Below are 144179 nucleotides of genomic sequence, written 5' to 3' on the forward strand. Positions count from 1 at the left end.
GTACAGCCAATGAACAAAAAAACCCCCCCCAAAGAAACCCCCAAACCCCTAAGACAGCCCCAAGCTACAGGAGATAAGAGCAGGCCCAGACTTAAAGCTCAGAGAAGGAAAAGGGGAAGAGAGAAAGGGAAAACCACTGAAAGCCCAAGGAGACTGCTACATGGCAGAGGAAGTGAACATGTTCAAGCTCTGAGGACACTTGACAACGCGTCAAATAATTGATCACAGTTTCAGAATCTGAACAACTACAAAAATAACCAAAAAGTCCTTCCCTTGTTACAGTGTGTTCAGGAACGAACATCCATTTCCAGTAAGCAATGTCAAAACCCGGTAAGTGCATAGTAGGGGATTCAGTGACCTCTACCCCTTCAAGAAGCTTTTCTTATTTGATGTCACTTGAGGTAAAACTAAATGGCCCAATTTACTGCAAACTGGCCTCGTTGTGCCAATAACGGAGTCATGCTTTCCACCATGCCTTCCAGGAGGTGCCCATATTTTATCCGTGATGGATAATCCAGACTAGAGGCTGCTGTCATTCACATAGGGCTGAGTGTGAGGGATTAAGGCTGCTACACCACTGTCTTCACTGCAGAGCCCCACCATGGAGTGCCAACAACCAAGACCTAACCAGACCTGCCGCGCTGCACCGATTAGCAACTAAGGACCCAATCTCACAAATAATGGTAATTATTAAGCACGTTGTTAACTGCAAAGCTCCTGTGTACTTCCAGATCTAATTGAAGGGATGGCAGGAGGCTAATCATGCTCACATGTTTTCTTGGCCTGCAGTGCAGGCACCTAAATCAATACCTGCTGCAGGAAGGAAGCATCAAGCCCAAGCTTTGGGCCAAGCTGCTCCCTTCCTCCCAATGGAGTATGCATCATATGAGCCTCTCTCAAGACATGATCTGACCAACTTCATTGTCATTCACTTTTCTAAAATGCTTCACATGCTGCTAGTAAGTACATCACAGTACTCCTTTTGTAACTGTAAATCGTATGGTTTACTACAGCGATGTCTTTGTCGAAATGGTCATTTCTGCCCACTGATTAATATGGTCCCATGATTTGTTTGTGTCATGGTTTTAGGGCACAAACTGAACCCAGGACACAGTTTGTAAAGCAGTTTTTTCACAAGAGGATCAAACACAGGCAGTTATCCTCCCAAATAAGGATCCAAGTGAGCATACTGACAACCACCGTTCCAAAGGCTGGAGAAGCTAGGTGATTTAGATACCAGTTTCATTATTAATTTAGCCTGTTAAGTGTGCAGCATGGCAAGACGTCAGCACACAACCTCCTCCTGACTATCCTCTGTTCACTTGAGAGCTTCAGTGGAGAAGGACATATTCACACGCTTTCAGGTTAGAGGCTAATCAGCAATCAGTAACGTTCTCCTTGGCTTATACTTCAGGACAATTCTTAATGGGATAAAGGGAATATATTTATGATGAACCGAATTCTGCCTCTTCTCTACCTAATTCCTCCTCCCACATACTCTCTGTGACTGCCATAGGCCCAGACCCCAGCAGAGAGGTGCTGAGGAGCTGGCCATGGGGTCAGCGCCTGACCCAAAGCATCCTCACCTAGTCACCTCCCCTGCCAGGTTCAAGCTGTGCCTGTGCTGGCACATTGAGATACTGCACCCATGCAGGGTAAATAACCAGATCTGAAACTAGGTCACCAACCTGCCAGGAAAGCACCGAAACAAATACTGCGTTTCTCACCCAAGCGTTCTAGCTAATAAACCCCCATAACGTCTTCTACAGATGGGCTTCTCTCACCTCTGCATCAACCATCAGGGTGGCAGCACCATGACCATCAAACTTACAAGCCATTTCCAAAGGACTTTTGTTCTGATAGATTTCTTTTTCTAGGCCGAAGCAAGTAGGAGATGCTTTAAAGCCTACTCCTCAGCAGGATCTTAAAAGCACAGCAAAGTCTGTTTTCAAGCATGCTTTACTTAAATCTCGGGAGGGGGAGAACAAGGTAGCGCTGCCCTTGCACTCTGTAGGGCACTGTGAGCTGGGGATGCTGTGTTGGTTAGGACCAGCTCTGGCTGGGTAGCTGGAATGCACTTTGCCCGGGCGATTCATAGCCCTTCCCACTCCTAAAAGCCATCAAACTCCAGGAAGTCTCACAGCAAAGTACAAAGATGGTCCTCCCTCTGGGTCAAGCTGCCAAGGAGGGTGCCAAAGGGGAGAGGGATCTGCCTCGCTACACCATAGCAGAAGGGATGTTTACTTTGGGTTGGTTTTTGTCGTGCATTCTGAAAGGGTATGGTAGGATATCGTGAACGACATCACAAACTTTCAAAATGCATTTGAAAAAGGCACATTTACAATAAAGCATATACCTAATTATACGATACCATATATATATAAATACACTTTCTCAAAATCTCCAGCTGCCCTAGACCGCAGGACACGACTGCCATCCATTTTTGTTTTTAAAGGATACTAAGCCAAGCTAAGATGCCAATTTCTAGCGTCAAAGCCAATTACATCACACTTTTCCTCAAATCCCACACTGAGTTTAGACAACTTTGCTGTCAGAGCAGCCTCCTTTCCCCTTCCTCATCATGTTACAATACACAGCAAGAGTTAAGGAAAGGAATATTATCTAGCAAAGGAACTGTATTACTGTGGCTCCTGTCCTTGGCACCTTTCCCTAAATTGTCTCCAAAGTTTCTTTCTGGAGGAAGAAGTGTCTGTTGTCTGGCTTCTTTCAAATATGAAAGAACAAACACAGGACCAAGGCAACAGTAATAATGTCCTATAAAGAGCCAGTTTTGAAGGGTTTGTTTAATTCCTGGCCTCCTCTTCTGCCTGACAGCCCCAACTTAGGAATGCCCTTGTAAACAGAAAGAAGTTTGGGAACTCCTGAAATCGAGAGTTTCTTCCCCTTGCAGTAAACACACTTCAGTTCCACATGGCCATTTGTTTCTATGTCACATGGTAGAAACCCCCACCATTAAAAAATCAGGCCAATTAACGGATTTTGATTCTTTCTCCCTAATACACAGCAATAGAGGTTAATGCCTAAACACATTTCACATCACATCACAGATGGAAGCACTTCTTGAGGAGAACAAAATTGTTTTAATCCCATAAGTTATTGAGTAAAGAGCTGGCTTTACTGAAAACGCTATATATTTTGATGTGCACTCATAACTGACTGCAAAGAGGTGGCTGTAAAATTCATTTGCCATAACAGCAGATAGATAGATAATGCCCTTTGCTCCAAGATATGGATCATACCAAGAGCAGAATAAGCAGTCACACTTCTATTGAAATTAATAGGCTTGTAATACTCAGAATCTCGTCATTTTTGATGTAAAACGAAGCAAAAGGGTTTACTGGCAGGGATGTGTGCAGAAATGGCTTTTTTTTTTTTTTTATGAAAATGGAGAATGTTCACAAGAATTTGCAAATTCATGTTTTTTAACTGGAAACCCGATTCCAAGAATTTCCTGAGAGTCCAGTAAAAATCAGCCAGGTTCGATTTCCAGAACCAAATACTTAGAACACAGGGATCCACAGGCCAAGGATTATCTACTGAAATTCCTAGTAGACTCTGAATGACTAATGAACTCAACAAAACTCAAGAGCTTTTCTTAGAAATCTGCAGAGAACAGGCAAGGAGAAAAAAATAAAAATCTCTGAGGCCTCATTTTGCACACTTCTGTGTAGGGAAAACTGCTTGAGATAAAACCCTCCAGTGATTTTCAGTAGTGAGCGAATGCTAAAATCAATGCTAGCCCAAAACACTGTTCAAAATTTGAACTAGAATTTAATCTTTTTCTTTTCCCTAGCTCTAAGATGAAAAACTTCACTGAGTGTTCAGAGAAGGACATTGATTTAATGCAAGCCCTCACCTTCTTGTTCTCCAAAAGACGCAGTTTTTGGAAGGTAACTAAACCAGTGTCTCTTCCCACTGCCTCCCCAGTTCTCTGTGCCCATGATACCAGGACATGGGGTGCTCAGCTACAGATCTCACATACTACCATTGGAACAAGAAGTTGAGCTTAACTGAAGCCAGTTACAAAATCACTGAGCCTCCCTGTTTGATATTTTAAACACTTACAGAATATACATTACAGGAGGTATCAATGAATCATCAATGAATGAAAGTGCACATTAACAAACGGCAGATGTAATTGCAGCCAACTTAGTTGTGGATACAAAAGAGATTATTCTCTGCCTTTCCCGTATTCTGGTGCTTTCCTAAACACAGGCAGAAGTTGTTAATGCTTTTTCCCTAGTGCTAAGCATTCCAAGAAACCATAGCCTGTGTTCTTTCCACTGACCACAGAGGGGAGAATAGAATGTTGTCCCCCAGAGACTGAAAGGGATTGCCGGCAACCCTTTTCTCTGGCTCAGGCACGTGTCTTCCTGGAGGCCCATGCAAGCTGAGTGAACTTCAGGCCCAGCAGCTTTCCCTTTGCACATTGTTCTTAGATGACTTTTCCCACCTCAAAAAGCAACCCCTCTTTTCTGAATTTCCAAGCACATCCTGATGCAGAACACGGTCAGCCGCCTCCTAAGCCAACCTTCATGGCTGCAGAGAATCAGCCAAAAGGAATAAAAGTGATGCTGCCTTCCAGCATCTCCCCTTTTTGATTCTGCACAAGCTCCTTTGATTGCATCATGCACAAGAAAATGAGAATGGTCTGGAGGATGGCAGTGGTTCATTTGCCTGACTTTCCTCTACATTAGGATGAAGAAAGAAGGAGGGGGAGGAACCCAATGACATTAAGAACAATGTTGGGAATAGGTCTTTAAATCTGTCTCTCCAAAGCCCGTATATTCCCAGCCTTCATAGCTCTCACATTACACAAGATGACATTCCTCTCCGTATTGTATTATAATTAATAGGCTACTGCAAGACTTTACCAGCTCCTACTTAATAGCATTTCAGTGCTGGGAAGCAGTCATCAGGTAATCTGGCCATGATCTACTGTATCCTTTCTAAACACAGGTTCTAGCTGCCAAGAATGTCACCATAAAAAGATTTCAATCAATACCACTCAGCTCCTACTTTCAAATGCTCCAGGTCTAGGAAGAGAAGAAGAAAAAAACCAGTACCCTCAAAACGAACAGCAAACTGGCATATGCATCGAGTGCGCAGATTGAAGTGAGCAGATGGGAATTCATTATGGCCTGATCTTTCTCTCTCTTTTACACTTTAGTAACTTTATACTTTGGAAAAGGTCTCACCAAGCGCATGGAGACCGTGTGCACGGAGGGGGTTAAAACCATGCAGATCTTTCCATTCTCAAGCTGTGTTCTTGTTGCCAAACAACAACATTTCAATTGTGATTGGTACAAACAGTTGGGTTTCAATGGCAATCTGTCATGTAGGTTTAAGCCCAGTTTTTACTGATGCAACCTGCAACTTGTTGAGTGGTTGCTGGCTTTGTTATTTACTGGGAGAGAAAGAAAGGAAACAAAATGGATTGGAGGTCTGATTATTTTTCTTTTGCTCTTATCCAGTTTATAGTTCAAAGACTTACTCTGAAGTCTGTTTCTCCATTTGACTTCCCAGTGAAATTAATAAAACAGGAATAAAAATGAAATCTGCAAATCCAAATCAAAGCACGACACCTGCATCTCCATGTATCACCTTCTGAAGAAGCAGGGAAGGTGCTATCTGCTCATTTGCAGGGATTCTGTGCTCTCCAAGAGCAAAGGCTATGCAGCAAAACCTGTAAACGCTTCCACCCCTAAATTAAAGTAGAATTGATGACTTAAAACCAAAAGGAACTCACTGGTTCAGCAGATTAGCAAATAAGATATTGATGAGAGAATAAACGGTAAAGGCTTGGCTCCTGAAGCAGCTGGGGTAGTTCCATTAAATTCAAGGGGGCTAAGAGGACTAATGCTGGCCCAGGATTGGGCTCCTAGCTTTTTCCCAGCTGCAAGTCTTAGTTTAGGCTGTTGCCAAGAGGTTAACACTGTGATAATAGAATGAGAAAGTATTATATAATTATATATCTATATATACCTATATTTAAAGAACACTTTGCTACTTAGGACTTCTGTCATTTTAAAATCCGTAATTTTAAAACAAATTTATTTCAGAAAAGCAGCAGAACCTCTTGAGTAAACTACAGACTCACTCACTCCTGGCCCAGTTACTGTCCTAGAAGTAAGTGTAAAAGTTATTTCTAAATGCTATTCCTTAAAACACAGGGTGCAACTAAACAAGTAAGGCTCCCGAGGGTCTCTAAGAAGCCAGTGACTCAATACATAGGCATGGAGTAACAGCAAATCAACAATTCTAAAAAAGGTGCTTCATAAGTTAAGGATAACAAAAATACAAAGCCCCAGACTTACCACGGAAGGCCCTCAGACTTATGAAACTAAACTGCTGTGATGTGGTACAGTGTTAAGACATACATTTTGGTTTTATTTTTTCTTTAAATTTACATTCTAGAGGGGCAATACACACTGAACCCAGGAAAACAGTTCACCCTAGAAAGCAATTTTGAAAGGAACATTGACTTGCGTTCGTGCTCCTAAATTCCTAATGGTTTTGCTTTAAAAAGAATTGTTCATCCTGCAGAATAAAGATCCCCCTCTCTCCTCCAGCCATCGAAACCCCGCACCGTATCTACACGTTTGGAAAAGGCTCTCCTCTGAAATGTTTCTATCTATTCGTCTGCAATTGTAAATGAGTGGCATCTTGTCAGGACTTTAAAGCACCTAGCAGGGTGAGTGATGTCCCAAAACAGGACATGATGTACAGCTGATTGATACAGAAACAGGCCGCCTTTGAATTCCCACTGAAAGCGAGGTGGGCCACTCACCAAAAAGTGATGGGAACAACAAACCCCTCTTTTATCCCTTCCCTCTCTTCTTTCCATTCTTAAGCTGGGCAGAGCAAATGAGGTTGGGTCCACAAAAAAATAAGGTTAATAATAATAATAATTAAACAACAGCAACAACAACAACAGCAACAACAACAAAATAGGTGTCTCAATGTCTGAGGAAAAGTGGGATTGTAAGTGCAGTATTTCTTCATGTGCAGTTCTTCTACTTCATACAAGTCCCCTTTGGATGAGAAGGCCTAGTGGAATGTGTGCTCTCCTCGGACTATGTGTGATGAGAACTCATAGCGGTCCTGGCTTCGGTAGCCACAGATGTTGCACTCTAGTGGGTCCCGGTAGCCATGGCAGCCCATGTGGATGGTGTACATGACATGGTCCAGGAAAAGGACGCGACAGTGCTCACACTTGAAAGCCCTAATCTGCTCCCCTTCTCCGTTGATGACCTTGTAGATATCCTTTAAAGAGCCCTTAGAAGCTTTTGTGGCATCCAAAACCTTGGTGTCCTCCTTCATATAAGCTGGGCTTGGCTTTCTCTTGGGATTTAAGGCAGAGTTTCCTTGGTAGGACTGGCGGTCTTCGTGGCTGCTCTCTGAGTCAGTAGAATCCAGGCAGCTATTGCTGGGGGAGCCCTCTCTATCCTGGGTTCGACTCTTTGGTCTGATGAGGGAGATCGGGCCATCCATGTTGTTCTCATGACTGTCAGCTGTTTCCCTGCTAATGGGCCTTTCTATCCTGTTAGGATGATAGACCTGAGCATAAGCTGAGCTGATGACGGGGGCCACCTCTGCAATTGTGCTTGGTGTGTGCTGCATCAGGGGGTGAAGTGCCTCAGCTCCAAGGTAGGTGATTGCATTGTTGATGGCTTGGTCCATCATGTGAGACTGCATCAGCTCAGCCTCCTTCTCATAGGTTAGGTTCATATCAAAGGGAATATCTGGATAGCCAAATCTCATAAGCTTTTCACCTAAGGGACAAGAGCAAATCAATGAGACAAATCAACGTAATCACTCCAAGGCTTCACTGTAAAAGGGGTAAGTGAGGGGAAGAATTTCACTCTGAAATTCACCCTGACTTGGGGCAAAATTCATTCCTGAGTCCCAACTTAGCCTCCTACTTTACAACTGGCCTTCTACGAAGTTTCTGTCCTGAGATGGATAAAATAGCAACTTCACAAACAACTTTTTTTTGTTTTTAATTTCAGGTGAAGCACGTGATTGCAGTGACTTCCTGACCAATTGAGTTTGCCTGCACTTTGAGTTAGGAAATACACATTAACTGGTAAAAAATGGGATTGAACCACCAGGGTCAATGAAGCTTTGCTGGTTTATACCATTAGACATAGTCTCCCAAAATTAAAGGAGGCAGTGCCACACGTCCCCTGCACTCTGAGGTGCCTCATACATACCTTACAACAGGTCTGCATAGCAAGAAACCTGAACAACAGGTACAGTGGCACCTTTACAGCTACAATATTTAAATCCTTCAACCGGCAGAAGAAATGTCAGTAAAATGAGACAGAAGAGAGCAAGTAACAAGGAGCCCTGGGGGCTGATCTGCCATCTCACGGTCAAGCTATGGTATGTTTGTAGTTCTCCCCCACAAAAAGATCCTATCCCAATATTTTGGTCTGAGAAAAAGCCAATAGCGACCACCACAGCAGTGCCTGCTTAGGCAAGAAAACAAAATAGAGAAACCACAATCTATAGCTTAGCATCTTTGGTAAAAGGCAAAAGCAACTTTAATTGACACAGGTTAAATAAATACATAATGATGATGAAGCTAGCTCATGCGAAACCAAATTCACATCCTTGTAACTTTTTTAAATCAATGGCATTACTGATATGCTGGTAAATTATGCTAGTTGTAGGGTTACCTACCTATCACACCCCTCCTTTGAAGTTAACAATTTACCACTACTTCCATCAGGGCTCAGCTCAGCAGCACTGCTTTTCCCATGATGGCTTCAGAGTGTCAGTACAAGGAAAGTTCATATAACAGCAACTCTTTTTTAAATAGAAAAGGTTGTATGAATAACTAGATGTATAGGATATGCATGCTCATATGTGTTCACAGACACAAATATTAGCTAGCTGTTGACAGTTAAATTTTTAAGCTGATAAATGATTTTGGTTTTCATTGTCTTTGTTACTTTTCACTGCCTTGGTACATAAACCCGTACTTTCTTCAATAGCATAAGCTAATACATTCAAGGAGTCACTTCAGACAACAGGTTTGACTATCCAAGAATTAAAGAACTCAAGAATCTTCTATCACCTTTTGCCAAAATTGCTTGGAACAAAACGTGTATAAACCACCATAAGAAAGAAGCAGAACTGCAATCCCAAATCTCTTCCAAATAGCATTAGTACATTTCAACATAGCTATCACTCAGCATTTTATTCTTGACTATAATAATTCATTCCACTTAATGTGGCTTATCTTAAAATCATGCATAAAGAAATAATTTAACATTACCCACAGAACAATCATGTTATCCTTGGAGATGATGCACTGCTTTTTGCTTGGGAACTTAGTCCTGATTAGGAAAGTAATTAAATGCAAGTCTAAAGTGAAGCACATAAATATTCCTACTCTCTTCAGCAACCCTGCTCACATGCTTCTGATTAGACACCATGTTCATGTACCTCACTGCGTTTCCCTATGGTTGGCTGTGGGAAGCACAACGTAGAAAATTATTTCTTTGTTACACACAAGGCATTTGGAGAAAAATAGGGAAGGAAGGACAGGAGCAAATGGTCCTAAAGCAATGGCCTCCCTGATCTAACATGATGTAATGGTGATTTTTGCCATCAAACATCCTCTTTTCAGTGGTTCTGCCATGGGCTGGCAGTCTCGCTGACTGTGATGCCTGTCCTGCCACTGATAGGACGGACAACTCTGTAATGGGAGGTGGCTCCAGTCTCATACGAAATTAAGCAGCTTCTCTCCAAGTGGGGTCAAAGTAGGACTGGAGGAGAGCTCCATGAGGCAGATGGGGACGGCTCCAAGAAGCAGATGGAGTCTTTGCCATGGTGGGAAGAAAAGGAATGACAATGGAAAAATCCATTGGTCCCTGTCACCTGCTCTGGCCACCGATATCATTCCTGTGTTTGAATAAAGAACTGGATCTGGTGAGAGTCTGATCCAGCTGCCAAACATGCTGTCAGTCTTTTGTAGGCTATACAGATCAAGAAATAATACCTGTTCTTTATGGACTACTTTTATGAATGACACAAACCCGATTTTGATTCCTTCTGTCTTCCACGTTTAGTTACTCCAGCACAGACAGCAGAGTAGAGAAAACTGTAAATTGTCAGTGACCTGAATTATTCATTCCTTTAAATATGAACTGGTTCCAAAGATGTCAGAGTCTTAGAAATTGAGCGTGACATAAAAGAGTAAAATAAATGATCATGTGGGGAGGAGAGGGTGTGAAACAAGAGATCTCAGAAGAATTAACAAACCAGTCCAATGTGGTTTTCAATTTTAATTCCTCTTTGGCCAAATCTGCACTTAAAACTAATCAGACTCATATTTTAATTTTTGTGCAAGATTATGCTCAAATTCTACTTACGCTTGGCCCTACAATAGTAAAGTAGAAGAAGAAACATTCTCCACTGAGGTCATCTTGTTGTATGACAGTCAAAAAAACCTCAAAGCAGGTATGTGAAGCTACATCAAAGCACACAGACACAAATGCCCTGTGATACCTGTAGACCATCTTGTCGAGTATCTACAGCAACTGCAATGCCAGACACTTGGGAGAAAGATGCAGGAAGTCTTGGAAAAAGCAGTTACAGAATTTACCACTAGGTAAACTTCTTTCTGACCCCCATTAACTAGAAGTTGACTCTAATTTTGAAGCTGGTTGGTCTTCATCTGTTCTGAAATGCCTGTGTATTTTTGATTCTTACTATAACAACCATGGTCTTATCTTAAGCCACATGAATGTCTTGTTCTGTATCCTGCTAGTTCTTGACAGCTCAGTAACACTCTGCGAGAGTAAGCACCACGTTCAAACCAAAAATATGTGAATCTGCTTCATGTGATCAGCTTGACAATGGTTACTTTCAATTTCACTAGGGCGTGCTTCTCCCTTCATTGAAAGAAGTTATACTTTCTGCCTCGACTGTTTTCAACAGGTTTGGTAAGACCTGTATCTCAACAGTGGATATATAACCAAATCTCTCATTCAGAAATTAACTCTATTTGCTGTATGCTGCTCCCTTTCCTTACCTTCTGAAATTTCAGCCACAGTAGAGACTGTGGTCCAAACCCAATGTCCCTTGGAGATTGCTGATCAGAAAGAGCAGTGAAGTATTGATAGATGTAGCATGCAAAGATTTTAGCTTATGCTTACATGACCTTCTCATAAACACCATTAAGTTGTTTTGGACATGTGCCACACTTGCAGTAGGCACAGGAAAATTTCCTGCAAGCGAGAGAACCATTACAAGTTCTTCCTGATAGAGCTGAACAATTATTTCATTGGGGAGAAAACGGGAAGAAAAATGAGGTCATGGTGAAAAAAACAATAAAGGAACAAAGTGGAGACAGCTGTTATTAATTTCAAACACTGCGATGCCATGAAAGATCAGAAAAGGCAGAAAAATAAGAAACAGTAAATACTAAAGAGGACACTTTTTCCCTACAGCTGGATCTGGATAAAAAGCTGCATGTCACATGAAACCCTGAATTCCCAGCCCCAGAAAATGGAATACCAGAATGATTTGTTACACCTGTAGATGAAACAAGTTTATCTAACAACAAAGTAGTATACTCTACTGAAGAGAGTAATAATCTGCTACAGCATATCTCAGGCAAGGATTTCCAATCAGTTGAGGTAGGTTTGTAATGAGCAAACTATACCGTTTATGGGAGTAGGTACACCAGGATTTAAGGGAAGAAAGCAAGGTCTCCAGCCCTCACAGATTAAGTCTCTTGCCCCTCCAAAGATAACCTTGAGAGGTATTGCAAACAATTCTGTTCACATGTGGGCAACCTGGGGGGTGGGAAAGAGTGAAAGATGTGAACAGCCCTTCTTCATTTTGAGGCTGTAATATTTCTGAGGTCTGACAGTTTAAATGTCAGCCTGGTTAACTAGTATCACTGTTGATCACAACCTGCAAGAACGTACAGTACTTGCTGAGACAACATTAGGGAAACTTGCTACGATGGGGCCATGTTTATAGTCTCATGAAGCTGTATTTGGCTTGTCAATAGAGTTCTGCTCCCATTTCCCCCCTCTTCAACACTGTTGTCACAGCTGCAAATTAAATGAAAATATAAATCCTCCAGTTCTCATCAGCTAAACAGTAATCCATTTCAGACCACTTTTAAAGACAACAGTCTAAGGATTAAGCTTTTATATCAGAAGGACTAATTACAATACAGGAAACACTGACATCCTCCAGCTTTTCTTGTGTGGGTTGGATTGTTCCTGACCTAACCTTGGCTTAGCACTGATACTTGGGAATGGTCAGATGACTGAGAGCAGCCAGGTCAGTGTGTCAGTGCCCCCCAGGTGAGCTGCTGCATGCTGCTAGCCCCCTGCTATTCAAAACCATGTGGGTTAGCTGAAAACCACCTTCAGTGGTGATTTAACAAATCCATCTGAATCTGCATTTAGCTGAGGGGCAGCAACTTTTCTAAATGGCTGTGTTAATTGCTTACAGCGCACTGATCCTCTCTCCGTAAGTGTCCTCAGTGTAGGTAAAATGACTATATGACAGCCTTAAATTTTGTACAACTGTCCTTCCAGGGAGTGAGCGTGGAAAATGCATATTACATGACTTCGGAGTCTAGCAGCATACACTTACCCCAAATAATTCTATGTCACAGCTCCTCTCCTAAGAAGTTTAGCACTGCCTCAGTGGCAGTAAAAAGAAGCTTTAAGTTACCACTCAAGCCAAGTAAAATTCCCCATACTGTCTCCTGTTAGAAGCTGAACAATTTTAAGATGTCAAGACACAAAGCAAGACATGAATTTTTGGCCTAGGAGTCTAAATTTGGTAACAAAAAATCATCCAGTGGTTTATATTCATGCCTTAATAAGTTTGTTGTGTGCAGAACACTGCACTTGGAGCAAGCAAAGGAAGTTTTGTGATTTTACTTCCTCATGCTGGTATTATTAGATTGGTTGTTACCAACTCTCAAGAATGTAATACAAGTTACAAGTCTTGAGATACTTGTTTGTTTTTTTAACACACAAACATATAGAGATATATATATGGAGACAGCTAATTATATGAGAATCTGAGTTTTTATTTGCTGGGGCAAGGACAAGTCTAAATCTCAAAAAGGGCCAGAGAAAAGTTTAAAAAAACCCAAACCAGCCTTGAGGCACAGTAAAAAGCTCAAGATTTTCTAAACCGTTTTCATTATTCTGGGCACCTCACTTTCGAATCCTCTGGGTTGGTAAAATTAATTCAATCATTTTCAGGATTTCTTGCAGCTATTTAACCATCTCCATTGTTGTCCTTCCCCATCATAACCAAGTTCTGAGAGCACTACTTTTCCCCTCCTTCTTTTGGCTATTGCAAACAACAAGTAACCTATACCTACAGACTAAAAATAATAAAAGGCGTATTTCAAGCTTACCCACAAACTTCTGTGGGGTGGAGCTTTTACGCTTTCCCATGTTGCTTGTCAGCTTCTCTATAACAGCAGGTCTCTCAAAAGGCACCAGAGAAATATTGTTGTCCATCACAGGCTCTTGTTCCTTACAATCTTCCATAGGAGGTACTACATAAAACCAAAAAATCACATCAGACAAGTCTGGTCTACACTTCACAGACAACACAAATCATTTGAGCCCTGCTGATTGCCCAGCAAGTGTAACACAAAGTAAAGCAAGGTGCAAGGACACACTGGGCATCAAGACAGCGATCACATTTAAGCAGAGCCACATTTACAAAATGCCTTTCTTTGGGACCATCTTACTTAGCAGAAGCCTTAAGCATTTACTAAAGGACTTGATTTGTTCTGAATACTTAAGGCACCCAGTGAGGAAGGTACACTTCTGAAAACTCACTCTGTAGATGACATTTTCTATTACTTTCCCTTCAACATCGTCACCTGTTGCCAATGTAACTTCTTTATTATCATTCTTTGTGTAGTCCTTTAACTTCATGCTTATCATAATGCATGCTTACCATTCTTATTTTCTTTATGCACTAATCTCAATGACTAAAACAACTACAAGGCATTGATGACTTGTGTTTCCTGGGCCTGGCTGTGCATTCCCCAAGACAACAGCTTCCCAAATGAAGGATCTGTTCATTAAAGTGTGTCTTCTCATTCTATACATGAGATTGTAAAATCAACAGACACTGAACCGGAATTACAGGACTAACATTGTATGGAAATTCCCTTCAGAACCACTTGCAGAAACTATCAATTTTTTGATTAATATATGACTATAGTCATAGGACAAGGGGTAATGGGTTCAAATTTAAACAGGGGAGATTCAGGTTAGACATAAGGAAGAAATTCTTTACATTATGAGAGTGGTGAGGCACTGGAGCAGGCTGTCCAAGGAAATTGTGAGTACCCCATCCCTAGCAGTGTTCAAGGCCAAGCTGAATGAGGCTTTAGGCAACCTGGTGTAGTGGAAGTATCCCTGCTTACGTCAGGGGGGTTGGACCGAGAGGATCTTAAGGTCCTTCCCAATCCAAACCATTCTATTATTCTAATATTTTATCCCTTCAAACAAGACCTAACAACCTGTGAACACAAGCCTTCTGTGTCTGTCTTCACACTTTTTGGGATCAGCAGGGAGCATTCCTGTGCTACCAATGTTAGGTGAATGCTCACACATTGTCTTCAAGACAATAAAAAGAAATCGGTGACCCGTTCTGTCTTTACTCATTTCACTCTTTGTTGCTTGTTGGGTTAGGGAATAAGGTGCTAGAGCAAAAGAAGGGTAAGAATAGCACAGGCTTCTCACCAGGGGAGTGACCAACCTGCACAGGGTTTTATGTCAATTGCTGACATACACAGCTACTCACTAAATACCTACCAAGTACTCCACGTTCGCTGAACAGCCAACACCATCTAAACACCAAGAAGAGGCAGTGGTACTATGCTGCAAGATCAGGCCCAGAGAGTTTGAGTGTGAATCGACGTGTACCTCTGCTCTGCTGCCATGAATTTAATATATGGCCTAATTGTCCCTCATACACCTTCAGAAGGTAACAAGAGAAACTTGAGGAGAATCAGACACTGGCCCATGTGCTAATGGGAAGGTTGAGGTCCAAAAATTATTTCAGGAGAAACTGGGATGACCTTGCACAGAGTTCCTACCATCTGTAAACAGTGAGCAACCCACTGCATTCCTTGCATGAGATAAATCTGCCAGTGGTCTCAGGTGATATTGCAGAGGTAGCAGAGGAGGACTGAAACCCATGTCTTCTGCTAGTCCTCCTCTGGTCTCTCACCTTAGCAGCCTTATGTGTCACAGGCAGCTTTTCCCTCAGACTGTGCCATAAATGAACACCCCTAGCCTACTTTCCTCCCAAGTAAATTTACTACCTTAAGGATTCTAATATGGAATAATCACTCCCCTGTTCTTAAACAGGCAGCTGTTTGCTAGCACATAATAAATGAAAAATGGGGTGATAAAAGTCTTGTCTTTGCCTTCTTTCTAGTAAGGAAGAGCAAATACCAGGCAATTACAAAAAAGAGTATCTGCTCAGGTGAACTTCTCAATTCAGACATTCATAATAAGAAAACATCGCAATTTTTTCATTTTATTCCATTTGTGCCTCTGCTGCTATGGAAAGCTGAGTTCTTTGAGACTTAGAATCTACCATATGCTATAAAATGATTTACTCTGCTGCTTTTTTATTTGTACAGGATGCTCCCCCTGAGAAACACAATGGTATCTCATTTACAAGGCAGTCCTGCTGGCGTCAGTGAAAGAAAGGAAGAAAAAGCATAAATATGAAATGAATCTAATGTTGCAACAAAATGGGATGCAGCGTTCAAGTGACCTAATAAATGCCCAGTGCAGACTGGGAGGTCTGGAATACTCTAATATCTAAGGCTAAATTTTTAAGGTTATTTAAATACCATGCTTGGGCAGGAGCTATCTGCACTAGTTCTACACAAGTATTTACCAAGGAGATTTGGGAAGAAAGGAAAGATTATGTCTGCTGATTTTCAGTGGGAACTGGCATCTGACTGTCCTTTGGCTTACCAAAAACCAGTGTATGTGTGCACATGCATGCACGCTCTGTGTGAAACCCTGGATCCCTGCTCAGTGGCAATACCCATCCTCACTGTGAAGGGCCAAGTCTGCAGGTGAGTGCCACTTCAAGGACTTCCAGCCCTTGGTGTACAGGACTTATGAGGCTGGTTGTGGGGAGCTAGGAAAGTGCAGAGGGCTTTAAATCCCTCCTAGGAAGACCTGCTAAAGGCACATTGGCTTTATAGGACTGCACTTGCCAACAAAATCAATTGAAAACCTCCTGATTACTTTCACAGTCGCCTGATTAAGCCCCAAATGTAGTGACATTTGTATGTCTTATAGCAATTAAGTAATAATTAAATAATTCTACTGTTGGGCATATGTGTGTAAAATTGCATATACAGAATTTGAAACCTTTCTTCCATGAAAAATGAATAGTGCTAAAAAAGACATCTGCTCTTCTCTAAGTCAGGCAAAAATTCTGCTTGGACTCCTTTAAAAAGTAAAATCATCACCAATAAAAGCATTTTCTTTTCTATCTTTCATGCTGAAAGATCGTTTTCCCACCTCAGGACTCAACTCTATAATCCAGGGCATGGCTCTATTTCAACCGAATCACGCCAATATTTCTGCTATGATGGGACTATGTTACTAGAATGTGTTTTGTGATATAGATTTGCTGGGAGAAGGGAAAACTAGAAACAGTTGAGTTTCTGAAACCATTTAAATTGCATGCAAAACTGGACCAAACAGGTGAGAAGTCCCATTTTAGAAACCCAAAGAGTTAAGCTAAAGCTCACATCCTCAACTCTAGATACATTCACTTTCTTTTCAATTTAAAAATATACAAATGAAGGACAAATAGCCCGGCCTGCACTTTTTTTTTTGTCTTTCTTTTCTTGAGGAAAAACAGAATGAATGAAAAAAGAGAAAACCAAACAGATCACACACAGACAGCAGTTATCACAAATCAGCTGCTCTGTGGTAGAAGCTCATGTGTAGTAAATGCAATTCCTTTTGTGTCGTATTTCATCATATTTCATTACCTTGGTAGTGGGAGCTACTGAAGAACAGCTGACACGTTATAACTAGCTTTGATACAGCGACTTATTTTATGCCTTGAACTTACAGTCTCAGCCCCGGAAGGTTTTTTTATTCTAAAAGCCAAGCACCTAGTCCATGAAAAGCCCGCACTCAAGTACGTTTCTGTTCAAGGATGCTCGCGATCAGCTATCAGGGTGCACTCCTAGATAGCCCATGCAGATGTTCACCATCTTTTCAATTGCAGTTAATGTTGCTTCTAAGCCCAAACTCTCAATTCGCTGGAAGGCCTTCACAACAAAGTCTTCATTTTCCTGAAGATACTGGTCTTTCAATCATAGTGCTTGAAGTGGCTCTCTTAGATTTTGCTTCTTAATTTGTAAGAAACCACACATACTATTAAAAAAAGTTTTATGCTGTTTCAGTGAGGAAAGAATAGGGAAAAAAAGAAGCAAGAAACATACCCAATGTATGTTGTGCTGATAAATACTTTTGTGAGCAGACAACAGACACTGGGCTAAGTCTCAGCTGGTATAAATTAGTATTACTCCATCAACTTCAATTTCCTTTCCTAAGCTCACAATATTGCTATCAAAAAAAGTGTGTGTGCACAGAGAAATGACAGGAAATATTCCCAGGGACCCTGGTGTGAAGCCTCTTGTGGGACCAGCATTTTAATGATGTTTTAAGCAACTATTTAAGAGGGAAGGACACAAGGCCATTGTGTGTTTTATGTAGAGCTGGCCTTTGAGCTTCACATAGCCTAGGGCTAGGCTTCTTTCTCCTTCTCCTAAAAAGAGTATGCTTCTCCACTCCACTTTAAGAATTTCCCTCGGCTTTTTGCTTTGTGAAGATGGAGAAGAACATGTAACTGGGTGTAAACCACAGCTAGCCTTCAACACGTCTCTGTTTGTTCCCACAGAGGTCATGTTTTTGGCATTCAGACACTGTCACTTTAGTTACCTCCAACACGCCGTTAGCTACGAGACCACAGACTAATTCCTACCTCCGAGGACAGCACTGCCAAGTCAAAAATTGCCAGGAAAGTGGGAGCTCTCTTGCAGCAGCCATCGGGCTGAGCAGGGAACAGGCCATAGCCACAAGGAGGGGCAGCTCAGCAAGCAACCAGCACCCTGCAAGAGGATGGAGAGAGACCCGGAGACTTCTGCATTCCTACCCACACACTGAAATTAGCCCTCCTTCCTCACCTGTTGCTTCCTCCTGTGGCTTTAGTTAGGTGATCTAGCCATCTGCAAGATGAAGACCTCATCAAGCCACAGAGAAAGCACCCAATGAGATGTCTGTAGCATGCCTGTAAACCCATCAACTTGAGCACTCAAACTGTCTAGAGGATTGTTCCAGTTTTCTGGAACAATTCATCTCCCCAGAAATAAGTTGGACTGATGTTAAATGTTGGTTATATTGGTTGAGACTCAGCACAGCTGCCTGCATGCTTAAAGCACAATGCCCACACAGCTGAAAAATTCCCACCTCTACCTATTCTGTGCATAATGGTGAAGTTGTGACCAGGAGCCACACCAAAATGCATTCAGAAGCTTCAAAACACTCAGCAAGAAGAAAATACTTAAAAGTATTTGGAAAAAAGAGTTAGAAAAAAATCCTAATGTGATGCAAAATCAACCAATCATCAAAATCTCCAAAGCATACACTTATCCTCAGCAATAGCCTTTCCATGTGTGAGATGGGAGAGAGGAAAATCAGTCCATTTTTCAGCATTAGATTAAGACCTAACCTTAAGTTGAGTAATCATTTGTATTCTCCTCCCTGCTGACTTTGTAGTGCCAGGAGAAAGGACTTTGCTGCAGACATCTACAGGTTGGTGCTCACGATCCTCTCTCCCATGCTGAGCTTCACGGGTGGGAGTGATGCTGGGACGTGAGGTGAGATTTGTTCCTGGTCCCAACTGACTCTGGAGTTCCCTATTGCTGCCTGTCCTTGCTGTGCCCTCGCTAAACAGCTAAACAAAGACAGTGGATCAAATATCTCCTTAAACATTCACCAAGGGAGATTTAGACATATTTGCCCGGAGGAGAAAGAGGCACTAGTTGAATTCAAAGTGCTGTTTTAAGCTAATTTTGTTGAGAAAAGTGAAGTGGTTGTGTGAACATTTCTATTTTAAGCCTCAGCAAAGTCAGGCTGTAAATAAAAGAACTGTCCACATGGGCTTTGCACTGGTTTAACTTCAGCTGGTAGAAAAATCAATGCAAGATCAACCGTTCCAGCTTCTCTGGGTAGACAAGGCTAAGGACTTACCCTTCTTGTCATAGCATTAAGCAACTTAGAAAAAGCTTTAGCTTTCCTCAGAAGTACACTATCAACAAAAGGAAACCCAATTTTAATATATAACTTAATAAAACCCAGAAGTTGAGTGGAATTTGGGAAGATGCTCCGCAACATGATCTCTAAAGCAACCTGGCTGTCATAACTGCATTAGCCTTCTGTTATCCCTCTAAAGAAAGGCTGACTGAAATCACTGGGTAATAAAAGACAAGCACACCCTCGGAAAGAGTGTGTGTTCTGTGGGGAATGCAGTTGGTGGTTAAACTCCTACTATCAACTAACCACTCCATCCACCAAGCACACAACAGGTACCTGCAAATAGCAAAGCCCTGAAATCAGTTTTTCCACTGACTTTTACAAGTGTAAAGTCAGGCCTAAAGCATATGACCGCTAATTTCAACGTTTTTAAAGTCATCCATTACATTTTAAACGTTGACTTTAGTCTCCAGGGTTTCTACAAAGATTGTAATTACTTAATACAGCTGTATGAACCTTTAGGCAATATGTATTAGATATATTTAGAATGCCTTTATAGGATTTAATTCTTCATGGAAAAATACTCTAATTTTTCTTTTCGTGATCTTTTTCATCAGAAAACATTCCATATTATTCATGCTGAACGGATTTTGTTTCAGCTTGTACTTTTAGGTTTTTAGAAATGACCTTTCAGAACTTTTACATAATTAATTTCCAAATGAAGACACATGACTCCACTCAATAACAAAAAGCAAAATAGGGAGAGAAAAAAAAAAGGAAACATTATTTTGCCTTTTCATTTACCTACAATCTAACTTTTGGTATTCTTAGGTATATGGTAATCTTTTATCAAAATGGAAAACATGTACTTTTTGTATTTTCTGATTACGTACCAAACATCTAAAGACAACTTTTAAAAGTTAAACGATGCTCAGTTTTAGAACGGTTTCCAAGCCATTAATTTTGAATGAAACTGTAACAATTTATGGATAACAATCATTTAGCATTTAGAGCTACAACCCTGCAGTCTGAGACATCATGCTCATTATCCACACTGATAGCTACAGAAAATTCTGAAAACGAATTCATAGAGTTTGACATTTCTTGCTTGCAACAATCTTTTTGGCAATCTTCAGTCTTTATGTATATTAACACATGCAGTGTTAGTTAACATATTAATACTAACACATGTAAATGCATATAAACATTTTTGGGGGGTTATAATTACTTTCATCAACATTGCTGAATTCCATTCTGCTCTGGAGATTTTTGTATCTACCCCTCGCTTTTTTGGTGATATAATATTAGAGGGAGTAGAAAGAATGACTTCTGAATACCTCCACCGTCCTTACCTCCCATGAGTTAATTTTTAGGGTAACTTTATACAGATGACTGTTTCATTTTCATGTTTGCTATTTATGCATACTAAAAAGTTAAATACTGACCGAACAGCAAAACCATTGCTATTAAACTGGACAGAGGGAGGACTTTAGCCCATTTTTTCTCCTCCTGCCTATCTGGGCATAACCTATCTCTAAAACGGAAATGATGCAAAGATGGAAGTGATGCAAAGATGGAAGTGATGCAAAGCTGAAAGGAAGGAAGAAAAACAGATGGAAAAAAACCCTCAAGGGGTGCTCCAAGTCCAAGAGACCTCAAGAGGCAGTTTCCACCCACCATGGTGACTCATGACCTGCCCAGCAGCCTCCATACTGACATTCTGCAGATAATTGTGGCAGCGTTCCTTGTGCTCCTCCAGTGAACTGCGCTGCTTGTAGCTCCGGCCACAGTAGTTGCACTTGTGAGGCTTCCCCACTGTGGAAAGAATGAGAGTGTCAGGTCAAATCCACTGCAACCCACTTTTACTATCAACAATCGCACCTCTGCAACAAACCACTCTTGTGATGGAAAGACACCTTAGAAAGGTTACTCAAGTCCCAGACCTTTTTCCCAGCCCCATTTTCCTGCCACATACACCTCCTCCCACCTGATGGGTACTTTGCCCCATCCCTTTTTCACACTAACATGCAATATCAGCAGAAGGAAAAAGAGGCGGACTTGCTGGTTGCAAAGCAAACAGACGACAAGAGGGGAAAACAAACCAAACAGCTGAATCACACCCCAGCACTGCCTGTGTGTCACCAAGTCTTGTGGGAAAGAAACTTCTGAGACACTTTGCCCACCATACCAACAGTTGCATTCACTAAAACGAGCTGCCCCAGTGGCCTAATTCTGCTCCCAACTGTGAGGAAATGCATTACATAGCCCAGAGGAGTTCTTTCATTAAGAAAATGTTGCCAATATTACTAAGGGAAGATTGGAAATGAAAAGATAACAGAAAGTAACTTTGGTAACAGGACTGTCACATGCCAGAACTGAGCTTCCACCAGTAATTCACAGAGACTGGGTAATACAAAAATATATATATTTTATATATATATATAAAAATAGAATATAGAAGGCCACGTACAATAAAAATCAAGCCACGTGAATATGATTTGTAACTCGAATTCCATTTTTTTTGTTTCACTCAGCAGCATTATGAACAAATGTTAAATGCCTCTTAATACATGCAAAACCTGGCACCAGATTCTCATAAAGTATATCCTCTTCATAGCGTGTCATTAAGAAACCACAAGAATGGCCTAACCCAAGGCCAGAAAGCTAGCCAGAAGTGTATTTTGCCAAGCTGTGCTAATAAAGGCTTTTAATATAATTTAAACTTGTAGAACATGAACATTTATTCTGTAATAACTAAAGAGCTATTAAGTCAGTACTGTAAGTCTAGTAAAACACCGTCGGCTGTGATTTTCAGAGCTGGCTGAGCGATGGGGAAGGTCAAACTTCTTCCAGAGTTCTGAAGATCTTAGGTAAGAATTTTAGTTTCCAGCCAGAGAAATCGAGCCATCCTTTGCTGGATAATATACGTGTTTCTATTGGGTTTCCCCCAATACTGAAAGCTTTTCACGGTCATTTACTTAATGAAATCCAAGCTGTACTAATTACAGCCAAAACGTACTGTCACCACTGGGATGGAGAAAACACAGAGAAAACTCATGTGGGGAGAACACCCGTAGCCAACAAGAAGCTGGGCAGAGGGCTCCTAAACACAAAAGTCCCAGTGCCAGGGAAACTCTCTGGGGCCTCTGCAGCAGTAGCACATACCACAGTGCGTGCCCCACATCACCCATACAATGGAAGACGAGAAAGCCTGAGCCTCTAGTATCAGAGTTGGTCAAAAAGCTTCAAATGTTTTCTGTCTCTGAAAAAAGGGGTTTGATGAACTGAACACGCTTGCAGAAGTTTCTGTTTTTCTCAAAGAGTTTGTGCACGCAAGCTCAGTGACAAAACCAAGTTTTCCACCAGGAAAAGACAGCTGCTTTTGTTCAGCATCCAAACTGTGGATTGATTTTTTTCTTATTTCTTTTTAATTTAGAGATAAGGCTTATGCCCAGGAAAATAGTGCCTTACTCCAAAGAGTTGTTGTGGTCTTTATTTTATTTTGCTCACTACCTCACACTGTTGCTGCAACTGGCGCTGGCACTGGAAATCTCAGTGGAGGCCAAGCATGAGGCTCATTATCATTCCCAGAGTAATTGCCCTTGATGTGAATGATCTGGATCAAGCCTCAGCTCTTCAACATAAACCAGCCATTTCATTCTAGAAGCACCTTTAGGAAAACACGCTAGCGGCTCCCTAGGATAGACTTTTATCATCACCATCACAATGCTTCATCATGCATCTAGATGGCATCAATGTCTGTCAGCCTGATGCCTTTATTAGAAGCTAACTCCTTGTATAATTCAAAAAAAATCCAATGCAATTGAAGGCATTAAGCTAACCAAGCTGAAGCAGGGTTGAATTAGCCCACCTGGTTTGGCTACACCAGGTTATGTAGCAACTTAGATAAACTGTAAGACACAAGGGAAAGGGATGATGCCTTTCAGCTATTCAAGAGGCAGCTATAATTAATCAAATATATTGTCATTTAGCACAGAGAAACATTCTGTTACAAGCTCCCAGTACAAAAAACCGCATAAAATTGATTCAACAACCGAAAAAAGGTTTGTATGACACCCCTTGAAATGGTTGCTTCCTGCATTGCAACAAAGCAGACACTATTTACACACAACGGGGCTGAGCTTCTCCAATTATATCTAGTATGGTCAGCTACCCAAATTCCATCAAAATTCAAGGTTCACAGAGATGATAAAAGCTAATGATAAAGGCACAATTTCTACAGGCAATGTGGGATGTGCAGAACAAAACTCCCCAAGGAAAGAAATACTCCAGCACACGCTCTGCCTCCTCTGGGAGAAGATAAGAGAATAAACAACATGTGACAAATGTTAGTCATGTTGCCTGTTACACAACTGGAAGCTGCTCAGACACACCTGTGAGGAACGAAGTTTGTGAGCTCCAGTTGAGTAGGACTGAATACAAGCCCCTTGGGTTCATTTCCAAATTCTGTCCCTCCTGCTCTACTGACACAGTCACGTCAGAGGCCCAAACCTGTAAAATCCGATTGTACAGGGATGCTGGAACTAGATAATTTTTAAGGTTCCTTCCAACCCAAACCATTCTATGTTTTTTACTATAAAATTACACAAAGCGACTGTGTTGCAGTGCCATTGATCAGGTCAGACCACAATGGAATCAGTTCTGATAGCAGCAGTTTGTGTCACCAGCAGTTCTCACAACCTGTTTGGCAAGAGGTGCAGCTGGCTGAGATAGTACTTACAGTCTGGATTTTATAAACCCTGCCATTGTGACAAATGTCATGTCACTGAAATAGCTGCAAATTTCCCCTCGTGTTCTCAAATTAGCTAATGACAAAATACATATTTGTGGACATGAACATTACGAGTGGGTGTACCTTTTCCTGTGTTTCATATTACAGAATCAAAGAATGGTTAGGTTTGGAAAAGACACTACGATCATCTAGTTCATATTACCCAATAGAAAGCTGTAGAAGTGTATTAGAGAATTCAACTCCAGTGATTTCCTCAACAGCATTCTTTGTTCCACATGGCAGTCATGTGGTTTCATATGGTGGTTTGCTAAGAGGGATTTCAAATATTGTATAGTGGGTAAGCATTAATAGCCCAAATTTGCCTCCCAAAAATGTGACTTTGCATGACTAGTCGTGGTCTGTAGGCCATTGACTTGAAGGCAAAGAGCTCAACAGTGCTATTGCCCAACAAAACCCTCCCTAATCCCCCACTAAAGAGAGTTCTTTCCATCATAGAGCCATTTTCGCTGTGAAGCCACTCAAAAGTTTGCCTCAACTTGCTTGGTATGAAGCCGCCTTCTCCAAGATCCTCACTGAAGACCATGGTACACACCACCACGTTTGGCACTGTATGTAACCACCAATGCCAATGATAGCGGCACCCAAGCAAAATCAGTTTGGAAATCCCTGGCTTGGGGTAATTATTCCTTTATCACCTTTTCAGAGTAAGCAATCAGATAAAAAATTACCACCACTCATTCTCATAGAAATGACGCGATTCAGTGAAAGCAAACAAGGCCAAAATCTTGAGAAATCTTCGATCTATTGTTGAACTGGGAAAGACCAGGGCGCGGGGCAAAACCCAGCGGCCATACCTATGAAACAGCTAACTTGAAGAACATTAAAAAACACTTTACATTTCGTACTGAAATGTCAGAATTTCCACGCATTTAAACTCAGATTTGTACAAATGACAATGTGGCACAGAAAACCCACAGTGGAGTCTCAGCCTCAAATGGAAAATATTATGACAGTCACAGTGAAAAAGACATTTAAATTTGAAGTACGATTTTTACCATGAAACAGGTAAACCACTTGTCGAAATTCACAGAGAAATGGAGTTTGCTTGTGAAATTAAAATGCTCATGTTGAGGGAGGAAAGAGGATAGGAGGAGGAGATAAAAGGCAAGGCGTTTCTGAGTTAGGAATACTTTGAGTCCTGTGGGGCAACTTTGATAGCTGAGAAGTCTGCGTGCAGTGACAATGAGATGATGTAACTCTAAGGCCAATATTCAAGACAGAAAGAAGACTTGGTCCTAGGGAAACTTCTTTAAAGTCATAAAAAAAGGTCAGCGAAAGAGAAAGAGCCCGTAAGGCATTTGCACAGCATTTTGTTCTCAAAAGAGATGGGAGTGCATAGCAGAATATAAAGTAAGTCAAAGAGAAATAACAAGGCATCCCAGGTAATACCTTGCAATAAGCATATAACATGAGAAAGGCTTATAGAACAGGTTAAGAGCAATGATACGCTTTGCTGAGCTAAAATCTTGTCTTCCGTAAGACCAACGACAAAACACGCATGGATTTTAGCAGTCAGGATTAACTACTCCCACATTTCCCTATTTCAAGCACCATGTTTTCCTAGGCAGCAGCGCCGAGCAGACTCCTTCCAGTCCATCTGCCCATGTCCCAGGTTCCTGTGACTGCTCAACCACTAACAGCTCATAGAGGAAAGGGCATTACTATAGCTGTATGATGTAGGGCAGCCCAGCCCAGGGACCAGAGACTTTGCACTGAGGTTTGCACCAGACTTTTATTACTTTTGCACTATTGCCCCATGAGGGCCTTAGAAAGGAAGCCAGCCAAGGAAGCCAGAACTAAGTGGCCACCCGACGTAGCTACTTTCAGTTTGAGGAAGTCCCTTCGATAGGAGCACACCAAGAGTGACTTATTTCTATAAAATCTGAATTCCCACTCAGCCCCCAGCACCTCAGAGCTGGAGGAAACCCCAGTACTCTCCAACTGAAGCTTTCTGAAGCAGCATCAAAGTTGTTAAAATGTTCCACTATCTGAAGGGGGCTTACAAGGATGCTGCAGAGGGACTCTCCATCAGGGACCATAGTGACAGGACAAGGGGTAATGGGAAGATTTAGGTTAGATATAAGGAAGTTCTTCCCAGTGAGGGTGCTGAGGCACTGGCACAGGGTGCCCAGAGAAGCTGTGGGTGCCCCATCCCTGACAGTGTTCAAGGCCAGACTGAACAAGGCTTGGAGCAACCTGCTCTAGCGAAAGGTGTCCCTGCCCATGGCAGGGGTTGGAACTGCATGAGCTAAATCCATTCTAGAATTCTATGATTCTTTTGGGCTGAAACTACACCTATCAGTGAGGCTGCAGAATCCATTGCCATGATCATAACCAGTATTAATTCCTTATTTCTTCTTTCTTCCCTAAAACAGGAAGCCCCTGGCAAGCGGAGCTGTTCTGCGCTTACATGGTGCCTACTACAAAGCAGCCCTTTTCCTTCCATGAGACTTATCAGAGTAAGATCAGTTTTAATACAGAGGTAGGAAGTATGATTAAGGCACTGGGCTGGGGCTAGGGAGCGTACAGTTCACCTCTTAGTTACGCTACAAATTTTGTGACTGCAGGCAAGTTATTCTGATTTCCTGTGTTTTAATTATTCATACGTATGATTAAGGTAATAATTCCCTTCTTCACAGCATGTAAATGAATTCATGCACTTTGCCAGATGCACAGAGGCTCATTTGGTGAAGTTCACACAACTAGGTAAACACAGAAAAATGCGGCCTGTATCTCTACTGAGAAATTAAGGACTTAATAATACACTGTGATTTTATTAGATATGGGAGTGAACATTAAAGAGCGGGAGGAGATATTAAAGGATGGTGCACAGTAGAGGACCAAGCAGGAATAAATTAATCAGGAAAAAAAAATAGGTGGCACAGGAGGCAATGTGTAGGCATAGTGTCCTTTCAAGCCGTGAGATGGTCAGCCCAGGAAAGGTAAAATGCCTCTGAGCTTAGTGACATTTAATGCCATACAGGACAAAAAAGAGAGAGTGTAACAGTCAGAAGGAGGTGGATATAACAACTGCTACAGTCCTGCCCACCTCCAGCTTCCCTGAGCCAAGGAAGCAATTGCTGGAGCCGCGGAGGACCAAGGCAGCGCTGAGGTTCCGGCAGGAGGGTTGAGGCTGCAGAGACATAACACAGTTCGCTACTGTAATTAAACAGCACATTTTGGCTTTTCTAGAGCTGCCCAGCTCAAAGCTTCACACACAAAAATATTTACATGAATAATAGACCCCTGAATGAATTAATCACAAAAAAAATTACAGTGAGACCTAAGCCCATGCTGGCTCTGAGCAGCACGTAGCTTTGCAAAGGAAACTGCCTCCCACTCTGATGCTGTATCTTGCTGCTGTGCTTAATGACTGTAAATGTGTTCATTGAAATTCATGGGGGCTCTTTGATTCGTTGCTTTTTTTTGCCTGAGAGATTACACACACACACACACACAATAATGGGTATATACTGGTGTTCAGAAATAACAGCAAGCCCCACAGCTAACCCAAGACTGTCCAAGACAATCTGCACGCAGAAGTCACAACATGCAAACGTCTAAAATAAGGCTTCAGGCTGCTAGAGCGCACACACACACAGACATGCAACACGCAGCATCAAGTCCTTCCACTTCTGAGTGCCCAACCTGTGGCATCTTAAAGCAGTCTAATTTTCAGAAAGAATCAAATCTCTGAACACATTATGAAAACTGGCTTAACCTTTTCATGCTTGCCAGTCCAAGCAGAGGCAGCAATATGTGGGGTATATTTCATGGGATGCAAATGAGTTTCTGGACCTCATGGAGTTCTGATGTCTCCATTCTACAAAACCTTTTAGATTATCATATTTTGGGCCCAAGTTTTAGGTTTCATAAGGTCACGTGGTAAAGGATGGGTTCACTAGATCATGTGGTAGAGGAGATCCTACAGATAGATCTGTGCTTAAAAAGGTTTCTGGACACTCTGGATTCCTCAAAAGGTTCAAAACCTAAAATGCAGCATTACATCAGAAAAAGGCTACATACATGCCATTAAGCAACTAGTACTTTCTTGACTTAGATCTTGAAATACAGCACTTGACTCACTTCATGACCTCGTGGCCCAATGTCTCTTAGTAAAGATTATTATCAATTGCCTATTGATATATATGTGGCTGTTCAACAATTTGTGAGCCTCCCAGCACATGAAAAATGGCTTGTCCTGACTTTTTACACAGCGGCAGTCAATGAGAAGTTATTTCTGTCGACAACTATCACACACTATTACAGAAGCCCTATACAGCTAGCACTGAAACACCACTAGATACTTGCGGTACATGAGCACAGTAAAACAATGGCAACACATTGCACCTACACACCCTTTGTTTCCTAGCTGTGCTTGCCTTTCCCATAAATATCTCCAGGGCACAAAACAGCAGCCTGACACCTGCATCTACCTGCCAGTTTACGGTACTGTAAAATAAGCAGCTAGCTAGAAATACTGTACTAGTGTGCAGTCCTCCCTTGATCTTCTACACCAAGCAATGTCAAACATCAGATTATATGTGAACTCTGAGGACGTCGTACAGGCTACATTTTGGCTAGAACAGACCCACTAAAACATGAACACATGGAGAATAAGTAAATACGCTAGTCAGGAGAATCTTTCAATCATCTATATCTTCTCTATGCATAAGCACACAGCCAGAATCTAGTGTAAACCAGTAAACATGAGTGCTCATGTCCAGTAGCTAAGGGGTTGGGGTCTTTATTTGCACCTTCAAGATGTTTCTGCCTGCAGCCTTTTATTACTTGAGTAGTTTATTACAATTTATCTTGCAGCGATTGGTGGCTCTGTTATTTAATCTGATTCATCAGATTGTGTTTATTTATTAACTGCTCTGCAGGATTTTACAGATAAAACAATGTTCCATTCTGCCATAAGGGTTATAAATAAGTAGGTGGCATTTTTGTGCCAGAAGTTTAACAAACAAACAAACAAACAAACTAACTCCTGTTTCACTGGCACAGTCACAGAATTACTGAAATCTCCCTAACAGCCCTGATACTTGCAGGGCTCCTGCCACAGTCTCACATCACCTATTAAATAATTAAAACCAGAAAAGCAAGAATCTCACACCCCATTTCCTCCCCTTGCAGCACAGAAGACAAACAGTTCACTTTGTAGGTTTTTATTTTGTATCTACGTATGCGTCAAAAAACAAAGGAAAACACACCTATGTGAAACCATGCAAATAAATTACATACTACATCAAGGAAAACAAAGATAAGGACACTAAAGTTGTACTTAGTTCTGAAAAAAGATGACATTCACGGCTGTTTGTTACAATTCCATGTCCCAAAAACATACATTGTGCTATATAGACACTTTCCTCATATAATCCTCTTGGCTTACCTTTATTTCTTTCAATATAAGAGCTTCAAATCTGCAAAAGGCACCTGACAGTCATTTTTTACCTTACAGTAATGGCAATGGGGCTTTCACATTCCCCCCTGGATATATGTGAAAATTCCAACTGCAAATGTTTTGCACTTGTGCTGTGAGGCCGCTGAACTGGGTGCCTTGTCCTTGTTCTATACTAGCGCATCCCAGTCCTCCAGGCACCCCAACACTGATGGGATTCCCAGGAATTTTATGCAGACTCAGAAATGGTTAAATACTATTAAAAAGGGACTCTGTTTAAATAGCACTCTGATGGTGAGATAAACCAAGAAAACCCAGGAAGTCCACAAAATAACTGGGGGTTTTATCACCTGGCTAACTTCAAAGTCACTTAGAGGCAGCCAGGTTTACTGCAACTTACTTTTAAAGGTGGAGAGGCCCTGCAATGAATCTGAGAGAGGAGCCTTCAGAAAGGAGCCTCCTCCCTACAGTGCCTCCATGCTAACTGGTTGTGGGTGGGAGCAGGCTTAAGATGAAGGTTAAATCTTAACTGTATGTACCAGCTCTGTACTTTCCACTCCACCTCAGACCTTTAATGTCATATTAAACTTGACTTGTATAAGCTGAGGGTTAACTGGTTCGCACAACAAACCTTACAAAATGTGCTTGTTTGCTTCTCTTTATTTTAACCCTGCTCCAGCAACAGAGCAAATAGGAAAAATTAAAACAAGTATAGGTTGGTCTGCTGTTCTTCTCTGCCCTGTCCTGTTTGCTCCCTGTCGATGTCACAGCGCAGCAGGAATTTAAGGAGGTGACTGGAGATCCCACACGTCACTACAAGCCAAGCTTCGACTGCAGGTGGAAAGGAATAGCTCACACACTCAGCACAGGGCGTGGGTACCCTGGTGCAGATCAGGAATGCTGCTGGACAAACACTCCCTTGAGAAGAGCTTTTGTTTGTTTTGGGGTATTTTTCCCCCCTTTGAGCAAAACAAATGCAGATGTCAGGCCAGATTCACAGGTAGTATCAATGGAAGCAACAGCCTGAAGTCACCTGCGTACAGTTTGTGTTTATTTCAAGTGCAGCCCCTTTGCATATCTTTCAGAAGTCCTTTAGCATCATAAAGCAAACAGAATCCATTAATTACTTGGAGCAAGCAAGTGCCAAACATAGTATTACCAGTTATTTTATACTATATAAACAGAGGAAGACAGAGGGAATACATGGCCTTTAACTTTCCTAATGAGCTAGTTTTCTTCTGCATAAAACCTCTGAACAGTTATCCCTAGTTCGTTTCTTCTCATCCCATGTCAATGAGTTCCACTGTCCCACCAACATGCTTCTACATGAGAAAAAGCATTTCTTTAGCACATGACACCATTCTATTTTATGTCTCATATTAGGAGATAAGAACATGCTCCAGGTTCCCTTTATGTAAGTAAGTTTTCCCTTTTCTTGTTACTGTCAGAAACAAAGTTTTGGAAACAGACTATTAACAGTAAGCTGTCACGAAGATAATAGTGACATGGGAAGAGCAATACTGACAGCTCCTCTTCTTCCCCAACCACTGAAGTTGGGAGTTTTCACTTATTTTGATCAAGGCTAGAAGTGAAGGGAACCTTGCTTCCAAAACCAGGTCAGGCTGTGAAACTAATGGGCTCCTTTGGGACATGAACATTTTTATTCATACTTTCCTTTCTGCCCAAGAACCAGTGTGGCCCATGCCTTTGTCACCCTTGGAAAGATCTGCTCTTCAAGCATGTGGTTTTGTCATGCCTTGCACAGATGTCAAATAAGGTCAAAGAGATTGAGCTGACTGACTCTTTTTACCCAGGCAGTTTTCCTGCCTCCTCCTATTGCTCTCTGCCTGACAACATATATATTTACCACCAACATTACAGAAGAGCTCGAAATGAGAGTGGGACTTTTCTCAAGCAGACAGTGCTGAGCCAAGCTGTGCTGCATACTTTGTAAAACCTCATATGCTTAAAGGCTCCTCAAGGATAAAGGGGTTCGGGCCAGTTTACTGCTCCCAAATGCTCTTCCCATTTATTCCAGCTTCACCAAAGCAAATGAATCTGCTGCCACCAGGGCTGGACAGATGCCACCTTTCCACATTTGTCACCAACACTTGTGGGCTTCACTGCTCCACGTTCAAAATTAGCCATAGTATTTGGCAGGGGGAAGACAGGATCATTTTGTATGAAACCAATTCTTAGCAAAACAACAATTAACAATAAAGATATCTTTTAAAGGATGACGGCATCCTTTAACTCTGGGAGATGAATCTGGGATACTGGGCAGCTTCTGTTCTAGCACAAACCTCTGCATCAACTGTATGTCTGACACTGAAGCTGCATTAATCTTTAGTGGGTAATAGAATTCAGCAATTCCAACTTCCAGCAGGAAAGATTTGGGGTTTTAGGGTGTTTCTTTTTTGGTGCAATTAGTTTTGCACTGCAAGCCCACGATAGATTCAGAAACTGTTATTGTGGCTGAAAGGGAGGCAGACAAAATGAAAGGAAATTAAATATGGGTGTGAAATTAAACCAAAAAGAAGAAAAAGAAAAGAAGGAAAGAAAAAGCAACTGCTTGGGCTGAAAGTAAAGCCAGCAAAGCAGGACAACGCACAACAGAGCTCTCTCAACATCCAGAAATACTTTAAAAAGGTTTCCTGTAAAAAAGGGGAATTTAGGAAACTCTGAACACACTTAACTGCATTCCTTGCCCGAAAAAACCCTCCCAACAAAATAAAAATTCATACTGAAGGCTCCAGTAGGCTATTTAAACTAGCTGATTTCTCTTCGAAGTCTGCATCAAGAGTGAAAGGGTGTTAAATCTTCTCATTTCTCAATACCTGGGAGAACAAAACTATTTTTTTCTCAGTTTCTTACATCTATTTTTTTTATTTACTTTGTGTGTGAAGAGGCTTGAACCAAGTCAGCAGATGGGGATTTAGGATGTCTGGATTCATTCCTATCTGCACACCGATGTCTCAAATGCCTTTGTCAAGTCCCTTTTTGTCTGTACTAGATGTATCCTGTGAAGAAGGTAGCTCTTCCTGTTTTCTTGTCTTGGGATTGAACCTTCTGAGAAATGACTGTGTCTCACTATGAGTTATATACTCCCTGACACAAAATGGCCCTTTAATTTCTCTTCACCAATGGTGCAATCCTATTCAATGGACTGCTCACCAGCCAGATCAAATCAGTCCTGGACTTGATGCTGCACAGGGCAGAAATCTCATGCAACTCAACCAACACCATACTTGCAGTCTCCTGAAGCTGGTTCATCATTAGCCCTTGGGAAAAATTCATTGCTTGTAGAGACCAATGATATGAACACATAATGGAGACATTTGACACAATATAGCTAACGTGGACATTTTACTGTGACATGTATAAGTCAAACAAAGCACTTTTCTTGGTGGATGATCTATTCTTTGAAGCTGAGCACCTTCATTCCAACAAAACATGTCAAAAATCAATCTGTTGATGCTGCTTGACGGAAACATATCTATGGATATTGAGACACGCTTGCTTCTACAGTGTTAACCAACACCTGCAGTTTCATCCTAAGTCAGATACAACACTATGCTGTTCTTCAGCTTCCAGCTCCCAGAGTCAGTTGACCAAAGGGAAAAGTTAACCTGTGTGTTTTCCCCCTTCCTCCCCACTCATAAAACAAATATCATAAGTAAAAAAAAAGGCTAATTTATCACGTTTCACTCTCATTTCTAATTATCCATGAACTGAGGGGATCCAAATCCATCATTTTTCAACTCCTGGGGGCAGAAATACATTGGTAATGCAAACTCTGAGGAACCATGCCAACATCAGTGGAGTTTCTTCAGATTAGTACAACTAAAATTGGTATCAAAAGCTCAGTCATTTTGTTCAAAATCACTTTTGTGAACCACCTATTTTCCTACTGGAAATTTTCCACTTTCCAGTTATTTTAAAATCCAGAGGAGTTAACATGGCTTTTCTTTGTAAATATGCTCGCTCTTACAGAATCATAGAATGGTTGGAAGGGACCTTAAAGCTCATCCAGTTCCAATCCCCTGCCATGGCGCAGGGACACCTTCCACTGGAGCAGGTTGCTCCAAGCCCCTGTGTCCAACCTGGCCTTGAACACTGCCAGGGATGGGGCAGCCACAGCTTCTCTGGGCACCCTGTGCCTCAGCACCCTCACAGGGTAGAGGCTCCTGCCTAAGAGCTCATCTCAGTCTCCCCTCTGGCAGGTTAAAGCCATTCCCCTTGCCCTGTCCCTACAGGCCCTTGTCCAAAGCCCCTCTCCAGGTTTCCTGTAGCCCCTTTAGGCACTGGAGCTGCTCTAAGGTATCCCCTTAAGGAGCCTTCTCTTCTCCAGGCTGAACCAGCTCAGCTCTCAGAGCCTTAAATTATTTCCTTGTTCCATCCTGGTATTTTATAGGAAGAAAACTATTATTATATACGAATCACAGAATAAAGTGCCTTCTACAAAAGACATCACTCTATTAGGAACACATTCTAAGTGGCACATTCACTATGCATTTAGTTTTCATTTACAGTATGCACTCTATACCCAGTACACTGCCTGTATCAGTTTTTGTTTTCATAACCTATTCCTGACACCTAACAAGAACTGGGAGTGCTGCTCCAGGATTTGGCAAGAAGGAACAGGTTGTGGATGAGCAGGTTTTTCTGACTCACCTACACGGATCAACAAGGAAAAATAAAAGGGAGAGGGTGGAGATTGCAAAGGGAAAAGGGGAGGGGGGGGCTGGGAATGAAGGGGAGGGAGAGAAGGGAGTGACGTGTTCCTTTGGATGCGGTGTGTAATGCAGCTGGCAGACTGCCTGCTCGCGGTGCCACAGAGTTCCAGACATGCCAGTCCAGCTGACTCAGCTCTTTGAAAGGAGGAAAGGGAAGGGAGAAATTTCTCAAACCTTTCTGATATCCGAGGGATGGGGATTGCTGGGCTCTCCTTGAAGATATCTCAACCCGTCTTTCACATCAGAGACTCGAGTGGCGTCCTCGGAGAGGTATTAGAGGAAGACGTTCACACGAAAACCTTGCGTGGAACTGCTTATGCTTCTATCAAATCATGCCTCTGTGGTTGCTGGAACATTCAGCAGCACAGCTTCATCCCACAGACCAGAAATGTCAGGCCTTTCCTAGCCAAGGCTAGCTGCTCTCAGACAAGCCACTGTCTCCAAGGAGACGAGCAAAATGCATGCACACGGAGGGTATCCAAGTGAGAGAGAGTCTATGGCCCATGCCGCTTTTCTATATAAAAATTCCATCATCAGAATCTCAGCAGCGTAACCTTTGCATGTGATTTATTTTCTAGGAAGAGCTTGAAGCCCTTAAACAGCCTGGGCTCAGCCTACCTGTAAGATCAGCTCTATCCCATGGCACATGACCGTGCCATAGGCATATCAGCACAACCCAGTCCTGTCTGGCCATGTGCTGTCCTAGACTTCTATTCCAAACTGAAAAGAGGCAGGAGGAAGATATTACCTATATCCCAGCAAAAGGAACTGAAACACAGGCCAAAGACTAAGCTTTCAAAGCCCCCAGTTCTCACCGAAACTAAACAGAGCTCACTGCTTTTGAAGATAAGAGCCCCATTTAACTAACATTTAACATTTAACTAGCCCCAGAATCAGTGCAGGGATGAGCTTAGCTGTCCAGTCAGGGTCCTCACCGCAGGCCCTTGACCATCTTGGAGCATATGAGAGCATTCACGCCTGTCTCCCTGGAAGCTCCAAGATGGTCAAGCGCCTGCAGAGCACACATCCTTGGGGAGCACATTCCCCATCCTTGATTGGGAGCAGGTAGCTCTCTGGGCAGCTACAGCATCCCGCGGAACTCTGCTGCCTTACACTGAAAATCCTCCTCAATTACCCTGCCCCACCGACCACTTGCAGCACTTCCCACACAGGCAGAGTGACTATTGCAGATTTAATGCATAAAGCCTGAACAAACTTGAAGTAGAGGCTTTTCCAAAAGGGAGTGCTTTGCAGTGTACAGGCAACCCTGTGGCTGGGGAGAGTCCCAGCCAGGTGCTCTTTGACAAAGTTTCAATAGTCAGGGCCTCAACAGCATTTCTCTAGCTTCAGGAATGAAGATAGAGATCTTGACTCGCTGTTGCAAGGCAGGGAGGGAACTTGGGGCACCCTGTCTGAAATCAGCACAGCACAGTTATGCAAAACATGTGTGCAACTGGCATCTCTTGTGTAATCCTGGCTGTAATCAACCTCTCTAACCACTCCAGAAAGGAAGGAGGGGCAGAGGGTGGAGAAAGTTCACACTTAGATCAAATAAAAAAATGGGAAAATATCCAGAGAGTTTTAGTCAGGTAAAAACACAGTTCCCTCTCATGGGAAACCTCCAGGACAAGTTTCCTTGAACTTCACACAGGGTTATAAATAGGAGAGTCACACAGAGTTCAGTACAGGTTCACTGTAAAAAATCTAGACATTCTCATATTCCTTGAGCGATATCCATCAATATCTTAGCTGTCAGATAATTCATAATTACAGGTTGCTGAGAGCCAGGGAGAATATATCGGTAGCAGCTTTCTGCAGCTCTGCTGTGGTGTGGTGTTAGCCAGGTTATTTTTTCCCCTTTAGTTTCTCTTGGTTTCCTTTCCATATGGCAAAAATAACCCCTCTTACACCTTAAATCACTCATATATTATCAAAAATGTCAGTGACGTTTCTCCGTTTCACACTGCCCCATAAACCAGCTCTGAGATATCAAGGAAAGGTGGCCTCAAACCATCATTTGATTCCAAGCTCAAACTTCCTCAAGCTGAAAGGTTTCACAAAGTCCTTCAAGAACTGATAAAGGCCAGCTCCAAATGCTGGATCTCCTTTCCTCGGAGGCAACATGCAAAAGCTTTTGCCCTTGAAAACAATTTTCTTGGGGGGAAAAAAGCCAAACTTTTTTCCTCCTTAGAGCTGCTATGGCATTTTGGTGTTCAGAGTATGTGCAAGAAGAGGTCTTTGTTTTGCCAAGAGATAGCTTCATCAAGTCAATACTACGTTTGCATCTCAAGTACATGAGAGAGTTCTCAGTCACTTCTTGGCTCTCTTTTCTGCAAAACCCACTGCAGCTACCTCAGAAGGCCACCTCTGCAACAGGCGGACTCCTGATGCACTGCATCACATACTCCAGGCTTAACTTAATGCAATGTGACACCCAGATCCCAAAGAGTGTGGTGCCTGGCTATGCAATGCCTGTGTTTACAGCTACACCTTAAACTGGGTTTGTATGTACATACATCAACTGGAGCGTAAAAATACTGGATTTCTGAAACAATCCCTGATGACAAAGAAAACAAGGCCACAAGAAGCCTTTACAGCTTGAACTTAAAGGAGAAAAGGACTACACATCCTTAAATACCTAAGCTACTAGATCCTCACCTGCCAGCCTGCCCATTGCAGTTCTGGTGCAGAAAGACAAGTGATTCACATGAAGCTACCTTGGTGCTTAGGTACCTGAATTTGCCAACTGGGTCTCATAGGGGGTTTTTTTCCTATTTCATTTTCCCATCACTGAAAAACAGATAACGACAAGGCAACAACACATACCCACTTCACAGGCTTTGGGCTGATGAAATAGATAGGGTTCATGAAAGAAACAAGACACAAAAATTGCAGGCTAAGTAGTAAGTCCTTTAGCATTATTATTAATCACCTTACTATTGTGTCAAAGATAATCACACCAGGATCAGGGTATAATACCTTAGTGGTTACGGGAACAATACAAAGTTATTATTCCTTCCACTTTGTAATTATCTCATTTCACTATTGCACAAAGGCTATGTAAAACTAAGGAGATAACATGTAATGCTATGCAGCAGGGGCACACACAGCACCAGAATACTCTGCTACGTACTTACATGACCTTCACTGCAGCAGTATGTGTGCGCCTTGCAATCATTTGTGCATGCTGCCCTCTCACCATCGTGACAAGGTTGAGAAGTGCACTTTATTTCCATTTCACTGACAGGCAACTGAGGCAGAGATGAGGTTAAGGGGTCTGCATCTGTACTGGCCCGTGTTTCCAGAGTGTAAAATGACTTCAAAATTTAGGTCCCTTATAATAGTAAGAGTAGCAAAAAAAAACCACCAAAATTAGTAAAAATTTAAAAAAAAAAAAAAAAAAAAGAGGAGAGGATTGAAAGATAAAAACAGGCTAGAATAGAATCAATGCCAAACATAATGACTACAGCCTATCACAGTGTAAACTGAGCCCAGGGATTACTCACAGTCACAGAAAATAGTGTTACAAAGAGCAATAATCTGCAGCAAAAGAAAGGATAGTTTTGGTTAAATATCCAAATGAGAGTTACAGCTATAAAAAGCAGATGGGGAGTGGAACTGTCTCCCTAGGGAGGCGATAGAAACAGTCTCTCTGGATGTTTAAAGAAACAGGTTAGGCATGCTATTTAGAAGGGCTGCTGCTCTATGTGCAGAAGTCATATCACGTTCATCTGCTTTTTTTATGCCAGTGAAATCCCACATATAGCACTGTGGCAGAATAAAAGCCCAAAGGAAAAAAGGAAGCCACTGTCTTGTTTGCTCCTCCAAAGCAGGATGGCTGGCATAAGAACGGGCATCACGCAGCAGTGGAGAAGCGTCCCTTTCCTCTCCAATGAGCAGCCCAGTAGTGCAAGACCATGCGCATACTTCATTCTGGTTGGACATGGCCTGAGGCAACACAAAGAGAGACAGAATCTGGCTGACGATGCCAGGATGTGAATTTCTAATGTAAAGGAGAGACAGAAAAAACACAAAAACTGGATGTCCACAGTCCCACCCCAAACACACACTTCCATCTTGGCACAGGCATTCCAGCAGGAAGAATGGAACTCGACAAAGTTAATGAGGGATGATCCCCTGCAAGTCTTGCACCACGATGATGCTGTCTAAACAACGACCTAGTTACCCCTAAGTACTTTGATGCTATCTGACCTTCTGGATGAGGTGACAGCGCGTTCAAGAGGTCTGAAGTGAGAGGCAAAAGACACCCTGTCCCCTCCTTGTGAGCACCCTGTTGCACTGCAGGACTGAAATCTGTCCTGGGGAAAACTTTCCCTTATGGGGAAGCTGCAGTATTGGGGCATTTGTACTCTTCCCCATTTTGGGGTGCAGGATCTGCTACCTTAACACAAAACTCTTCCTTGCCAAGGGTCCAGAGACCAAACCTGCCACCAAACATCTAATTCTGCCACTCTGTCTCATTAAGGAGAGCAAACTTAGATGGTCAGGGAGAGGAGATGATGCAACCTGCATCCAGACATGCTTTCCCGCTTCTCTCTGCTGAAGAATGGAGCGCTTGCTGGTATACCTGCAGGTGCTAGAGGCATAGTAAAGCCATGGCTCCACTGAGAGATACAGCAGGAGGCACAAGACTTGTCTCACAGATACCACGATGAATCTTAGCACTTACTAATCTTGCTGTGAACTGATATTTAGAACAAGGATACTGCCATAGTATTGGTGTCTCTCATCGCTAAGAGAGTGGGTGAGTCTTTCCCTACTCAGCCGGTTTACAGACAACCCCAATCACTGAAGAAGCCGGCCACCTCCTGCTTACACTGGGGCACCATGAGAAGCACAGAAGGACACAGTGTCTGTTCCCCTGTCAGCTCAATCACACACCCTGGGGGATGGGGAAGGAAAAAAAGCTGATATCCAGTCTTAAGCAAGAGTGAGATATTCATGAGGCTGGTACACAGCACATCTACCTTTGCTTGCCAGGACCACTTCTCCTGTTTCTCTGTCTTATCTATCAGAAACAGATCTCCTGGGTTGAACAGTCAAAGATTGATCCATAACTACCACAGATAAGAGGGAATCTTTATGGAATTTCAAGGCTTTTAAAAATCCAATAAGCAAAAAGTGAACACTTGTTGCTTGGGGTGGAACCAAATCTTTTCACAAGTTTCGCCTAAAAACAAAGCCCAAATGTTGTATTTTCTGGAAAGATCATGACTTTACAGGACCTTTAAATCAAAGATGCTTTCTCGGTGATAATTGTGCTCTGTAGAAAAGGCTTATCATGATCAAGCTTGTATAATGAGATAATTCTGAGCACATAAAAGATGATCTTTTCATATAGCTGATATTAATACTTGTAACTGTAGTGCTCTGGAGGTGAAGAGGACCTCGTCACTTCAAGGATCAGGTTCAGATAGGGATTTAGCAAAGCATGGGATACAAGCTGGATCTACAGGGGGGATTAAATTTTAAATAAGGATGCCTAGGGGATGAAAGACACTACCCTTGTACACATTCTGATCTTGCCTTCAAAAAATGCACATACAAACAATATGGAAAGCAGAATCCCAGAGATTTTACACTCTCTACAACACAGAGAGAAGGTCTTTAGGTACTGGAGGTATTAATGAGCTGCTGTATTGTGTACCTGCTAATAACAGTTTGGAACCTGGAATCTGATAAGAACACCACAAAATGATTTTGTGACATGGTTAATTCCACCAAGTTTAACTGAAACAGCATAAGAAAACCTGAGAGGAAAAGTGGCCCTGCCTGATTAAATACAGCTCTAAGTATCAGATCAAGAGAATAAATACCCAACGGCTCATCACAACTGAGGGAGGATGCTGTTTGCTAGCCTATTTGCAGAAATGGGATTTGTATGCAAAATATCCCCTCGCTTCGTCACATACCTTTCATTTTTCACAGATAGTATCCTGCTTATTCACATTTACTATTTTTTTTTTCTCCATTCACAATGTGTTTGAGGCAGTCCAGCTCAGAGTGTAAGGAGAATTTCAGGTCCCACGATTCTTCTAATTATACTGTTCCTGTCCTCAAAAACATGGTTACAGAACAGATACTGGGCCTTTTGAGAGTGAGATGATAATAGTGGTAAAAGTCTCTTGAAGATATAAAAAGCAGTTTAAAACACTGACTCTTCATTATCCTTAATAACAGTCCTTGCCACTATTTCAATGATTCTCACTGGCTTTTGATAGGCAGGACTTCAAGCACAGCGTTGTGTTTTTCAGCACTGTGCTTGTTCATCCCATTTTTCAGCTGGACTGAGACACTCACAGGTGGGATGACTCTCCCGAACAGGTTTTGAGTCAGGCATGTCGTCAGAAGTAGGAACCAGATTCCTTCTGCCTCTGAGCACAGTCACACACGCAGACCTCACTTGTGCCAACAACAGCCATACAATTGCAGGCATGTAGGACACCTCCAATGGCTTACTACCACACAGCAGGAGCTGAGCAAAAAGTCCTTATGGAGAATAAGAGATGAGAAAGACAGACTTGCAAACCAAGAAACAGAAACATTACATTTATCTTTTTAATTATATGCCTTTATCTCGCACACCGTACACAGTTTGCTAAGATAGTGCTTTTGTGAGTGTCTGCCGAAGCCTCCCTTTTCAAAGCAAATGCTTCACTGCTTTTCTTTTGCAAATAAAACACCACCATTATTTCAGCGTCACTGAAGTGCCGGGTAGTAAATAATAAGCAATGTGCAGCAGCAATGCAGGAAGAAGGGGGCAAGAAAAAGCAAATATTTGTTAGAAGTAGAAAAGGGGAAAAAACATTTTCTAAACAGGAAAGAAATAGCTTGGAAGCACATTTTTTTTTTAAAGGTATTGTGAAGAAAAGCTTCTGTGACAGGAAAAAACAATGATCTGACTACCTGGTTTTTAGGAAGAAATAAACAGTAAAACTGCTTTCATATAAGAGTAACACTTACATACTCCCCGAGTAAGGGAGCGTGATTGAAGTTGCCAAGATAAAGGAAAAATAAGGAAATTCCAGAAGTAAGGTTGCCTGAGAAGGCTTCAAGTGGCCAGTCTGTGTGTGTGCACAAGGAGGCAGCCTGTTAATCACAAAAAAAAAAAATCACAAAATGATTTGCCCACAGCACCAACCTTGCTTAGTGCAAAGGAGGGATGAATGGTTCTTACTTAATCAAAACCTATTCTGTACGTTGTTTTCCCCTTAGCAAGTGATCCCGCCCTTAACTTATGGCTTACTGCCCAAGCCCTGCTTTGCAAACTGATGTTCTATGTTTTCTATGGGCTCTTCCAGATTGCTCATCATTACAGCCTTGACTTTTTTAAGAATTATCAAAGCATTTGTGTTTACAATAGCATTATGAGGGGAGGGCTGAACTGGCTCCATTTTAGACACATGAGAAATTCATGCCAAAACATAACTGCTAATTTTTTGTGCCTATTTGATGATGCCTAGCTTTTCAAGGCAAAACAGCATCAAGCTTTACAACGTATCTTTCCAACTACAGAAGTCACCATCTAGGTGCTTTAACTATCAGATTTATTTGTCAGATTAACTATCTTCATTAAAACTTCTGGGGTTTGTTCATTAATTGCCTACATTAGAATGTTTCATCGGTTTTGTATCTGCTTTTGCCTCACTGTGCAATTCCAGAGATGACGGAGAAGATGGGCACGTCTCAGGGTGAGATAACAGGTACTCTGTGACTGCCGCCAGGAGACTGGCTTTGCCTGGATGTTTTCTTCCTTGAAAACAGCAAAAGGTAGGCAAGGTGAAGCAAATCCATGCTGCTTTGTCACGTGCATCCTGCAGCAGGGGCTATGAACATTTGCCCCAGCCCTCCACAGCCTGTCCTTAAAACTCACATCCTGGAAGCACACTCAAGCACCTCTCTTGTATCACATGTGTTACGGAACTATGGAGTTCATTCTGAAGACAACATCTGAAAGTCCTGTAAGTAAGCACTTTGATGCTCATGCCCACTCTTAGTGTAATTCTGTACATTCTCTCCACAGGCATTATTCTACTAATGTCCTGAAGGCATCACTGTATTTCTGAAATCAAAAAAGCTGCATGTGGGAGGAAAATACAAACACAAAGTTCATCAGAACTCCGTATATGTCCGTAAATGGTAAATAATCGCAGGATTAAATCACTGCAAGATAAGACCTTAATTATTTAGGGTTAAACAGCAGCAGCATTACAGATGCAGAGGAATACTTTGTTAACCACTCATCCTGGGAACACTTATATAGTAAGCTATTATTCTGCAGAAGAACGGTAAGCAAAATGTGGATTGTGATGCTTAGAAACACTTTCAAATAAATAGGAAATAATATTAAAAAGCATGAACAAGAAAATGCACCCCAGGCAAAAAAAAACCACAACAAAACAAAACCCAAACCCAACTGTAATAGTTTTGGTGGGTTTTTTTTTTAAGTTGATAGTAGCTTCAGCTATTTCAGATAACTCTGAGATGCTTCTGCTGATTTCTGTTTGCAATTACATTTCCTTATTTTTTCACCTTTCTTGTCTTACTGTATGAAAACGCTGCACTAAGCACAGGAAAAATTGACTAACTGGCAATAGTGAGAGCGTGTAACTGACTAAATGGTGACACAGAGTGCTTTCCAATTCACAGACCAAACTAGCTGGGAGTCAAAAACACAGACAGAAAAAATTCTTCAATTCCTTTCTTGCATACTCTGCCTTCCATAGAAAAATTGAGTAGTTTAAAGCCCTCTTGGGAAGGAAAAAGAGTGTTGTTTTGTGGGGTTTTGTTTTTCTTAATTCATAGCACTTTCTTATTTAAGGATGAAATGGACATGCAACATGAAAAAGGAAATTGGTCTTGCATTTATGAAATCACCAGATTCTCAGCTGGTGCAAAATAGCAGTACTTTTCTTGCTTAGAGGATAAGGTTCCAATCTGTATCAGCTGAGGATCTGATCTTACGAGCTTTCCTTTTGTAAACATACAAACATATACAGACTCACCTCAATTTAGGTATTAAGTGTACTAGATTGAAATGTGACTGAAATCTCATGTTTCAAAATAGTTTTCAACCCCTTCTTTCTATGGTTCATCTGATATCATCTTTTCTGGTCAGAAATAAGAGATGTAAACATTCATAGCACCACAAAATCATTTAGGTTGGAAAAGACCTTCAATGAAGTTTACTAGAATTGCTGTATCTTTATGGTCTACTTACAGACTTTTGAGCTGTACCTTATTAAAGCAGCAGGTGCTTATATAGTACACTGATATGAAATCGTTTAAAATCTCTAGGAAATGTCTTCCCATTTTCTCCATGAACCACGTTCACGTACATATGCACAGACCAACAAAGCTGGCCTGTAAGACTCAGACAGAATGACATCTTAACTCCCATGCTCATGTTCACACGTGGGTGCCAGGTTTTAGGACAATATCCCAGGCTTTTAACTCTTCATCTGTGAGTGCTACTCTTAAGAACTGTCTGAGTATTGTGGGAGCACTTGCCTATTTCTGCTGGCCCTCTGCTTAAAACCGTTGTAGCTGACTGTTGAGAGGGGTGATGCTTTATTCACTGAAAACAAAGTATAAAATTACCCACTGAGCACAGCTGAACACAGGTAAGTCAGTTAGGGAAGGAGATCCAGAGGAACTCATGTGCCTAAGCAGCTTAGGTGCCTTCTGAAAATCCCACACCTTTGCATTTCATCTTCAAAAAGCAGAAACATCAGACATGCACTCTTCACATGGGAAAATCCAACAATCTCTATCAATGGCTGTATCTGGGTAAAAAGATCTATATTCATATTACGAAAACAATCTTCAAGCTCAATGTTTGTGTTTTGTAACGTGGGCTATTTTACGTCACAACCCCTTTTGTTAAGTGTGGCTATTTTGATCATGTATTCTTTTTCACTGTGTTTCAAGATGAAACTATGGTTATGGTCAGATATGTGAGAATTTCATCTCACAATTCCACAAATATTGTCCCTTCTGACTTGCAGATGGAATCCTCTCGGCTGACAACTCTCACACCATTCTCTCAGCCCAGTCCCACACTTGCAGTCACCTGGAAGCTCATGCTTTCTGTCAGCAGTGCGTTTGCATCAATACAGCCTTCTGCATACTCCAAAGTCTACCTGGAGAAGTTTACTAGCTTATCCTTTCTGATTCCTGGAAATGTCAAGGCAACTCTGTATCCTAAGACCAACCTAATGCTCATGAACCAGAAACCTCTACTGAAGCGAGGCTGACCCTGTAGAAGAAACACATATAAAGAATCAGGAAGCTCCATGATTGCATTTTCACAGCAGAGTTTTTGTCTATAGCTGCACTTCAACCGCTGTGTTTCAGCAGTCACACATTCGCTAATACCTCCAAAATGTTAATCTGTAATGCTATCACTTATTAGCAGTCCAATTATCTCTGCTCATTCAACAATGAAAAACACAGTCTCCTATAAATGGCCTGGACATAGAAGTTGAACACCTTCGAAGATAAAAAATGCAGCAAATTAAGATCTTACTCAAGAGTCCTACACAACTGAATAAGTGGGCAGAATGAGGCCCTTTGGTGTAGCATACAAAGACTAGAAACACATCTGATCTTGATCAGGGCTATCAGCATGACTACAAACATGCAGTTATAGGACAGATATTTTTTCAGAACATATCAAGAAACTCTTATCAAGTAGACTTGATATATGTCAAGTAGCAAGGCAAGACAAACCTAATCTCCCTCCACCACCTTCTGCTTCAGGGTGAGTGCTATGGCTGCCATGAAGTAGGACTTTACAGCAAGATGCAACAATCAAAAATGCAATCAGGAGATTTCTGAAAGATAAGCAAGTAAGAACTCACCAGCATATGGCATTTATTAGATGAAGAAATGGGTATGAACTGAAAAGCAGGCTACCAAGAGCAGTTATTTTTTACAGTCTTCGGAATTTCACAGCCACTTTGGGGCTGAGAGTGTCAAAACAACCTGCCAGGGAAGCCTGGATACACCCAAGGAGACATTCAAAGGGAAGAACGATAGCATCAGCGGAGGAGCTCAGTTACACAAAAGGAGAGGTGTGGCTTAACCACAACTTTTGTGATTCACATCAAGGCTTTCCCAAAGTTCAGAGCTGTGCTATCTGAAGAGGATGGTACAGACCCAGAGCCACCAGGACCACATAGTTGTTTTCACAACCTGCTTCACTTGAAGGTCAATGACAAAGGGCAAAACAAGAGGGAAGAGAAGACAAGGCAGGCTCACCAGAGTGCGTCCTAAGGTGTCCTGTGAGGGCGTCCCTCCGTCGGCAGGCATAGCTGCAGAAGGGACATTTGAATGGTTTCTCCCCAGAGTGCAACTTGATGTGCCTCAGCAGGTTCCCCTTCTGGGTAAAAGAAGCTCCACATTGGTTACAGTGGAAGGGGCGTTCACCTGGAAGGGAAATGGAAGGGAGAGAGCTGTCAAGAAACACTGGAAGAGGCATGAAGCCCTTTATCCTGCTCTCTGTAACAGTGCCATCTTACCTAGGTATGGTCCCCCACCACCACACGTGGCACTTGCTAAAGTCAGAGGCTGTTTCTTTTGCACAATGGGCAAAGACTCCAATAGTGATTTGAGACTCTTTCCTTGAGGTGATTAATACAGCCTGATTTTCTTTAAGTTCTCCACCTCAGAGGTTTGATCCTTCATAAAAGAGGAGCTCTGATCAAAATTCAGATCCATGACTGTGGGTTTGTAGCATTTATCTCTATGGTTTTGCACCTACTTTTAGTATAGGTTCAATCCATATGAGTATTCAGAACTGAGCAGAACAATTGGACTTGGGCAGATGCTAAGGTCTTTGCTTCAAACCAGATCTTTTGCTTACATTATACTTTGAAAACCCTTTTTAAAGGCTGCTTTGCATTGCTGGAGTGGTACAGAGGGAACAGAAGCAAGTAAGGCCCAGGGCCACAAGCTTTGGGCAGTAGCAAACACTGAGAAAAATGTTACACTGTTAATTTGTGAAAAAAGCAAATTTGTGCTCTAAGTAAAGCTAACTGAAAAGACTTGCTTGATGAAAAACAAAGTATCTAAATTAACAGAAACTCTATACCTTACCCTCTCCCCTCAATCCATGCATTCACACACACACACAACCAAAACTTATTTTGATGTTAATGCTTTGTATTTGCTTTGGGCAGTGGAGACTGGGTCCATAAAAACAAACACCCTTTTTTAAAGTCACTATTTAGAGGAAAACCCCTGACAAACTCACATAGGTTTTATGAAGTATTATCAAAAGCATACTCTGTCGACATTTGTTGAGGACACTTAGTCTGCTACAGCATTCTTGGGAAGGCAATCAGCTCTAATCATCTGCTTGTCCCACTGTGCACACCAGTATGGCACAAGCATATACTTGTGCCAGCCACTTGTGAAGTGCTTCACTGCAGCAGGGCTTTAGATGCCGACATGTTCTCACCAAGTAAGGACCAAGTTAATCAGATTTCAGATGTAAGCAGCCTCATTCATTTTTTCAGTGCATCACCTATTATGGAGCCTTGGCTACATCCTGGTGGGACTTTCTGAGGTTGAATTCACTCTCCTGAAACACAGATCTCATGAAAAACACACACATCGTGTGATCTATCACACCTCTCCAAAGCCTTTTTCGATTGCTTTAAAATGATTACTCCCTTGCTAGACAAAATTAATGCTATGTTTTTATCAAAGGAGTTCATGTGTCTAGTGTAAAGTCCAAAATACATCCATAGATTCAAATGGAAAGAGAGGGAGGAAGAGAGCTCTTACAGATGTCCACAATCAGTTCTTGCTTCAGTGGTTTAAATCACTGCCAGCATTACAGCCCTGCCAGGAGTACAGCATGAAGCATGATATGTGCCATATATATGCCATACCTCTGCAACTTTACTTCACGTGCATGAGCTGGAAATTACATCTGAAATCACCATAGATGCACTGAAGAAGACAGTAAGGTTTCTACAAGTTTGCCAAGAACATTATGGAGTGACAACAAAAAAAAATCAGGGCATAAAGCTCTTCTTCCAAGACACTGAACACAAGCTCATTGGAATTGATAAAGAGTTTGTGGTTTCCCTTTCAAACTCCCACACTATACTTAAAAGATCTGATTAGCCATTATCTTCTTTCACATCATTTCAAAATGTCCATAACAGAGATATGCAGAGACTGCAGTAGAAAAATACACGGGGCTTTTTTCTTTTCTGTTTTGCTTTCGCTGTCTGAGAAAACAGGCAAACTCCCTTCCTTTGACACGCTTCTCAGTATTTAGGAATGATAGCTTCAGTTTCAGGATGACGACATTTAGGTGGCAAGTTTCTTACCAAGTCTAAGGTCTTTCCTTTTACTCCTGCTGTATTTAAAACTACGCAGTTAGAGTGTTTTACCTGCTATACCACCCATTTACCTTTGATATTTTGGAGGCCACATATGAGCAGGTATTATTCCTCCATAACCTGGCTGCCAAAGAGACGCTGAAAGCCTTTGGTCAGGAATTCAAATAATCATTGCACCATGATTCAGTGGCAAAGACAACATGAAAACACTCACAAAGTGAGTGACACCACTCTGATCACAAAGTGACCAAATCTCTTGAAACAGACAGAATCTGCTATAGCAGCACATTTTACCCTAAATAACCTCTGTATCTATTCAAAGCCAGCATGAATTAGTTTTTCCTACTGGCTTGATTTTGGGTAAATAGCTGCTTTGATCTGTTTGTTATACTTTTGTGCGGTCACTTGATTCCTACTCCTTGTTTAAGCTGCAGGCTTGTGGGATGACTGTTAATTTTAGTCCCACCTTCGTGCTATTGATTAGCAGCTTCTCCATTTAGCACAGCTAATCTGAGAGACCATTATCCAACAGAAGAGTTCACAAAAAAGTGAAGACTGAATAGTAAGATTTTGCTGGTGTTCCAAGAACTGTGCTGTCTGATGCTCACTCCAGATACTACCAAACCAGACTTCTTTATCACTTCAGTGCCTCGAGAAGACTGTTTTCCAATTATTTCTCCTGCTGCCTTTTCCTAGTAAGCTGGTATGTAGTCCTCCAGTGCTGTTATTTCCTGATAACAAATTAACAACCTTGACATCCTTATTCACTTGCCTTACTCTTGTGTGAAAATTAGAAGTTTTTATTCATAGGCTGAAATTAATCACACTTCAAACCATACATCCACTCAAAAGTCTTCAATACGTTTCTTCTCTATATGACAGTCCCTGACTGTGTTTAAAATGTTTTCCTTTCTTTGGGGGTGATGGCAGCACAGGCTTACCAGAAACTATAGAACTATTACACAGGTGGCATACACGACAACAGGAGGATAATGACAATTATGAGAGTGGTGTGTTTTTTCCTCACTTATAGCTATGTATCTACTGTTTGACTCTATATACTTGTATTGATCTATTAAAATGAGAACTCCTTATAAGAATAACATATACTGAAATGTGACTAAGCAAGCTTTTTGCTTTTCAGCAGTGAAAACTAGGTGACTCCAATGTAACTACAAAGTATTTGGCATCTACTTTAAGTATTAAACCTTTTATCTATCTTAGAGCTAAACTAGGGCAGAAACCCCTCAAACCTTAGTGATTAAAAGACTTTCTGAGTGGGGAGAGAGGGAGGAACAGCGAAGCAAACAAAAACCATGTTTCTTTACAGCTCTGGATTTAATATGTAAAGCCAGACAAAACCAAGAATGCCTAAAAGGCCTTGCTCTCCAGCACAGGTAAGTTAATTATCTAAAGCTACTTCAGAAATGAGCTAGGCAAGGTAAGCCAGAGTTGCAAAGTATTACTGTTCCTTAAGCTTTATGAAGAGGGGCTTGTGCCAGGAAACGGCCCCAAAGATGAAGTTAATAAACAAACAAATACACGGAGTTTTATCATTTTACAGTTAAATAAAGCATTAATTGAAAGGTATGATTTCAAATATTTACCTCTAAGTTACAGTAAAATACTGCTGAAACTTCATTGTCTACCATGCACCCAATACAGCTATGCCTCCTCCAGGAAAAATAATAATGAAATACTACTGCTCTTCAGCTACGCCAGTATCTAAAGCACCCAAGTTAACTTGCTGTTGTGTAAACAAACACTGAGATGAAATGTGAATTGGACCAAGGGAGCCAGGGTTATTATCAAGACACAGTCCCTTCATAAGTATCTCCTTTCATAAGTGTCTTTAACATACGGCAGCTGCCTGGAGACTTCACAGTACAAGTTATGAACATTGTCTAGCTGATACAACCTGAAACCAGGCAAATGAAGTGATTAACTTCCTCCTAATAGCTTTCATATTTTACTGTCTATATGTCAAATGTTATTTCAAAAAACAAACTGACTCCTTTTTCTGCTTAATTGGAAGCTTCCTGGTACAAAAACTCTCCTTTACCGCCTCAGCACGGAAGTGCTCTGCAGCAGTTTCAGTATGAGTTAACCTTCTTCGAATCTCAGACTGGTGCAAAATACATCAGTGATATCTTCTGTATCAAAACAGAAATTTGACTGAGGACAAAGAGCCTGAAGACCTCGCAACCAAGTAGGTTTAGATCTTCATAACCCTTGGCTGGTGACTTTCGTCCCTTTGCAATCAGACGGAATGACTCACAACATAATGCAGGAGCTCTCATTAACAGTGAGGCCTGGTTATTTCAACAGCAGTGCTCAAGTCCCTTCCTCTGAATGTTTTAATTACCTTTTCTTAAAAATCCACTAGGTTTAAAGTCTCTTCACAATAACAAGGAAAGCCAGGATAAAGCCCATCTACATGTAAGAACCGGGTCCCTTGGTACCGCATTTAACATGGACCAAATGTATATCTGAGATTTCAGCCTTTTTCCTTTGGCACATACCTTTGATATGCAAAGGACAGCTTAGGTACTTCTCAAATGGGAGTCAATTTAGCTTTTTAACCTCTTAATGCAGAATTACTGTGCCCATGCTGCCACCAGAAAGTGTGGCAATAATCAAATAATCTAATAATCTTGATTTTCCCCCTTCCATAGTAGGCTTTTTGTTAATACTCAGTTAAAATAAAACGTTTCTCCTGGTTCATAAGACGCTGCAACTGCTCTGATCCCATGCTGTCCCAGGAGCAAAATGGAATATCGGCTGTGCTACGGACACACTGACAGACACCGAGTTGCAACCTGCCTTTACACAAGCGAGAGACAAAGCAGCAGAATCTGCTCCATTTCTGTATTTGTTATTCTGGGGACTATCTAGCCTGCATAACTACTCACTGTCCAATCAGATTCACTTAACAGGCTGCACATCACTCGAAATCAGTGATTTTACTAGGACTTTTTGTTGGGAAAAACCTACTGCCAGATAGGGCAGCTTATTATAAAACACTAGTGACAAATCTCTCATGAAAAATTCCTGAGAAATCCTGGGTGATTTCCAAGTGTCCTCCGTACACAGATTTGTGACCATATTCTGAAGAGAGAAAAATCCTCTGAACTGGCACAAGTATCAGAAAAGTTTAGCTACCGCATACTGCGAGTAAAACACATCCTTATTCAGACAGAGACTTCAAAAATCCAAGCTCCCCTTCCTTATGCTTAAGTAGAAAATGAAACTCTTGGAATTAGATTTAAGAACCTAAGTGGAAAATCGCACTTTTAGAAGTTTGGCCCTACAATTTTTGCTTCAGCCTGCGCTAGGTTACAAATGACAAATTAAACCAAATAAAACCTTTCTTCTGTAAGAATAAGACAGGCAGGCCAAAGGAGTTAATTGCAATGTGTTAATATGTCCATTTGTTTAAATTTGGTCTTAATTAGCTGGCTTAGGCATAAAGTCTTATATACTGAACAGCACAATTGGGTTTTTCCTCATTTATTAATTGTGTCCCAAAAACTTGAACTTTGCATGAAAAACAAAACTTAACTAGCACTCAGAGTTCCAGTGTTGCATATGTTTAGTTAATAATGCCACGGATGCTATAGTAGAACTTGAAGATTTCTCTCACGGGCACATAACTTGTCTCATTACACTGACTTCACAGTACAAAAATGCATGGGGAGTGCAAGCAAAGAGAAGAGACTCTCCTGTAGTTAGCATCTCAAAAAATAACCTATCAGCAGCCCAAAGTGAGAGTGGGACAAGACTACTATCCCCACTGCCTGCTGCATCATGCCCTACACCCAGGGACATGGCTTTGCTCTGCCCCTATCCCTCTGCGTCCATGCAGAGAAAGCATTTAACCTCTGGGGGTTCTATGAGGATAATCCCAAGCCTCCCTTAGAGATAAAAAGTATTTAAAAATCCAGCAGTGGACTAAAGAAAGGACTGGATGTTACGGTGGAGAAAAATCACAATTCACAGCGCAAAGGGGAACAACGTGAGGACCTTGCAGATCACAGAGGCAGCAACAGGGCGACACCAGCAAAACATTTCTGCTTTACCAAAAATGAGAATCAAGGAAGTTTTAAATCGGGCCCACTAGCACAAAGCCTAAAGAGGTGAGAAATCATTCGAGTTCCCTTTCATTCCTTCAGACAAATTGGATTCCTGACCTTACCTTCTTCTCCCCTTCCCTCAACATTCCCTAGCACAAGCCCCTGGAGTATCCAGTGGCAATACTATGTGACCAGTCATCTCCTGCAGTAACAAAATACCTCTGATAAAGATGATGCAAATCAGGCTATGCGCTTTGGAATATGAAATTCAGACCAAAAGAAGATACTATGAGAAAGGAGGAAAATAAATCAAACCTGACACATGCTATTTTTCTGACATGAGGATGTGGCATTTGAGAGAGAGGATGGGGTTACCCTGCTCACTAAAGCAGGGAGTGCATCATGCTTAATTCCCACATCGAACACTTTATTTCTTCTCTGTCAGTGATGACAAATAAATAGAAAGGCCTTCTCCTGAGGATCATGCAGACTACAAAAATGTTTCACCTGAATTATCAGTGTTTCAAAGAAACGTTGCATTGGGCAGTATTGGAGAAGCAGTGCTACAGAGTCTGTGATGGAGGTGCTGTGGACCAGAGCATCATTTGCACCACATGCATGAGGCAGAGCTTGTGTGGATCTGAAGGATGAAGGAGAAATCCTCAGCTTGGTCTATCATGGGAAGGGGCGACTGAGAGGGCCTAAAAGAAATCTGTAAAGGGACTTTTGACAAGGGCCTGTAGGGACACGACAAGAGGGGATGGCTTTAACCTGACAGAGGGACATTTAGATTAGGTATAAGGCAGAAGCTCTTCCCTGTGAGGGTGCTGAGGCGCTGGCACAGGGTGCCCAGAGAAGCTGTGGCTGCCCCATCCCTGGCAGTGTTCAAGACCAGGTTGGAGCAAGCTGCTCTAGTGGAAGGTGTCCCTGCCCATGGCAGGGGGCTGGGACTGGATGAGCTTTAAGGTCCCTTCCAACACAATCCATGCTGTGATTATATGATATGATACAATATGACTGCACGAGTCAGTGGAAACGGATGCTCCAGCACAAGGATGAGAGATGGGACACTGAGTCTCATCCACAGCACAGACTATTTTCCCCATCCCTATATCTGTTTGACTGAACTACAACAATGTGGCAGGGAAGACAACTGCCTCTCACAAACAGACGAATAATGGCTGGAGAAAACTGTGCCCCTTTATGTGTGTAATGCAGCCAAAGCCATACAGCACAGCTTCTCGCAAAACCTGGGTCCCCAGTGTAAAGAAAGCCACACTCTTCTCCCAGCATACATGCAAATTACAGCCTCTACTATGGACCACTGCAGTTTGTGTGATTTACATAGAACGATGACAGTTTTTTTGGAAAAGGAAAAATACTTCAGTCTTTGCCAATATGAGTAACTGGCCAGACCATGCTTTGGTTTTGTACAGATAAAGAGAGCAAGGCGAGATTCAGCTCCCCAAACATACTTAAACTGGCTTTAAGAGGTAAGTATTTACATGCCAGTTGCATTAGTCAATAAAGAGTATCATCAGTTTACACTCACCAGGGAAAACCTTCCTTCCCTCCACAATTCTCCCTTGGGCTGCAAAACCAGATTGCCCACAGGTCAGGGCTCATTCCAGAGCTGGGGCCAGCCCATCATGCCTAGCTGCTGAGGAAGTGGCAATAGATTTTAAAACACTGCACTTCAAAAGACAGATACCAGTATGCTAAAAATACTCCTTAAAATCAAGGATGTGGAAATCCAAGCAAACTTCCCCTTCTGTTGTGGACAGTGAAGCAGCAGCATGTATTAAAAAACAAACAAACAAAGTGGGGGAAAGAAAAAGAAAAATCCCCCGCAAAATTTGCCAACTGGTTTACTGAGCATAGAGCACAGAGCTGCACGTTAAAAGGAATGTCATTTCTATATGCTTGAGATCATCTGTATAGAGCAATGTATCACAGCTCCTCTGCTTGGATGGGAAGAGTCAGGGTTCTATGAGGAACCAGCACTAGCCTGCAGGAAAATGCTATCAGTTATGCAATCCCCATCTATGCATCCACATACAGCCGCTCTGCCTGCACGCAGATGAGATTTTGCTCTGTTCTCTTTGACTTTGCATGTGTTCTTTCACAGGAAAAAGGCAGCTTGTCTGTATTTAAAAGATGCACGAGCTAGTCAGTATGTCAAAAAATGCAGACCATTTAATGAAGTATACCTAAATCTAAATTTAGCAAGTCTAATTTAGCTGCTCAAGTTCAAATACATGGACTCTGATGCACCTACAATACATATGCTCAGATACATGCAAGTGCCAACAAAAACTTTCAGGGAGGTTGAAAGCTGGGGACTCAGGCTGTACATCTCAATTCTCTTTCTCCTTCCTAGTAAATGTCAAATTGTTAATCAAGATTTTGGTTCTCCAGCTAGTGCTTTTCCCCTGTCGTAACTGCTGTCTAAAATCACGGCTGCATCATAAACGATACTGCAATGCTTTGCATTATACATTTCTGTTAAGTTATTATCAATACAACTTATATACAGGGCATTAACTATGTAGTATGTATTTATTATTCCTCTGTACAGAAATTCTATTGATTTCTTTCACATCAAGAGCACACTACCTGACTGCGAACTACCAGGTTTACAAAGGGATTATGCATGGTCTTTCTTACTCTACCTTAAACCCCCAGTTTTCTTTTAATATCTTAGCCGAATTCTCACAGTCTGTGCGAGTCTCTCACCCCATTAAACAATAGCAAAGATCAAAGAAAAAAGGTAGATTTAATTTTGTCCAAAAAATATGAAGAACAAGCACCCCCTGAAGCTCCAGCACAAAAACCTGTGCTTAACCTTCATAAGATTGAAGTGTGCATCTTAAGTTAAGCATATATGGTAGCACTTCAGGTGACTTACAATGTGCTTAAATATCATAAAAGTTACGCACAAGCTTAAGTGCTTCTTTTAATAAAGGCTCTGCCAGGAAGAACTCTGCAAAACCAGAGAGAATTGTCTTCTGGCACCACCTGTACTTTATCCTATTGGAGGTAACCACCACTCCTACCTGGAGAAACAGCGGAGGTGAGTACTAGAGGCGAGTGCTAGTGAGTACCAGCCCCTCAAGCAGCCGAGTTTGTCCTATTAGCCCAAATTTGCCTGAGATTCCTATTTTAAACTCAAGGCCTCACCTTTCAGGCCCCAAAGGCCTCCTCAATCAGCATACTGCAGAGGTTTTGTCTGCAACTTGAATTCTCAGATCCGTAAGCCCAGTGAGTTGTTTTTGGTCTCCGAAACTTAGAAATATTAGCAGTAATAAAAATAAATTATAGTAGAGTTCAAGCATTGAAAGATGCCACATCTGGATGGTGAGGGGAAGCCCAGTGCTAGCTCATAGGAGCAGTTCAGGTGAGGTTTCCTGACGGAGCTGCCACACGATACATCGCTGGATAATGCATGTCCCTGTGGAGTTTGCTAATCCCAGGTTTGTTGGGCCACCAGCATCATGCCCAGCCACTTGCAAAGGAGGTGAGAGATCCCCAGGAAGCTTCTGATATTTTCCACTCTGGGCAACTCCAATGGAAGACCACCTAAGATTCACCCTAAAGGCTCAAAAGCCTTGCACATGCGCACACACATGAACACACACACCCCCATGCCAAAGAATGACTCTCACTATCTTGCCCCTGGTCAAGAACAGTAAAAAAAGGCAATTTTCAGACTTTTGTGCTGTTTTTAAGAACTAAAGGCTGTAAATCAACGTCAAAGAAGCACTATGCCAGAAACACAGCATCACCAGAATTTGGGGAGCAGGAAGGGAACCAAACCAATGAAGCCCATCTTTCCCTCCCCACCTCCTGCTACCCCATGAATGAAAAGGGAAGAGAGAAGAGTGGTCAGGTAATATCAACATCAGACGCCATGGGCAGTCATCAGATTTTCTTTCAGCTGCTTACCAGTGTGGCTCCTTTTATGTACCATTAGCACATTGGGCCCAATGCAAACCATGCCACAGACGTCACATTTCAGTTTACCATTCGGAAGCCGGATTCCTCCCTCGCTTGAGAGCTCCTGGATCTTTCTGTTATCCATCATCTCGTTACCCTCAGTGAGAGGATCTTCCAGGCTGCTTCCTTCATCATGAGCCCTGATCTCATCTTCCTGACACAGGGGCTTCCTGTCAAATTCATCATCACTTTGCATTTCTAGCTTTACTGAATTTGCTGAAATAAAAAAAAATAAAAAAATAAAAAAATTAAAAATTAAAAAAATTAAACCCATGTATGTTCTAAGTTCCCAATCACTAATATAATGATAAATCTCTACTATTATCAATATTAAAGCACAGCCTGAAAGCTCTGACCAACACGAGGGTCTCATGGTGGTGACAGCACCACAGTCTCACAGCCGGATGATGGTGATGGCACCACAAGTTACAACTGTGTTTAGGCCCTGTTTGTTGGGGTTTTTTAAGTTCTTGATTTCTATCCCTATTTTACAGCTTAGAAACTAAGGCATGGCGTGATCCAGAGACCTACCAAAAGCTGCAGAGATGCAGCAGGCTTAAGAACTGATCCTCCTGCTTAGCTTGAAACATAGGAGCTCCCTTCCTTTCAAGAAGCCCAAGTCACAAGAGCAAAGGACATAGCCACAGCTGCTTCTTCCAGGTCTGTCCTGCCTAGTGCACCAAGATGAAGGGTTTCCAAAGACAAGGTTTCACTGCACCATCACAACTTGCGGAAACAAACACCCTTTGCAAGCGGGATAATTGAAAACACAGGGACCTAGTGAAGGCAGAGTCGGGCAGGCTTCCTGACAGAGCGGAGACTGGATGATCCTCCAGTGCTTTTTCGCTACCATCTTCTGATTCACGCAAATGGGACACTGCCAAGGCAAACAGATCTGAAGAGAGACTTACGCTGCTGGCTTACGTACATTTGCAAGTAAAATAAGCACACTTGAAGATCTCTCGTATCTGTCCGGTTAGACTGATGGGCTCACCACTGATTTCTGTGATCCTCAGGTCACAGGATAAATCTTCTCTAACTATCGAGAGCTTGTAGGATCAGTATATCTTTACAGAAAATGAATGCATCAGGCTTTTTCACATAGGGGCGTTGTCATCACTAGAGACCCTCATTTCAATGTCTAAATGGCTGGCTGAAGTGGCCAAAAGGCCTGTCGCAGAGTCACACTCTCCCATCCACAGTCAGCAAGAAGGCAAGCCCACGTGCCTGCTTCCCTAAGCCTTGATCCTGCTGAGGGGTTTAAAAAGGAGGTGATTCAGCCTTCATATCTAAGTAGTCTTTGACCTCTGTACTAAGGCCATTGCAGGAATGCTGGTGACAGCAGTAGACCGAGAGCCTAAATGCTTGCCTCCAAACCCTGGCCAGATATGCTCCAGAGTACAGCCACCAAGGGGAATGTCCAGAAACCCAATGAATAAATGTGTTTGACTGCTGTGAGTTTCAAACAACAGGCCTGAAAACATCAAAAGAACAAACCCTGCTTCTTAGACTTCCCCTTTCATCCTTCTTCCCCAGAATTTACGGTTAAAGAAAACACAAGGTTCAGAGGCTGATGTTGATGTTAACTCTAAATCACTGTTGCTACCCTAGGCAAAGCATAATGAACAGGGTAGAGGCACCAGAGACCAAAGAACGGGAAGACACTGCTTTTTAATCATAAAACTGTTGAAATGCACCTTCCACTCTTCATCAAGGCACTAATGGGAGCTAAGGAATGAAAGTACTATTACGGCAAAGCCCATCCAGAGCAAGGACACAGCCAGATCAGATCACAGCACACTAGTACCCAGCACAGGCACCATCATCCAAACAGTCTGCAACTGCAAAACATTGAAGTGCCACATTTATAGAAGGGAATTGATATTTTTGTTGCCAGAGATGCATTTATTGTCTAAAAAAAGGGGAAAAAAGCAGGAACTGTGAGCTTGACCATGACCTGTCCTCAGCTGGTGCCTGGCATGGTAGAAAAGCACAGTGCCCCAGGACAGCTCTCTGCTGCACAGTGCTAACCCTGTATCAACAGCACACACAGGGAAATACGTGGGTGACGGCAACCTCCTGCACCCAAACCTGGCCATAAAAGAGACACCCTAAGCTTTATCTAACTGCAAATCACCCGTCCACCAAGGACAGGGTATATTTTTCTCAATAGCTTCTTCTGCAAGGCCATCGCTGCCACAACAAGGGGAGGAAGGCAGAAAAAGGTCAACAGGAAGCTGTTTGCATGGGGAGAATAAGGGAGCCTGACCCATCACAGCAGCGAGAGAAGCAAAGGGAGGAAGAGTGGGAGCTCTGGAAGTCCCGCTGGCTGGCGGGGAGAAAGCCAAGGTCCTGGTCCCACTTCCGCATGGAAAGCAGGCACTGGCGATTTATGGACAGCCCACTTTCAGAGCTAGAGGAATGGCAGTTCCCTCTAATAATAGCAGCCTTTTGGGGTATTCAGCAAGTCTGAGAATGAAGCCCGAATAAATGGTTTGCTGTCTTTGGGAGCAGGATTTAATACACTTGACCACACAAGTAGCTACGGTAGAGCCAGAAATAGTGCCCTGAACTCCTCACCTAAAACTCCAGGTTGCTGCCACGTGCCTGTGCACTCTCATTGCACAGTAATGCACTAAATAACCCAAAGCTTCTACCAATTGTATATATTTATATGTACTCACAACAGAGAGAGAAAGCCTTGTATCTTATGTGTCTTCTTACATACACAGATTTTTGACTCTGCTTCTGATACGGAATACACTTGACTGCAGTAAGTGTTGAGAACCACCGCTACCCATTCCAGTCTGTGGACCTCTGCCTGCTCAGCACAAATGAAAGCAAGGCTGCAAGAGCTTACAAACCAGAAGATCACTTACTTTATCTTGCCCTAGCATTTCTTTCTGCTAAAGGATGGCTTTCATCCAACAGGCTAAACAGCCCAACAAAACAAAGTGAGCCGTTTGCTCCCAGACACGCAGTGCTCTACAACTCCTGCAAACGTAGCTCACAAAGCCCAAGTAATTCATCTTGCATCCTTTGCCATACCCCAGCTATTCTGCAGAGTTGTTCTGGCTGTTTACTCTTCTTACTTCCCTCACCTTCACATATAGACACACACATAGAGCAGCGCCGTTGCCATTTTCAGAAACCCTCTGCCAGCTCTGTTGCTGTGGGAAGGTTTCCTTCAACTGGGACTAGTTGCAGGTCTCCAGGGAGGGGAGTGCTGGTGCAGCAGGGATCTCCTCGGCTCGTTGTGAGGGCTTTGCTAATCAGGTTCTCTCCACTGCCTTACATCATACTGGTGTATATATCAGGCTTGTGTGGTAGCTTGCACACAACAGGCACTTCAATTGCATATTGTTTGTCTTCTCTGTTCTCAGCCAGCCTTTGCAACTACAGTCATTTAGTGGCACTGTCTTTGTTTTCACCTACAGCCACAAACTTTGAGAGCATAATGAACTCTGCTGTTAAGAAGACAGAAATATTCAAGGGATGTTGATGGCTATCCTGCATCATACACAAGTCTCCACATCAGATTTCACCCTGGGTTCCCTCGCCTTTCTTGTTCACACGCTTGCTGAACGTGGCAGGCTTTCTCATTCTTTGGCAAAGCAAAGCATAAATAAGTAAATGGAAAAATTTTTCAAAGTATTTGGCACTTTTCCTAAAAATTACAGCAAAAGAGATAGCAGGGATAAACCATAATCCAGCTCACTGCAAAAGCATGAACGTGAAGTTAAATCCTTTCCCTCCAGTTAATACAAGTTCCTTCCACTTTTTCCCAGTCCAGCACAACATCTTGTGGGAAGAAAGAGACAGGCAGCCACAAAAGCTTCTACCTATAAACACAAAGCTAAGGGCACACGTTCACCAGACCACACAGCAATGTTTCTTTCTTTTTCTTTTCCCTTTTTCTGTTTTCCCCTTTCTTTCAGAGCACCAACCAGCTGATCCTGAATCACACTTTACCCTGAGTGGCAAAATTGAATACAATTCTTGTTAATGTCTCCTAAGTGCTAATTAAACTGCAGTTCTCTATTAAACAGCATTTTGGCAAGTTTTCAGTACCAAAATATTTCCTTCACCCACAAATTAGTGTAGTTACAAACCAGGAGTTGGAAGATCCACCTAAGAAAACTATTCCTAGTATTTCATCCTCTGTCACGGAAATCTGTTTCCCTCAAAAGTGAGATCTGGGGGAAAAAATAGAACTCTCTTGTCTTGCTGAGAGACTTGATCCCCAGGTGGGGTATAAACTAAAGCATTGGTCATCTTTTCCTGCAGCAACCTAGAGTGCAATTCCCTCTCCAGAACAAAATTCCTTCTGTACAGCACACCAGGGAGCAAGCAGCAGGACTGTGCCCCTCTGTCTCCTCCACTGTCTGCTGTCCTAGGTCGTTGCTTATTTTATCTGTGGCCTCGGAAAACCAGGCTGAACACTGTCACCAAGGGTTTGTGGTCTCCAGCTAGAGGTTAGCCTTTACTGGCAGCAGCCGTGCACCACCAGTTCCTCCCTGCTGCCCCCGGAGATGCAGAAAAAAGCAAGCCTGATCCCTCCAGCCCTCCTGTGCCTCTTCCCCAATCTGTCTTCTCTCGCCAGCAGCACACACAGCTCTGGCCCAGCTTCAAGACACTCATCCTTGAGGAGGCAAAATTCAAATCTGCCACCCCCAAGGAGCCTTCGGGTGGCTCTGTGGGTGGATGCAGCAAAGGACATTTGCGGCTAATGCGGACACAGTGTGCTCCCTAACCAAACTCCTCTGATAACGGGTGGCAGGTGGTGCATTAGCTCTCTCAGGGTCTGCCTCAGAGTCCCTATCCAGAGCACAATATAATGCAATATTCAAAGCCTGGATAATGTGTCTGTCTGTACCCCAGGAGGCAGAGAAATTAAGAAATTTCTCCTTCCCTCTGGAGAATGAGACTGAGCTCTAACTACTGCAGCACAATGACGGGCAGCAATGGCACAACCTTCTGCATATGGTCTTCTCCATGGTCAGTGACACCGTCTGTTTCAATCATGAACTTCTCCTAGGCGGTGGATTAATGACATTGCTAATTGGCAGGTAAAGACAAATAGAAAATGACCCAGCTACTCACAAGTTTTGAACCTGGGAATCTTATTCTTACAGATCTTACGACTCAGATGTGGAGTGTTTCTACACCATTAAAACCACTCAATAATGGTGAGTGGAACACAGTTAATTTTAATATCTGGAATGACAAACCAGTGTCTTGTAAACTGAAAATTAAGGAAGTGGGGGGAAGGAGAACGCTTCCATCTTGACAGGCTTTGAAAATTCAAGATAAGGAATGCCAAAAGCTGGGAACAATGAGCCCTGACTCTTGTTCAGTCTAAGAGCACTCTGGTAGCAAAATGGGTCCTTAAAGAGGGTGTCTACACCACTCCAGAAGCGTAATGAGACTTGAATGCATGTTTAAATATACTTTCCTCCTGGAATAGTATAAAGGGGTGAAAAGAAAACTTCATCTTTGAGTTTCTGTTGCTGGTAATTTGGCTCTTAATTAACGAGGCTTTTCAAGTCCATTTCAGCTTAATTGTGAGCTATTAAATGTGTAAACAAGGGAGCATGGGCAAACCTTCCCTTTTTCAAAAGGCATGCATACAAAGGGTGAGAATGCCAGCTGAGCAGTGGCAGACCCAGGCAAGGAATCTGCTCTGTTGTTGCCTCATAGCCACAAAGCACTTGGCAAACAGGTTGACATTAAGAACTAAATTAGCTGCAAATTATATTTAATTCCTGAGAAACTAACAGGCCTCCCCTTCTGTTGGTGCAATACAGGTATCCCTCAAAAGTTGTGTAGGTGTGATGCTGAGGAATAAGGAGATTCAGGGCTGCTCAAGGTACTGGAAGATGGTAACCCTGATCTTCAGGAGAAAAGACGCCCACAGGTGTCGTTTAAGAGACAACACTGCTCTAACAACACTGTAATGGAAACTGTTTCAGTTGGGGCTTAGAAAGGTGTATATTTCAAGGAAGCCTGTTCTGCTTTCACAGTAGATTGAGGCTTTCTGGAAACTGAAAGAGAAGCTGTAGCTGGATGGAACAAATGAGGGTGAACGTCACCTGCAAAGAAAGGGGAATTACCCAGCTCCTTTCTAGAGTCAAGCCACAAAAGCCTAGAGCAGGGCCTCTTGCATTACGCATGGATGTCCCCGATGCTGGGTGTCAAATTTGTTTATCACAAGCTGCCAAAGATTTAGCTTTTGGCTGCTGAGCAAGCGTGAATCTTAGATGGTGACACCATGTTGCCACGGTGACCCCAGCAGGCTTATGTCCATTTGTTAACGGTTAAATCAAACCAAGCATTTTATAACTAATAAAAAGAAGGAGAGAAGGGAAAGATTTAGGAGCTTTGTGCCGGGTCCTTTTCTGCATGCTACAAACGGGATTCTTCAAGCCCACATGGAGGTGGTTAATGCGCCAGAAATACAGTGAGAAGTGATCAGCTTATTTAGGCATCCTTCAAAATTCTTAGTTTTCACATTGAAGAGTCTCAGTTTAAGCCTGCTACCTCTCTGAAGTCAATTTAAACTCTCACTAAATGCAACAGAATACTTATTCCATGTCTTCTGGAGGTGGTGTGTGCAGTAAGTGTAGACTAACAGGTCTGTTACACCCAAGATTAGTTTAAATTAGGATGCAGTTGCATAGCTAAGCCGAGCTCCAGTCAGGTTTTAGCTGACACAAACCGTGGTTGCCACCCTCTCATTCCCCACCCTACTTCCATCTTTTATACTGGGAAGTACTCATGGAACTGTGTGGTAAACCACCCTGGTTGAAAATTAACCTTCCTGAGAAAAATCAACCATTTTCAGCCAGATCAGGCCCTGACCAGGCATACTATGCCATCACAAGAACCAGCTTTGGCTGATGTGGAGCAGCACACTGGCTGTCACTGCATGTTTTCAGTAGCAATGCTTCTAAAATACAGGGGCTTCTCCCAACCCAGCTGTCCACGGCCAGACACAAGGACTGAAGACTGCAGCAGTTAAACCTGTGGAACAACCTTTATGCTCAAATGATTATACAAGCTTATAGAAATATTAAACGGTTATAGTTGGAAGGGCTCTGATTTAAGCACATGGCATCCCAGCAACCGCAGCATTAAGACCCGAGATTTCTTTTCTATCACAAGACCAAATTCAGATGGTTTCAATGACTTTTGAGTTGCATGCAGTGAGGCATCTGCTGAAGTCCAAAGGATGAGACCCTGAGTAAGAACTAGCTTGGTGTAAGTAAAAATGGCAGTACCTAGATCAGAATTTGCCCCGGATGCCCAGCCTTTAGGCATGGCTGTTTACTCACCACAAGTCACAAATGCTGCTTACCTCTAAAGTGGCAAGAGTAAGAACTCCTAATTAACTATATATGATGGCAAGATTCCTCTCCAGAAGGACCTCAGGCCAAATTTCACTCATAAATGCATCTATGCAACTTGTACTTGCACAAGTGAGAGTCATGTATTCATATCCCAGGGTAGAAAAAGCAGTACTGATGACCCAATCTCCCCCTCCTTTTTTGCCTATATTTACAAAGTAATGATGGTGCAACAGGGTATTGTGCTTAATGCAGTACAAGGTTTCTGTTGATTCCCTATAGGTGCGATGAAGATTCCTCACCCCCACTCATCCCTAACCATTCACAGTGTTAGAACCTGCTTCCTGCAAAAGACAAGGGGAACGCAGCAGTACTCAGCTCTTAGCTGCTGTCCCCTCTACTGATGCTCAAGCTAAGCCAGTTATTAGGCTTGGACTCATAGATTTTCCCTACGGTCAAATTAGGAGAAATTGTTGGATACTTATTTGTTCTGTTACTTTACAGGCTGTTTTGATGGTGTGAGAGGGAGTAGGGCTTTCTCTTCTTCATCTCCTTATTATGTTGCATGAAACATGCTCTCTGAGCAAATATCACCTAGCAAACTTTCTGCCTTTAGGCAACGCCTATCAGCCCCTGCTTCCCTGCTCTCTCCTGCTGCATATCCTAACCACTAAGTCTTTGTCGTAATGACTCCTCCGGCCTTACAGACAGGCAGATGATGTTGGGGAGGGGGGGTTGTCTGTGTTGTATAGCAGGTGTTCTCCAGGGCCCCTTTTCATTGTAAACTTCCATTTCACAGTTCCCATGAGCTGCAGGAGGCAGGGTTCGGGGACGTGGGTGGTCTTTGACAGCCCTTTCCCTTGCCGATCTAAAGCAAGTCTCTTACTGTCTGCAACACATACATTAAATACTGTCAGTCTCCTCTCCTACCACAGCTCTTTTTTACTTCAAGAGAGTTATTTCTGATGCAACTGGAAAGCAGAGAGAGGAAGAAAAAAATAAAATCGGGCTCAGTCCTGTAGTGAAACACACTGTCTCTCAAAACATTAAACCACAAACACCTTTTTATTTTTAGGACTGGTTCAAATTCTAATAAGGGAGCAGAAGAAACATATACTCTTTAAGCAATGACACAACATTCACCTCTAAGTGGGTTTTCTAAGAGGCTGCTGAGAGCTCTATACGGTACCCAAACCTAGAAGTTTGTAATGGAAAATGCTGACAAACTACAGCTATATATGGAGCATCTCTTATAAACAAAAATAAAGTGATTTATAACATCCATTTAAAGTGACCAAAACCCCATTGCTCACTCATTGTCATCTCTGCTTCTTAAAAAGTGCATGACTTCCTAAAATGCTTCCCAATGTACGCAAAGAATAGTAATTAGACCAGTAATGATTATTTCATTTATAAGGCACTTGCCATTAAGGATCTGCACTATATTTGAAAATACACCTGAAAAAGTTGTTGGAGGCCAGTGGGATGATTTCTCCATGTCTGGACCAGGCACTTTGCTTCATTTTTTGACATTTTACCACTAGAGACATTATTTTAAATAAGTGAAAGGCTTTCCTTACAAAGTTACACCTTCGGATCATTCACAGCTTTCAGGAAAAGATGTGTTTATTTTTAATTATATAAACTCTAAATCATCTTAATGCAAGCTGACCCAGCCGTGTCCTCCTCCTCCTCCAAAGGAGTAACCTCTCTAGCTCATCAACCCATGGAAAATTATAGGATAAGCACCTGCCACAAAAATAGTTTCTGTCTTCATCACTACACTGCAAAAAGGTGATTAACAACAAAACCTGTTCCATTCACTCAAGTAAAAGCCTTGTCTGCACCCTTGGATGCGAAGCGACCGCCAAATCCCCAGGTATAGGACTATTTGCTGCCCTTGATGACTGCAAACATCAGAGCATAGAGACTTCTCAGCACACAGTTCACAGCCACTGCTGTGTTGGACTCCACTGTGATTAAAAGAAAAAAGGGAAAGCAGCTTTGCCTAACCACAGTACGACTGCATAAAGTTAAAGGAAAACCTGAAAAGCCACTGTATTTGTGACTGCTGAGTTCTGCCAGCATGGTGCTGTTTTGAAACGTGCATTTTTACTTGAGACAGCAGAAAAAGTGTATTTCCTTTTTTTTTTTTTTTTTTTTTTAATTTACTGATTTCAGATGGCCAACAGGAACCAGGATTTGAGATCTAGGATCTAGAAAGACCCCCTCACAGATGAATCACACTCACACTACTGAATTCAGCATGTTAAGGCAAGCACAAAAACTCACCTACATCTGAAGATGCACATGAAAGGGCTACTCCAAGAACCAGACACTGATGGTGTAAAGGATGGCAGAATCTGGTTTAGTCCCTTAACTTTTCCAAATTTAAAGGACAGAACAGTTTATAATCATCTTCCACTCTCAGAAGTCACTTCAAGAATATAAATCTGTTTAAACCCCAAATTTCACATACAAAAAACAGGGGGAGGGTATCTCTGTTGCCTCCTTCCCACAACTTAGAACACACCAGCTATTAAAGCAGCAAGACATTTAAATGACTATTCATTCTGATTTTTTTTTTTAAAAAGCAGTGCTAGGCTTTCACCTGTATCATTATTATGTAGGCAGTGACAGATGGCAATGGAAAAATATAAAATAACTCTTAGAGTATTAACTTTTTTCAGTACCGTATGTGTCAGATTCTTTAGCATAAATAAATGGCATTACACAGTCTCATTAAATCTATACATCTGTGTAGTAACTTGCAATTTATGGATATTTTCTGACACAATGTTCAAACCAACAGGTTTAGCTCACATGTTTCTTTTCTCACTATGCCATCTCTAAGTCACCAGAAAAGCAAACAAAAGCAAAACCCTACAGTAAATATTCCTGAAGAACTCTATGAGAAGATTTGCTGTTCATCAGCTACACATATTTAAGGCAATGAGAAGGAAAGAGGGTGGTGGGATCATGGAAGAAAGGGGCTGGAGAGAATTGGCAAGTAAAGCAGATCATTAGGTACCTAAAATTTACATATCTAACAAGCAAGGAATGTTTCTTCAAGTTAGATTAAAACAAAAAGAATGGGCACATACACACACAGAGTTTCTCATATCAACCACTAAAACACCAAAAGCACCCACCACATTTTCCCCACAGTACCCAAGAGTGCTGAGCACATACCTCCATCAACCGCTAAACAAAGAAAGCACATGGGACTGCAGGACCAAACCCCGGACTGAAGCATTTCAGACTGCTGAGGTGGTCATGGGATGCACCATCACTGAAAGATGCTGCGAGTGGCTTTGAGCACCACTCGGTATCATTCCAGGAAAGACAAGAAGATGGAGACATAACAGATTCATCTCATACTTCCTCAGGAGATACATGCAGCCCTCTCCTGAAAATACCCCATAACCTCAGCTACTGTGGAAACCGCATGTTCAGCCATCATGTACAGCCATGCACACAGCCCCCCTGATGGATGGCAGAACTACTTCATTTGCTTGTCTTCAGTTACCTGTAAAGCAGTGCATGTCCTTTGTTTTATTAAGGGGCTGGAGCTGAGCAGCATCAAGGAAGGTCCTTGTTTGCCTTGTTCTAGCTTCTGCAGTCCAAGTTACACAGGGACACTGCTCCTTCTGGGACACAGGGCCCAGAGAGCTGGCTTGTATACACAAACCAACTCCTGGAAGCTCTCCCATGCTCACCTTCATTCATCTTTGAGCAGGAGAGCAGGGCAGCTGCAGGGACCTTGCCGCTGCGACAGTCTGTTCCTGTTATGGAATCTCTTTTTGGGCAACAAGTTGTCTTTGGGAGCCCTCCTTTTAACACAGCAGCCTGCTGGAACAGTATGCAGCACCATTCACTGTTACTAAACATAAATTAAAGATAAAAATCCGTAAACACGGCCACCATCAAAGAATAAGTGCCTGCCATAGAAGAGTACTGCAGCCCTGCAACTACATTTCCAATTGCTGTGTTTCAAAAGGTGCCTCCTTTTTTAAACTCCCAAGACAGTGCACCTTTGGAGATGTTCTCCAAAAAGCTCCAACAAATCTGGAGAGCTGTTAATACCTCCAAACTATGACAGAACAACAATAAACACTCCTGCCTGAACATCAAGTCACATCTTACAGGCAAACTCAAACCTCATGTACATGACACATTCCCATTGGAAAGCTTAAATTTGGCATTAGCAGCAACTTGTGCACGTCACCCTTTTGTCTCCTTGGGTAAAGGATCTGTTGGGAGCTATTTCCGTACTGGCTCTTTTCCTCTAGGAGGAGCTGGTATCTCTGTCTAAAATTAAGATGGGTTGACACTTCCTACGATGAGGCCCTGTTTTTTACTTGCTTATCACTTTGCCAAAACCAACTTAGGCTGAAATTTATAGGCAATATTTTAATTTGTGTATGTGCGTGAAACTGCAAATCAAAACAGTTCAACTGGCTCTGACAAAGAGGTTGGAGAAACCACCACCACCGGTTCTTTGCATTCAAGTAAGTCTGCTTTTTTAGGGATCTGTACCCCCAGTCTCTTTCGAGTCCTCTTTCCTTGCCGCAATCCCCATTGGGGTACCTGCTGCCAAACAGAACAAGTAACATCTGAGCTCCACTTGCCTTTCCCCTCACGAAAAAAAGCCAGCAAGTCCAAGAGATCTCTGACCATGCCCCAGATTTCACCTCATGGGCACACTTCTAATATGCCCGTTCAAGAGAAGGGGCACCCAGACACGAAACATCACTGACATGCCTCATTTTGTTTTTGAGGATGGGTCATGTGCATTTAAAAATCATTACTCACTGCAATGAAAAGAAGGGAAACAAAAAAAAGGAAAGAATTTGGCATCCTAAGAGCCTCACTAAAGCTCTTTAAAGTGCATAATTCCATCTCCGTACCGTACACAGCACACAATCTCTGAGGGGTAATTATCCATGGATTGGAAGCCAGTGTGAATATACACACAGTCAGTCAATACAATGTTGTGCTTGCTGCTGCTTTTCTCTATTTTTTTTTTAATCAATTTTAATTGTTGTGGATCTATTTCTGCTAATAAAAGAGAGTGAACCGATTCTGGTCAGATAGATTTCTGGATACGGAAAATGAGTGAGCAAAACATGTGAGAGTACTTACTGTATTACCAGAAATATTTATAAATGGCTCTTCCCTCTCTTGGCTGGCAGAATATCAAAGCAGTGAGGAAGCAGCACGGATGACTTCTGAAGGGATGGAGAAAGCTTAAGTCCACTCCTTCATCATCAACCTGGGAAAGCAATGCCACAGAGCTCCAGCAGAAGCCCAGACTGGAACTGCTCTAACAGCAACATCTCCCCTCTTGTCAAAGGGCTAATGCTATTCTGAGCACAAACTGTGTTAGAAAGGATCACAAATAAGCCTCTTCAGGGAATATATAATGTGTCTACTGGGTTATGACAACATGTGAACTGGAGACCCAAGGTTTTTTGTAATTCAGATGTGATTCCCAGGACTGTCAGTCATTCCAGCTGAGGACAATCATATTTTCCGAAAGCTTGATGCCTATGTACACCAAGACCAACCTAGACTTTTTGGGCTTGAAGGTAGTGCAGCTTTCTCTACAAAACACAGCACTATCACAGTGCATTAGGTGTATTTATATCAGCAAAATAAAAGTGTGGAAACAAGCACATTTTCAAGAGGCACATGGAAAATCATCCATATCCTTGTGTGAGAACTTGGCTGAGAAAGACTGCATGACGAGCTCCTGCAAACCGGGTTCCTGCAGAGGTACACACACATAGCTATACTGGGATGCAGACTCCTGGCACAGACATGTGCTTTTGCATAACTTGTACCTGCACAGACTAATGAGGCTTTCTAGAATTGGATTAACCAAGTACTCTGAACTTTGTCTAACATCATGATTTGTTTCCACGTATCACACTTGAGTTAATGCAAAGGCACACAGGCCAACTGTGCTCTGCAGATTTATTTACCTGGGGAGAAACAAGCACCCCATTGGGCTGCTGTGCTCCTAGCTGTCCCCATGCACATCCTGCTGTTCGTTCCCATCAGGAGGGAACTACAAGAAGGTGCACCAATTCCCAAGTTACTTTGTGCATGTGAAAACGCCTGGGGAGTCCTGATTCAGTGCAATACTTAAGCAATCCCTGATCTTTAACGTTAAAGTCAACAGGACTTCAGCACATACATAGGCAATTACATGAATTCATCATCGGGGCTGAGCAAGCATGTTCCAGCTCACAAAAAGCAATGAAAGGACAACGTGCAGGAAGAACGAAAAGCCTTCAGGAAAGGATTAGTAGTGTCACAAGTTAAACATCTCCTCCCTGATGACATACAGGATCGGGTCAACCGTGCAGACAAGTGAGGATGTCGTAGCATAAAGTTAGAAATGGTAATAGCCTGCTCAAACTACTGCCTATAGTAGCTTTTCAGATAACAAATGCAGAATACTGATGTACAATAAGCAATAGTGTAATAGCTCCCCTGAATAGAAGAGGTAGAGATTTTTCAGTGTTTAACTGCAGATCATTTCTATTCCAGATCTCCTACTTGGCTGTTTTAACTTGCCTGGCAGATTTACGTGTAAGAAATAACAATAAATTTCTCACTGTAATCAACCCCTGAAACTCTGCAACTCTTGCTTTATGGTTCTAAAAATCATAATCTAGGAGGGCTATAACCCAATAATGATAATGCTGTTATTAAGAGTCTCCTGAATGACAACAAATAATGTAGAAGGACCTGAGTGACAACTCCGGCCCTCTAGTTTAAAAATAGATAACAGGGGTTTGGTGACAATCTGAAGACATTTTGGTTATGTAGTACTAAGTAACCTACCGCTAGTTATGAGCAATCTTCATCTTTGGGGGGAAAAAAGTAATACAAGCATTATTTAAAAAACTGTCTTAGTCCACACCAAATATACAAGTTCTGCAGATGATTATGTCTTCTCATAAGTACAGGAAATATCAACAATTTACAGTAGGTCATTTGAGTTCCCTCGTTCACACTAAGCAGAAAGTAGATCAGCACCTGCTGAAATAATTGCCAAGCAAGGAAAAGATACAGATATAAAATAAATTTATTGGCTGTCTAGCAGACTTTACATTCAATTTTCTCTTGTCACATTTTCATCAAGTGTATGTACCCGCACAATTCTAGCTGCAAAGGTTACGATCAGAACTGTGTCAGATTCAACTACGCTGGTGCCAGATTTGACCTGAGGAGTTCAGGAAGGCATTATTCATAGTCCCAGGTAGGGCATAGAATTTTATATATTACATGTAATGCTTCATTTGTCTGCTTCCATGTGCATAGGGGATCCATTGACTTCTTTTAATGTTCCTGAATGTTATTCATGCATATATGCTATACAGTCTTTGCAGAAAGTGACCTGTTCACATAAGCAATGCCTCATTACTGCTCTGTTGTCAAGTTTCTGGCCTGAGGCTTTGGGATCATGGCTTCCCTAAAGATATCATCAACAGGGGATTCTCACTCAAGGGTAAGAAAAAAGCATCTACCATGAGGCAGAGTCTGAAATGCTTAAAGCTTGGAGATTTATTTTAGGCAGCTGCATCCCGCACACACGGAGGTGGAATATTCCAGTCTCCAACCTTCCATTCTGGTGGGAGCGTAAGGAAAATAGGAGTTTTTGCAGTGACTACCAAAGACAAAACGAAAGAATAATCATATAGGGCAAATAGAAATGTTTCATTTGCTATGAAAATAATTTGAGTTGACTTAAAATGTCTATTTGAACAAAAAGAAAATAAACATTTGTGAAGTTGTATAACCTCTGTCTTTCAAGTGCTGGCCCTTTTGAGCTGAAATACATCATTTTGAAACAAACATGAAAATGTTTTCTACTTTCAAACATCAAAAGCTATTTCAACGTTGCCGAAGTGTTTTGTCCCCCAACATTTTCATCTAACTTTATCAAATTTTATTCTGGTCCCGCTCACATGCTGCCTTTTTGGACACATTTATTACTTGTCATTTCCACCTAACGGTTTCCACAGCAAGCTCATTCCCAGCAGGCTGTAAGGATGCAAACCAGTCTCGAGCTTGTCTCCTGCATCAGGAACTAAGAAAGCATTGAACTCATTTGAATCAAGGAAGTTCTGAAACAGGTGCTGTTTAAAAATAACTAAAGACAAATCTAAAAAATAAAAAAAGCAAACATTTGAAACCTCTGTATGACCCAGCTGAAAAATAACCTGAGATGGGAAGGGGAATGCTGATGGACTACGAGGCTGGAAATAAATGAAAAGGGGAAATAGTGGCTGTATACCTCTGCATGAGTAGTCCTGTCCCCTAACGCTAGCTGCAAGCTGCTCAAGGAGCCACCTTTCATCTTCTGCATGCACTTTCCTGCCTTTCTGCAAGTCTGGGTTCAGCTCTAGCTCTGCTCCTAAACGCAGGTGAGACCAGGGAAGTCAGCAGGAGGCTGCTATAGATATCCCAGTGCCTAGCTGAATTCATGAAAGCCCCTTAACTTCTCTCCAAGACCTAAACTTCCACTCAAAATGAGGTAAGGCACTTTCATAAATCTTATTTGGCGCCTAGTTGCATCCTTAGGTGCCTAAACACACATTTAAACAGGAAGCTATATCTCTTTGCAACTCAGTTCATCTACGAAATAGAGGTCGTAATTCTTTATCTTTTGGGGGTTCAGCGACAATAAATTGATTAATGTCGGAGATTAATGTTCATGTGCTGAAGTCAATGGAAGCAGAAACAAACCCTAATTCACTGTAAGCTTACAGGAATCCCAGCATTTATAAAGCCAGTGCCTTCTCTATCAGGGACAAGATACATCTGCTTGCAAAATAACTTGCACAATCTTCACTCCATGTATTTTGGCTCAAGCTAGGAGTAGCAGCCTGCCTCTTTTATGAACCCTTCAGAAAAAATATCTCTGTACATCCTTTAAGCTCTCTACTGGTGGTTTCAATGAAATTGATGCAGAAAAACTTGGAACGAGAATTCAAGTGACAACTGAAGTTTAACACAGGCTGCAAGAAAAAGGCAGGCAGGACTTTGCATATGTTTGCATAAAAGAGGAATTGTTCAAGCAAGTGGGAAGAAACTTCTAATGCTAATGTCTTATAACATGACCCCATGCCAGTTGAGATGTCTTTCACAAAGACTGCATCACATGTGGCTGATTCCATAATAGTTATTTCCAATGTTAAAAGAAAAGCATGGCTGGATACTATGCTAAGAAGGAAAATTAATTTGCATCATTACAGTAAGTTGTTCTTACATTGTGAACAGAATACATTGATTAAAAAAACCCAGAACCTGGATGTTAATTTAAGGCAAAATAGGTCACTAATAGTAATTTGGAAAGAAAAAGTAACTGCATCTGCTAGAACAGTATCTACTTGAAGAAACACTTAACAAAATCCTACCTAATATTCAAATATTTTATTTTCTTCCTCTATAAACACAGCACATGACTAGTGCTGGCTTTAAAGAGGGGATGCATTATACAGGAAATGTCAAGGCTGTCACTGAGAAAATCATGAAGACGAAGCAGACCCCAATTCAAGAAGAAGGAAGAACCTCCCTTTGGGGTCTTACAGTGATACTCTGAGTACTTGCTCAGGTTGACTAAGCCCAAAGCTCTCCGTGGCACTGCTACAGCCTCTGCCTTCTAAGCTGGCAAGGGTGTTGATCACACATCTGCTTTCATCAGAAATTCCATCTGGATTTTAGAAAATTTCTCAATTTAGAGCTCATCAAGACTTGCACACATCTCCAGAGAGCTTTGATTTCGAGATACCAAAGGCTTCCAGTGGGAAAAAAGCTTCTCTGAATAGTTTCCCACCCACTCTCTCAGCAAGACTGATAACAGTACATGCGTGCCTGTGCTTTGGGATAGAAAACGTACACACACATATACATATGTACACACATGCTTCTGCTGATGAAGCTACGCTCTCTTCTTTGCTTAGGTTTGGATGTCCATGCTTGAAAAATACCACAGCACCCTGAACTCATTAGAACAGTGTCCCGTCTAGATCCCAGCACCACAGGTTTTAATGAGGAAACGCCTACGCTGATAGGTTTTGTTTCTACTCTATCTGCTGGCTGGAGAATTTAGGAGCAGGAAAGAACATGATGTCAGCTGGATAACAAACATTGTTGGCCATTAGCGAGTCAAGCAAACGGCAGGATTGAATGGAATGGATTTGACCCGGAGGTTGCCAGCTCTTCACAATATTACATGTGGCCATTCCTTAAATAGATTAGATGACACATTCTCAGCCAAACACAAACCAGAAAAAGGGATTGTTATCCTCCTATTTTCCCTCTTTTTGGAAAAAAAGGGAGGGCAAACTTTCAATCTTCTTAAAAAGGCAGTGAGCTTTCCGCATTCCTGACCTTTCACTTGCAGAGGGAATGCTGATTTCTTGCTGAGCTATGGCTCTGATCATCCTTGCCAAAGCTAAGATGTACATGAGCTGGCTTACCCTTGTTTCCACTGGCTGCTGGAGCATGCCAAAGAGACTGTGTGCCCTACTGCGTTAAGCACCGAGCCAAGCAATGTGATACTTTTCAGAACCTTATATAGCGCTTTAAGAGCTGTATAAGGGAGCTCGAAACAGGATGACATAGAGGGCAGCGGTACAGGGGAGTTAAGAAATGTCTTCTGCTTTTGCTCTCAAGCAGATCAAATGGTCGTTTCCAAAGCGGGGTATGATAAATTCCCTGAATTTTTTGAAGTCAAAAGTTAGTTGAAAGACTAGAACAACACAGAGTAAGAGCAAAAGTGGATGTGATCACATCACACAGACAAAAAAAGGTTTATTTAAGCACTGCAGTATGACAATCATGCGTTGCAAATGCTCCAGTGAAGTGAAAATTTGCAGTCAGTATCGGAGGAGACCCGAGGTTTCAGCATTCACAAGGTAGGGCAGCTAACTGAAGCACTCCAGGAGCTGCACTTGACTGTGCCATTTCTCCCAGAGAGCCCAAGAGGAAATACTTGTGCTGAACTACTACTTCTAAATATCTAAGCTACTGTTTGAACAGATTCGCTACTAGCCCTTCCATCAGGGCGGTGCCTCCAGATGCTAACTGATGCCAGGGTCCTTTCCTGTCCAGTACTCTGTTCTACCCATGTAAGAAAAAGGTGCAATAGCAGACAGTCAGGAGGTCTGTACCTGCAGTGCCCACTTCTTTATCCTGCTATTTAGTGTAGTGCCCAATACATGCTGCAGTCATATGAGTCTACTTCTGAATGAATAAAAAAGGGATTGGAAGTTTCATTTTACAATCATTACAGCATATATCTGGGGTGCTTTCTACCAATACCAGCACACACAGACTGTAACTTCAGGCCTGAGGACAGGAGAACTTGGCCCAAGATGTTAAAGGGTTATTTCAAGGAATGCTCCCCCTCCAACTCCCCCCCGTGTATGTGTCTCTCTCTCTCCATTTGTTTGTTTTGGAATTGATACCAGGAAAAAAAAAATGTAACTAGGAAACAGAATACATAACCGCCTGAGGTGATGTACAAGAAGTTTCTTTGCATTCTCTGACTTTTTCCTGGTTAAAACCAGTTTGCCTGGGGATGGGCCAGCTCAGTTTCAGCTTCTCCTGCTTTCCCAGCATTCCACAGACTACCATGACCTTCATAAACTCAACACAGCAACTGGATCCAGCTAACAAAATCCACCACATGTAGGCACTTGTCCCCCTTGTCCTCAAGGGTAGAGAAACACGGATAGAGTTGTTCCAAAACTGGCCTTGTCATTTCCCATCCTTCTCCTCATGCAACAGATGCTATCAAGACTGCTTGTTACTGGTCAAAGGCTGCAGCAGCTTCTCTGTACTGTTCCTGCTCGATGGATTAAGACTCAGTTGCTCTCTTAAAAAACTGTGGATTTAGTGAGAGATCTTAATGAAAAATAGTTTACAACAAATGATAAATAATTAGTAGCCAGCTCTACACTTGTGTTGGCTGGGTTTCAGGGTGTTTGTTACCCAGAAGACGGTCTTGTTCCAATTTAAAACACCACCCCCACCCCCCAAAACCCAACAAGGAACAAAATAAATCAAGCACAACAAAAAAACTCAGAATTGTAGTGATCTAGACACAGTTTGATGGATTAAGGGATATGGGGGAGGGAAAGGTCTAGTCAGCCTGCAAAACTACTTATCTGGAGATGCACCAGAGCTAGTGGGGAATGCACTGAAGATAACAGGCTGGCCTCAAATTTCATTATTTATGCAAGCTTTTCATGTTTTCAGCAGAAATTCCACTTAAAAAAGTCCAGTCTCTATATTGGCAGTAGAAAGAAGGACACTATTGTAAGAGAAAAAGAAAAAGAAATCTCCATACCATTCGCACTCACGACCAAGACTTGCGAAGCCAGAGCCGGCAGCACAGGTTTTATATGCTGCTGACACCCTGCTGCCTTCAATAAAACTATTTTCCTGAATTTACAGGTTAGTGAACAAGAGGAGCTTCAGACCTAGTAACTCCAAAATTGGACTCTGCACCTCATCTAAAGCAAAGAACTACAGTACACAGAGGGACTGCATTGTCTTATTGACTGCGCTGTTTGTCAGGCTGTACTATTACTTGTGACAACCCTACAAATGCTAAGTTGGATCTTAATCCACAAAGGCTCCTTCAGTGAATCCAGCCCTTTGCAAAGCAGCTGTGCTGTCTAGCTACAGATCCAGAGGCAAACACCAAAGCCTTGCTCTAGATGAAGCCTAAAGCCATTCTGAACCAGTTCAGCTGTAAATAGGCATCTGCTTTAACTGAGACAGAGAACTAAAGGCAGCTGGGTGTGATGCCAGTCCAGCCACTTCCTCAAGCGGATGAAAACTGGCACACCTCCTTCTCAGGGGCTGCATTAGAACAAGGAAGACCAAGGAAGACCCTGACATATTTCTGATCACAATGTAAGTTTAAGCCCTTTGCAGACTGGGACCCTTTCCCCCATTCCTTCTTAAATATCACAGAAAATTCCATGGGGTCCACAGACTAAGTAACCAGACTGGAGGTGGGCAACAGGAGATGGTGGAGGAATAAGCCTGAGTGAATCACTGCATAAAGAGTGCTGGGGTTTTACTGGGGCTGATTCATTTAGTTTGTCATATCAGCAAAGCAAGCAGAGAAAAGTGAAAGTGTTCCTTATTTCTGAAGTTCAGTAACTACTTCTCAGGACTTTACTCCTCTGTAAAGAATGCCAGGTAGCACAGTAATAACAGAAGGAATAAAATGTATCATCATGCTTGTACAGCAGTTGCTACGGCTGTTATCTGAGCAAACAGAGGAGTCTGTCATTTTTATCCCAAGTTTAATCTCCGACGTAATCATCTGGTGGTACGTGTATTTAACCAAACTCCTCATTACAGTGCATATGAGTTCCACTAGCAGACAGCGCCCAGAATGATGCTACAAAGAGCGTTACTGTTATGAACATATAGCATATCAAAACAACCACTGCATTTAAAGTAACCAACACGAGAGATGTCCTTGCCATACTCAAATTCCAGAATGGTTTTGTTGTATGCATTCCCATCTGTCTTTGTCCTTCCCCATGGTGAGCTTAACTATCACCTCACCATTTAGTGCTGTGAGGGCCAATTTATGCCACCTAGTTCTACACATCTAACAGCTAGTTAGCCAAGTCCCAGCTAGCACTGTCTAGATTCCCTGTGAAGTCAATCCAAATAAACAAGCATCTCCAGAGGGCAAATAATTTCATCCCACCTGTTCTGTGAGATGATGATTTCCTGGAGAAGCCTACAGAGTAAGATGAAATGACTAGTTTGGACTAGATACCTAGTGTCTGCAAGGCTGAAGTTCCTTGAAATGAACTCCACGAGGACAGGACTATTCAGTGCAGAACTTCACAGATCCTTCCACAGAACTTGGAAAATCTTTATTAGCCATTTCAACTGAAACCATTTATTACTAAGACAATGGTCCTAAATCATCTTCAGAGCAAGTCATTCTCATTAGATATCAAGCAAAGCTGGACCATATTGCTATGCCTTCCCTAGTTCAGCAGGGACACTCAGATTGTGCCACCACCTGTTCTACTTTCTTGCCTGTTCTGTCCCTTCAAATATCCTAGAAGGACATGGGTTACCCATGCCTTCATTTCCATTTTCTATGTTAGGTTGAAGTTGAGTTCTTGGAATATTATAAGCCCTATCTGGATCTGAGACAGTTTTAGTCAGAGTATTTTATGTTACTGGATTTCTTACACCAAATTCCCTTTTACACATCATGGATCAATTTATGCCAGAAGAAAAATCTTGTACCTATTTTAATTACTTTATTGATTCTTGGAAACAGAAATACGAATTCACACTGAGAAACAGAAAAAGATGATGTGTGCTTGTCTTGCACGTATAGTCAAAGTCCTTCCAATGATGCTGATTCTAATAATGCCCAAGCTCTGCTCTTCTGCTTTACAGTGGGAAAGACCAGATCCTTTTCTTTCCTCTATTCCCATGGGAGAAACAACTACAGAAAACATCTGGAGTGAAAAGACATGAAGAAACACACTCACCTATGAAAGCTTTTATATACTACAAATTTGCAACAAGGTTACAAGCATTCAAACAAAGCATCATCTGGTGAGACAGAACCTACCGTTAAGCCACTGTGAAATAATGAACACTACCAATAACGAAGGGGGCAGAGCAGTTTGAGAAGTCCCGACTTGGGTAAGATACGGACACATTAAGATCAGAAGAGGTTGTTATGATCTTCTAGTCTGACCTCTCTACCCACAGAGCTTCTCCTATCAATGCCTGAACAGAAGCCACAGCTTGCTGGCTGTTATCTTTCCCTAAACCACTGACGCTCTTTCTCTGTGGGTGCCAGAGGCAGGTAGTTCAAAGGTTTCTATCAACTTGTTTCACTCCCTTCTAAAAGACAAGCACATTACGTACGCAGGACAGTCCTGAACTCTAATGGTGCGACCAATGGAATTAACTCAGGATTCATTCCTGGCATGCTGTGATACGCCCTGAAAATACCAGGACACGTGGCTGCACTTGGCTGCCCACTATGCTAAGTCTTCCTTCCCATCAAGCTTCCAGCCAGGACACTGAGCAAATCCAGGTTTAATCCCAGGTTATGCGCAAGCATGAAAGCATACTGCTGGAAAAAAATGGATTAGTAGAAGCTGGAGTTCCTCCTAACTCCACAAGTATTGCTAGGGCAGAAGTCCTGCCAGTTGACTCACACAGTTCCCCACCCTACCTGAAAGAAGCAATCTTGTCAGAGACACCTATAAACTTAAACAGAAAAGAAACCCTACAGGTTTTCTCAAAGGGGGAAAAAGAAAATGACAGATGGAAAATAGGTCCTGAAGAAACACATAGAGAATTTTGTTATGTTTGGAAATTTTCATGGACATTAAAAAAAAAGAAAGAAAAAAAAAAAGAGAGAGAGAGTAAAATAATTTTTTTCTTAAATAGTTAATTATTAATACTAAAGTTATTTTAGTTATTAATACTAAAAGTAGCTTACATATTTTTTATGAAAGCTAGTTAGTGCTCAAGAGAGTCACACCAGCTATATTCTAAACTAGATCTGCAACATAAAAAAACCCCAGAAACTTCAAAAAAATCCCCTCCCAGAAAACACTGTTTTGGTTTTTAAACTGGCTTTTCACAACTCCAGGTTTTCTCCTCATCACACATAACCAGAAGAACAGGCAATTCACAGCCTGCAGTAATAAGGCTATGAGAACAAGCAGGCAAAGGCTGCAGGTCCCATCCTCTCCCTGTTGCCAGCAACACGGCAACACCGTGAAAGCCTGGGTCCTGAGCTGAGGGGCAGAAAATAGAATCACTTCTTCCTGCAGTGAAACTGCAAAGGATCAACAGGCTTTCTGTGCTATTTAAGGGTGGAAAACCATGACTATTTGTCTTTTATTAAGAATGGCTGCTCTCAGGTAAGAGATTATTCTAATAGGCATTATCTCCAGTTGGTTTGAGTTCTTCGGTTGCTGCCTGAGCAGAGCTGGAAAACAGATTTGTACTCCCTGCAATAAATTATTGACTGCTATGACTCTCAGGAAGCCCAAGGTGTGGTCCTTGCTGGCAGGTAGGAGGGTGTTTGTTTGCCAGCCTTTCCCCCAACTGGAGGAAAGGTGCTCATAAAGTAAAAGTGCAGAAGAAAAGCAAGAAGTGAGAGCCAGGATTCCCCTAAGTGACTTTTCAGCCTTCCAAGGACATGCACATTTGGATCACTGTGAACAACCAAAGTATACATCACAGCACAAAAGCAGCCCCTCCACACCAGAAAACTGGGGTTTGTACTGGTCTGCGTCAAAATGCATGGACACAGCTGACTGTCGCTATGTTTCCTCCTTCAGAGCCACACGTAAATATGATCAGGAACGCAGAAAGCACAGATCACACATGCACCACACAGACTCCAGAGCAAATGACAGATCAGTACTGCGTATCATTAGCTGCTAAAGGATAGTCATGTCCTGCATGGTGATGTTTCCAAAGATTCAAATGGGACTGAATTAACTACTCTGCCCAAAGCCCATCCTGGGAGGCAGAGAAGTGTCCCTATCCCTTTCCTTGCACAGGGGAGAAAAATGACACTGAGAGGTGAAGCAGTTTGCTTAACTCTGCCCTGTGAGCCAGCACTGATTTCACCACCTCCTCCCTCCCAACCCAGTTTTCATTCCTGCAGACCACACCACCTCTCAGATCTGCTCCAGGTGAGGAGATAACACACGTATACTTCATACCACAGAGGAAGAAAAGTCATAGCGAAAAATGACTCAAGGATTCAAAGGTTTGGTATGATTTATAACTAAGCAGCCTGGGAACAGTGGAGGCTGATGCTATTCGAAAGCAAGTAGGTAAAAGAACAAAGTTAGGACTGGAGCTGTGCTAAGGGTGACAACCTGACAGCAAACAGCAACTTCTTTTGCACTTCCCCAGTGTCCTCAGAAGCCTTCAAACACAAGGCAATTTGGATTTCATTCATGAATCCCTTGTACTACACCCAGTTAACTTCACAGCAGCCTTTCCCCACATTTTTCCTCAGAGCAGCAAAATATTAGTCATACATTTTAAGGGGGGGAAAAAAAAAAATCTTTATCAATGGTATCATTCCTTAGGTGGCTGCTAATACAAAAGCCCAAGGGACGTAACATTAAATACCTTGCATCCTTACACCATGTAAACTGTATTTCCTAAGAGGTTTGGTTGCTGGAAGATTCAAATGACACCAGGTAGTTCAGTTACCCTCCGTGGGTGCTTTTGTCCTTCTGACCTTCTATTCTACAACAGATAGGAAATTTTAACAAAACAGCTCTACCTCGTATCATTATAAAGTAATGCCCCTTGGTATCTCCCAGTTGTAAAAAGTTGGACTTTAAAATACATCTTTCTTATTCTGGAAAGAGAAAGATATCAAGCCTAGACTTACAGCAGTTGGAACAGTACAACTGTTCCGAGGGGAAATGCTCTATGGCCGGAGGCTCTGAAAAAGAGCATGTTTAACTTGAAAGCCCTGAAGTTACAGGCTAATTTCAGTACTTGGTGAATCTTACAACAAAGCTTCCAAGTAAGCCTGTTTGGGATTGTGGCCCTCATTTGTTTCTAACTGAAGAAATGAGAACTATTATTATACAGCTCTGGAAAAGGCTTATTCCCAAATAGATCCTACTTACAGGCCAAATTCCTTCCTCCCACATTTACATGCAACTCCCATAAAAAAAATTAAATACTGTCCCCTGAAGATCATGAGATTATGCAAACACACACAGGATCCACCTGGCCAGAGGCAACTTAACAGAGGTTCCTTTAAGGCAACATCAGTCACTGCCTTGCTTTCCTGGGTACCAGTGCCAGGGATGCAGTCAGGGTCAATCCCCAAAGCATGCCATGCCCGTGCTGCTGGGATGCAGCACTGGCCCTCCCTGCACTCACACAGGAACTAACTTAAAGCCAGGCCGGGTAAATCAGCAGAAGCTGCATTCACACCTCTGATCACACCGTAGATGTACTCTGAAGGGAGCAGAGTGACCCCAAATTGTTTTGAAAAACTAGCCCTTAGTGCTCTAAGTTCAAAGACAAACTTCTTCACTTATCACAGACATAAATTTATGGGTACAGAAAAATAAGTTTCCATAAGCATAAGAAAGGTGCCACTTTTAAGCTGATTTCAGATGTTCAAGATCACAAGCCTTTTCCCTGCCTCCTTGAAGGCACCACCTCAGCCATACCTCGGTGGACCACCATAGGTGAAGCCCAGAGTTGAATGACAAAATTTTAACTCAAAGTGACTATTTTCGGGATGACAGATTGCAGCATTTCTTGCTGAAAATAATTTTTCAGTTTCTTTTGATAAGAAAGAAAAAAAAAAATAAACAAAACCAACTTTTCTTTTTAATGCTCCTTGTGAGTAAGCAAATCTGCCTGGCAGCCCCCTCTCCACGCAGCTGCTAAATTTTGATTGCGTGGGGAAGGCGGGATAGCTGTTAACCTCTGTATCGTCAGGTCAGTACCACAACAACATGCTCCTCCAACAATCCTACACCTCCTGTCAGAGCATTCCTCTACCTCCGCTTGTTTTTCCAAGTTTAATTAAAATCCACCACAATTTTTACCCATCTGCTCTGAGGGATTGAGTGCCTCGGCCTTGTTTCTGCTTCTGGAAAGCAGCAGGAACAGAGGGGTTAATGCTCTGTGTTCAGAACAAAAACCACAATACAGAGGCAGATCTGCACTCATCCAATCCATTCCCTGACAAAACTTGTTGCTAGTCCTGTCTGCACCATCCTAGATCTCCCAGGTTTCACTGGCCTCTAGCCAAAAGTGTCGTTTTACTCTCATAATGAAGGGGGCCAGAAGGATTTATCTTTCCCAACCTCTCCCTACATTATGTCCATCTTGCAGAGCAATCTTCTTGTTTTTCCACATTTTCTTGCAGTCTGAAACCCTCCCAAGGGCATATCCCCAAGGATCTGCTGAGATGGAGGGCTTCTCAACTTACAGCTTCTGCCTACAATGCTGTATTTAGCCCATTAAAAATCCCAATCAGGTTACACACGAAAGCTCCTTCAAAGTTTTGGTCCTGACACTTTACTCCTCACCTTCTAAATCAAGTTAGGCCTTATTTGAAAATCTTTAGAAATTGGTTGGAGGAGTGAATGACCTATTCGGAGGCTTTAAAATCAGATCAAAAGTATAAAGTTGCTTCCTCCCAAAACACTGTATTACTAAACAAGGAAACGGTCACACAATAAAATTCCCACAAGAAGAATGGAGTCTGTAAACTGAAGCTGTCACAGGTGAAATGGTAAAAAAAAAAAAGGGGGGGGGGGAAGCGCCAAGGCTGATGCTTTAGTACTTGTTAAGCTCCTGAAAGCTAGTTTAACAGTATACAAAATACAGTTCCCATCTTCCGACTTGCATGAAGAACTGCCTCCCCCAAACAACCACTTCTCCAAAAAAATCAGACTTCTGGGGTTAAAGATTTTCCCTCGACACTAAATGCAGGCTGAGAGACTCAGCTTAATGCCAATTTTGCCTTTATCTGCTTTAGTAGCCTGCTACTCTGCCAGAGTCAGGGGATTACAGACAAGAACAAACAGCAAAGTCTGCCCACTGGATCCCTCTTTTTCCCTTTTCAGTCTCGTTTTTCCCCTACAAGGTATCATGACCGAGTTAGTCACAAAATTCCCTCCGATTCATGAAAGCCCTCATAAAGTCCTGAAAGCACACCTGAAAAACAACCCCAAAAATCCAGCTTTCTACAATGATACGTTAGCTTTCTCTGAAAGGATTTCTTTTCCTGGGCCTGGAAGACTAATCCTAGATTTAAATTGTCCTACTCCTGGCCCATGAAGAAAACTTGACAGTAAAAGTTCTGCATCTGGAGCTTAAGAAATAACCTCATTGACAAGGCACAAATACCTGCTCTTCTAACACGGCAGTTATGGCTGTTTTGGTTCAGCCAATACTACAGTTGGAGTAGAAACCTGCCTTATTTTTAAGCAAATTGAGCAAATAGAAGCCTGAAAGCAGGTAGAAGGATCCTGAAGCCAATAAGCACTATTTTTACATACTCACTGACAATAAAACCACACTTAAGGAAAGAACGAACTTCACCAGCACATCCATTGTTCCCCATTGCCATGGCCTACTGAAGGGAATCTCAACTAGATCGAACCTGCCTTGAGTTTCACTCTGTGTTTTGATTCCAGCTTTGATAAGGTCACACCTTAGAAGAGCCATGCACAGTGTAACAGATGGGAATAAAGCTTTCAGTACTCCCAGAATCTGCTAATAGCATTTCTAAGAGAAGAAAAATATATTTTTTTTTAATATCTATATAAATAGATTTGGGTTTTCAAGTTACTCTTGCTCCCACCTCATCCCACCAGCCCACATGGGGATGATTTCTGCTGCAGTGGAGGCTGTAACAGCCAAGAGCACAGAGGCAAATACCCACTCAGGCAGGCAGAGCGCCTACAACTGCCTCCCCACAAGGACCATGGCTGTTACTGGCCTTGTCTCTGCTAAGCCAAAGTTTGCAGGGAAGCAATTCCTACCACGAGCTCTGCCAACTGCCCAGATCCCCAAACCCAACCTACTTCTATGGTGTTAAAGACCAGTTTATACTTGGACCTTCTTTCCCAAATAAGCCAGCCACCTTTCACTGCTGCTCTGCTCCTGGCACTGATTTCACACCCCAAATTCACCCCTCTGCAGCCTCAGACCCTCCTTTTGGGCTCCTTCCTTGGGATCCAATCCATCTTGGTGTCATTGCAAAGACAGCAACAGTGTCAACTGCAGGACATACTACAGAATTATAAAAAATAAGAGTAATATATATATATAAAAGTGAAGTAATGGTGACCTAATTTCCTAGACTGGCTGTCTGCTAACCACAACTTTAAGGTTTCAGAGACTTTGGCTCGCTATCAGCTTGCTCTAAAAATGCCTTCTCTGCAAACCAGAAATAAGCATATTACGCTGTTTTCAGATAATACCAGCCAAAAAAAAATGAAGGAAGGCCACAAACTTGCATCCTCATGAGTAGCAAGCTAAAAAAACTTTCTTATTCATATCGAACTTTTAAAAGAAATATAAGATTTTATATAGGAAGAAGCTTAACTCTAGTCCATCACAAGAACCATGGTGTCACACAAATGACCCTGAACTGAGATTTCTACAACACAGCCTTAAACTGCAATGAATTACATTAGAAAGGCCTTTAAGTTTAGTATCACTTTATATCAGGTCAAGAAATAAGCAGTAACATTATTAGCCATAATGTTAAAAATGAACTGCAGGGAGAAAGTTTTGGAAACTGCATGCAGGAAGAGAGAAAGCTAGGAAAATGTGGAAAGCAATGTGCTGAAGACTGTGGTGGCTGGACCAAGGCAGAAGAGGTCACATTTAGCAAGGCTTCTGGAATTCCCAGGGACACCAGTGCAGTGACCTAAAGGAATTTCAGAGGATGTTAGAGCACTAAAAAGCATTACACAAGATTCTGCACCAGACAGCAACAGCTAAGGTGAAGAGTTTTGGACGAAGATCTAAAGTAGGAGCCCATACTGTAAATAGAGTTAAGAGCAGGAGCCAAAGGGTACCAAAAGTGAAAATATTTCAAGGTTGGAATGAAATCAAAGCATCACTCCAGAGGTCAGTTTAAAGCTCTTAAAAAATACACTGGTACTCATTTATACAGGCTCCTCTCGCGTATTTGTATGTTTGACAGATGTATAGCAAGTCCATAACGTGGTCTTAGTTTGCTGTCCCTTTACATGTTCCAGTGCATGTGCATTTGCACATCATTTTACAATTGCTAAAAAGCAAAATAATGAAACTAAACAGAAACTAGGACTAGTGAAGGAACAGAGCTATCACACCTCTAATGATTTTTGATAGATGTGAGCCTGAAGTAGCTTCCTCAGTATGTAGCTACATGTGCCTAAATAGTTCATACTTGGGGGTTAGTATATACAAGTAGTCAAAACCACAACGCAGTACACTGGTCAAGAAAAGAAAGAAGGGTTAGGCTACTTTAACATGGATCACAAAGATGCTTGTTCTGGAAAGTGGAAAACGTCTGCAAAAGCTGTGGAGGATAAAGGGCCAAAAGCCTGGCCAAATTCAAGGTGGAGCTTTGGGAAACTGAGACACAGTTGTCCCTACAACAGCTAAAGATAGTAAGCCTCTTCCATTCTTAACTAGCGATCACTGCAGAAATGTGGCTGAGAAATGCCAGTACCACATACATGAACCAGTAAAAAAGCAAGTTATGCAGTTATTCTCCTAGAAGGCTTCATTCAGCAAGGCTCTTGGGTGCACACTCAAATCTTGTACAAGCCAAAGGGGCTCGTTAGTGTCTTCAGACCCCTTGTGAATGGGGAGAGGATTACTCAAACACCTAAGTGTTACATTAGAGTGCTACCAAACTTGGATCTAAGCTAAATACCCATCTAACTTGTATAAACTTCAATTCAGTCCCTCAAGGACATATCACCATCCCAGAAAGAGTTCAATGAAAAGCAATCAGGAAAACACCAAATACAAAAAAGCATACATGGCAAAGAACAAATCAAAGGAGGCAGGTCGATTCCCAGTAGAAGAGACAATTTCTAGGAGACCTTTTGGAAATGTTCTAATCAGTACAGGAAGGACAGACAGTGTTCACATGCCAACTGTTTCACAGTGGTAAAGGGTGCAGAAAAGAGGGAGCAGTGTAAAGAGAATAGGAACAAACAGATTTGCTTCAATCTCTGGTTAACTTGGACAAATGTAACTTGGAGAAGAAAACTGAAGTTTTTTAACTTAGCTTAGAGGAGATTTATTAAATAGCAGTTCTGGATGAATCTACCTAAGCTCCTGGATCAACTGGTTTGTGTCGGACTAGTCTTTGTTGAAAAGCCAGCCAGGAGCAAAAATCCAGCTCTAGGAGGACAGAAGCAATAAAATACAGTGAGCACAGGCCACCTGATCCTTTTTTCAGGAAAGCAGAAAAGTGAAAAAAATCATTCCAAAGACTGCCTCCTTTCCCTAAAGTGTCCTCAATTTTGCTAGTTCCACCACCATCAAGCAAACAAAAACATTAGCTTTGCTCATTTGTACTAAGTACCTCAAATGCTGCAGATCATCAACATGGTTTAAGAGGAAATTTACCATTCTTATCACACAGCATTTCCTACATCCAGCTAAACATTACCAAAGCCTTCAGCCTCTCAGAATATCCTACACCTAAACTGCAACCAGGAGCTTCTCCAACGTGTCCCAGCTGTTTGCCAAGTGATTATTCAGGAGAACTACCACGAGGACGGAGGAAGACGCTTCTCCACTTCCTGGCTTTTAGACACAGATATTTCTCAAGTCCACTATTTTGATTTTCTCTGGCTTTACTGAAAGCCGCAGGCATGGAAAAATCTTGGACCCACCAGGTCTTACTAATATTGCTAATGCAGTATTTAAGGATGCTGCATTGCACAAAGGTCTATCTGCACTTGTAGCTTTTCAGCTTGACTCCGGCAACCGAATTCTTTAATTAAAAAAAAAAAAAAAAGATACACATTATATTCATCTTTTTATTTGAAGGAAAGATTCAAAACCTCAGTAATAGTTTTCAATCAAAATGCGCTTCTCTTTCCTTGTCATGCAGCCCTTGTAGAGATAGTACCCAGCAGTGGAAACGGGTGTAGACAGGAAAACAAATTAGCAAGAACTGATCCCTATTTGTCACATTGTCCACGAGATAATGAATCATCATATTCCAAGATCCAACCTCAAGGTGAGCAGGTACTAATTTGTGGTGAATTTTACCCCTCAAAACACCCACCAAAACACCAGATTATATTCAATGCATAGATATGCACAATTTCTTCTTGTTCTGATTTGACAGACAAGATATCTTGAGGTAAAGGTGGTTAGAATAGCCTTTCCCCTGAATAGTGCTATAGATATATCTCCTACATAAATGTATCTCTGAGAAACACCCAGCATCTTTCATTGTCACATCAGGCAGCCCAGAAATGCAACAATTCTGCATTAAAAGGTAATTTTGAGGAAGTCCTTTTTCATTTGTTTCTTTCGTAGTAGCAGCTTCTTCCAGTATGTACTTTAGATATGATACAAGCTGAGAGCATTGGGAAATTTCTATTTGTAGCCTTTAAAGAATATAGTAAGTCTTAAATGTGTGTCCAGAAATCTTCTGATGCTTAAGGGTATGTTTTCAAAGCAACTCATGGGAGGTACATGCACAAATCCCATTATTTGTTAACAAGCCCTGAGAACACAGCTTTGAAAATATATCCCAGACTGTTCTGGCATTAGAAGTCTCGAAGACATTGTAAATTATTCTTTGTAAGAAAACACTGCCCTACTAACTATTGTCCAAAGATTCCAGTTAGCCAGCCCAAAACAATTCCCTGCCTCATTTACCACCTGGGCAGCGTACCCTGTTTGCCTGACAGAAGTGACATGATACCATCCTATTTCATGGCAGAGGAGAGGTAGACTGTAAAATTTCATTTTGATCATTGGAGTGAACTCATGATTTCAGCCATACTACAGAAGAATGGCATTCCTTCTCTTCTCATGCTAAATATATGGGAAAGGAAACCAAACAATGTTTTATATGGAGCTTTTTGTTAAATAAAAATGATATTTTAAAATGAGATGAACAATAGTAAGCTAGAAGATCAGATGCTCTAAATCAGAAACCCTATATTAGATCTATACTTATGGCACTTCACACTAAATGAAAACTTGGCACCAGCTGAGGATTTTCATTCTCATATCTCATTCTTCCATAAAGATCAAAACAAATTTTGCCATAAAATTTATATATAGCTTACAGTAGGTTTAATAATAATAATAAAAAAATTATATATGGTTCAGCCATTAGAATTGCAGTTAGCCACAGGACAGTTAAATCTCCAGTGCTCCAGACACAGGCCTGAGCCTGCATTTCTGCTGCTATTCATTTAAAATTGCTGCTAGTCATTTAAAATTAAAGATGGGCTTAACCCTGCCCTGAACAAAGCGAGGGGAACAAGGAATGCACTAAGTTTTCAGGCCACACACCTTCTGTCACTTGTTGCCCATGAGGAACAGTGATGCCTCAGACTTACCATCCAGATCTAACTCTTCCCTAATAGTCAAGATTAGGTTCTGAGTATAGGGATATAGAAAATAATCTGAAAGTCATTTAAAATTTGCATAAGGTGTATAAAACATAAGTTTCTAAGGGAATAACATCCGACTAAAAATTATGTACTTAATGATATTTACTAGGAATAGGGACATATTGTTTAAAATGCTGGTTTTTTCTACTTGTTCTTCCTCTCCTCAAAATATTTAGCCTGCTGCATGGCTGGCCTGAGTTTGGCTAGCAAGGGTTGTTATAGAGAAGTCACCTTGCTCCCAACAGCTAACGAAAGAGCAACACTGAGCAGTGCCAAAACATCACATCATTTAGACTCCTTCCACAGCTGCTCAGCAAGATGACTTTCCTTCTTCCACCTTCCTCTTTTAAGGAGAGGAAGAAAATACAGATGTCTGAAGACTTTCGTTTTTCCATTGCCTTGCAGCACAGCAAACAAAACCAGAAACAGCCTCTAAGTCATCGCTAACTCCAAGCTCCCCCAGCTCTACAGTAAAATCCAGAACATCTAATGCAACCATAGGGAGTTCATAACCACACCTTCATGTATCTCATGGCTTCTTGTAGGCAACTGCTTCCTTGCTAGACACCTAGAACAGGTCTTGCCAAGGAAAACCTTGGTTTTCCTTCTGGAGCTCAAGTCAATCAACAGCGTAGAAAACTCATGCTAGAGCTGCAAAAAGTCATGAAAAGTACATGGAAACAATGTTTCTGCAGCTGCACAACTGAACTGTGGCCCACAAAAAGCAAAACCCTGCTTATGTGCACAGACACGCAGGCCTTGGCTTGGACTTCAGAGTGGAGGGGAACTGCACCAGCCCGTGAGTGACAATTTAAGAAGATAGGGAAGACACTGCTTATGGTTCCCAGCAGGCCACACAACTGGTGACCTCTACCAAATGAAAAGGTGCCTCATTGACCTACGTGACTTTCAGCCCCCTGCTGCCAGGCCATCACGCCATATGATCCTAAATCAGAAATGTGTCAGAATCCTGCCCATGTTCTGGCAGAAGCAAAAGGATAACTTTGCTTTATTCATTGTCTGCAGCTCCTCATGACGATTGTGTAAGTTTAAATAGCTTGCCACCCTACCTGATATTTACCCCTTCCTGTACATTTCAATGGACCCAGTCCCATGCCCTTCCAATAGGTTTAATTTACCAGGCTGACTAGATGTGGCAGAAGAAACCTTCATTTCTTGACAGAGAAGAGCAATTCCCGAACCACCCTGAAAAGGGAGTTGAAGAAATGGAAGACGTCTCGTCACTGAAGCGCTGGCCTCTGCGTGGGCTAAGCTATAGTAAAACAGCATCAACACTTCCCTTCTCCACTGGAAACACTGCAGTAACACATCATGACATGTGCCTTTTTCGTAACTTTACCATGTTGGTGCCTGACAGACATCTTGTGTCACCTAAAAACATTCAGACCTTTTTCCTCCTCTGCCATTTTCAGCCATACAGGTTACAACAGAAATTCTTCTTAGTCCCTGTGTGTCCAACCTTGCACCGTGCGCTATCATGTTTCATCGCATTTTCATTGCTCCAGCTCAAATGTGTCAACTCTTTCTGTACAATTTTCTGACTCTTTTTCATGTTGATATTGCCTTCTGATTTGACTTGGAAGATAAATCAGTACCTCCTCATTTTTAATGGCAATTCATTAACAAATATTTGAAACAAATCCATTTTGAGACCAAACCAGAAAGAGCTTGCAACCTTCTAGTAACCTGATAATTCCCATCTATTATAGCCTGCCATAATCTTCCATTTAGGTATTTTCTCATGCAATTTATAATAGCCATATCAATTTTTACTCTCTTAAACTAACAAGTTTCTCAGTAATAACATAACAGCTGCTGTACCAAAATGCAGAGAGATTAGGTGTACTGTGTGTCTTGTTTCTAAGATAAATACATTTTATTTAAGAGAAAGACATGGTGAATCTATTAACAATCAGGTGATTCAATCACCTTTTAAAGTTGGGGTTTAGAAAGAGCAACAAGGAAACTTCAAATACTTTAAAATACTGTAGCTTAACCTTGTCTTGCATTTGGACTTCTCAATTGTTTTCTAAACAAAAACTGTTAGCCACAGAGACCAGTAATTTTGCAAATAACTGTAAGCTTTATAGTAGACCAGGCACTTTTTTAGTTACCTTGGGATAAATTGTGCACTTCTTTAAAAAGCTTAACATTCATTTATTCACACGTTTATTTTACATGTTAATATATTAAAGATAATTAACAGCTTCATTTCCTAGATGATTTTTAAATTCATTATTTATATCAACCTTACCTTGAATGCAAATTGGAATTGGCCTCAACCTCTCAAACCAGTTTTCATTCCCCAGCTTGCAGAGGAGAACAAATCCTTCTGCTTTTTCATCTCCTATATGCCTTACTCACCTTGACTGAACTCTGAATAAACTGAAGAAAATATCCCTGTACCAAGAGTAAAAGCAACAACCATAGTAATAAAGCCCTCTCAGCTACAAGCTCTGCTTTTAGGTACCGATTTTGTGGCATCCCCGATTTTAGTAAGTAGACATTCTTTAACATTTCAGCAGCAAATATTTAAGCGACACTTTTGCCGTCATTTAAGGGATTTTTTTCTGCCAATTTATGTTTTAAAATAGGTGCTCTCACTTTCAAACTTAAGCAGGGTTTAAAAAAGTTATTGAATGGAACCTGAAAATCCAATGGACATTTTAAAACTTCCTTTTTAAACTAATGGATATTTATGTACCCTGGTGTTCAGCTTGCTCAGCCTAGCTTTGGACAATTATGGCTGCACATGTTCCAGAAGGCATCTTACAGCTTTCCTCCCCCCCCACCTCCGTCATCCTCTCTTCCTCTTTTCTTTCCTCAATTCTTTGTACTATTGAGGTCATGCTAATCCAGCTATAGCTGCTCACATGACTTTTGTCCTGAGATATGCCAGTGGCTTTTTTGCCATCCCTGTGAGTGGTACTTCTTAAATTATGCCTTTGTGGACATTTATTTATTTAAAAACCCCAGGCTTGTACAAAATAGCGTTAGCTAAGAGGAAGTACACAGAGTTTAATAGACAGGGATGGGCATGTTTTGCTAACTAGCTAATCAGACTCAGAAAAGCATAAACCCATTTAAAACTTCCTGGCAAAACCTGGTGCTGTCACAACCAGCCACTCACTGGAGCACAGAGGAGTCGCTCTGCATGTTGTCCTCTTCCCTTCATTTTCTGCTCTGTTCACTCTGCGGGTTCCTGCTTTGAGCAAACCAGTATTTAAAGCAGCATGAGCTGTACTCATCTGCACTGGTTGGCCGGGTCAAAAAGCTTCACAGGGACACTTAACAGCTACAGGGGCTATAGGATAATCCTGGAGTCCTGCCCAGCATTCCTGCTCTTGCTTTCATAATCATACATAAATTAACTGGCACTAATGAAATGTTCATAACTGTGTGTGGAATATTGTTGCGTGGCTAATGCCTATCTTCAGGTGCATAATTAATTGCTCTGTGAGGCATTCTGAGGCAGGGGGAATAAAAGCTCAGCATAAATGCTGATACAACAGTCTGTAAAGGCAGTGGACTAGAACAGAAAGGCCTCCGAGATCAGTAGCTTTCAGCGAGGGCTCCTTATGTGGAGGACTAATTAGGATATTATTTGTTACCATTTGGAGGAACAGCTTCTCAGTTTGGTTAGAGGTGAGCACTAATCATCTGCTGAAATCTAAACTGATTATGTCTGAAGTGTCGACAGATGCAGAACTCCCTCACTGAAGAATGAACATGTGTCAGCTTTTTGTGACAAGCGAAGGGAACACTTGTTTAACAGAAAAAACCCCTGCACATTATTCAATACCATGCAAGAGTCATGTACAAATAAAATGAATCATATGGAGAACAGTGGGATTAAACGTACCAGACTAACACAGGAAAATAATTATATAAAAAGTACTTTTTCTTTCCAACATAACCAAACTCTTTCTCCACTGGTGCTTTTCTCTTAATAGAGTTGTCAGGTGTAAGAGAGGGTAGAAAAAAGGCAAAAGCTCTCAGACTTGTCAGCAAAGCATCCTGGCTCTTTGCACTGTAGAATGTGCATTAACTGTTGTTTAAACGAGCATTTTAAGTTTTGCATTCCTCAAACACTAAGCTCAAATCCTCCCCTCAATCCCAAAATCATCTGTGCACTTACAGTTTTACACAGCAACATACCGCCACACGATACATCTACACACAACAAACTAGCAGTCTCTACCCTAAGGAATTTAATTGTAGTACTCCCATCCCTTCTTCAAGGCAGTTAAGAAGTAGCAGAAAGGTCCTAGTTCTAATCAGGAGAGCCATGTGGGCAGCCAGGGAAGACTGCCTAACTTGGCAGGCCCTAAAAATGTTTTACATTTTGCCAGAGGGGCACTCCATCCTGTTTTCAAAACGCCATGGGACTGAAAGGGAGTAAAACCCAACCAATTTCCTTTGATCTTCTCCCCCAGAGCAGTGGGGTCTCATTCAAAGTACTTTGTAGAGTCAGGATTGAACAGCTCAACACCTAGCAGGAATAAACATCAACACTCCACTCGATACAAGTTATGCAAACGTATTAGTATTTGCAGGATAGGGGCTTCAAAGACAAGATTTGAGAAGTGAAAAGAACAGGGGGATACAGCATCAAAAATAGCATGTTTCAGCATAATGACCTGTTCGCACAATTCCCAGCTACAAGACAAAGCAGCTGCAGTCATCATGATCGTTGCATGAAGCAAGGCAACAACTTGCACACTTATCCTGTCTGCGCTTTGCCAGATCAGGTATATGGCTAAAAATGTGCAACAGTTCAAACTGCTCTTTCATAAGTAATATGATGAACTATAAAGACATTGCAAAAGCATCTAAACTACATAAAGTACTGAGCGTATATATGGAAAGAGACAGCCCATATGCCAAAAAGCTTTAATCCTCCTGAAAATTAAAATCCAAACAAACGTGTGGGTTTGAAATGTCATTGTTCAGCACCAGCCAATGAGATATTCCAGTCTGAGTTTCTGAACCATCTGGTAAAGCATCACAACAGCTTTAAGCATCCAAGGATCTGTCAGGGGCTTTAGTTTAGAAATACTAATAATCCCATCATATGCAGCTCCTGCTGAATGGAAGATATACCTACTCAATGATTTACTTCCCCCTCCTCTACCCAACCAGGCTAGGGAGAATTAGCCTGACCAAGATTTGGTAACATTTCTCCATTTGAATACAGCATTCCTCAAAAGATTTGAGAGCTATTACCCTCCCACAGCTTGCAAGTCTTGGTGAAGACCTTCGGTGGGTCAAATGGGAAGAACAATTTCCAGCACAAGCATTTAAAGAGAAAGCATTTTGCTGTTAACTACTTCCTCCTACTGATTTTATGCTAGGGATTTCTTTCTTTCTTACAGTTTACCTTGACTTTTAGAGGTGACATTGGGGGTGAAAAAAAGAAGGGGAGCTTCATTAAGCACATTTAACACTTCTATACAACCCACAGAGCAAGAAATGCTGGCCTAGTGAACTTGTAGCTGGAAGACAGGCATTTCAGCTTGCTTGTGGCTCAGTCGTTGACTCACTGCATGTCATTGACCAAGTCACTTAAGACCAGCTCTTCAAGAGTCCTACTTGATTGTATTCCTGATCCATTTTGAAATGGTCTAGCAATCTATGCCATCTCTAAAAGTCAGGCCTATGATATCCCAAGTGAGGCACCCCAAAGACAGTTGGTTCTTGCTAAAAAGTGGAAGTTCTTCTCCTACCTCCATTCTCTGAAAATACAGAGGATGCTGTTTATTCATCACTAAAGTGGGCTTTAAAAACTTTGGATTAAATAAAAAAAAACCAACTTTCCGAACCTTATCCATAGCCCCCTACCACTAATAAGGGGACTTGGGGTTCTTTTTCCCTTTTAATTCCAATAGGATTTAAACCACATCTACAAGCATAAAGTTGAACCAGTAGTTTAGGACCGTTGGCCCTTTCACATGGCTTGTGGTCAACATGTTGCACTTGAGAGACTTTGATAATGCTCACAGCAACAGAAATAGAAAAAATGAGGTAACACAGAGACCTGACTACAATTTGCAGCACTGTTACTGCCCACAGACTGAGAGCAGCTTGCAACTGTTTTCCAGAGTAGCAGTTGCAGTCGCTACAGCATAGGATACTCCTAGAGGGGCAAACACACAAAAAAGATGAGTAAAGCTGTTATTAAACAGTCTTAAACCCCTCAGGGAGACCCATAGCTACAATGCAGAACAGTTTTGAGTCTGGAAATTAGAAAACAAAAAAAAAAATTGGAAAATAAGCACTTTTTAGATGGAACCAGCCTTTGAAGTAGCCTCAGTGTCTAGCATTCCTAGAAAGGCACTCCAAGCCTAACATACAGAATCTTCAGGAAGTTGTTTTAAAATGCTTTGGACACAGTCAATTAACTCTAACTTACTGAGATGGCATCTCTTAATCCTGCAATTTGTTAAATATTTCTCTTTGAAGAATTTTCTTTCCAAAGAGCCACTTACAGCAACTTCTCCATCGTGCCATTCAAGCTACCGGTGGACACGTACACATTCATAAGTTAGCAACATGGTGATGAGCTTTTGGTAATTAAAAAAAACCCCAAACCCCCACAAACAAACGAAAACACAAACAAACAAACCAGCAGCAACAATAAAAAACAAACAAAAAAAAAAGAAAAACCAAAAAAAGAGGAAAGTTTGTCTTAAAAAAAGCACACTGGAAAATAACCACTCACAGGTAATTCTAAATAGAGACTTGTGAAGTAAAGAAAGTAAAGACAAATGCAACCAAGAGCTAGTAAAACCCTATCTGTTAAACACAGCATCCTGTGAGCTGATATTGGGCTTTTAGCACTCATCATTCTGCAGACCACTGGAAAAAGAAGGTAATGGGTAAAACCCAAAAAGATGTGATAAAGACTTCCTATTTCACTGAAAAGCCACGTGTCATCTGCATGAACACTTCAGCAAATCATTGCATAAAAATCAGCTGTCAATCAGCTGCTGCTTCTGTATCACAAGTTGACCAGGGTCAGGGGAATTATTTGCAGATTAAGAACTGTGTTCATGTGTAAAAGCCATTGATCAGTACATGGGCCAATGGAGAAGTGACACAAGTGACAAGGTATTGAATTAAGAAGAGTCAAACCCCACAAAGTACCAGGCTTCGCTAAACTCTTATGTTCCCATCATCTGAGCAAGAGGGACAGTTTTAGGTAAATAAGGAAGTATTCTTTATTGATGGGAAAGCAACCTAATACGGAGTTTGTGGCCTTAGGAAAAAAAAAAAGCAACTGACATGACAACAAGTCAATGCTGAATGGAAACCTGCAAACACAATTGACAAGACCAACTTTTTTGCTGCCATCTGGGCCTTTTCCACTTACCATCACTTCACACTTCCCAGTGCAAACCAGTGGAAGTCAAGCTGCCCCACAATCAAGCCATGTGTGAAAGCTTTCCCCATAGAGGATTACAGTGAGGAACTTACAACCACACTAGCCTTAAATTTGCATTAGAGCAACTACACAGATGAGAAGCAGTGTTCTTGGCTTTTAAGTGTCCAGTTTCACTCATTACCAGCTCTTGAAAACCCCCTGTCCAAGATGCAAGTAGATGTGAAGACTGAAATATGTGAATAATTCTACCGCTATGGATATTCCCATAGCCTTCTCTGATAAGCAAAGGTCCACATGTGCCAAGTGACAAGCAAACATCACACTTTACACTCGCTTAGACCTCTGGACATAACCCGAGATACTCAAATCTCAAAAGGAAAGATGTAATGAACACTCGGGTCTTTCTCTCCCTCTCAAAGCCGAAACAGCTGGTGAGCATCCATGTACTAGATGACAATGTTCTCAGAAAAGTAAGAGGCAGGTACTGAGTTACTGCACCCATTCCAAGCTGAGCATGCCTTTTATTGAGGCAGATGAGAAAACAGAGTGAAATTAGGCCTGGATAAGTATCAGGGATGTAAGATACAACCCTATCATTAAAGAATGCTCCATTTTTAATGAACAGCAGAGCTGGCTAAAAATTATAGTAATTTAAACTCAAGTGGAAAATGGAGGTATTTTTCATTAAAACTGATTTTTCAACCACCTCTAACAAACAGGAAGTAGAGGAAGAATGAAAATAGAAGACATGGAAACATAACATTACAAGTACTCCATGTTTTGTGGCTGTTACTACATTAGGGATGGGGCAGGGAAATGCTGTTAATTTTCCTTGCAAGATCAAAATCAGGCCAGCCCAGCATCTTGCTTTTTTAGCCTTCCACTGAGAAACACAAATACTACTCTTACTCTTCTTCAGAGTCTACTACTTATCAGCTACAAACACCTTCACCCTGAGATAAAGTAGGTTTCCAGCTCTCTAGATCAGGGGATAACTTACAGCAGCATTTAGAAAATGTCTTTGCCCAGCTGGGGAGAATTCAGAGCAAAAAGGGGAAGTCCTGCAGGACGTGCTGGTCTCTGATAGTCAAACCTCTGTAGTGTTACATAAAGAAGCAAGACTGAATGAGGAGGAGGAGCAAGGAAAAGGAAACATACACATACCACGACTTCACACTTATACAGCACTTCCTCTCCACAGTCCTCTAGAGAAGAGCAAGGCATGAATCTTCATCATCCCCATCTTACCAGGGATGAAACCAAAGCAGAGGAGAAGGGGAAATTCTCCATGATCAAAAGGGTACTGCAGGGGAAGCCAAGTTCACACTACAGTATTTTACTGGCTCTCAGGATTATGCTAACACTACCACCCTTGGTTTTAACCAACTGAAAAGTCCTACCACATCATTGTTTCTCCAACACAGCAAAGGACATTGAACTTGGGAGTTCAGGGAAGTGGGAGGAGTGGGGTGGAGAAGGGGAGACAAAATGACATTAAAGTCTTTGGTGTGTATTTATAATGTTGTAGAGAAACTGCATTTCAGGATGGAATGATTATTGATTTCTTAATGGATTACTGCTGCACAAATTTACACTCCCCCCAAAAAAACATCAATCTTAGGATAATAATTATAAACCTATCACACTATATAGAGCATTCTGACCGAGTAGAAACTTATCGCTATCTGCCGGGAAATGGCCAGTTTTCTTTCTCCCACTCCAACCACATTACAGCATGGCAAGGAGCTGCTGAAAAATACATGCTATTATAAAACAAAGTTTGTAATAGCCACAGGACATACCTCCAGTCAACTTTCATTAAACAGACTCCTTTAAACTGCTGCCCTTAAGACAATGCTTGATCCATTAGTGAACAAGATAATTAGTTATTAGAATCCTTTTATGTTATTTTTATCATAGTAATGAAGCAGCCACAGCATAAAGTGAGACTCCTTAATGGGCAACATACATTCACAAACCCACACACCCTCACTTTTTCTGTTTACCAGCCTACAGTCAAATGTTTCTGTAGCTAAGTAATTTTTTAGCAAAGGCATCCATAGAACAGCTTTGCTACAAGCAGCATCACATTGCAAAAATGACTGAATTACCACAAGGACTCCCCTTGACTTCGAGAAGTGTCAGACCAAATCACTAGAGACAGGGCACTGTGGAAATTTAAAAATCATTCTAAACCAAAAACCTCAATACCCCAAAATTTGTGCAATACGCAAGGATGTGGAAGACTCACAGCTGGCTCTGTTGAGCAGTTCCCACCCATAACAACACCTATCTTCTGCCTACTGCTTAACTAGAGACATTATGTGAGGTTATAGCCCAATCATGAGGCATGAGCTAAAGGTGACCTACAGAAGGGGCTGGGTGCAAAGCCAGTGCCTCTGAGCTGCTGCCCCCATCGCTCTGGTTCAGTATACATTTGCAGAAACATCAGCACCAGGAGCTCCCACCCCTGCTCAGATACCACTCTCTTGCTTCATGAGACTGGGCAGCAAACTGGATCAGTGAATCCATCTAGGCTAAAATATACTCCATTTTGTTGTTTGTTTTTTCTTTTTCAGAAAAACCGCTGCCAGAGAACAAGGCACATTAGACTCTGGTTTGAATGCCTGCCTTAAGAATAATTACCTCTGCTAGAAGGGCATGTGGGGCACCTACAGAATCACAGAATGGTTTGTGTTGGAAGGGACCTTAAAGCTCCTCCAGCTCCAACCCCTGCCACGGGCAGGGACACCTTCCACTGGAGCAGCTTGCTCCAAGCCCCTGTGTCCAACCTGGCCTTGAACACTGCCAGGGATGGGGCAGCCACAGCTTCTCTGGGCACCCTGTGCCAGCGCCTCAGCACCCTCACAGGGAAGAGCTTCTTCCTTATATTTAACTTGCAGTTATAACATCTTTGAACAGTGACAGCCCACATACCCACTGCCCTTAAAACACATGCAGGTTAGAACCTGGCACATAAATAGATTTTCAAGCTCCTGCAGCACTCTGACTGCAGTTTCCTCCAGAGCAGAGTTGCAGTTACACTTTGCTCAACACCAATCCCACTGTAACCAGTGCTGAGCCTCGCTGTAGGCAGCAGGTAATGGAATAGCTCGTAGCAGCTAAATGCTAGGATTTAAAGGGAAAGACTAGGTACAAATTGATTGCGACCTAGTTGCTCTCTTCGATGCCTAAAATAATTTCATATACAAATGCAGCCAGCTGATATTCCCCCAGATGAAGTTTGCCACTATCTAAAATCTGCCCCCATGATACGGGCCTACTCCAAAAGCATTTTGAACTATACGGAGAATCTCCCACAGAATGCACTGGGCCGTAGGTAAATCCTAAATTACTCCTGAGGAAGCTTTTCCAGCTACACAGCACAGGATCAGCACCTTAACTTTCATCTCTCTTAAGAGGCTACAATTCAGTCAGTGCAGGCAACTTCTCCCCTTTCTTACAACCTATCAATCCTCCCCGAGCCCACAAACTAGCCATAGCTGCTGTAGGACAGCAAGAGCATCTCCAAAACAACTCACCTACTCAAAAGGTGGTTAACAAAAAAAGAAAATAGCCAAAGAAAACAGCATTCTCGAAGGTGCACAGGCCACATAAAATAAAAGCAAAGGGCCCAAAGCACAACACTTGCCCTCAGCTTCAATCAGCAGCCAAGTGGGTTTTGGGAAAAGAAGGGCCTCTTCAGAGCTGCTATAGGGCAAAGACGAAATCCCAGAATTAAAAACAAAATCCCCACATGCACATTAATATTCAGAGGCAATTACCTTTCAGCTTAAAGTCAGCCAACATGCATCTTACTACAGCAGCTCTTAAAGCAATCTTGTTTACAACTGGAAATGGATTACATTATCTCGGCTCCACCTATCCACATAATGCAGAGCAAACTGTCAAACATAAAATTACAAAATGGTTATTGTAAGGTATCCCCTTCAGCATAAGAATTAATTTGACCTATTTTATTACTAAATTATTACTCCCACACAAATTTTCTATCACAGATATCTATCAGCGTTGACATTTATATTCAAGCGAGGCACACTCCGATGCATATTCTTTTCCATCTCAAAGGTGTATTGAGCAGATTTGATGTAAACAGCCTCCTGCCAAGCTAGTTAAAATCTTTAAACTTTATACATACAATTAGATTGTGACAATAACCGTTTGCTTTAACAAAAAAAGAAAGAAAATTCAGAAAAAAAAGCGAGATCTACACAGTATTTCAGGTTCTGAAATAAAATGCCTCACAGATTAAAAAAACTATTAATCTAAATTTAAGGAGGACCTACAGATATTTTTCCTGTGTCTCTGGCAGGTTGTTCTGATTGTCACCAAGAGACATGACTTGACACAATGGCCCCGATTAAGAATGCGCTTAAGTCCTATTAAAGCCAGTGGAAGTTAATCATCTGTTTAAGAGCTTTGCTAAATCAGGACCAGAACAGGAGACATTTCCAAAAAATCTGGGCCTAAATTGAACACACACTAATTAGCTACACACACCAATTACATGGTTATGGATGAAACGCTGTTGTTCAGCATTTACAATAGCACACTTCGTGTGGAATCATTTAGGAATAAGGCCTAATTATCATTCTGTAACAGGTCCCACAATGCATTATAACCCATATATACCATGTTCATTTTAGTTGAAGGAATGGCTTAAAAAGAACAAAAAAGGAACCCAAACAAACAAAAAACCAAAAACCGACAACAGAAAAAAATCCTTCCGGTAGTATTTGTCCAAATTCTCAAGTGGATCAAGATCTGACCCTTTTGGAACTTCGCTATGTTTACAGTGAGAACATCTGAGCACTTCAGCTCAGCTCTGTTTTCTTATTGCTACATTTTGCTTACAGAAAATATTCACTCTTGCATTTCAAAATATAACATTTGTACTTTATGCAGCTTAACAACTGAAGCCCCACACTTGGGAAACAAACAAATTGGCACAGATTTGCATACCCAGGATTAGAGATACCTGCAAATTATTTCTAGTAAATTATTGCATGAACAAAGGAGGAGCTGCTGAAAGGATAATCGTGAATGATCTCAACCATTTGAAATATCTGATGTTAGCCAGGATTGCAAAGTCTCACTTTCATGTCCCTTAGCCTGATATTTACTGCTTTTTCTTAGCAGCAAGATTTTTGGATAAGTGGCTTCAAGAGGCTCCACCTTCATTAAATGAAGAAAAAAACCCAGGAATTCCCAGCCCTAGAGATCACTGAGAAGCCATGCTTCAGTGCAAAACACAGCTCAGAAACGAGAAGGGACGTCGAGAATTACATTTATTAAACAAACACCCAAAAAAATCAGCTCATGGCATGTAAGGCAATCTTGCGATTTCAAACTTGACTCATGATTGTGAAAGTTTGGAGTTGGCATGCCAACTCGGTGAGCCATCTGCTCACCACCAATTTATAAATGAGGCTGCTGCCAAAGCCACCCGATTACTCAGTTCTAATATTAGTGATGTAACTAAAACATGCTCGTAGGGTTTCTTTCCCAATGAACCAGGAAGCACAAGAAAAATAACTTACAGAGGAAAACTTAAAAATAAAATAGGTAAAAGTGTATTTATGCTCGAAACTCCCTTCAAGACTGATTAGTGGGAACATTCAAGATTAATTCAATGCTTTTAGTTCTGTAATTCCCTTTAAACCAAGTCAGAAGGAAAGAAATCAGTAGAGTGATTAGAAAGGATGAGACAAGGTGAATCATATATTCTGCATCCAGTGCCCATTTCTTTGTTAATGATTTAAACAAAACGCACTCTGCTAAAAAACTCTACACCTCATAGTAGCATTTAATATATTTTTGACAACAGATTAAAGAAATTGTGCATACAGTCTAGCAGGTACAACTGCTGATTTTACTAGTGATGCTGATTTTATTGTTAGAACGAGGAAATTCGGGTAAAACACCATCCTATTTAAACTGTTCCTTTCTTATTAAAATCCCAGATTACATATAGCAGTGAAAAAAATGTCGCAAGTTCATCTACAGTAAATAATCCTTGGGGCATAAGATACTGTAATGGAACTTGCATGGAAAATTACTCACTCAACCATTTTTAAAACATTGAGTCACAATTCAGTTCTGTTGGCCTGAAACTCCAGATCTATCTCCATGGCAAGTCAGCAGCAAATCCCAAAGCACAGCCAGTATTCCCAGAGCTCAGACATTCGGATGCGCTGCTGCAGTAGTAAACCCAGGAGCATGCAATGTTTTACACCAGTGCTTCCACGTAACACCTTCTTCCCATTGAAGTAAGAAAAAAAGCTGTTTTACTACTGGCTTCAATGTGAGCAGAATTAGGACATTTCTGAGGGCTCTACAGGGGGCATGAATAAGCCTAAAGCCACAGGCAATCCTGGTGGCATTAATTAAGAGGCCAATGCCAGTGATAAGCATCCCACTTCATTTCACACCTTGCCCTATCACTGCCAAAAAGAGATGCTTTTAAATCTGCATTTTGAAATTAAATGCATCATCATTACACAATTACTGTCCTAATTAGCCTCCTCAACAACAGATCGGCTTTATTTACCATTAATTTCGGTTAATGAGTTAGTTGTAGTTTTATCTGATGGATAATGGGAGAGAATTAATAATTGCTTAATCCACACAAAATTTTGTTGTTCACATAGTGCACAAAATTTTGACAAATGTTTCTGAATCCTAGCCAACAACCACCAGCACATTTTCACTATCTGAAAGCAGCCAAAGCTCAGCAAATGTTATCATATCGCATTATAGTAGATTAAACTGTTTATATATATAATTAGAATTATTATAATAAACTACAGTCATAATTATAAATTGATATCTCATCGCCAACTCAGATGGAAGCATCCCCCTCTTCAAAACACCTGGCCAGAACAATTTATTCAGGTCATCTCTTTGATGGTCTACCAAGATCCATTCCACTTACAGTTGCACAAAAATATGATGTAGAGATCCAGGCTGGAGAAACAATTGTCTTGTTCACATGTCAGGCACCTTATAGATCCCATGCTTTTGTCCATACCCCTCCAATGAACTCTAGCCTTAAACCAGTTTAAGGTCACAGTTACCAGTTTTTTAACTAGGCGTTGGTTTTAAATGGTTTTAAACCACCATCGTCAGCAGCCACATTGCTACCTTTGCTCAAAACCACTTTCTTGCTCCCAAACACAGGGCTGGTTTTGCTCTACCCAGACCCAAGTACTGACCTCACAATAGGAGACACATCAGAAATTCCTTAAAGGGACTCACACACTACTAGTTTCATAAAGGCATAATAGCAAAGATGGGGAAAACATGACAAGCTGAGGCACCAAACAACATCCACGTGTTTGAGAAAACAGAATGTATGATAGTGATCAGCATAAGCAAAGCAGAACCAATACCCTAGCACCATTCTCTTCTAGCACAGTAGTCTATTGCTGGAGTGCTATAAATCAGATGTCACATAAAACTTAAGGATCTCCCCATATACAGTCACTAAGAAACCTTGAATAATTATATGGCAATTATTATCCACGTTTCTACAATGAAAACCTATTTTTACTCATTTCCTAAGACACTGTACTCTGTTGTTCTAGGCCGTTAAGAAAACTAGCCAGGGTTCCACTGCAGGATTGGCTGCAGTCAGGACACAAATAAAGCATCTTGACACGAAGATGAGCAAGTACGTTACAGAGCATCGTTATAGATTATTTCCTGGAATGCACTGCAGTTTGCTTTGGTTTTGAATACATATGTGATATATATTTACTAGAGCAAAAAAATCTCACCGCTATCAATTTTTCTATAAATACTTAATGATTACCAGTCAGAAGCTAAATTTAAATAACAATAGCACTAATGACATTAAATAAACCAAGCACTTGAAAAGTGTGAGAAAAAGGCAAATGCCTCTTTACAGCATTTTAGCACAAAAGCAGTAAGACAGCAACCTGAAACCATGTTACGTGCTGATAGCCTGAGTCGTGTCTGATCTCACAGTCCAAGCAGTGAGGTGATTTTGCACAAACATCTAACAAAATGTAGGTCCTGTGAGCAGCAGCCTTAGCAGAGACTGGCTTCCAACAACTTTTTCCCATGAATTTGACATTTGAAAAGGGTGGCGCTTAATAGCTTTTCCTTTAGCAGAGGCATAAGTCACATACCTCTCCTCTTTCTGGCTTCCTAATTTCATAAGACTTGCATGATTCCAGTATTTTTCAAGCTTCTATGTCTCCGTAGTATGTGACCGAAACTCTCCTGAAGTGCCTTCCGTTTGTATTTACACACATCTCACATGCACAGGCTTGTCATAAACTAGGGCTGGACACATTTTCATACCTTCTCTACTGATACTAGCTAATTTGGGGGCAGCTGACTGGTGAAAGCATTTATACTCACATTCAAATGTATGGGATTCGAGGGAAATGAAGAAATTTTGATAGACTATAAATTTAAAAGAATGCAAGAATAAACTCACAGAGCTCTCACAGTCTGCTAACGTCATATACTACTTGACCCTTAAATACACAACCAGCACATCATTCTTTTGAACTCAAGACCCACCTATAATCTGACATTCTGAAGTCACATACACAAATGATGAAGCTGACTGCCTCCCACCTACAGGAGTTGAACTCATACTAACATCAATTTCTCTAATTTTTCTCCACCTCTTCAGCCTACAATTTTATTCACCCATTTGTATCTCTTCAGCTGGCAATCCTTTGTGAAGCTCTAGAAGATTTATTGTTGAAATGCATGATATAACTAGCAGATATTATTCCATTACACTCCAGAAGAATAGATTATTCAAAGGATAAAACCTAACAGTGATGGAGAGAGAGGCCTGTGCATTTAAGCTAGAGGAAAAATTTCAAACAGGGGGTTTCAAGTAAAGCTGATACCCCAGATTGTTCCAGGCAGCTGCATGGAGATGTATTAACCTCAAACAGGAACCACCCGTGCTGGTAACAAGGTCCAAAGAACTGGTAAAGTTTACCTAATCTGGGGAGATCAAACTGTAAAACTATTACACACATCTATGTCTAGGACATGCCTACTTCTGAAAGGTGATAAGGACTCAGGCACTGAGTGAATTTAAGGCCCAAAAGTGTATTCTAAAATATTTCTCTGCAGGGACAAACTCTGCACAGGTGCCAGATCATTGCAAACTCTCCAGAAATGCAGGGAGAGAGGCCTCTCACCATGACACTGCATGTGCAACACAAAGCCCGTACCTAGGAAAGGAATTAAAAGCAGTATGCAAAACTGCTAATTAATAAGATTTGTTCCCCTTCAGGAGCCATTATCTGAACAAAGCAAAACACACACTGCTGGATATCAATTTCTCAATAAACAAGATAAAACCCCACCAAAGTCAAACACCATTTTCTTCTATGCCTGAGCCTTCACCCAGTATCACAGACCTGGCTGCTAACCAGAACAAGATCTTCAATCTACTGCAGCTCTTCCCTGGAAACTTCTAAACCATCCATGACTTAAAGAGAATAGCTGCTCTTCCCCAAATGAATAGACCTCATACCTCTTCCGTGTAAAAAGACTTGCAGTTTTCATACAGAAAGAGGCAACTTCTTTCATTTTCAAAAGAAGGGAATTCATATCATCCTGTTTGCTGCTCTTTGGACAGAAGCAGGTGTTTAATTTTTGCTGCTGAAGTTTAAAGAACACACAGATACAGTTACCAAAAATTCTCTCAGTTTGTGTTTTGTGGCTAGATCATTACCTAAAAAGCACATTTGTTTGCAAAGGGAAACATAAAATGTCCAAAGGCTAAGCTGAGGACTAGGAAAGAGGAGGTGTGAAATCTCATATGACTGCACACACACAAATTCCCAAAGCGTAATTATGAGAAAAAATAACATGGACTTGGGTGTATCACAGGCTTCTCCAGCCAGCTTTCTGTGCCACTCAGAAACATAACTTTCATGGACTGAGGGAACACATGTCCCTTGAAAAAAACCAGGACAACATCACTTTCTTCTGATGGAATTATGGATTTTTTTTGAGGCTGAGAGGAATGCAAGGGAAACATGACTCATAAGGAGCTGAAAAAACTCCAGTCTATTGTTGAAGGCAACAGCATCAATATGTTTAGCATAACACCTGTTTTGTTCAAGTGGAGGAACAAAGGGGATAAACAAGAAAATACCCCTCATCGAAAAGTCAAGCTCTGTCATGTGTGTGGTTTAACTGCAAATGGAGCACCTCTATTGTAAGCCCTGCCCAGATCTTCCATTAGCTGGAGATGAAACACAACTACCTTACCTCCCCACAGAAGAAAAAACGTCATGAGAAAAAAGGTGATAGACAGAACAGACAGACAAGGTGAATGGAGTTTCTGTGCTTCGGTATGTCCTACCTTCTTTGGAAACTGCTTCAGACTTCCCAGGACAAAGGGCCCGACATCAGCAGCATCAAGATGTAGCTGGGTCTTCTATCCCCACTGCATGAAGCTTCAGGGCAAACATTAGAGCTGAGTCCTCAAAAGGCCTTCTCCAGCCCAGTGATAGGGAAAGGACTTAAATATTCCCACTAGTCTTCCCTTTCCCACTTCCCCTATTACAGTGACTACACCTGTGCCCAGAACAGCCTCACAAATGGTACCAATAACCCAGTGGAAAAAAGGTGCAAAAAAGCCCCAGTTGGTGCAGCTTCTTCATAAAGCTGTGGTGGGGAGAGTTGGAGGCACGTCTGGAGTGATCTGGATTCCTTGGCTTCTGCCTTACGTAAAACTCAGTCTGCTAAACAGGCTCCTACCTGTTTAGGGACACCATGCACTTAACTGCTGTCTTTTTTATTCACCACAAGCTAGTAGATTCACACCCTCCACACCAGGGATGAGAGTGCAGTTTAGCCCTAAGACTGACCTACAACCACATCCAAGTGTACATCCCCCATAACATTCCCTTCAAGAGCACAGGGATCAACAACAATCTTGGCTTCCCCAGAGGGTAGACCCAGTGCCCTGTAACCTCTCTGGAGAGGCTGAATACAGCAACCATGAGCTAAAAGAGCAGGTATGATGCACACAGAGCACACCACCTCTGTGGTGCTATGCCTTGGTCACGTAACGTTACTGGAATAAACCTCCAAAGCAGAAAGCAGGGATGCGTGGAGAAAGAGTAAGTCAGTTAAAACAAAAAAAGAAGTTCTAATTCATGGAAGCTTTTTATCAGCGTAGAAATAAGGGGCATCAATCAGCCTTTCCAGGAACAGGGCATGCTGTTTTACGGTACAGTCCTGTGTAACACCTGTAACACCACTTGCAGGTGACCCTGCCAGCCACGGCTACGCTCACAGCAGGAGCTTCTGCCAGCACTGCTCTGCCTGTGAGGGATTACAGCTCTCCAAAGCCACAGGCTGACACAGCAGTGCCAGCACAAGCCGGTAATGTAAACCTGGCTCTGGATCAAGGGCACATTTTGCTGGGCAGTGTAAATAGGGGTTTGTCCATACACAGACCTGGTAATGTATGGGAAGAGTTAAAATGCTGTGGTTGCTCTAATGTACTCACACCAGAACAGGGTGCTTTAGGACTACCGCAATTATTCCTGCGCAGGACAGGAAATAAGCTACACTGGTATGCAGGTACTTCTGAAAGTGTCTCATTGTGGGGCTGCAAAAATGAAACGTAAAACAACCCCTAAGCAAAGTAGATATTGTAATAAAATTCCCACTTTCGACAAGGCCTAACATGTACCACCCTAAGTGATCTGTAGCCTCTTTGATTCATAAAAAAGGCAAGAGGGGCAAAAAGGCAGCACAGAAACATGAAAGGACTTCCCTACGGTGACAAGAGTCCAGAGAAAAGCTGGACCTCTGGTCACCCAGCCCATACCTGTCAAGCCTCACCACTTGCCAGTGATAACCACAGCTCTGCTTTCTTCCATTGGGATGCAGCAGCCAGACACTTGGACTCTAAACAAGCGTTCACCACTCTGTGCTATGGCACAGGCTCCACACCTGGGCTAGCAACACATCTTGTTACTACAGAGAACAGTGGCACAGCCTTCTCTTAAAGTTTCTACCAACCTGCTTCAAGGTGGATCCCCTAAGGAGTTTTCTTCATTGGGATTATTGAGGAAAAGGCAGAAGAGAGCTTAAGCCTTTTCCTCACAGCTAGAATAGCATCATTCTTTCAAGGTGCTCTCTTGGCACTGAGAGGAGCACAAGCATTGCTCACCCTCTGTAACTAGCAAAGATGACAACAGGTAGCTGCATTTCCACTTGTAAAACCCAGTCCTGCAAACTGTCAATTACCTGAGGGACTAGACAGAGCCTGTAGCCCACAGGAATAGGAAACAAGCCCTTGATCCAATTTCCCAGGAGAAAGTACCCATCGATTTCAACATGAGAGGCACATTCTCCCAGATTCAGGAATGGGAAAGACAAAATGCTCTCTAACAGGTATCTCATTGTGCAACTGCTATCAAAGTGCCATGTTTCAAGGAAGATGACGATTGCTCTTTTTGTTGGCATGTCTGAAAAGGAACTGAAATTCCAGAGGCAAACTTTGAAAACTTGCTGACTCCAAAGCTAGCAAGAGCACTGAGTGTTGTAACAGGGTGTGTACCAAGGAAAGTTAACCAAACCTGACAGTCCAAGAGAATAACAGAAGCTCCCTAAGAAAAGGTGTGTGCTGCAACAAAGCCCTGGCAGATGACCTCTCAGGAGGCTTCCATCAGAATGGATAAAAACCTTTTTAATGAGATTAACTGATCATTATGCTCCACCCTCGTTATAACACTCACTGGGAGAGAGGAATGTTTTTGCAGCCGAGTATCTGACTCCATAGGGAATGCCTGAGAGACTGTAACAGAAATATGAAAAATCGACAGGGGAACCCACTGCCATTGGAGTGTGAGCTATGGACAGCAGTTACTTAAACACGTATTAGTTTCAGCAGCTACTTGGTGTTAGTTTATCCACAGAGTTTGTATAGGAGGAACTATTTCATTATTTTAACCATACCAGTGTGAAAAATCTAAGCTGTTGTGGATGAAGTTACAATAATCCAAGTTGCATCCCAGAAAGTATTTCATTTCCAGGTACCCCTTTTTTCTTTCTGTTTTTCAAGAAACAAGCAGCGTAACACTACTCTGCAGCACTTCAGTTTTTAGATGTGGTCAAAACCCCCTAGATTTCTGTTCAAAACCTGATCATCACCTTTTTATTTCTTATTTTTCCTCCTTAAACTTCAAGAAAGCTAAATCCATTGGCTGAAACTCTGATGAGTATTATTCCTCCAACAATTCCCAGGGAGTCTGAGGTTAAAAGGCTGATGCAAAGTCAGTGCTTCTGTAAGTGTCAAAGGAGTTCACTTCTTCCAGTTCCCTGCCACACTTTATTGAGCTCATCCCTTATGTGTAAGCTCATTTTGGCATAGAGCATCTTCACTGCCCTTCAACCTGCAAAACCATAGGTACATCTGTATCAGGCACAGCTGAGCTCTCTAAACATCATACTGTGAAGGCTGGAACGTCAGACACAAAGGACTGAAGGACATCCTAAGGGATGGTCAGAAGTCCACCTCCCGGCACCAAGGCAACATGAAAGATAGCCAGACCAATAGATGCTGCCTGCCCTACTCCTTAAAGGCTGCTGAAGAGATTCCTCTGCCTCTCAAGGTTATCCAGTCCAAGTTTTTAGCACCATATGCGGTGTTTCACACTTTCCGAGATACTTGGAAGAACTGAAGACCTGAATCGCCACTTCAGGGGGATTCAACAGTTTGGCTGCCAGAATTCTTCATGCCCCAATGCTCGTGTCAGGGGAGTGACTGCCTCAAAGCACTAATTCAGTTCCCGCTCCAGCAGCCCAAGCCCAGCCAGCTCCAACCACCCTCCCTAAAGAAAAGCCTCTTGCAGAGGCTCAGCCCCCATCACTTCATCCTACTGAAAAAACATATACTGAGCCAAAAGAATCCCACTGCAAGGTCCAGCCTCACTTGCCTGGGCAGTAGACTAGTGATGGCAAGGCTTGTTTGCCGTGTAGGTGCGGCATGAAGCAAGCTCTAATTTTAAACAGTTTCATCCCAAAAGATGAAAAAAGATCAACGGCTAGGTTTCTTTATCCATACAGATACAGAGCTGATACAGCTTTGGTACATGAAACCTTTTCTGGGGACAACACAATTGTGATGAAACAGGGGTCGTAGGACAATTTGGAGTTCAGAAATGAAAGTAATCAAGAAAGATTTGGGGTGCTCTTGTCAGACAGCACAATCATTCCCCACCACGGAGAAAATGAAATCGCCTCCGTTTCAGCAACAGAGTCAGCTGACAGTGGCTGTTTTCTTAATCTATTATTTCTCATAACTTAGTAACACTTTAAGCTACTACAACACATCTTTAGAATGCACCACAATTTTAATCAGTTTCAAACATCAGATGTTGGGTTTGATATTTATGATTGTTCTGTTTCATTTAAGGGCTCCTTTTCTCTATGAAAGCAAAGATAAAGTTATTTGAGACACCCACTGTAAAGTCTCTAATTTAAGAGGAAATTTCCTCTGTCACTGACTGTCAGATGCTAATAGCTGATGTTATTATTTTCTGCATGACACCAGGCAAGTGGTCTTCGAGAAGTATCCTTCATCCTATACAAAGCCATCATCGAGCTCACTAATCAAATGACTGTGCCCTGCAGTTTCTAAAGAGGACATTCTAAGTCCATTTTAAGCTACAGAAAAACAAAAAAAACCAAACCTCTAATAACTGTAGTAAGAACCCAGTGTGGTATTATGAGGAGGTGACTGGGAATTATTTCCTTTTAAAGCCTCTTTTATAAGGATTCCCCATCAGCCTTTAATTAGCATGCCAGCTCCTATTCAGAGGTTCCTGATCACTTACAGCCCAGTTCAGCATTCACTGAAGGCGACAACACAGAGTCCCTTGAACCCTGTGGGGTCTATAGGAGGGCTTAGGGCCATGCAGGAAACTCTCTAGTGCCAACACAAAGTTAATTGAGCCTTTGATGCCCAGCTCTGGGTGTTAGCCTTTGGAAGAGTTTACCTACAGAAGATCAGAAGAAAAGCTGGACTTTCAGATTTGGGGCTATGTAAGTGTATCATCTGTACTCAGCAGGTATAGCACTAATTTGTCTTTTACTGTAGAGGACACTGAGATGATCTACCAACTTATTCTGTTTAACTATTTACACATATTTTAAATCTCTGCTTACACAAAACTACAATTATTATTTTAGAATAGAGCATCTGCCAACATACATACAGTATTCTGCTAAAGGCAGATACATACCGCAAGGTATATGTAAGATCATTAGCTAGCTATGACAGGCGATTTACTGTGATTTATCTTTCAGGATCATCTCATTCACAAGGAAATTTGAGTGTCAGCCCCATCCATAACCTATACATACCGTCTAGCTACTTGAAAATGATAATAGGTTAAAGGATGCAGCAGACAACTCTCCAACACCAGCCAAAATATTTAACCTGAAACCTTTTGGAATAGAACCCGAAAACATCAGTAGCAAAGCCAGAACTCCTACTAATTTGGATTGCCAAGGGCTAATGAACATAGAAAACTCTTTACCTAGCACATAATTTTACTGTTGCTGGGAGAGGGCTGCTCAGTCATTTCAGTACAGATCCAAGAAATTTGCTTCTTATGGTTTTGTCTCTGTTTGAGCCAGATACAAATTAATGCTAAATTAAGAGCTGCGGTTCAAAACCATTCAAAGAAATGCAAGAACAAAGGTCAAAACTTAGATCTCTACCCTGCAGGTGCATGTCCTGAGCACACAGCTAAATAAGGCCATCCACCTTCTGGTGGCAACAAAACCAGGACTGAAATATTTGCAGTCTGATCCATGTACTTACTTACATACCATCTCCTCCATCAGCAGACCCTACTCAGCCAGAATGCCAGGCCCCGGGCTTCACTATAACGGCAGAGTGGATCTGTCCTCCAGTGATTCCACTAGAAACAAAACCATACTGAAGTACAACGCAGCCACTTCCAATGATGGATGATGAATCAATCCCTCAGGAGCTACCACATTATACAAAATACCTCAAACAGCTATTCCTCCTTACTCTCCCATCTCCGCCCCTCCTTTAAAAAATACATATTTAAAAAAAAAAAAAACAAAAAACAAAACCAAAAAAAAAACCAAACCAAGGAGAAAAAAAAAAAAAAGGTCGCAGGCCCCTGGGTTATGGAACCTTTAAAAGAATTTCCTGTACCTTATAAAACAGGTGGAAAGCTCTAAAGCGCAGCCTGGTGATTTAGTCTACACATGCCAGATCCAAGATTTGGCCAAAAACCCTAAATGAATCAGTGTAACAGCTGCCACAAAAGCCGACAACCTCTAATCAATACCTTCCATGTTTAAGGCAGAACAAACCTCCTCTCTGCAAAACAGAGGATATAAATTACAACAAATTTAAGTTTTGCTTGGCTTAGGAAACCCAGGCAGAGCCCCCAATTTTTCAACAGCAGTACATGGTTAACAGAAGGGTAGCAGTGATGAGAGCAGCTGAGACACCCGTGAGAGACCAAAAAACACACCTACAAAACCGAGATATTCAGCAAGGCTGCAGATATGTGTGCTGCAAGAACTAACAAAGCTTAAAAACCATTGAAAATGTTAACACAATGAACATGAAAATACTGAATGTGTTAAAGTATTTTTACATTACTTCATCCTAGATCTTTTTTATTCACTAATTTGACTCTGGTTTTTAGTCTAGATTGTAAAGAAGATTTAAAACAGGGATATTTTTTCCCCTTCCAATGAAGCCTTCCCATTAATAAAAAGGAAACAAAGAAAATGAAGAAAGTGAGTAGTAAAACTTTTACAACATGATAAAATGTATCAGAATCCCAGTGCAGCAGGATTGGAATTGTCTAAAGATGCTGAATTATGATCGGTTGTCATATAAAGTTCAGTCCAGAGTATTAGCAACCATATTCTCTAGCAACATGTATATAATTGGAAGAGCTTCATAATAACCCTCAGTTTTAAAGACTCATAAAAACTGTGTTTTACCCTTAATTTGCAGGAGGAAAGAATTCTTAAAGGAAAGTAACATCTTTTTCTCAGTAAGAATGACTCTGAGGCAATACACTGTGTATTTGAAAGCAAGCAACCCTGAAAGCTCTCTTTTTCTTTTACAGTTTAAAAAGATAAATACATATCTATAGTACATACACTAGGAAGAAAATAAGTAGCGCATAGAGAGGAACCCTCTGAAAGTATACTGGAAGCAAAGAATGTAACATTATTTTTTAACAGAAGTACAGAGGTCCTTCAAGGTAAATATCTTGATATAACATTGTAACCAACAGTAAAACAAGCCATGGCACTCACAGGCAGAGAAAAGGAAGGATGCTGGTTTTACAAAATGTGTGTAAACTACATTTATCTACTTCCAAAATATAGCACGAAAATAATTATAAAAATATTATCAGCACTTGACACTCTCAGCAGACTGCCAAATCTCTACATTTTCTCAATTTCTCCCCTGACATTCTAAAACAAAATCCTTTCAGTTTGTTAGAAACTCAGCTACCAAGTGCCATAAACTTCCAATTATCCCAACCACTTTTGGACTTGTCAAGGCAAAGCTGAGGTAATGAATAGGATGCTGAAGTTTCTATATGGAACAGTAAAATAAAACCCTGCCATCAAACCCAGATATTTTAACTTAATACTTTTGCCAGAGTAAACCCTTTTTGAAAATAAAACATGTTTGTTTTCAAATAAAGCTACTTCAAGCTATTCTGAGAAGCACAGTAAATAATAATAACAATTTCCATTTGGATTTCAAAACCTGATGAAACAAAATCAGCACACGTCAAGCCTAGTATTTTCCTACCTGGAACAGGTAAGGACCAGCTCTCAAATGCCACCTTGGGATAGTTCAGACTAGTAATCCCGTTCATGTTTAGATGAGGCACCAGCATGAACAAGAAAGAAAAAAAAAAGAAGATCTACCCTTTCCTTCTCTTCTTTTATTAGCAATGCCTACAGCAGTGGTGAAGACCTGGTAAGCAAGCCGAGGACCCGGAGGACCAGACTAACCCAAAAACGCCGCTAGAAAGAAACAGGCTTAAGAAAAGACTTACTGCTTGCCATGTGACAGGGAGAGATATGCTGCCCATTGGGTGTGCTGGAGGTGAGGTCAATGGCCATGCCGGAGTGCTCCCTTTCGGGTGAAAACTCATTGTCACCTGTTTTCACAAAACAAGTTCCCTGTAAGTTTCCATTCCATGATTAAGAACTACAGCCCACCTGCTCCCTTCAACCCTTTCCTCTTCCACTGGTGGGGTCTTTCAGAGCCTATGTAAAAACTGAGCTCTCAGCTGCCACAAGTTAAGGTTTGACGAACTGATTTAGGAGTTCCCTCAAACCTACTGTCACCAGTCTTTCAGACACACACACCTGTGATAAGCCTTGCCCCAGCTGCTTTGTCTCAGGAGGAATTAAGACTTGCTTTTCCATTTGCAGACACCGAGAATCCAGGCTGAGCAGGAAAAGACTGAAACAGTACTTCACCATACAGACCTTCCCCTCCAAAGCTCTGGGTTAACTGACTGTCAAACAAAGCACTTAAATACACCCTGACACAGAAAACAGGAGAAATGCACAGTGAAAGGCATAAAAAGTTTCTTGCTGCAATCTGAATTTCTGAAGATGAACTCTCATTTGCAAAGTTCATTCATCCTCAGCAAATACTTAGACCTAGAGACCTAGACTCACCCGTGCGCCCATCCCCATGCAATTTTCAGTCATACACAAAACTTATGTTTAAATGCCATTAATTCAGTGTCATCTCAATACAAAAATCATACAGAAGGAAGCTAAAGTTTCAAGTGTCTGTATTATAGAAAGGATAGAGGGAGAAGAAAAGTAATTCAAAATAATCAAATGAAATGACTACTTACATGTTATATATCCATCAGCAGCCTCTGCTTCCATAGTCAAAGTGCAGTGCTGCAAGGCAGAAAAGTACACCCTCAAAGACGCCTGTCAGTATCAACCATTAAATGATTAAACTTACTTAAAAGCCCTAAGTAGTTGCCCATTTTACTGCTGTTGCAACCATTGCCTAGAGAAACACACAAGTGTACTGCATGTGCTCATTTGCAAATCACTGAACTCTCCCTGAAAATTATGTGAGTAGAGAAATTCAGCTGCTTCCTAGGCGGGCTGCACTGGAATCACCTTGATCTGACCATACTTCCCTTTCTCCCCTACTCATATCTTCACCTGATCCAAGAGGTTTTTCCCTGACTTCCCACTTGTCTTGTTCAAGCTGGGATGGTAATGCTTTATCAATTATAAGCGCTTACAGCCAGAACAGGCTTTGAAGAGATGGATACTACTAACAATTGCTCTTTTCACACACACTCCAAGAGACACCATCCTGAGCTAAACAAAAAATAAGCCCTCCCATGTCTGTTACAACTCTTTGTCTCGCACCACTGTACATGCACACACACCTGTACGGGCACCTGTTCACTCTAACCCTATTTATCTGCCACAGCACGGGGCCGAACATCACACTAAATATTCCCAGATCATGCATTTTGTGGTGTGAAGCAATCTTAAAGTTTCTGGAAGCACTTTGCTGACACAGAACAAGCTATTACTTTCCAGAAACCCAAGTAACTGTATAGAATGACACCCCCTAGCTATCATTTGATATATATTGAGGGGAAAAAAAAAAAAAAAAAAAGAAGAAAAAAAAAAAGAGAGAGACCAATAATCATAACTATTTTCTTTTAAGTGGAAAAGTTAAGACTCTGACATGACCAGAGGAGAATTTTATTTCCTCTCTCCCTCCATGGCCTCTTTTTTGCCTTTAGTTTCAAAACTCTCACTGCACCAGGCAGCTAAATTATTCACAATGAGCCATTTCTGTATTGATCGCCAAGTATATTTAGCCCTGGCTCCTGGAATTTCTCCATTACTTACTGGAAAACAGGCAGCTTCACTTCTTGTCTCCAAAACCACTTCCCTCCCCCTCCCTTAACCCGCTTTCCTTCCCCCCCCTTTTCCCCCAATAAATAAATACTTTTCTCTGTGCTCCTCTTTGGTATAAAACAGATCAAATTCCCAAGGCATTCAGCACATAACACTTAAATTTCAACCTGCCCAGCTGCTAGCAAACTCTCTTCAATTACTGATTTTCACATGACTCTTAAAAAAGAAATCTCCAAACAAAGCAAAAGTTTTCAAAACAGGTAAGCTGCTTCCTCAAGCCCTTCAAAATTACCTTATCTTCCCCCTAGTCCAGGTAGGCAGGCACACACTGAGAAAAAGAAAGAAACATCAGAAGCAACAGGGAAAGATCATCCCAGCCAATGAAGTGGAAGGAAAGAAAGGGGAGGAAGGGAGGAGGAAGAGCAAGGAAGACAAAAAGAAACACAGAAACATCCATAACCGAAATTAAAACATGGTTTGATTTTTATTTTTTATTTCTTCAAGGAAGGGAAGAGAAGGGGAGAAAGAAAAAGTTTGGTCACCATTTTTAAGCTGGTGATGGCAAATCCCAGCTGCCAAGCCTCTCTCTCCACAACGAATGGAGAGAGTGGAAAGAGAGTTTTGCTCGGGCTGAAGACAGCGCAAAATGGGGAAAGTTTTAAAAATATTATTTTTAAAAGATGGAGAAAAAAAAAAGGGGGGGGGGGTGAGGGAGAGGGGAGAGAAACCCGCCCCTGGCACTTACAGGTGGGGCATGCGGAGCCGGGCAGCCCCGGGGATGAGCCGGAGGGGAAACTCGCTCAGGAATGGCACATACTTTGAAGGAAGATGAAGAACACACACAAAAAAAGAGAGAGAGCGGAGGAGAGGGAGGGAGGGAGGTCAGCCGGTGCTACAGCAATGCGATTAACCAGCGGGGAGAGAGAGAGAGAAAAACTTGATCCACCGGTTCCTTACGAATCGGCACGAAAACGGGGGGAGAGGAGGGGATGCGGGATGGGGTGAGGGGAGGGGGCCGGCAGGCGCACTCACACCCCGCGCAGAACGCCTAGGCCAACTTCCCCGGAGTGCTGCTCCGGCCCTGGGCGACACCGGACTCCGCGCCTCATCCCTGCTCTGCCCGCCCATACCACAACCTGTCAAAGTCATGGAAGTCCTGCCTCATTTTTCGTTTTATTTTATTTTCTGCCCTTCCCTTCCACACATCCCCCTACACACACACACACCCCTGCGTCTCTCCTCCCTCCCGCCGCCGCGTCAGGCCGCAGCCCCCCGGGGCCGCAGGTGGCGGCGGGCGCTGAGGGAAATGGCAGTTGGGGCCGGCGCTGACTAACGGACCGGGCGAGCCCCGTCGCCCCCCGGCACACGCACTGCTCCCGCCGCCCCTCTCCCACGGCGCTTTTGCCCTTCTCGTTCCCCATTATCATGATTATTATTATTTTTAATGGTCTAACAGCAACAAGTCACTGGAGCCCACCGCCGTGCGGGAGATGCTGCACACCCGCACTTTACTCGGGGACCCCTCCACACGGGCAGACACACGCATACACAGAGGCAGGCACACACACACACGGAACCCCGCCGTCCCCACCGCCGCCTCGCACACCGGACGGAGCTGTCCTCCCCACCTGGGAAAGAAAGACCGGGATGAGGGAGGGGAGAGAGAAGGAAAGGAAAAGGGGGTGGAGGGGGGGGGGGGGGACACACAAAAAAGAAAGAAAGAAAAAGAAGCCAGGCGCAGATTTACCTCAGCCGCGCAGGCAGTGAATCACTTCCATCCCCCTTTTGTTTGTGTTTTTATTAGTGTCGGCTCCCTCTGCCTAGTGGAGGTGTGTTTGTGCACGGCAGTTGGCTATGGAAACTAAGGCAGTGGAGCTGTAGCTAAGGGTAATCCTGTTTTTACTTCCTCCATCTTCAGAGAGCAGGGTTAGCCTGGGACAGCTGGTCAAACCCCGAGAAACCGATCCGCCGGCGCCCGCACGCCCGCACTCACTCACTCCCCACACACACTCACTCACACACGGGGACGCACGGACACGGCAAACACACGGACACGCTCGTGGACGCGCGCTCCCGCAGCCCCGCGGGTGCGCGCCGCCCCAGCCGCCCCGCGGCGCCTCACCCAAGGGCCGGCGAGGCAAGGCGAAGGGAGGGAGACGAGAAGGGAAGGGGCGGGCGGGGGGGAAGGAAAGAAGCGAGGGATGGGGGGGGGGGGCGCGGGGGGCGGGTGCCCGCGCCGGCAGGGCCGCTCAGCACGCTCGGCAATCGATTAGAGGACAAGTGCCGCCGCCGCCGCCGTGTGCGCTCCGCGCCTCACGCGGACGGACACACGCGCGCGCGCCGCCCCCTCAGGGCACCGCTGCCGCCATCCTCCGGGCACCGGGGCTACCCCCTGCACCCTGCCGTGCCCGCTCCTCCTCTCCCCTTCCCTCAGCAGCGGCAGCCGCTGCCGCCGGGCGGGTGAAGTTGCCGGCGGAGTCATGATTCAGCACTTCTATTTTTAACCCCTCAGCGCGGCCCGGCGCTCTCCCGCCGGCGTTGGCTTGGCGCCAATTACCCCCGCGGTGGGAGGCCCCCCCCTCCCGGTGGGGGGGCGGCGGGAAGCTTTGAGAGCTGCCGTTATCTAATGAGCATTCAACGTAAATATGAGGTAATTTCTTTTCCATTCTGTAAGTGTTACGCTTACAGAGAAAGCCCGGTTAAAATAAAAGCCTTTCCATGTATTTCCCCCTCCTGAGAATTCAGTGCGGTGTGGAAAAGGGGAAAACCAGGGTGATTCTCCTGAGGAAAACCCTGCTTTACCTCACGGCTGAGGCTGAAGTAACACTCCCCAGTGCCACTACCCCACGTCAGGGCCTGACCGAAGCCCACTGGAGCGTCTTTGGTGCTGATGATGAACACAGAATGTATTTTCCCTTGCCTTGGACAGGCCTTAGATCAGGTGCAACAGCATCATCAAGTGTCTCTCGGCCAAAGCTGAACTGGTGGGTGCTGGTGACTGTGGTGATGACATTATTAGGCACCAGAGTTAACAATCCAGTAAGAATCCCAGACTGGTTTGTGTTGGAAGGGACCTTAAAGCTCATCTAGCTCCAACCCCTGCCACGGGCAGGGACACCTTCCACTGGAGCAGCTTGCTCCAAGCCCCTCTGTCCAACCTGGCCTTCAACACTGCCAGGGATGGGGCAGCCACAGCTTCTCTGGGCACCCTGTGCCAGCACCCTCATAGTGAAGAACATCCTGTGGATGTGTTTGTTCTGCATTATATACACAGGTATTATTAACTTAAAATTCATAAACTTAAGCACACAAACACTAGGAAGCATCTGAATTCAGGCTGTCCATAATACCCTTCAGCCTTTTCACACAGCAGAGCAGCCAGCAGGAATAACAGGGAGTTATCCCTTATTTTCACTGCCACAAAAGGGGAATAACACACACATTTGCTAGTGAGTTTCAGACAAGCACTGACACACATACCTTCATCACTCCATACCCACGTTCTTTGCGTATCCGGAGTCTGCAAAGTCCCTGTAAGTTTTGCTTTCAAGCAAAATCTTAACTACAGCCTTAACTCTCGCTCCAGCTATACATGAGCGCGATACTGTTGTTAGAGGCAGTAAAGTAAAACCCAGGGTTTATTAGCTCAAACTCTTCACATCAAATGGCATTCTCCTTTGTAGTGGCAGAGCAGCCCTATCCTTAGAGAGGGAAACAAACTCTTTTAAAAATACATTAAATTACTCAGCAAGCCAAAGACACTGAAGTTAATAGACAGCTCTCTCCCCAGCACTACAAATTTTAGCCAATTAGTCATTACACCACATCTGTGAAGTGGGTTAATTTAACCCTTCTCATTTTGCATAGAAAGGAGGCAGAAAGGTTAGGGGACTGGCCCAAGGCCACAAAGAGCACTCAATGCTGAGCCTAGAAAGCACACTTCTTGTTTCCCACACCTACGTCTCAACAACTAGACTTGGCTTGCCTACATCAGAAAATAGACTGGCATAACTATAGATGTAATTATACCATAACAGTTTATGCCGGAACAACTCTCCTTACGGACATTCTCCTCCAGATGGAAAGTGACTTCCTGAAAGCTGTCCAAATTCACTCAACAGGACACACTTCAGGTTTTGCCTTCCCCCCCCCCCATTCTTCATACTGGGGGGTCAAAATGCCTAAGATGTGGGTCTCAGTAGCGTTTTGAAGCCTTTGATCACTTTCACAGACCATTGAAAAGCAGGAGAAAATGCAAAAGATGTAATTGAAATGCTACAAGCCTTGTTGTCAAGATTTTTATGGTGCTTTTCATCAAAATGTTGAAAACTGAAAGCTTCCAGCTGGCTCTCCTTACAGGTAATAATTTAATAGCTAACAGCTTTCCTCACAAAGCTGCTGGAACCTGCTTGAGCCATGGAAGCTGACGGGAAAACCCAGACCCATGCTCTTCAGTAAATGCTTCTGATTTTTTTCATCCTGCTGCTCCATAAGCTTTCAAAAACCAAATGATGCTGTGAAAACAAGGAGTGACTAAAGGAAAAATAAGCGACAAGGAATAAAGTGAAAGGGCTTGCCTTTAAAAATCAGCTTGTCAACTCCAAGGGCTGCAGAGATGAGCGCAATCTTCACTACAGCAGCACAGGGATGAATCCATTGAAACCAATACAAAACTCAGCTTGGGGGCTGCAGCAAGAGCTCCACAGTGGTTTATGTCAACCACACACCTGCCCCCACATGATTCTCAGCAAAGCAACTGTGATGATCTTGAGGACCAAGTGTTGGCTTGGGGATCAAGAGACCATCAGGGTCCTCCATGTAATTTCAGCCAAGTCATTATTTCTCTGCATTTCAATTCTCCATTTATAAAATGTGGTGAATAATGCAATGAGAGTTTTTCTTCTGCTGAGCAATGCTCCAAGAGCAATTATCAGCTTTGCCATGGACTTCTGCCACATTAGAAGTCACTTCAGCATAGCTCTGAAAGAGAAGCTTTTGGAGCTGCTGTGAGCCTGGTGGGCAGCCCCTTTCCCTCCTATTTTCATCAAGACATAAGGAGCGTTTGCACAGCCCTGCCCTACCCTGGGACACAAGACCAGCTACCTTGGAAATTACAAGCGGTGCCAAAAGTCACCTACTCAAGACCTGTATGTCCCTCCAGGTATTTGCTTAGTCCCCTTGCGCCTCAGTTCTCCCCTTGTGTGCTGGAGATGATAGAGCTGCCCTGTCTCACAAGGACTCTGGGAGGGGAACTCAGTTCCTCATTGTTTGTCAGTAACATGACTTCATAGGTTAGTGATGGGCTCAGCCTCTTTTCAGCAAAATATTGAAATGTTTTAACCCCTATATATGCATGTGCACTTGCATGTGTGTGAGAATTATTATTCAAAACGACCATAATGCAGATGTGTAAATTCTGGTTTAAATTGTATTTTTCTCCTTTTTTAAATACTTGTATAAGGTCAAGGTATTCTAGGAGTTCGCTCCCGAAAAGCTTGTATTACGTACTCACATAAATAGTAGCTCCTCACAGCATAAGCTCCAGATCTATTTATACTTAGCAAATTCAAAAAGGCATATCTAACACACTGTCCCTTGGACAGCTATGAACACCACAGAGCAGCAGACCCCTGCATCTGCTTTCTTGCCTTTAGACTGAACCCTCTCTTCTCTACCCACAGAAGGGGGCACTTTGAAGGCAAACTGGATCAAATCCCAATATACTTTGAAGAGGACAAAAGCAGACCTTTGTTCACTTAACTGTGCATTGGAGAATCTAAAAAGCATATAAGCACTAATCTGTTCATTATTCCGTCTCCTCCTCTTTGCTACAATAAAGGACTGTTTTATGCTTATATGCATCCATAAAGAGACCCATAAAGAAAATAATGAACATCCTTGAATATCTTCAGAGCATACTTTATTAATTTTAACAGGGACACAACATACTGTATCCCTTGTATTTCACAGAGATAAAAGCCTATAGATTAATTCCTATTAAAACAGTTGGTATTTTCAGGACATGCAGATGTAATTTATGGAGAGGCACAATACTCATAATAGCTCAAAGGCCACAGAAACTGTAGATCTGTGTCTGTTACTGTAGTTGTACAGGCATTCATTGTACAGAGAGCAGTTGAAAAGGCAGAGTATGTAATCTGAATACTAAATTTGTGAATAGTTTCTCACTTGGGCTGGTTAGGCTTTTCAAGAGCAGCGGATGCTTTGTAGGGGACTCTGTAAAACATTCTGCTAATCTATCACATGGTTTGCTCTATTTTCTTCTCTTATCTTTACTGTTAAAGCTTCATTCATCAAGAAGCAATATTTGATTCTTAAAAGGGCACCAGCTCCTGCTCTGTACGCTCCACCTGAATTCAGTGTGCTCTGTGTGAGACAGTTCACAACAAATGCTGCTTCCTTATTCTATGGAGAACTTCACGTGTATGTAACCCAGAAGTACACAAGAAACAAAGATCCTTTCCTTTACCCCCGTGTATTCCAATTGCTATATCCAAGTTACTTGGAAAATAGTATTGTATTTCCTGTTTTATTATCGACAGTAAAAGTGTACAGGTTTTATCTTCTATTATGGAGATATAAATGTATATGGATATAGCGTTTATGAGGAAGGGCAATTCTGAAGTGTCCTAACAAAATTTAACTATGACACAAGCTACCAACAGAGAAGCCTTGAGCCTGGGATCATTTTTATTCTTTGCTTGTACAGCACCTAGCACAATGAGGATTTATGCGTGACCTAGCTTCCTGCTTAGTACTTCAACAAAAATAAGAATTAACTCTTGCTTTGCTTATGTCTGGAAATCACAAATACCAACAGAATTACATACATCCAATACCAAACAGATGACAACACAGTATTATGAAGTTTAAAAAGCAGCTGATAAAAAAGTGTGCTGGATCTATTTAAATTGCTAGAGCTGCTAGAGGCATTTAGGCAGATAGGCAGTTGTTTATTTTATTTAGTAAAATTAGAGGTGTCAATTATGTTGAGTATTGCAAAGTATCACTGAACATCTGAATATTTGGTGGGAGTGGAATTCTTCCATTTCTCTATGACAGGAATAACATGATGCTTGAATCTTAAAATGTCAAAAGCTGCTATTTGGGTTTGAAGGAGCTTCTACCATATTGAAGTCTTCTACCAAATTGGGCTGCAAACATCACGGGAGCAGGTCTTGTAAGGCTTCTGACACTTCCCTTCTGGGTTCAACCTGATACACTACAGCTAAATTCAGTTCTTATCCTGGGTGAAATATAGAATAGATAAGGCCACTCTATACATTTATTTCTGAACTTGAAAAGAGTTCTCACTACTGCTTTCTGAAGCCTGGCAAAGAATTGAGGAATAAGGACATTTTCTATTTGAATCCAACCTACCTGTAAGTGCACAGCATGAGCCTGCATATCCCTGGAGACTAGGAGCCACAGAGGTGCTCCAGGCTAGTGTGTCAGGAACCTCATCACCTAGGGTCCATCCCACAGCCCCCAGAAAGGGAGCAGGGCAGGCCAGAGATGACAGCCAGGTCCCACCAAGAACCCTGACACTCATGCAAGTCTGCAGCAATGAGGCAGGTTGGATGCCAAGCCAAGAAATCAGTCTACAAGTCAGACTCAGCAAGGTCCATGGCTAGAAAGAGGCACAATTTCTGCCAAGCAAGAGACCAGCATGTCCCAAACCTAGAGCCAGCCATAGGGCTGATCTTAAATGGGCTACTTGGCTGATGGTGGGAGCATGGGTGCAAGCCCCAGCTGAGGCTGATCAGGGTCATTAAGTGCTTTTGGTGCCTTCAGAGTCCTCTCACTGCTAAGCCAGCTTCAACTCTGAATAACTATGGATAGGAGTTTTCAAATAAGGAAACAGATAGCTGCCCTTAACATGAAATTAGATTGTCTAACTGACTCCCTTACTCAGCAGGAGCTGTTAGGTATCCCACTTCTCCTTTGCTGAAGAGTGATGCTGTGCACAAGGGGAGTAACTGGCATGTTTTAAGCTCACATCTTGCCTTACCTTTCAGGAGCGTACATGTCTCCCTGGAAGTTAAACAGGCTGTTTTCCCTGATTCTACCTAAGTGGTTGTATGATTTCTCTCAGGGCCTTTTTTCAAAACACCTGAAGGATGTCCTGTTTCTTCATTACACTCCTCACTTACCATGTTTCCAAAACCACCATCACCCCTGTTCAGCGTGCATAGCTACAAAATGTGAGCATGGATTTACTGGTGTGTGCTTTACCCTCTTTAGCCCTTGTCCCTCTTCCTTCACTGCTTTTCCAGCATCATGCTGGTGCTTAGAAGGAGCTAGGAAGAACCTGTGGTGCTGGGTTGAAAACTAGTTGAAGTGGTTGTCAGGGACTAAATAGGTAATGAATCTTCCAGGCTGACAGCTCCTGCAGGTGTGTGGCTCTGCAAAAAAACCTGATCCAGAAGACAGGCTCAGCTGTCCCAGGCCAGGGAGTAGGGCAGGGATTAGTTAGTCCCCTCTGTGCGACTCAGCACAATGCATGGACTCAGAGCCAGCAGTTCACTGGACAGTACCACACCTACAGTGAGAAGCTGCCATTCAAGCCAGTCTTTTGATCATTGCAGAAATGGTATGACATCAGTCTCATGAGTAATGAAGTCAGAACATAAAAGTGTCTGAGAAAACAAAAATGCCTGGCCCTCGCTGTCCAGAAGTGGCACAGCTGAGCCAAAGGCTGACACTCTCATCTCAGAGGTGAAGGACAGCCTAGGGACTAAGCCTAAATCTGTACTGTGGATGACTCACTTTCAATGCCTTGCTTTGGAAAAGGATACTCATTTGCCCCTCCATTTACAAGGGGTATTCTGCTACAGGCATCTAGTTCAGCTTCCTATTCCTTGACTGCTTCTGGAGTCCATGGAAAAGCCTGATGCTTCCCAATTGCAATTCCAAGCACCAAAATTAAATTTCCGCTGGTAGTCACTCTCCAGAGGAGCATTCCTTTCTCCAGTGACTACACAGGGAGGCTGGAGAAATCAGTCGGCTAGGTGAGTTACTTACAGGGGGTGAATATCTCTGTTCATACTTCTGTTCTTCACCTAGACAATAAAGCTGATGGTATTTCTTCTCTGTCAAATGTTTTAAGCAAGAGGAACACTTCAACAGGAGGGGCAGGGACTTGGATACAGCTGTGATGGAGGCCCTGTGACTATGCAGAAGAGAGAAATTTAAAGAATAGGGGGGCTGTATGCCTCTTTTGTGCCCATAAGCGAAGTGTCACCATACAAGTGTCCTGAGGTTTGACTATATAAATACAGTCACCTTAAATTAACTGGCCGCATAATCAGTTTTGAAGTGGAGCCAGGTTAACTTTGATTAACCACAAGCAACAATTTAGATCATAAAAATAAAACATTAGTATCTTTTTTACGCTCTTCTCAATGTTACATGAAACAGTGTTTGACCACAGCCTTTTAAAGCTGCGTGTTAATTTTTATTGCAAAGCATTCTTCTGTCTTGCTCCAGCAGCAGAGCTGACGGAGTGCTCCACAGCATTTTTTTTAGGAGACTGTTTCGGTTAGTGGCAGAGGATTTCTTCAGTTTCAAAGTTTTCTTTATTATTCTTATTTTACTCCAGGAAAGGAATAACATTTCTCTACATCCAGACATTACCCACACATAACTGTGCAAGCAAAGAAAGCATAACTTCATTCTTGTGGTTTGAAAATGCCTCCTTTTTCCTGTTTGTTTATTTTTAAGAGGGCGGCATTTCTATTTTTCAGTTCTCCTTTGGGGATTTAAATCAATGAAGACATCATTCGGTCTCTGTATTAAAAGACAATCTTGTACTCCCAGCTATGCCAATACACTCTCATTTTTTTCTGAGGTCTGGAAGAACAAATGTTACTCTCTGTTTATTAGCAACATGAGGGATTCTTCTAATTAAGATTTTAGGTGGTGGAATGATGGCTAAAGAAGATATCATTTTATCAGGTATCTTTTCTTCACTGCACAAGCCTGAGCTTATACAACTAATATGAATAGAAATTCTCCTACTGACTTCAGCCGAAAAGACCCCGTCTAAGATGTACAAAAGTAAAAATAAAGATTCCAATTTTACAGCATTATGAATGAGGACACAAATAGAAAAACCTTTGAAGATATTTTCTTCATCCTTTAATTAAAAATTCTTCTCCAAATTGCTTTTGCTGGTTTATAGTGTCTGTACACCGTTAAAGGGTGTTCTTTTCATAACAAAACTTTCCTCATGTAAATGTTTCTTATGGAGCCCTATAGAAGTACCAGGTCTCAGCTTACTCATTGCATTAGAAAGGCAAACATTTTTTTTGTAGTGGCTTGCTGCTGGTTTGGCTTTGTTGGGATGGGTTTTAATTCAACAAGGGTATAATTTTACATTTGGCTCTGTAGTTAAAAATAGCTGTTGAAAACGATCCTTAAAATGTGAAGATGTTTTCCATGGAAATTCTGTCCAAAGTAGCTATAGGTCTTGAGCATTGACTTGATCTTTTAAGTGATTTCTACACTATATTGAGTTGCCTTCATTGACTGACAACAAAACCATGACCCTCCAGCAAGGTCATCGTAGATGGTTCATGCAAGACTTTTGCACATTTGCACATACAAGCCTTTAAAATAAAGTCTCTGGCTGCCTGTAGATGGTGGCTCCTTCTTTTGTAAGACAAAAAAGCTCTGTTGAAAACTGTCACTTAGTTGTCCTTGCTCTAAAATCAGAGTTACTGAAAGAGGAGAAACCAAGATGATGACTTCTCTAAGAATTACTATCTGTGGCTGCTCAGACAGAGCTATGAAGAAACCAAAATGCCAAACTATGGGGCTGACCTCGTATTTCTCCATGGGAATGCTTTTTTTCCACTGCCTCCTTTAAGAGATAGTTTCTTACTTTAGATAAGGGAAGCTCCATCAGCTGCTTCATAGAGCAAAACTGACACCCACTGGCCACCCCCAGTACTTGAAACATTTTGAGCTATTGAGCAATCCTGCTTTAGGGCAGAGCAGGAGAAAACGAGAAGTGGATCAACCTTCTAGCCCATCTCAGCCCTTCTTCCTTACAGCTCATGACCTCAGCTTTGTCAGTGGTAGCCCCAAAAGCCCACTGCCATAAAGTCGGATGATGCATGACATAACACGCAAGCTCCCTTTCACTCCTAGCGAATCAGTTGTATAAACTCCTTTTACATGACAAATGACAGTGCTCCTACCCCTTTCTGTAGGAAGATGGACCAGCTTTACTGACCCATATTTTCCCTGAAATTCAAGAAGACATTTCGTTTGCTCAGTCTCGGGCTTGCTGTGCCCACGGTCCACCACACTTCCCTGCAACACCTATTTGCAAGCAGCCATCCATGTGCTGGTTGCCACTCAGCCACACTTACTCAATCCTGCCCAATGGCGGTCTGTCTCCTCTGTGTCCCAAATTTCTCTGTAGTATCCTTGTTCCTTTTCACACTCGCCTCCAATTGCTGGAGCTTTATTTAGGCTCCCAAGGATAATATTTCCTACTTTGCCTGTGTGTTGTGTGAAGGAGCGTTCCTTTCTGCCACCCTGTCACAGCACAGGCCAGAATTAAATTGGCATTTATACATTTATTTTTCAATCTCACTGCATGCTCATATCTGATCTGCTATCCACTTAGGCACTTCCAACACGATTGCCTTGTAAGTAGCTCCTACTGACCAAATATCTTTGGTTTGGATTACATTTTATCTCCTCATGGAGAACTTCAATCTTCCCTGAGATTCAATCTAATTCCTCAGCTTCTTCCACATGTCATATATCATCATGTGCTACTCTGTGGTATTATTCCTTTCTCCAGTCTGGTCTTTGAAACTCTCCTCCACTCTCTTATGTGTTACTGATTTCATATAGTACATTATATTCTGCATGGAACATGTCACTGTGCTGAAGAGTACATTATTATATTTTATGTAACCAGTGTGCCCTTTTATGCCTGTGTGATCAGTTTGCACTTTAGCTATTTGAAACATCCAAGTAGTGCATTATTCAAAATTTAAAGCATGGTATCTCTAAAGCACTGTCCTGTTTCTTATCACTGTTTCCAGGCAGTATAGAGTAACTTCTGTTGTTAAACAGGGAAGAATGTTTCTTAATAGTGAACAGCTTCATCCATGCACATCCTCTTTGCCTGTGCCACTGCCTAAGCTGGCTCAGCCTTAAAGGAAAAAGGAAACCAGGGTAAACTGAGCTCTGCCTATCTGAACACTCAAACATTCAGGTTGTCTCACAAGGGTTTTCAAGAATAGGCAAGCTAATTTAATATTTTAAAGAATTACTTTTCTGAGACCCCTCACAGAAATGAATAATCTGACTTCACTGTAGATGCCCCTTCCCTGGAGACATTCAAGTCCAGGCTGGATGTGGTTCTGAGCAAACCCGATCTAGTTGAAAATGTTCCTGCTTATTGCAGGGGGCGTGGACTAGATGACTTTTGGGGGTCTCTTCCAACCCAAACCATCCTATGCTTCTATGATATACAGTCCTCCTTTTATTTAACTTCTCCAGGTGAGCAAAACATCACCATGCATTGTTTTAGCAGAACTTGATGAAGTTGCAAGATTATTTGATGATGTTTAATAGCTGGTTAATTAATGAGTTGAAGGCCACATATGAGAGTAGCGTTCTTCTTCCATCTCACTTTGGTTTCTAGTCTTGCCTGAATTACAATCTCTCCCATACTACAATGTGCAGTCTCATGGCCAGAGGATGAGGTGGTTATGTGGAGAATATGAAGCCCATGCATCTGCAGATGTCACCATTTCCCAGAGGCAGTGGCTCATGGTAGGACGGAGGGGACGCACTTTGGCCTTACTGAGGTGTACACTGCTCCCTGAGCTTCCTCTTCAGCAAGGGGTCACTTTCAATGCTGAACTGAAGCAGCAGGCGTCTCCCCTGCTTTGCTTGTGCTGTGATAACACTATTGAAATAACCCTAAACTGCTGTATACATGCATTTATTGATTTTCCTTGCTTGAAGATTAGCCATGATTTCAGGCATGTAAAAATCCGTTACATCAGAAGGATTTGTCAGTGAATTGCTTTTTATGTAAAAAATGGAGGGGAAAGAAGAGGTTCAATAAAGAGTCCTGGGATTTTCAGGTTATGCCTTAGAAATCATGGGGATGTGAGAATATGGGTAAGTTTCTACCTCAGTTCATGCCCACAGAAATAATGTGCTTTCTCTGCTGGCTTCGGTTTGAATATTCTTTTCCTTGTTCAGATCAGATTTTTTGGTATTCCTGGGGGAGAAAATTGCTTATATAGATGTTGTTTAATTTTCAAATTTCATTTCTCAAAGCAATTGCTTAAAAAGGACCCACCCCATCACCCTCGTATTTGCTTATTCAAGGTCTGCAAAGAAGGATAATTTGCTCCAGCTCTCAGCATGGGGGCACAAGAAGAGGCTGTATGTTTGCAGAGGCACAGGACTCATTTTGATCATCCAATTTCATGGACATGTTTGAACACAGCATCCCTGTTCTCTTTTATGCTGTCAGGTCATCGTCCTGAAAGACCAGTCCTGTTTGGATGCAAGTTAAAGCAGGGTGTCTCTGCTTTGCAAGACCACATTAAGGATATGGTGCTTATGTACAACCCTGATCTTCTTAATGATTGACTGTTTAAAACCAGACATCCACCCTACTGCATCCTGGTGAGACCTCTTCACTGTGCCAGTATCTTAGTACTCATGTTCCCATCTTCTTTCTGTTTAAATCAGGAGGTTGAATTAGATGAGCTCCAGAGGTGTTCCTTCCAATCTAAATTACTCCACACACACACATTAATAGTAACACTACTTAATATTTTCTGAAAGAGTCTCCCATGACCATCACAGAACACAAAGGTTCAAAGATGTTATAATCCCCATATGCGAGAAGCAAGGACAGAGAAAGGGCAACATACGGTGCAGAAAAAGAGTTGGTTTCTAGTGATCTAATAATTTTTTGCAGTATCATGGGTATCAGGGTAAGGCTTCAAGGAAAATTGTGTACTCATCCCAATCTTTTGCCCTTCATGCATATTTAAAATCCACAGCCACTTTCCAGTCGTTCAATGACTCTTCTGGTTTGGGTTTTTATTTTCATATTATTTTTAAAGTTACTTGAAAAATATATACACTGATCAAAGGGTTTTCTGGAATTGTAGCTGGCTTTCTACCTTTTCATACAGAATGGAAGTACACAGATGAAGGCGTAGTAAAGTGTGTGGCTGTACTATTTATTGCTTTCCTCTGGGGCGCCATTTATCTTATAACTACTACAGTTTGCTTTGGGAAATGTGTCTGATCGTAACACTTGCAAATGCACATTTCCAAAGCTGGCTCTGATAATTTATGCACTCACACTTCCAGATCACGCATTCTTTTTAAAGCTTCCCTTTTCACAATGTTGTTCCCCGTTTTCACTAAAACAAAGGAGGGGGAATAAAGCCCACCTGTGATATACCTACATGGAAACCTACAAGATGAAGAATAACATTTCCATCAGGTTGCTCTCTATATCACATTAGTCCCTGTGGGCCACAACCTACACCATGCATACTAACATCGAAAAAATAGGAGAAAGAAAGAATTTAGGAGAAATTGAGGCATTTGCACAGATTGCCCAAAGAAGCTGTGGCTGCCCCATCCCTGGCAGTTTTCAAGGTCAGGTTGGAGGGGGCTTGGAGCAACCTGGTCTAGTGGAAGGTGTCCACTGGAACTGGATGAGCTTTAAGGTCCCTTCCAACTCAAACCATTCCATGATTCCAAATCTGTCAAGTTCATTATTTCAGAGTAGGAAAAACAGGAAAAAAAATAGCTATGCAGGTATATTGTACCCGAAGACTGTCCTTTACAACTTACCTCAGCAGATACCAGAATGTGCAATTTGATGGAAAGTTTTTCAACAAACCCCCAAACTGTTGGGCCTTTTCTTCCCCTTACATTTTCATATCTGCCAGTCAACTTGAAAAATGTCCACTCTAAATTTAAATTTTCTACTTTTGGAAACATAGTTCTGGATTTGGAGTCTTCCGTCTTCTCAAAAGAAAAAAAAAAACCCAATATGGTGAATGGAAATTATTTCACTACAATTTTATTTTAGTTAAAATTCAAATTTTCTGTTAAAAAAATGTTGAGTAAGGTTTTTGGCCTTCTGCAATCTTTATTCTTGCTTTCAGTCCATAGCTGCTGGCATGGCAATGGACTGAAGAGAGGACAGAAACAACAAGTCTCCAGCAAAAGCTATGTGAAAGGAAAACGCATGGAGAATAACAACAGAATAATATTATTTGCCTTATTCTAATCAAGTTTCCAACATTCACCATCTTTAACAAATGAAACCAAGGCCACGGTCACTAATACCAGGGTGCTCCAGGTCATTTTTTCTCAGTGCATTTTAACCCCCACACAAACTGAGGTTCACATTGCCGAGCATGAGCAGTTCCCAACAAACAGCCCTTACACAAAAGACACTATAGTATTTCTGGCCACTTTTATGTTTGCCAGTAAGAAAACCAAAGTGATATGTAATCTCCTACTCCTACATATGCCTACTTGTGTTAGGGCACTGTAAGCCAATTTTGGCATGGCAAATGCCATGTGATCATATTTTGTTAGCAGGCCAGGTTATCATATTTTGTCTAACATAAGCTACTTCTCAGTAAGTGAACCTTATGGAAAGCAGGGTCACAGGTGCCCCTCACAAAACCAGAATTAGGGAGAGCGTGGGCTCTTCTCCAGTCCAAAAACCTTCCCTGGCAAAAGGTTTTAGACCAAGCGAGCAAGAGGTAATGTGAAAAACAACCCCCAAAACTTTCCACTACACTTGAACTTTCTTTTTTTTCTCCTGTGGTAAAAGGCAGATGAGTTTGACGTTTATTACCAGTTTTTCCTATTGTCATTGCACAGAGTTAATGTAACTGCCATGCTATAGTAATATACATCTGCTCTTTGAAACCCACCGGTGAATGTCAGTTAGGCAGTATTTATGCTTCTCGTGGCATCAGAGTAATTAACATCCCCTTCGTTTTAAGTATGTGATGAAACAATACATTAAAAGTCTCCGCAGAACATACCAGGAAGGGTTGAAACAGTAGGGAAAAAAAAAGTCATAAAGATCAGGGCTGCATTTCAGCACCTCACTTTAGGTATGGTAAAGTTTAAACGCAGGGCAAAATCCCACTAATGGGAGTTAAGCAAGAGGTGCCCAGGCTACATGCCAGCACAGAGGTGAGGATGGAGGAGCATCCTTTACTGAGGCTCTGGACTAGAGTCACCTGAGTTACTTGGATTCCCTTTTGTTCTCCATTTGTCCATCCTAAAGTTTCTCTGGTTTTATTCATACAGCGTTCAATTTCATTAAATGTTTATGACCCTATTACACGGTATAGTTTTAGATTACTATAATAAAAGGGAGTTGATAAAACTTCATTATCTGTGCTGGCAGAGGAAGAATAAAACCTTACACCTTCAAGTTTGTCCACAACATTGGTTGCAGTAACCTCTTTAAAAGCCAAAGTGCATACACACAGAAAAACCCCCTGAAAATCCAAATTCACTGTTACCGGAGTCAGTGTCACAAAGTCACTGTTGGAAGTTGGTACATCAAGCATATAAAGAAAACTTTACTAAAGCCATAATTTCTTTGCCACTGCATTTATTATTTTGGAGCAACACCTTTTTGTTCCCTGTGTTATCGGGGTGGGAAGTATACAATGGTTAAAGCACAGGAGCATCATCTCAGCAAGGACAAAGCTACACTTGAGCCAGGGTGCGGAGCTCAGAAATTCCTGTGATCTTTTCCTTTAAAAAATAAATTGCTGGCACTTTAATCATTATCAGAAGGAAGAGAGTATTTGTTTCAAAGGCGCAGAACAAAGGCTTTAAAATTAAACTCTGCTCATCTTCAGCTTCTTAGTGAATGCAGGAGTAAGAAAGATTTTAAGATCTGCAGAGGTGTTTTAATTCCTTTACGTTATACAGGTAAAATCTCTTTTCCTCCCTCTTGCCAGGTGTGCCAGAAAAGACATTTGATAAAACCCAATCCTCAGTTTTGAGTTTTATAAAAATCAAAGAAGAAAAGTTGTACTAACAGCCCTTCAAAATACTCCCCTCTCCCCTCCCATGGCATTTTAAGTCTGATGTTGTTCAGACGATGAATTTGGCTGCGCCGTGCAGTACTGATGCTTGATCACCTACTGTTCAACCAAAATAGAAGCTACTTGAGATGTACCACATGTTCCCGTGGTCTGGGAGAGCCCACAGTGCGTGTCTGAGATGCACAGCCCAAAATGCCCGCAGGGTTCTGGCTCTGACATTCCAGAGGGGGAATTGGAGCACTGTGGCACTGAAGAGGCACATCCAAGGGCTGACAGGGAGGAGGAAGGAATCTCGTGCTGTCAAGGTTTGGGAAGGGTTTCTGTGGGGCAAACCCATTGTCCAGGCTCCTGAAGAAGGTCTGCCCAAGACCAGTCTGAAAGGTGTGTATTGCACACTGGCTGAAAACTGGTCTCAAAGGGTCCTTTGAAAGTAGAGGGCTGGGTAAGCCATCAGGGGCAATAGCCTGACTGCAAAGGGTTGAAAAAAACCAGGAGGTGGTGGCTTCCCCGTCTGCCCTGCTCCAGCTATACCATCCCCTCATCATCCCCTCTGAGCCCCCATGTATTTCTTGTGCTTCCTTTATTTCTCACTCTTTCCACCCCAGAAAGTACTCTTGCAAGGAAGAACCACCTCCATTCGAGAGCAGGGCAAGCTGTGGCCCCACTTGCCAGCTGTGGGTTCCAGATCTGTGGGTTCCTGTGGATCCAGTTCACTTGGGGAACTGTGGGTTCCAGATCTGTTGGTGGAGAGCAGATGTACAGGGAAAAGGCAAGAAGATGTGAGAGATGGGGCAGGAGGTGGCACTGGATGGGAAATCTCAGGTTTTGTACCTGAGACAGGCAGAAGGAGGACACAGCCCCCTTTCTTACTCATGGCCCCATGGCCATTATGCTGGCATTGCATCTGCTTGGAGAGCCTCAGCCACATCTCTGCAATGTGCAGAGGGAATGATATGGCCTCTACCTAGTGCAGTTGTCCTAGATTTAATGCTGGTTTAATTGCATTTAGACTAGCAGCGCTTTACATCACTGGGACTGAGGAAAGCTGGTTCTCCCTTCACCCACCTGAAAATGCACCTGCAGTTTATGGTCACAGAATCATAGAGTCATAGAATCATAGAATAGTTAGGGTTGGAAAGGACCTTAAGATCATCCAGTTCCAAGCCCCCTGCCATGGGCAGGGGCACCTCACACTAAACCATGGCACCCAAGGCTTCGTCCAACCTGGCCTTGAGCACTGCCAAGGATGTAGCATTCACAACCTCCCTGGGCAACCCATTCCAGTGCCTCACCACCCTCTCAGTAAAGAATTTCTTCCTTAGATCCAATCTAAACTTCCCCTCTTTAAGTTTGAACCCGTTATCCCTTGTCCTATCACTACAGTCCCTAATGAAGAGTCCCTCCCCAGCATCCTTGTAGGCCCCCTTCAGATACTGGAAGCTGCTCTGAGGTCTCCACGCAGCTTCTCTTCTCCAGGCTGAACAGCCCCAACTTTCTCAGCCTATCTTCATACGGGAGGTGCTCCAGTCCCCTGATCATCCTCGTGGCCTCCTCTGGACTTGTTCCAACAGTTCCATGTCCTTTTCATGTTGAGGACACCAGAACTGCACACAATGCTCCAAGTGAGGTCTCACGAGAGCAGAGTAGAGGGGCAGGATCACCTCCTTCGGCCTGCTGGTCACGCTCCTCTTGATGCAGCCCAGGATACGGTTGCTTTCTGGGCTGCGAGCGCACACTGCAGCCGGCTCATGTTCAGTTTCTCATTGACCAACACCCCCAAGTCCTTCTCTGCAGGGCTGCTCTGAATCTCTTCTCTGCCCAACCTGTAGCTGTGCCTGGGATTGCTCCGACCCAGGTGTAGGACCTTGCACTTGGCATGGTTAAACTTCATCAGGTTGGCATCAGCCCCCCTCACAAGCGTGTCAAGGTCCCTTTGGATGGCATCCCTTCCCTCCAGGGTATCCAGGTCCTGCCAATCTGGTTTGGCATTTCAGCTGGAAGGACAAGGGCTAGAAAAAGCTCTCATTTTAAGCGCTCTTCACATAAGCAGAAATGTTGTGAGATTTGGCAGAATCGGGAGCTTCCCGGCTGTCCCATTTTTTTTTGCAGATGCTAAGAGGGAAACCTGGAGCATTCCTGATTTTGCAATGCCTAATAACCAACTTCTTGCACACAGGATCATAAATGTGCAAAGCCTGGACACAGGATCATGTGTGCACTAGAGCCAACAGCTCTGTTTGGTAGAACCAAAGCAGGTCCAGGCTCTGGCCGCCTAGCTGGCACACATATAGATGTCCCACTGGGGCATCCGGTACTAGAAATGCATCATGTCAGCAAACAAACTTTTCTTCCTATCTGTGAAAAAGATCGGGACGTGGAAAGAGGAGGCTGGGTGTAGAAGAGAGATGTTTAAATGGCCTTTGAGTAAGAAGTGTTGGAAGCAACCATCTCATGGTTGCTTCTCGACGGTTGGAAGCAACCATCTCCTATCTAGCCTCAGGTACACTTCATACACAAAATGTCAGTTCAGTGTCTTGGATGGAAATTGCTCAACATGAAAGAGGAAGTTTCATATAGATGCCATTAGGATTCAAGGTTTCTGCCCACATGCAAGAGAGTGGAAAACTGCTTTTAAGATGCTGGAGCAGCCCCGTTTGATACACTAGTTTGTGGGATGGGTTATGCCTCCAAGGGTTTAACTCAGGTTTTAACTTAGTGTGGCTTGAGGCCCAGGGGGGTTCAGCGAGTATCTGCCAAGGCTCCTCAAAGGTAAAAATGAAGTTGGTGCCTATTAGTCAGAAACCACCACAAAGCTGCGGAGCCAGAGGATGCTGAAGCCCTGGGTGTGCTATTTAACACCTGCCAGCTTTCAGCGCAACCGTATCCTATGATGCTGTTTCCACTTGCATTTGTGGTTAGCAAAACCAAGCCCAAATCTTCAGCAATTAACACTTTTTCTGTAAGGTTTCTGTTGAAAAGGAGCATTGTTGCTTGTCCAAATCTCAGGGAGGAAAACACAGGTTGAATGCTTGAACTGGATTATTTTATGGAGGCTTTGGATTGAGCAAAGACAGACATAGCTCAGTGTCGGGGAGAAAGGGATCAGGAAGATGAAAACATGGCATAAGTAAAGGAGAATGCTGAGAGCACATCGTCTCCACAGAGTAAAAATCTTTCTGGATACACAAAATTCCTTTGAAAATCCAAAGCCATAGGGATAAAGCAGCACCTTCTTCTTAGCTTCTCTTAAAATACCCTCCAGCTTGTGATCATTTAAAGCCGGCGTTGGGGGGGGATTAATTCACTAAAGCAGCCTCCAGCCTGAAGCCCTGCCTGCTCCATCCTGTTTTGGCTCCTGTAGCCCAGTTCATATGCAGGCAAGAGGCCTCATCCTTCAGCTTGTCCTTTCTGCAGCAGAATGGCTTAGAAATCCATGGCATGGGTCTGCTCTTGAAGCATGGGGCAGAGCTGTGAGCAAGCTCTGGATGGGAAAAACCTCACAGACCTCAATTTGCTGCTCTGGCTCCTGCTAGGTCAGGGTGCAGGAGACTGGGAACAACTTGCTGGAGGGAAGGGGTCTCTTTGCACTCCTGCCCAGGGAGTAGGGGAGCTGTCAACAAGCTGCTGCTGCATATGTGGGTCCCTTCTGGCTCCTTTCCTTGTCCGTGCCCCAGAGCAATACAGACTACATTGGCATAAGCTCCTTAAAAAGCTTTGGAAACAGAAACATTTTTAAACTGGCTGTCCCATGGGTATTCTTTAACAGGAGAAACTAGAGGAATCAGGCACTTTGGAGCAGAAGCAAATATTTATGTATGAGCTGCATTTATTAAATTCCCTTTCATGGTTGACCTCTTCTTTTTAATTATTATTTTAAGGGGTTAAATAGCTTAGAAACAAACCCTCTCGGGATGAGCATTTCAGGCTGCTCTAGACCAGGCGTCCCCAGTAATCCTGCTATTTTAACTGCAAACACAGCTCCTTGCAGACTTGTTCCCCACAAAACACCTCAAACTTCCTTAGTGGGAAGCCCTGGCTTTGCCTTGCTGTTAAATCAACAGAATAAAATGAGGGGAGAGACAACAGCAGAGGCCACGAAGATGCTCTGAGGGCTGAAGCACCTCTGCTATAGAAACAGGCTGAGAGAGCTGGGCTTGTTCAGAGGCACTGGCACAGGAGGCCCAGAGAAGCTGTGGCTGCCCCATCCCTGGCAGTGTTCAAGGCCAGGTTGGACACAGGGGCTTGGAGCAAGCTGCTCTAGTGGAAGGTGTCCCTGCCTGTGGCAGGGGTTGGAGCTGGATGAGCTTTAAGGTCCCTTCCAACCTAAAGCACTGATTCTGTGACAGTACCCTGCAGTGTCAGCCCTGGAACTGCAGGGCCATTCAAGAATGGCATGCCCATCCTTGGTTGTTAGCAGGTAGCAGAGGCGGGAAGGGAGAGTATGAGTAACAACATGGGGGGAAGGAATATCTATGCACAGCACTCAGAGCAGCTGAGTCTGTCCCCTTCTCGTCTCCAAAAATGGGAGGGCTTGGACAAGACACCCACATGATCGAGAAGAAGTGGAAGTAAATAAAACACATCAGTTAAGCAAAAACCCACACACAAGCTCATGTACGTGTAGGGTTTTCAAGGACCGGTGTGTTAGAAGTGATGTGAGGGTCTAAAGTTAATCTCCAGTGTGACTGTGCTGCCTGAATTAAACTGATGCTTCTCCACGGCTGCTGTGGGACACACTGGTGCTGCAGGTCAATGGCTGCAGGGCTGATACCCATATATTGTCAGTGTGAACAGTAATATATATTTACGTAAGACCTTCCTGATGGAATGAACTATTGGCATAAAGAAACCAAAGCACTGGATGAGATCAGTGATGGACAGATTCACATACTTTAGGCCTGCTTTGACTCCCAAGCACAATTGGCAATCTCCAAGGTATTCTGATGGTGGCATCTGAGCTTCATCAGCTGCACCTGACTGACCCAGCAGCCTGGGACTTGCATACACATCCACATGGGTGCCTATGGAATAATGTTTTGACCTCATCCTGGATTTTCCATGGGGTCTCACGCTATCCCATAACTGTGGGAGGGTGACTCCAGTGCTGTAATGGAAATGCTTTTTCTCTGTGCTCTGCTTTTGTTATCCCAGCAGAGAGCAAGTGCCATACCTAGACATGACACATGCACAGAAGAAATAAGCCCTGTAATATTCTTGCACAACTAACATTGTAAGTTAGACTGCATTCCTGTCTTTCAGTTGTCAGGAGAGTGTGGAAAGAAGATATTTATCGCATTAGCCCTGCATGATCAAGGAGAAGCCTGGCTGTTTAAGGATGCTTTATTAATGAATGCTAGAGGACATCTACCCCTCCTAATGTACAAGTGGCTCGTTACTGAAAAATGCAGGGAGATAAACAGCCAAGTCCTCTGTCTTCTGTGGCTGTTCAGTAGGTGTGTTACACTTGACATGGGTTATTTATGAGTCTCAGATAGTGCCCAAGGCTAAACCTACCATTGCCATTAAAAAATAAAAGCAGATGTAACCGACAGTGCTCTGCTGCTGGTTTAATAACACGAATGTCTTTCACATGACTTAAAAGGAGCAATCCAAAGTGTATCAAAGTCGAGGATAATTTTTCTATCGACTTCAAAGGGTTTGGGATCAGGCTTAATAACGCAGCTGGTACCTCACCCCCTCCCTCCCAGCCTGCTCCCCCCGTGCCTGCTCTGCCTGGAGGCATATCGATACCTTAGACAAAACCAGTGCTGTGTGTGTGTGACTGCTGCTGCTCACCCGTGCTGTGTGGATCCTGTGTAACCGCTGCTGCAGCATCCCCCCCAGAGCACCCCGTCCTGCCAGCAAGGCCTCATTGCCCCATGAGGGACGCTGCCTGGGGGAGCAGCGAGCTGGAGCATCTACTTCTCTGGCTGACTCTTTCCTAGTACTGCATGGACAGCTTGGGTGAAGCTTTGAGGCAGCTTTCCCACCCTGCTTAGTCCTGGGGCTTGGAATTGTGTCCCTCTCCAAAAAACAAACATGAAGGTGTGCTGCTATAACGGAAACCCTTCCCTAGGGCTTCACCTGACTGCTTTTCTCCCCCAGGTCCTCATACACCTACTAAATTCAACCCACAAATGGAAAAAACCCAAACTCATTCTTAAATCATACTTTGTGTAATACATGAGACATATTTACATCCATGGCATTCCCTATGGCTCCTTCAATCCTACCATAACCAAAGGGCATTCTTGCCATTACATGTAATGACCCTATAGCCATCCTATGGCAACCTTTTTCACTCCAGCAAAGGGGAGCAAAGCAGGCAGGGCTGGTAGGTAATGTGTGGTTTCCGTACCTTGCCATCACACTGTTTGCTCCCTGTTGCTCCAAGAGACATGGATTTTTACCAGCCAACCTTAATTTCCAAAGCAAACCATGATACAGAGGCCTCTCAACTGCAGGCTTCTAATTAGAACCCAAGGAGCTGATGTAACCAAGGGTCTCATAACGCCTGCTGCAGCCTGGCTGTGGCAGGGGGCTCTGCTGTCCCCCTTAGCCTGCGCAGGTCAAAGAACACTTGGGAAGGCACCCAAAAGCACCCTGGCCAATGGGGATGCTGCAAGTAAGAAGCCAGGCACGAGTAGCCTCACTGGAGACTGCAGGACTAATAACACCAAGTACACATGTGAAGTCATGGCTGGAGTGGAGCCCTTTAAAACAAAGTTAATGGAACTCCAGCTCCTGACAAGCTGCTAGTGTTTAAACCCTGCCAACATGAGGTCCAGCTACGTCCTGGGCTGCATCCCCAGCAGTGGGAGCAGCAGGTTGAGTGAGAGGATTCTCCCCTTCTGCTGTGCTCTGGGGAGACCTCCCCTGCAGCCCTGATCCAGCTCTGGGGCAGCAGCACAAGAGGGACGTGGAGCTGTTGGAGCAAGGCCAGAGCAGGCCACAGAGATGCTGCGAGGGCTGGAGCAGCTCTGCTCTGGAGCCAGGCTGAGAGAGCTGGGCTGGGGCAGCCTGGAGAAGAGAAGGCTCCTGAAGGGGAGACCTTAGAGCAGCTCCAGTGCCTAAAGGGGCTGCAGGAAACCTGGAGAGGGGCTTGGGACAAGGGCCTGTAGGGACAGGCCAAGGGGAATGGCTTTAACCTGCCAGAACAGGGGAGACTGAGATGAGCTCTTAGGCAGAAGCTCTTCCCTGTGAGGGTGCTGAGGCGCTGGCACAGGGTGCCCAGAGAAGCTGTGGCTGCCCCATCCCTGGCAGTGCTCAAGGCCAGGTTGGACACAGGGGCTTGGAGCAAGCTGCTCTAGTGGAAGGGGTCCCTGCCCGTGGCAGGAGGTTGGAACTGGATGAGCTTTAAGGCCCCTTCAAACCCAAACTGTTCCATGATTCTGTGAGGAAAGGTATATGCAGAGTTGTCTCCATACAAAGGGTATGAGGTCAAACGCTCTGGCCACAGGGAGCTTTCTCGATCGGGGAGCTACAGCAGGGGAGAGGAGGATATCAAAGAACATCAGATACCTGACAACAGGGGCTTCAGCACAAAACTGCTTGTAAAATTAAATGAAAGAGCTTCCCCCTCCTTCCCAGCACGTGCTCACTGCCAACACATTGCAAGCACTCTGGAAAATGCTGCTCACTTGCTCTGAGGTTGCTCACGACAGCTTGATTTGGATAAGGGAGAATTCAAACAGGATTCTGAAGATGATGATGAACAACCTACGATCCAATGTTACCTTCTTTTATTATTGTTTTATTTTCCTTATTTCTTTTCTTTCAAAGCAGTGGTACCCAGTCCTGAGGACACTGTCAGCATTTTCAAGGAGGCAGTCAGCGCTCCTTACCTCCCCCTTTCATTGCACACAAGGTACATGACACCAAAATAAGCTTATCTATGACTTCTACCAGCTCCAGACCCTGTGGGCACATCACCCCCCAGGAATGCCTCCATGCAGGAAGGGTAAGTTTTCCCACAGGCAAGCAGTTTCAGTAGCACTTACTTGGGTGAACCACAGCCAAGGTACCAGCCCAGGGAGAGTTAAACCAAGCCCTCCCTCCTTAAAACAAGAGGGCACCTTGCTCCTCAGAATGAAACTCCTGCAGCATGCACAGACACTCATTTTAATGACTATACTTTGTTGTAATGTTACCAGATATTTTAAAGAACGTACCACTCTAGCAGAAGCCACTGCCATCTGTGCTTCCCCAATTAGGAATGCAAGCAAATATGTATTTTACAGTAACATCAACAAAATGTAACGCACAAGTGATGTATCTTTGGTTTTGGGTTTGTTTCTAAGACACAAATTAGGGAACTAGTCAGTCTTGAAACTGCAGAATTCCCTCGCAGGAAGAAGAACGGGGTTTTGTAACCAAAAGAACAATCCAAGCAGGGCCTCTGATTTTAGTTTTCAAAGAAGAATAAATGGGCTTTACCTTTTTTAAACGTATCATCACTCTGATAACATGCCCCGCACTTTTGAAACAAAAAAAAAACAAGATGAAAAACCTGTTTGCCAAGCTATTCATTAGTGAGCATCCCATGCAACACACCTGAAACCTGCCTTCTGCCAGAAGATGGGCCTTGAGTACTTTCCAAAAATCTAAGCTTCCTCCCTTGCCCCCCGCTGGCTCAGACTGGTCACCTGTGAGCTGAGCCACTGTAAATCATTGATTTGGGAAGTAAAAGCTTTTGTTTCCCCTATTACTTGCAACAAGGAAATCTGGGCACTCTACCAATATTGCTGGTTATTTCCAGAAGGTCCTTTCACTTACACAGCTAGGCCATCGCTCTCCCCATCACCCTGCTCCCTGGGGAAAGAAGGAAGAGCTTTCAGAGGGTGGGAGAAGAAGAAACCAAGGGATAAACCCCAACACTGCAGGAGTAGAGAGGTGGAAACACCCAGAGCAGGGCTGGAGAGCCCGGCTCTTCGGAGGGACGGGGAAATGCTGTGGGGTGAGGCTGGGTACCACAGGGGAGATGCGGGTATCACAGCATCTCTCACCGGTGATGCTTATCAGGGTGCAGAGCTGCAGGGAGGGCTCGCTGCAGGCTGGGGAGGTGTTTGAAGTCAGAGGGGAGCCGTTAGAAACCTCCAGCCTGCTGAAACAGTGCTTTGCACTGCGGTCACTTGCCTCTTTCTGCCTTTCTTCTGGGTTTTTTTTGTGTTTCTATCCAACTGTGTCTTAAACTGTTTCTCCAGAGCACGCACCCCCCAAAGGGGAGGGGGACCAGCCCAAACAATGTGAAGAAGCAACATACTGTCTGTGACTGCCAGCAAGGCATCCCTCTCCCTATCTTGTGCTTAATGCAATAATGAATCTTCCCATAGGAGCTTTTGTGGTTTAGGGCTTACTGACTAATAATGTAACACAGAATACACACAAAGCCACATTTCTCTCTCTCTCCTCCTCTTCCCCCCTCTCTCCCCAAATACACATCTGATCAAAAGCCAGGCTGCAATTAAAACACAGCATAGTTTGGATTTTATTCTTTACCCAGCTCCCCTCTCCCCCGCACCAATGCCACTAGATGGTATTTCATCAGCAAACAAAAGCTACAGCAGCATAAGTAGTTTCTCCACAGTGGTAATGATAAAGGTTATAGTATGTAACTCTGCTTTGTACTTTAGCACTTTGCCCTTTTAAAACATTTTTAAGTTGAATTACTACGCAAACAACCAAATCACACAGAAGGGTTATACCTCCTCCTATTCCCTGCTGATGGCAGGGAGTTGGAACTAGATGATCTTAAGGTCCTTCCCAACCCTAACTATTCTATGATTCTATACTACAAAGGGAGACAAGCACATGACTTGCCTTGCTGTGCCCAAACTTCCCATTTCTGCATAACCTGATCCCATCTGTAGCTGTGTTGCGCTCATGCGCATGTCTCCTCCACCAGCTTAACTGTGAGTAACTTTTTGTCTTGCAAAGATCTCAGAGCATCCCCACATGAGGCCACACAGACCCAGAAATGATGTGCCTCAATGGCAGGGAACACTGTCGAGCTCCTGCTTTGTCCAGGTTTTTCAGCAACTTAATGGCAGAGGTAAGAACAGAAATAAGTCTCTCCATGGCCTCTTCTCCTCCCTATGATGTAACTTGCTCTCTGTCTGTATATTAACATACTCAAGGGACTTCTTGACATACCTAGAGGCTCCATACCACCTAAAGGAGCAGAGATAGGGTAATAAACCCCAGCTGATCCAAGTGAGGTAAACGCGAGTCAGCGTGAACATCTGCAAGGTCCTCACATCTCACCATGGGGTGGCTGGTGTCAGTTGTGGCATTTGAGAAAGTATTTGTGGGATGAGAGCATTAATTCTGTTTTCAGTCTCTTTCTGTGTAAATCCAAGTAAAAACATTGCAATCTACACGGACATTGCAGAGATCCTTTCCTTGGGCTGTCACTGAGGGACATTCTCAGCAGGAGCTTCTCTATTCTCATCAGCCTGAAAATTTTCAAACATGAAAGGAAAATAGGTCACCAAATCTTCACTTATATCTAGCCTAGATCTCCCTGTTTCAGTTTAAACCCATTCCCCCTTGTCCTATTGCTACAGTCTCCGATCAAGAGTCCACTCCCAGCATCCTTGTAGCCCCCTTCAGACACTGGAAGCTGCTCTGAGGTCTCCACGCAGCCTTCTCTTCTCCAGGCTGAACAGCCCCAACTTTCTCAGTCTCTCTTCATATGGGAGGTGCTCCAGCCTCTGATCATCCTCACAGCCCTCCTCTGGACTTGTTCCAACACCTCCACGTCCTTTTATACCCCTATATGCAGAATTAAAATTAATTACATAGATGTAGAGATGTCCCTGAGCCTTGCTAATAAGTAATTCCATTTGACCATCATCTTCATTTCTATCCTAACCACAACATGCAACATTGGAAATGCCTGTGTTTCACTTCAGTTTATTACTCTAGGCAAACACACACAAACCTATGTGCTCCACGATTAATTACTCAGAGCTCAGTTAACTTCACAGGGGCTCCACCACAGCTAACAAAAACCTTTTCTCTCCAGTTTAGACCTTGATTTCCCCATGCGTGTTTGGGAGCCCCTTCCAGAGAGCGGTGGGCAGCAGGCTTTTTGGTGCTTCAGGGGCCAGGCCCAGTAATGGGCAGCCAGCAGGGAGGTCAGGCAAGGGAAGGCACCGCCTTCCCCTCCTCAGCCACCTCTGATCTCAGCTGAAGACAAAATACCAGGCAAGAGGGAGCTTGGGTCTGGCCAAGCGCAGCTGTTCTTATCTCCTTGGGTAGGAGAAGAAAGCTTTGGCACCAAAGAGCAGCTCAACTGAAAGCCTCTTAAGTGCCTCCAGAAAAAGTTTTGCATGGGAGCCAGCCCAGAGGCGCTGCAGCTCTAGAGAAATGCTTTTG

At 42.6% G+C, this 144179-nt stretch overlaps 1 protein-coding gene across 4 annotated transcripts; it reads right to left on the reverse strand.

The window, feature by feature from the left end:
- Window positions 1–7071: 7071 nt before the first annotated feature.
- On the reverse strand, window positions 7072–114684 carry IKZF2 (IKAROS family zinc finger 2; the record flags this gene model as incomplete). Of its 4 annotated transcripts, none has more annotated exons than XM_080632029.1 (7): window positions 7072–7796; window positions 13433–13576; window positions 21018–21155; window positions 45577–45744; window positions 55691–55957; window positions 113820–113924; window positions 114639–114684. In XM_080632029.1, the coding sequence occupies 7 exons, from the start codon at window positions 114670–114672 to the stop codon at window positions 7072–7074; spliced, it is 1581 nt and encodes a 526-aa protein (XP_080488155.1). The 4 variants fall into 4 exon arrangements, with proteins under 4 accessions (XP_080488155.1, XP_080488152.1, XP_080488154.1 ...); XM_080632026.1 differs by having other exon boundaries at window positions 55769–55957; window positions 114639–114672; XM_080632028.1 differs by lacking the exon at window positions 13433–13576 and having other exon boundaries at window positions 55769–55957; window positions 114639–114672.
- Between the last annotated feature and the right edge of the window lie 29495 nt (window positions 114685–144179).

This window comes from Psittacula echo (assembly GCF_963264785.1).
Source record: "Psittacula echo genome assembly, chromosome: 20".
Taxonomy (NCBI): Eukaryota; Metazoa; Chordata; class Aves; order Psittaciformes; family Psittacidae; genus Psittacula; species Psittacula echo.